Source organism: Sorex fumeus, unplaced genomic scaffold (genome assembly GCF_029834395.1).
Source record: "Sorex fumeus unplaced genomic scaffold, SorFum_2.1 ptg000001l, whole genome shotgun sequence".
NCBI classification, from domain to species: Eukaryota; Metazoa; Chordata; class Mammalia; order Eulipotyphla; family Soricidae; genus Sorex; species Sorex fumeus.
Genome location: NW_026606058.1, coordinates 2,107,656 through 2,224,447, shown reverse-complemented (window position 1 = coordinate 2,224,447; position 116,792 = coordinate 2,107,656). Strand labels below are relative to the sequence as shown.

The 116,792-nt window shown below is 53.2% G+C and overlaps 5 protein-coding genes and 1 pseudogene across 8 annotated transcripts; 2 read left to right on the top strand and 4 right to left on the bottom strand.

Moving 5' to 3' along the window:
• Positions 1–2,016: 2,016 nt before the first annotated feature.
• PRUNE1 (prune exopolyphosphatase 1) lies at positions 2,017–25,707 on the bottom strand. The gene is made up of 8 exons (XM_056109692.1): positions 25,631–25,707; positions 18,287–18,379; positions 17,222–17,424; positions 12,393–12,577; positions 10,027–10,185; positions 8,555–8,649; positions 7,954–8,112; positions 2,017–3,901 (listed from the first exon to the last, which is right to left on the bottom strand). The coding sequence occupies exons 1-8, from the start codon at positions 25,667–25,669 to the stop codon at positions 3,491–3,493; spliced, it is 1,344 nt and encodes a 447-aa protein (XP_055965667.1). The 5' UTR covers positions 25,670–25,707; the 3' UTR covers positions 2,017–3,490.
• A 1,192-nt stretch (positions 25,708–26,899) lies between these two features.
• On the top strand, positions 26,900–40,340 carry MINDY1 (MINDY lysine 48 deubiquitinase 1). 3 transcript variants are annotated; one of them, XM_056107766.1, is made up of 10 exons: positions 26,900–27,284; positions 30,927–31,653; positions 33,071–33,128; positions 33,626–33,690; positions 35,402–35,560; positions 35,793–35,895; positions 36,510–36,652; positions 37,264–37,455; positions 38,533–38,673; positions 40,038–40,340. In XM_056107766.1, exons 2-10 carry the CDS (start codon positions 31,183–31,185, stop codon positions 40,119–40,121), a joined length of 1,416 nt encoding a protein of 471 aa, XP_055963741.1. In that variant the 5' UTR covers positions 26,900–27,284; positions 30,927–31,182; the 3' UTR covers positions 40,122–40,340. The 3 variants fall into 3 exon arrangements, with proteins under 3 accessions (XP_055963741.1, XP_055965008.1, XP_055964403.1); XM_056109033.1 differs by having other exon boundaries at positions 26,901–27,284; positions 38,575–38,673; XM_056108428.1 differs by lacking the exon at positions 26,900–27,284 and adding an exon at positions 29,511–29,546.
• An 860-nt stretch (positions 40,341–41,200) lies between these two features.
• ANXA9 (annexin A9) lies at positions 41,201–57,977 on the bottom strand. Its single transcript, XM_056110688.1, has 13 exons — positions 57,965–57,977; positions 46,771–46,852; positions 46,575–46,671; positions 45,697–45,791; positions 45,451–45,564; positions 44,781–44,871; positions 44,088–44,167; positions 43,860–43,919; positions 43,309–43,393; positions 43,040–43,135; positions 42,904–42,962; positions 42,087–42,209; positions 41,201–41,308 (listed from the first exon to the last, which is right to left on the bottom strand). Exons 2-13 carry the CDS (start codon positions 46,843–46,845, stop codon positions 41,246–41,248), a joined length of 1,038 nt encoding a protein of 345 aa, XP_055966663.1. The 5' UTR covers positions 46,846–46,852; positions 57,965–57,977; the 3' UTR covers positions 41,201–41,245.
• A 985-nt stretch (positions 57,978–58,962) lies between these two features.
• Positions 58,963–67,433, top strand: CERS2 (ceramide synthase 2). The gene is made up of 11 exons (XM_056110085.1): positions 58,963–59,115; positions 63,553–63,726; positions 64,066–64,183; positions 64,311–64,429; positions 64,540–64,597; positions 65,174–65,224; positions 65,334–65,426; positions 65,524–65,652; positions 66,000–66,106; positions 66,180–66,333; positions 66,491–67,433. Exons 2-11 carry the CDS (start codon positions 63,554–63,556, stop codon positions 66,626–66,628), a joined length of 1,140 nt encoding a protein of 379 aa, XP_055966060.1. The 5' UTR covers positions 58,963–59,115; position 63,553; the 3' UTR covers positions 66,629–67,433.
• Positions 67,434–67,800: 367 nt separating this feature from the next.
• SETDB1 (SET domain bifurcated histone lysine methyltransferase 1) lies at positions 67,801–105,554 on the bottom strand. 2 transcript variants are annotated; one of them, XM_056120253.1, is made up of 21 exons: positions 105,289–105,554; positions 102,922–103,073; positions 96,310–96,344; positions 93,596–93,695; positions 92,789–92,914; positions 92,365–92,566; positions 91,610–91,683; positions 90,273–90,463; positions 87,030–87,159; positions 85,779–85,962; positions 85,531–85,689; positions 82,936–83,628; positions 82,460–82,576; positions 75,709–75,878; positions 71,825–72,438; positions 70,450–70,478; positions 70,221–70,353; positions 69,610–69,775; positions 68,752–68,963; positions 68,404–68,492; positions 67,801–68,313 (listed from the first exon to the last, which is right to left on the bottom strand). In XM_056120253.1, exons 1-21 carry the CDS (start codon positions 105,549–105,551, stop codon positions 68,196–68,198), a joined length of 3,957 nt encoding a protein of 1,318 aa, XP_055976228.1. In that variant the 5' UTR covers positions 105,552–105,554; the 3' UTR covers positions 67,801–68,195. The 2 variants fall into 2 exon arrangements, with proteins under 2 accessions (XP_055976228.1, XP_055976943.1); XM_056120968.1 differs by having other exon boundaries at positions 85,531–85,686.
• LOC130035516 (uncharacterized) lies at positions 96,123–96,254 on the bottom strand (annotated as a pseudogene).
• Positions 105,555–116,792: the final 11,238 nt, after the last annotated feature.

The following is a 116,792-nucleotide window of genomic DNA, read 5'->3' as shown; positions in this document are numbered from 1 at the left end:
CATGGTGGTGGCTGATCCTGGAGGTCTTCGGCTGCTGGAGCCCTGGTCGGGGCGGGGAGGAAAGCTCAACCCGCTCCCCTCCAAGGGACCTCGGCGAGGAACAGCCAGGCGCACCAGAAGCCACCAGGTGTAGTCCCAAAATAAGCCTCAACAGCAAAAAATTATCAATTGTGGAAGGGACAGAACTAACTTGATGTCTGGTTTAATGACTGCTCTTTTGTTTGTCGGGGGCTTAATAGCTCAGGGGCAATTCCTGCACAGGTGCGCGCCCCGGTGCTGTCCGTCTGAGGCGCCAGGATCCGAATCAGCCCTGTTTTTGCTGCAAGCAGACAGCTGTAAGGCAAGCCCACCCGGACTCTCAGGCCTAGGATGCCTTAAGTCTTAAAACCAAAATGTGGGGCTTGCGAGCAGGTAGGCCTTGCACGCGGCTGACCCGGGTTCAATTCCCAGCATCCCCTATGGTTCCCTGAGCACCGCCAGGAGTCATTCCTGAGTGCAGAGCCAGGAGTAACCCCTATGCATCGCTGGGTGAGACCCAAAAAAAGCAAAAAAAAAAAAAAACCCAAAAAAACGAAATGTTGTGACCCCTTCCTCTCTCTTTTCTCATCGTAGCCACACCCCGCGATGCTTGGGGTTCTTCCATGCTTCAGGGACCATGCAGTGCCAGGGAAGAAGGCTCAGCCTCCCACATGCCAGCACAGACCCCCACCCGCCAGCACTCCAGCTCTCCCCACTCCGTCTCTGCTGCTGTGATAACTAACCCAGTATCGCACACATGGCTGGCAGTTTCAGTGTAAAATGCCTGCCGGGTGGGCATGGGGTGGACAGCGCATGCAGGCTTCAATGCTGACACAGGGGCAGGTGCTCATGGTAATTTATACTCCTTTATTATTGAAATTCTTCGGGGGAAGTCACACCTGGCAATGCTCAGGGTTACTCCTGACTGCACTCAGGAATTACTCTTGGCAGGGCTTGGGGGAACCACGTGGGATGCCGGGAGTCGAACTTGAGTCTTTCACATACCTGGCAAATGCCCTTCCCCCTGGACTATTGCTCCAGCCCCTATTTGAACTTGTTTTGGTTGGTGGCCACCCCTGCCAGTGCTTGAAGGTGCTCAAGGGACTGCTTTGAACAGGGATTGCACCCGGGTGCTTGGCTTTCCAGTTTCGGGGCCATACCCCGTAGTATCAGGGCTACTCGTGATTCTGTACTTGACGGTCACTCCCAGCAGTGTTCAGGGGACCTTGTGGTGCTGGGAACTGAACCAGAGCCACACGCATGCAAAGTATCCCATTCCAGTGCTATTTTTTTTTTTTTTTGCCTTTTGGGGTCATACCCAGCAATCCTCAGAGGTTACCCCTGACTCTGCACTCAGGAATTACTCCTGGCGGTGCTCGGGGGTCCATATGGGATGCCAAGGATTGAACCTGGGTTGGTCGCGTGCAAGGCAATGCCCTCCCCGCTGTGCTATCACTCCGGCCCCATCCGGTGCATTAAATCACCTCTCCAGCCTGGGAACAGAGAGCAAGGAGGGTTCTGGAACGAGGAGCAAGTTAAAGCAAAGGATAAAGATGAGAAGGGTTGGCTGCATTTTACTCCCAGAGTTCACAAAAAGGGCTGGAGAGACACAGATTCCACTTTGATCCTGATATCACACGGTCTCTGGTGCACGGCCAGGTGTGGTCCTGGGGGCCCCACGCACTGCTGGGCTGACCACTGCACTCCGGGGCCCTCACATTGAACCGCTGGTCCACAGGCCTCCTGAGCCCTGTGGGGGTCCATCCAGTGAGTTAACAAAAGACAGTGAAATGCAGCAGCTGGGAGGGAAGGAATCTGCTGGCGGCCTGCTGGGCTGGGACAGCAGGACAGTGGGGAGGGCATTTGCCATGGACGCAGTTAACCCCGGTTCCATTCCTGGTGTCCCATAGGATCCCCGGAGTAAGCCCTGAACACTGCTGGCGTGACCCCAAATAAAACAAACAGAAAGATTATAGTTATACAAAGAGACAATAAGACTCTGGACAGGAAGAAAAAGTATTTAATACCTTAACAAAATGCAAAACAAAGTACCCAAGTTACAAAACATAAATTCCTTTGGTTCAGTAATCACGCTATTTTTATCCTCTAATGTCTATCACGTCATTCCCTCAAAGCGAAGTCAAACTAGCCCCTTCACACTGGACATGCCCAAACCATCACAGACCTACTGCTCGGGGCCACTGCTGGCACTCACAGGGCATGGGGCAGGGGGGACACACACGGAGAGGCGGGTGGTGGGGAGGGAGTGGACACATGCAGAACATGTCAAGGGGAGAACCAGGCGGGTCCCTCGAGCATGGATCATTATACCCTGTACATGCGACATCAGCGGGGTCCCTCGGTACAATCACACAGAAACATGGACGATCCAGTGACCCTGCACATTCCGGGGAAAACAGAATCAACAACAACAAAAACCAGTAGCAGAGAAGTGGGAGCAAGGGGCAGACCACAGAATCCCAGAGACAACCCAGGTTCTTGACTTCCCAGGCGGGAAACGAGCAACGGGAAGCGTCTTGCCAGACGACAGTCAGGGCTGCCTGAGGAGAACTGGTTTTTGTTTTTTTTCGGACCACACCTTTCGGTGCTCAGGATCTGCTCCTGGTTCCTATGCCCAGGGGTGCTGGGGATGGACCCTGGAACCTGGGTCGGCCGCGTGCAAGGCCATCAGCTTCCCCCTGTCCCATCACTCAGGTCCCTGGGTGAGAACTCTACCTGCCTTTCAGAGGAGGAGCAGGAAGAGAAGGGGATGGAAGGGGAAGGCCCGGGCCTGCGAGGCAGTCTGGGCTCTCCCAGAGATCTGCAGCTTCCGGGACTCATTCCCACCAGGTGGTGGGGCTTATGGAGGTTCCCAAACTCACAAACCAGTGCTCCTGGCTCCTGCAGGAGCCTCCCGGGGTCAGAAGCATGGCAATGGAGAGGCAGGCAGGCCAGCAGGGGAGGACCAAGGAACACGGTCTCAAACCTGCTCCCAACGTGAGCGGGGCATGCCCCCACCCAGAGTAGAAACGGAGCCGGCAGAGTAAGGTCTTGGGGAGTGCAGGAGGCGTCCTGGCACTGGGGCAGTTGCAAATCCGTGTTCCCAAAGCCCATTCTCTGCCCTCTCCGGCTCCCAGTCCTTCTGACTGACCAGAGAATGACTCCGAGACGGCGAATCACGGCTCCAAGACGGACAGTGATTGTGTTAAGGGTCTGAGGACCCTATGGGTACACATTCATCTTTTGTGCAGCTCTGCTGGGACTGTGCAGGCCTGACCTTGCGCCCCAAGCAAAGGAAAGAGAGGAAAGTCAGTGTTGATTAAAGGAAATAAATTAAACACCGAGTGTGGCTGGGGGGGAGGGAGGAGGGGGCCTCCTCCAGCCAGTGTGACGAGATCAGAACACCGGCTCCCAGCACGCTCGACGCATGCATTCCGGGCGCATGCCTGGCCCTCTGCTCGGCCCGTGGTGGTCACTTCTTGGCCTGGGAGAGGGAGATCTGGCAGCATTTCTCAAAGATGGCATCGGCCGAGAGCTTCAGCAGCCCCTGATCCAGTGGGCACTCGTCCACCAAGCTGTTCATGGGCGTGGGGGGCAGGGAGGGCTCCTCATCATCCTGACTCAGCCCCGGGGCCAGGGGGTGCCCTGCCCTGTCCAGTTCCTTGTCCATGTGCTCCCTGGACACGCCTCCCACCTCCGGCTGCCAGCAAGGGATATTCACAGAGTCAGAATGTGCTGACAAGGCTTCCTGGAGCAGAGGCAGGACCTTCTTGCGAGAGGCTTGGGCATTTCCCTGAAGATAAGCCTGGAGGTGTGGGTGGGTGCTGGGGAGAGGGGTGAGCCTCAGGGATGGCGCCTGTGAGCACTCCAGCACCCTGCAGATCTAGAGGGCGAAAGGACAAAGGAACAGAGTGAGCAGACGGCGGCAAGACTTCAGGCTTTGGTGGCCGGAGTGATAGCACAGCGGGCAGGGCGTCTGCCTGGCACACGGCCGACCCAAGTTCAATCCTTGGCATCCCACATGGTCCCCCAGGCACCGCCGAGAGTGATTCCTGAGTGCAGAGCCAGGAGTCACCCCTGGGCATCGCTGGGTGTGACCCCCCCCCCATCGAAAGAAAAAGCAAAAAAAAAAAAAAAAAAACCAAAAAACTTCAGGCTTCTAAGGCAGACATTTCTCTACTGTAAACGGGGACAAAGATCATTTTTCGGTTTTGGTTTTGGGACCACACCCGGCAGTGCTCTGACCTTACTCCTAGCTCTGTGCTTAGGGATAACTTCTGGTAGACTTGGGAGATCCCGTGGGGTGCAGAGGATCGAACCCAGGTCGGCCATGTGCTAGGCGAGTGCCCTACCTGCTGTACTTTCTCTCTGGCCTCAGAAAAAAACACTTTCAAATGAGGTCAGTCAGACTTCAGTCATACTGCTTATCACAAAAGGCACTTCAGATAATAGTAGTATTTTATATTTCGGTCTGAGGTCATACCCGGTGGTGCTCTGGGTTTACTTCTAACAGAGCTAGAGGACCACAGGGGATGCTGGGGATCAAACCAGGGTCGGCTGTGTACAGGGTAAGTGCCCTACCAGCTGTACTATCACTCTGGCCCAACACACAATATTCCAGAAACAGAAGCAGCGTTTGAGAACATGCACTGCACCCTTTGAGTAAATGCACCAAAGAGTAGAGACGGTTGATGTCTTAACTGAAGACGCGCACGGGTATCGAAGCCATGGCTGGGTCCGGCCACCGGCTCCGAGCTGAGGGGGTGGCAAGGGACTTTCTGGTTTCTGCACCTTCAACTCCATCCTCAGCCACACTGAGTTCAGGAGAAGGATACAGGCAAAAAGGGATGACAGAAAAGAGGTGACGTGACCCTGGGTGACGTGGGATGGTGGCATCTGTCAAATCTGCCTAATCTTGCCTTTTATGCAAGGTTACTCAATTGCCTTGCTTAGAGGACAGGATGGGGTTGACAGAGGTTAGGTAACTTCTTTAAAGTTGAGCAGGGAGAGTACAGGCGTGACGAACTGCCTACATGTGGCAAAACCTCGTTTGACCTCTGACACCGTATAGGGGCCCCCTGAGCCCTACAGGAGTGACCCCTGAATACAGAAGTTAGCTCTGAGCGCCCTGGTGAGTCCCTCCCCCTCTGCGTGGCAAAAATAAATAAATGACATCAAGGGCTGTTGGCTCTTTTTTTTGGAGTGGAGCAACTATTCCTGGTTGAGCGTTCAAGGGTCACTCCCAGAGGTGTTGGGGGGACCATGGGTGCCAGGGGTTGAACCCAGAGCTTCTGCAAGCAAAGATGTACTCATCTCCTGAGCTTCTCCGATGATACAAGATCTAATTACAACACTTTATATACATGTATGTTTGGGGGAGTTCTCTTGTTTTGGGGCCACCCCCAGTGATCTCAGGGGTTACTCCTGGGCCTGCAGTCAGGAATTGGTCCTGGCAGTGCTCAGGTGATGATATAGGATGCCGGGGTTGGACCCAGGTCAGCCGTGTGCAGGACAAGCGCCCTTCCTGCTGTGCTATCTCTCCAGCCCATTAATATGCATTTATTTATGTGGATATGAACCCTAGAGTTTCTCTTCTGTTTGGGGGTGGTGGGTCACACCAGGCAGTGTCCGTGGGCTACTCCTGCCAGCGGGTGGGAGGGTCCCTGGCTCGGAGCTGGGGTCCCATGCACAGACACCACGTGTGTCTACCCCCAGTACTGCCTCTCCAGCCCATACTGGTTTGGCCGGTTTGGGACCACACCTGGAGGTGCTCAGGGCTTACTCCTGGCTCTGTGTTCTGGGGTCTCTCCTGGATGGCTTGGGGGAGTCAAAGGCGGTGCTGGGAACTGAACCCGGCCAGAAACATGCAACCTTAACCCCTGGAATCTCTCTCTGGCCCCAGAAGTGTTTCTCAGGGCCCAAGCCCCCTGTCCTTCATTTGATCCCAGCCCCACAGGAGTGATCCCTGGGCAGCCTGACAGTCTCTCCCCAGCAATCACCCAGCTATGCTCAGGAATCACTTCTGGCTGTGCCTGGAGGATACTGTTTCTCCACCCCCACAACCACTGTTTCTTCTTACGGTGCCAAACTATCTGAATGAAATTGCTTTTACCTCCTGGAAAAGACTCAGGCAAGGGAGAGAGGAGGCGAACAGGGCTTCCCAGGTACAAAGGCTGATCTGACCACATCTGACCAGTCCTAGCTGTCTGCACCGGTCTACGCTGGGTCTTCGCTGCCCAGAGTCCACGGCCTGACCATCTGGAGTCCACTCCGAAACCCTGCCCTGAGCTAATCAGTAACCCACAGAAGAAAACATGAAAGAGGTACAAGTGGCCACAGGAAAGATCAGGAGGAAAACAAGCCTGGGGCCAATCTGGGGCATGGGGGTGGGGGATGGGGGGTGGGGGGTCTCTCGAGGGTTCTAGCCCAGCATCCCACAGGTCCCGAGCCCCACCCGGAGTGACCCTGAGCAGAGCCAGGAGCAAGTCCTGAGTCTGCACTTGGCCCAAGGAGCTGCTTCTGCCACAGGCCAGCGGGAAGGTTTCTGAGCTGACCCTTCATTTGTCTCCTGAAACCCTGAGTCAATCTGGGTGGCCACAGCCAGCGCGAGGCCCCTCTTCGCAGCGGTGAGATTTCGGTCTCACCTCCAGATTGACAGTAGCTCCTTTTAACTGGACTCCAAGTTCTTTCTGAGGAGGAGTTGGGTCTCTGAAATCTCTGCTTTGCCTTCTTTTTTTTTTTTTTTTGCTGTACTATTTTTTCTTTCTTTTTTTTTTTTAAATTAGTGAAACACCATGAGGTACAGTTGTAGACTTACATATTTTTGTGTTTGTGTTTCAGTTATACAATGATCAAATACCCAGCCCTCTACCAGTGCCCATTCTGATCCCAGTAGCCTGCCGAAATCTCTGCTTTTCAACAACAGTATGGTTAAGAATATTCACATAGAGAATAAAAAGTGGGGACGGAGGGGGCTGGAGCGACGGCACAGCGGGTAGGGCGTTTGCCTTGCACGTGGCCAACCCAGGTTCGAGTCCCAGCATCCCATATGGTCCCCTGAGCCCTGCCAGGAGTAATTCCTGAGTGCACGAGCCAGGAGTAAACACTGTGTATCGCCGGGTGTGACCCAAAAAGAAAAAAAGAAAAAAGTGGGGAGGGAATGTTTTAGAACTAGGTCCAAGGACCTATTATGCAGGCTGAGAGGGGTGGGGGAAGAGGCTAGGACGAAGCACTTGCCTCCTTGTGTGTGAGGCTGTGGCGTATTGTTTTTTTTTTGGTGAGGAGAGGATGGGTCATACACTGGGCACTCTGGGGCTATTTCTGGCTCTGTGCTCAGGGGTCACTCTTATCAGGGCTTGGGAGATCAAATCAGTGCCCACCGCGTGCCAAACAAACCCTTTAACCTGTACTACGTCTTTGGTTCTTTGGCCCTCGAGGCCCTGGGTTGGAGCACAGGCATCAGAGCACTCCGAGCCGCGGCTGTGTGCACCTGCCCTCACCTCCCTCTCCATACCTGCCCGGTGCAAGAGGGCCCTTCAATTTTTAATTTATTTTTTGTTTTGTTTTGTTTTGGGGTCACACTGGTGATGCTCAGGGCTTACTCCTGGTTCGACATTTAGGAATTACTCCTGGTGGTGCTCAGGGACCATACGGGATGTCGAGGATCAAACCTGGTTGGTCACGTGTAAAGCAAACGCCCTCTCCGCTATACTATTGTTCTGGTCTCTTTTTTTTAGTTTAGTTTCACATCTAGCTGTGCTCAGAGACCGTGTGGGATGCCAGGGGTTGAACCCAGGCCAGCCGCGTGCAAGGCTCCACCTCACTCACTATTCTATTGCTCTGACCCTAAGGTGGGTCCTTGAAAGGGTCTTTCCAGTCGAGGTGGCACAGACAGGGGCACTGTGGTCCCGAGGATGGAGAAGGACAGAGACTCACTGTTGCTTGCAGAGCCGCAGGAGGACAGAAAACGGCCAGCTGGCGCTCTGGCTCGCTGTGCGGTGTGTAACAGATGGTCATGGCGATCAGGGCGTCATAGCCATGGGCCTGGCAGAAAGCGTGGAGCTCGGCCATGAGGCCAGACCTCTGCAGGAAGGCCTGTAAGAGAAACGACAGACAGGGCTGAGAGCAGGACACGCTCTGGAAGGATTTCTCTGCACCTCTGCCTGGGCCTGGGCACCAGAGAAACGGTTACCCTGGGCCCCAGCACACACACTCAAGGGCACACCATCCCTTGGGCACCAGTCACAACACTGCGTGCAACCACCAGGACTGTCACCCGATCCCTTGCACCCAGTGTGTGACTCCCAACAAGCTACAACCAAACTTGGGAACCCCAGACACGGCGGCAATAACGGGGAGAAGGGACATGACGTCTGGGCGAGACACAGGCCCTGCGGAGCCCGCCTTGCCCTAAGCACACGCTGGGCATGCAGTACCCGATCCAGGCCCAGCACTGCCCGGAGCATGCAGAGAGGTGGAGGGAAGGAGGTGAGCACCGGCAGGAGAGCAACGGGGCTGTGCAGAGCCAAGAGCTCACCTTCAGATCCATGTAGATGACACTGATGGCCACCTTGATGCCCTGCCTGAAGATGGTCTTCTGGTCCTTCCTCAGCATCTGCTCAGTGGTCAGTCCTAGAAAGAGGCATGAGACCAGGGTCAGAAGCCCAGTGGGGTAAGGAGACCAAGGTGTGTTGAGAACAAGGAAGAACAGATAATGAGGGGTGGAGAGAGACCACGAGGGAGGACCCTTGCCTTGCAGAGGCAGCGCGCCCGAGACCCTGATTGACTCCCCGGCTCCACACAACGTTGCCCAAGCACTGCCAGGATCACGCCAGAAGGAGCCCGACCACCTGAGGGCATGGCTCCAGAGCCTCCCTTCCCCGAATCAAAGAAAGATCAGAATGTAGATCAGAACATAATAAAGGTCACAGCCGGGCGAGAGCACGCCTTCCGTCCCGGCGGCGGGAGCACTTGCCCTGCACGTGACCAACTCTGTCACTGCAACCCGCAAGATTCTAAGCACCGCCAGGAGTGATCTCTGAGCACAGAGCCAGGAGTCACGCCTGCGCACTGCCAGGTGTGGCCCCCACACAAAAACAAAACAAACAAAAACTTAAACAACTGGGTCGGAGAGCCAGAGACCAGCACAAAGCTGGAGAGCGCATGCTCTGAATGGGGGAGGTCAGGCTTCATGCCCGGCCCTACTTGGTCCCCTGAGCACCACTGGGAGTGACCCCAGAGCCAGGAGTAGCTTCTGAGCAAAGTTGGGTGTAGCTAAAAAACGAAATAAATAACTGGGTCACGGTAGTTATCTTTAGAGCTTGGGCCTCTGGAAAGAACAAAAGGAAGAAAAGAAACTTTGACTTTGGTATTTTTCCCCCTTTATATATTAACTTTTGTGTTGGAAGTACACGTGGTACTTTTCTCCTTATTTTTTGACTGCCACCGGGAGGGCTGGATAGTCAGTACCAGGGTTAAGGTACATGGCAGGGTTCAACCCTGGCTTGATCTCTGACACTGCACTGCCCAGCATGGCCCCAAAACCCAAAGGTCCATGAAAAAAAATCAATGTCCGAAGGGAGCAGCCGCAGAGCCATAGCGGACTCTCGGTTCCTTTATCCTGGTGTCAACCTAAGAACTTCTGTCCCTAGCCAATCCTCGAAACCTCACCTGGTAATCTAGTGTTCTCTGAGGATACTTCTTTGATTAGACTGGTCAACCCGGCGACTCAAAGGTCACGCCTCGGGGCATTAAGGGGACCAAATTCATCGGGGTGGGGAACAGAGCTCCTAATTCAGAGGACCATGTTCCAGCTTGAGTTCTGTGTCGCCACTGAATTCTCTCTCCTGCCCGCTGATACTCCTTTGCTTTTGCTTCTTGGGTCACATCTGGTGGTGCCCAGGGGACCCTCATGGGTGCCAGGAATCGCACCCGAGTCAGCTGCATACAAGCAAACGGCTGCTGGCTGTCCTACTTCTAGTCCTAAGATGTCAGTCCAAAGCTTCCTACCTGACACATCAAATTTTGCCTTTTGTAGAAAATCAAAGATGTCTTTCCTCTTGGGCAGATCTGGGAAGAGGCGCTCCAGCTTCTCCACGTATGTGCTGTCTTTCGGGGTTGCCTTTCCCATTTTGGGGTCCATGTTGACACAGTCCAGGATGATTGTTCCTGTGGGGAAGGGAGGTGGAAGTGAGGTCACGTTCCGATCAGGTCACACACACTGCTCACACCTGTTCTCTCCTGGAAAGGCCGTTGTGGGCACACACTGACCGCATCCCCACGGGCAAATGCTCTGACATGTCCCTTTCTACTGCTCTGAGTCAGCTAAAGAAAAAACAACACGGGCTGGAGCCATAGCACAGCGGGTAGGGCGTTTGCCTTGCACGCGGCCGACCCTGGTTCAATTCCCAGCATCCCAAATGGTCCCCTGAGCACTGCCAGGGGTAATTCCTGAGTGCAGAGCCAGGAGTGACCCCTGTGCATCGCCAGGTGTGATCCAAAGAGCAAAAAAAAAAAAAAAACAGAAAAGAAAAGAAAAAAACAACATGAATTGGGCATTTGCCTTGCAACCAGCTGACCTGGTTCGTTCAAATCCCTGACATCCCATCCCACATGGTCTCCTGAGCACCCCAGGAGTAACCACTGGGCATAGCCGGGTGCGACACAAAAAGCCAAAAAAAAAAAAAAAAAGAAAACACAACAGGGGCGAGAGATGGCAGATGGCACAGTGGTGAGGGCGCTTGCCTTGCAGGCAGTGACCCAAGTTTGCTCCCTGGCACCCCATATAGTCCCCTAAGCACCGCCAAGAACGAGTCCCGAATGCAGAGACAAGAGTAAGCACTGAGTATCACCAGGTGTGCCTCCTGCCCCCCCCCAAAAAACAACCAAAGGAAACACCACAAGGCCCAAGGAGATGGCAGGAAGGACTGGAGCACGCGATGCGCATGTGTGAATCCCAGCACCAGACGTCCCCTGAGTACCACACAGCTGGCCCCCTTGGTCCCCAAGCACCTCAGAGCCTGACCGGCAACTGCCAGACCTGAGCACTGAACTGTTCATCCCAGGAGGGGCACTGGGCCCCTGAACATTGCTAGGGAGCCCCACCCATCAGGGTAGTTATTAAAAACAAAATGGAACAGAAAAGCACCTGCAGATAACCTCAGACCAGTGGGTACAACCTGGAGTGAGTCTACGTGGCAAGTTCCCACGAAAACAAAAGAGAAAATGGGCACCTGGTCCCAAGTAAGACTCCCAGACCCAAAAACACATGAGGAGAAAGTCCTGCGGCCTTGACCTTCCACCCACAGAGACGAGGACCAAGCCCAGGAGAGACAATCTCTTTCCCGAAGGCCAGATTCTAGCAAAGTGTCTTAGAAACCACAAGAGGGGGCTACATTTGATCACCGATGATCAAGCTCCTTTTCATCAATGAAGACGACTGCAACAAGAATGGTTAAGAGGTTTGCTCCAGAGGGGCTGGAGCAATAGGACGTGAGAGGGCACTTACCTTGCACTCAGCCAACCAGGGTTCAAACCCCGGCATCCCATATGGTCCCCAGATAATGCCTGGAGTGGTTCCTGAGTGCAGAGCCAGCAAAAACCCTGGGCACCATGGGTAGGGCAATCCCCGCCCTCCCTCCCTCCCTCCCTCCCTCCCTTGACTCCTCCCCCTCAAGAAAGAAATCTGCTTCAGGCCATCCAGAACAAATATGATGATCTGGTTTTGTTTCCCAGTTCTAGGCATAGAACGGGCAAAGCAAGGGCTCTAGCCACTGGTCTACCTCCTCGGCTCTCGAATACTTTCTGGATCATTGGCTCAGTCTGCTGGGAGCTGTCTCAGAGATACAGCACCGGTCTTTTTCTTTCGGTTTTTGGACCACACCCAATGGTGTTCAGGGCTTACTTCCAGCGGTGCACTCAGGGATCACTCCTGGAGGGGCTCGGGGACCATATGGGGTGCAGGGGATAGAACCTGGGTAGGCCCTGTGCCAGGCAAATGCCCTTCCTGCTGTCTTATGGCTCAGGCCCCACGGCACATGTCTCGCACGCCTGGGCCTTCAGTTCAGGTCCCTCCGCTGCCAGATTAAAGGGGAAAAAACAAACCCCGGCTCCTGCCTTCCGAGGCCACAGTGCTCCCAGCAGGAGCGTGGCAGCCCCGCGTCTCCTTCCTGCTTCCCCTGAAAAGCTCCCCCCAGCCTCTCTGGTGCCAGGCTGGAACTGGGCCTTACATATGCACTCCAGTCTTCCGGGCACTGCCATCCTCCCTGCAGCTTATTAATGCCGTGTACGGGTCAGACGGCTCCGCAGGGTGCAGAGGGCTGAAAGTCCCACCCCTGTGTCCCAGGCCAGGGTGCGCGGTCTCCAGCCAGGCCCACCGTGCAGAAGAGCTGCAGTCGGCCAGTCCAGGATCTCTGGCGCCCCCTGCAGGATCCGCTCGGTCACCAGGGTCGCACAGGAGCCCACCAGCTCTACACACACTCGGTAGGGCGCGCGCTGCTTCTGCTCCACAGGCCGGTGGTCCAGCACCTCTGCCACCGCCTCCTCCAGGGCTGCGTCAGCTCTGTGGGGATGCAAGTGGGGAAAAAAGGACAGGCTGGGGGCCCTCTGCCGCACCCCGCACCCAACCTCACCCGGACCAAAGGCCCGAACTCCGGGTACTTGGTCACGCCTCCTTCCCAGCCCTAATTTGTGAATGTTACTATTAAATCATCTTCTCATGATTTATTAAACGTACGAGGGGAGAAATATGGTTTAAAAACCGGGCTGGGGGTATCCTAGAGGAAAGGGCAGTTCAGATAGAGAAGGGAGCACCAAATAAAGGATGTTTGGAGGATCCTCCCAGGAGGGGAGATGCATGTCGAAAGTAGACTATGGACTGAACATGTTTGCCACTCAATGCCTCTTGTGCAGACCACAACACCCAAAAGGAGAGAGAGAACACAGGGGATCGCCCTGCCACAGAGGCAGGGTGGGATGGGAGGGATGGGGGTGGGAGGGATATTATCCATGGTGGTGGAAAATGGGCACTGGTGGAGGGATGGGTATCTGATCATTGTATAATTGAAACCCAAGCACAAAAAATTGTAAATCTACAACTGTAAAAAAAAAATTCCTTCATTGGGGCTGGAGCAATAGCACAGCGGGTCGGGCGTTTGCCTTGCACGCGGCCGACCCGGGTTCGATCCCCAGCATCCCATATGGTCTCCCAAGCACCGCCAGGAGTAATTCCTGAGTGCAGAGCCAGGAGTGACCCCTGAGCATTGCTGGGTGTGACCCAAAAAGGCAAAAAAAAAAAAATTCCTTCATAAAATAACATATTTGTAAAAAATAAATAAATAAATAAATAAATAAAAGAAAAAAAGAAAAAAAAACGGGCTGGATTAATCAATGGCTGAATAAAGAGCTGTACTCTTCCGGTAACAGATATGAAAAGAAGGGACTGGAGTGATAGTATAGTGGTAGGACACTTGATATGCCAAGGGCTGACCCACGTGTGATCCTTGGCACCCCATATGGTCCCTCTTGAGCGCCATCAGGAGTGACCCTTGAGCAGGGCAGGAAAAGCCCCTGAGCACCACTGGGTGTGCCCTGACCCCTGCCCCACAAATAAGCAAGTCAAATCAGTAATGAGTAATGGTGCATGGTAGCAAGTGCGTACCTTGAAAGCCAGTCACAAATGCTCGCAGGGCACAGTCCTGGCACCCCCGGCTGAGCTTGAGGCCTGCAGCAGGCCCCTCAGCCTGATCTGAGCCCAGGTGCCTGAAGTCCCAAGTACCCAGGGCCCCAGGGAATCAACGGCACAGCAGGGCCCGCGCAGACCCACGGCTGGCTGAGAACTCTTAGGATGGGCTCCTGGGTCTACCGAACACCTCGAAACGTTCCCCCACTCACAGAAACAATGTTTTGGCAGAGAGGGGGGACCGCACCTGGCAGAGCTCAGGGCTTACTCCTGGCTCTGTGCTCAGGATCACTCCAGGCAGGGGGTGGGGTCCCTCTGGGGAGCCAGGAATTGAAGCCTGGGTTAGCTGTCTGCAGGGCAGCACCTAATGTAATCAGCTTAATCTCTGCACTATCCGTCCGGCGCCCCCGTATTTGGTTTTCAGGCCACACTCGGCAGTGCACAGGGGCTACTCCTGACAGTGCTCGGGGGCCGATCCGGGGCCTCCTGCATGCCCTGCATGTACTCCAGCCTGGCTATTTACTTTGGCTTTTTGGGTCACACCCGGCGATGCACAGGGGTCACTCCTGTTTCATGCACTCAGGAATTACCCCTGGCGGTGCTCAGGGGACCATATGGGATGCTGGGAATCGAACCCGGGTCAAGGCAAACACACAACCCGCTGTGCTATCGCTCCAGCCCCTGTACTATCTTTCTGGCCCTGAGTTGTTATTTTAATTCTGTCCCCACTCCCACGTCCCTATTGATGACGCTTTGATTCTCGCTACTGATGACGCTTTGATTTTGCTAGTGTGTAAGGTCTAACGAATGTTCTCCCACATTCTTCAAAATCTTGGAGAAATGGGGGAATGGACCATACTCTGCAATGCTCAATACTCCGGGTTCTGTGCTCAGAACTGACCCTTAATCACTGTCACTGTCGTCCCGTTGTTCATCCATTTTTCTCAAGTTGGCCCAGTAACGTCTCCATTGTGAGACTTGTTGTTACTGTGTCTGGCATATCGAATACGCCACGGGGAGCTTGCCAGGCTCTGCCGTGCGGGCGAGATACTCTCGGTAGCTTGCCGGGCTCTCCGAGAGGGGCGGAGGAATCGAACTCGGGTCGGCCACGTTGGCTGCGTGCAAGGCAAATGCCTTACCTGCTGTGCTATCGCTAGCGGTGCAGAAAACTGAACCCAGATCAGATGCAGGTAAATTAAGTGTCCTAACTGCTGCGCTATCTCTGAGGCCCCTCACATTCTTTTTCATTTTGGGGCTACACCCAGCAGTGCTCAGTGCTTACTCCTGGCTCTGCCTGGGGGCCCCACAGGGATGCTGGGGATTGAACCCGGTTCGGCTGCGTGCAAGGCAGACGCCTTCTCCACTCAACTGTCGCTCCAGCTCTCCTCACATTATTTTCCCTGTGGTGCTCACCAGAGTTGCACGTTGGGTTTCCACTGGGCCTTCAACAGTTTCTTTTATGGTGGTAGGAGTGGAGGGTCGTGAAACCAGCTCTGATCAGGGTTTACTCCTGGCTCTGCACTCGGATCACTCCTAGAAGTGTTTGGGGGAACTGCATGGGGCGCCAGGGATCACACTGAGGTCAGATACATGCAAGGCCAGTGCCTTGACTCCTGTATTATCTCTCCGAGCCCTTTGTCTCTATTTTGTTGGCTTATTTTTTGTTTTATTTTTGGTTCTGGGTCCCACGAACACTGCTAGGAGTAATTCCTGAGTGCAGAGACAGGAGTAACCTCTGAGTATCTCCAGGTGTGTCCCCCACCCACACACACACACACACACACACACACACACACACACACACACAAAGTACAAATTTGATTCTAATTAGGATGTGGAAATAGAACACAAGTCCTATACTACCCTCAGAGACCAGCCTTCTTGGAAAGACCGATTATCTCCAATCTGGCCCCGCAGACCTCTCTTCAGCTTATCTTTTTCATGGCCAACTTCTCTTCATATTCCACGCTCCAGCCATGCAAAACAAACACAGCAATCCCCAGCTGCCGGGCCCCTGCCTCCTGCCTCTGCTGGTACCAATCTCGCTCTCTGCCTGGCTACGACCCGCGACTGCCTGCCTCCCCACTCACTGAGCAAACAGTCCTCGCTCAGGCCGAGATCAAGGGTCGGGTGTTAAGGGTATCTCTTGACACTCCTATCCCTGCTCATTCTCCATGGCCCCCTGCCGGCCCACGACCCTCCTTCCCAGAGCCGAGGAGAAGAGGGACCCAGTCTCAACTTCATCTTTTTTGTTTTGTTTTGTTGCTTACCCCAGAGGTGCTCAGGGCTTATTCCTGGCTCTGCACTCAGGGATCCCTGCTGGCGGGCTCGGGGTCCAGACGGAGTGCCATCGGGGCTGGCCACATGCAAGGAAAGCACCCTCCCCGCTGGACACTCTCCGGCCCCTCACCTTCATCTTCTGAGGAGTTGATGTTGCCCAAATTAGTGTCTTGGTTGGCTTTAACGTCTCAGTTTCTCTAAAGCAGTGGTTCTAAATCTGAGCTCTGAGTCCCTATTTTAAGAATAATGAAAATCCAAAAGAACAAAAAAGGAAAAAAAATCCATTCTCTTGAGAATGAATAGATTAATGTTTTCCCAGGTGTGCTCCCAGAAAAATACACACGTTTCCATGTTAGCAGAAGCCAGATGGAGGAAGGTTTCAGATGCCTGTTATTTTGTTGGCAGCTGTTTCCAGCCCTAAATTAGGGATGAAGTTTTTGTTTGTTGTAAGGCAGGAGTGATATGATAGTTCAGCACCTTGCACGCGGCTGACCCAGGATCTATCCCCGGCATCCCACATGGTGCCCCAAGCCCACCAAAAGTGAATCCTGATTGCAGAGCCACAAGTAAGCCCTGAGCAGGGTCGGGTATGGCCCAAAACACTAAAAGGGAAGAAAGAGACAAAGGAAGAAATTAAAAAGAAAGAGAAGGAGGGGGGCTGGAGCGATAGCACAGCGGGTAGGCATTTGCCTTGCACGCAGCCAACATGGCCGACCCGGGTTCGATTCCCAGCTTCCCGTATGGTCCCCTGAGCACCGCCAGGAGTAATTCCTGAGTGCATGAGCCAGGAGTAACCCCTGAGCATCGCCGGGCGTGACCCAAAAAGAAAAAAAAAAAGGAGAGAGAGAGAGAGGGGAGGAGAGGGAAGATTTCTGATTATCCTTTAGTGTGAACTCTTCTGCTGGGGGCACACCCTACAGTACTCAGGAGCCTCCCCAGCAACGTGCACTGCTCAGGTGTCACTCTGAGGACTGCGGGGTGCTGGGAATCAAAGTCGGACCTCTGAAGGCAGAGCGTGTGTCCCCGGCCTCCATCTCCCCAGCCTGTCTACATTTTCAACTTGTTTCCATTTCTTGAACATTCGTGTCACTGGATTCCTAATGAGATTTTTTCTACTGCTTTTCTGCAACCCAGAAGTCCCGTCAGCGTCGCCTGCGGTGACCCAGTGAGATCCCCGAAAGCAAAATAATCTTTCTTCCCATCTTCTTCGTCACGTGATCAAGTGTCAGTTTCACTTCTACTTACTTGGGTAAAACGTGATGGTCGACAAGGGTGAGGGTGAGCTGGCCGGCCTGGTGCAAAGCATGCAAGTCAGCCTCGTCCCGGAAAATCAAGAGGGATTCTGGAATGTTCACCTTCTGAAGGAAGAACACGATGTCGGCCCGCAGCGGCAGCTCGGAACGTTGTATATTTAAAACAGGCACAAAGATTTCCTCAGTCTCCGTTGTCTGGATAGAAAAGTGAAGAGAGAACAAGGCCGTGTTGGAGAACAGACAGAAAAAGAAAGAAAATGACTCGTCGGAGGGAAATGAGATTTTTTTCTTTTTCTTTTTGGGTCACACCCGGTGATGCACAGGGGTTACTCCTGGCTTTCTTTGCACTCAGAAATCACTCCTGGCGGTGCTCAGGAGACCATGTGGGATGCTGGGATTCGAACCCAGGTCGGCCGTGTACAAGGCAAATTCCCTACCCTACACTCTAGGGAAATGAGATTTTTGTTTGCTCATTTGGCCATATCCAGCAGTGCTCAGGGCTTACTCCTGGCTCTGCACTCAGGGATCACTCCTGGCGGGGCTCCGGAGACCAGATTGGGTCCTGGGGATTGAATCCAGCTCGGAGCATGCAAGGCAAGTGCACCCCCCTCCTCTGTCCCCCCCTTCCAACTGCACTGTCCCTCTGGCTCCAAGACGTGACCTTAGGGAAACTACTCCCCTCCTCAAAGTCACACTTACCCAGTGACAGACTAAAAGGACAATTCTTGCCCCCTCTCCTTAGCGGTCACGCAAGGGTCTTCCTGACCCTCGCTGTAGGTACTATCGAGCAGGGATTCTAAGGCCTTGGGGGCTGTCCTGGGAAAGATCTAGATGGTGCCCAGACAAAACTCAGTGACACACCGAGCACTGCTTTAAGGATCACAAATTCTGCAAACTGCATTTACTCACCTGGGTCGCACCACAAACGGGAAAATTTCATCGTTTCAGATTTCAGGGATGGCTGTGTGAGACCCAGCTGAGGCAAAACGCTGAGCACAGCTGGGTCTGGAAGAGGAGCGCCTCTTCTTCCCGAGGGGTTTTGTTCTCAAGTACTCACCTTTGCCAGGTAAAAAGCCAGGGCCAGGGCTGACACTGTCGAGTCCAGGTCGCAGGCTTCGTTTCCCATCACGACGTGCAGCGGCCGGGACTCCTGGGGAGGAAGGAAGGGAAGGAAGGGACTCCACTGAGCACACACTACCCGCACCCCCTCCCGGCAGCCCTCCGAGATGAGCTGATGGGGCTTATGCCACGAGTGAAGTTTCATTTTTGTCTTTTTTTGGCTTCTGCACCGCAACTGGTGGTGTTTCGTGGTTACACCTGGCTCTGCGCTCAGGAATCACTTCTGGCAGGTCAGCCAGTACAGCAGGTCTGCCTTGCACACGGCGGACCAGGTTCGATCCCAGCTCAACAAGGCTGTTGTGAAGCCCCCAGAGCCCCTCCACCAGTGATCCCTGAGTGCACAGCCAGGAGTAACCTCTGAGCAGCACAGGGCATAGTCCAAACACACACAATTAAAAAAAGAGAGAAAGGAAAGAAAAGAAATGACTTCTGGGGCTGGAGCGATAGCACAGCGAGTAAGGTGTTTGCCTTGCACACAGCCAACATGGCCAACACAGGTTCGATTCCCAGCATCCCATATGGTCCCCCGAGCACCGCCAGGAGCGATTCCTGAGTGCATGAGCCAGGAGTAACCCCTGAGCATCGCCGGGTGTGACCCAAAAGGCAAAAAAAAAAAAAAAATTAGAGGTTCCCCTTCACACACACCTTTCCTAGAAAAAATTTAAAAAATCAAAAAAAAAAAAGAAATGACTGCTGGCGGTACTTACTTTGGGGGCCATATGGGACGCCAGAGTGGAACCCGGATCGGCCATGTGCAAGGCAAACGCCCTACGGTGGTGCTATCACTCCGGCCTTTCATAGACGAAGAACTGATGTGATTTACTTACTTGGTTTTTGGTCCACAGCTCGCGGTGCCCTGGGACTATACCAGGTGCTGTGTTCAGGGGACCAGGTGGTACCAAGGACTGAACTGGGGCCGACCACGTGGAAAGTAAGTGTCCTAACCTCTGTACGATCTCTCCAGCCCCTGAGCACCGCCAGCTCTGGCCCCCAAAACGGGGAAACTAAAGTAACTAGAAGACAGCATCTGCGGTGTGGGGGGTTGGAGGGCGCTCAAGGCTGGGGCACACGCCCTGCCTGTGGGCCGTGGGCTCCAGGGCTCCAAGCCTTTCTCCAGCATTGCGGGGTGCAGCGCGGGAACACCCGGGGCCGGCATGCTTGCCAGGTACGACACGTCCAGCCCTGCTGGCTGGGTCCTGGCTCACACGTGTTGGAGACACAGTAATCCACTAAGCCCTCTTCATCAGGGGTTCACTTTTCAGTGTGTGTGTGTGTGTGTGTGTGTGTGTGTGTGTATGAGTGGGGGGGGTCTCACCCAGATTGTTCAGGACTCCTCCCTGTCTGTGCTTGGGGACAGCAGGGCCCTCTGCAGGGGTCAGGGCTGAAACTTCTTGTCCATCGACCCAGCCCTCACCACTGCTTAGCTTGGGGGTGGGCACGCAGGGCTGTGCAGCACAAGGTCAGACTTGGGTTCTCTTTCCAGCACCCTGTCCACTCTGGAACCTTCTTTCATTCTGCTTCTCAGAGAGGAAGGAGGGGCAGAGAAAGTGAGATGGGCTGCTTCCTCTCAGCCCTGCTGGCCATGTGGGGTGGTGGTGGGTCCATAGCTACTGGTGGGCACTTGCCGGCCACACCCACGGCGTACTTGATGTCAGTAATACCCCCAGTGCTGGCAATCCAAAGCACCATCTCCAGATCCCCCCAAGGCCCAAACTGGCTCAGAGGCACCCGGTGAGGGGAAGGTGACAATTCGGACCCAAGGCCACCAGGTACAATCTACTGGGTGGAAGGAAGGGGCAGGGCCCGGAGCTGGGGCTTATCAAGGGGAAAGCGAGGGTCTGGGAGACCCAGAACGTTTCCCCCAGAACGCACTCTGAAAGCAGTGCCAGAAAAGGCAATCCTCCTTTTTTTTTTTCTTTTTGGGTCACACCCGGTGATGCACAGGGGTTACTCCTGGCTTTGCACTCAGGAATTACTCCTGGTGGCGCTCAGGGGATCATATGGGATGCTGGGAATCGAACCCAGGTTGGCCACGTGCAAGGCAAACAAACACTCTACCCAATGTGCTATCGCTCTAGCCCCCAGGAAAGACAATCTTAGAAGGTTCCTGGTGTAGAAACTGTCCTCACCAATTACTAGGCAGGTTTTTGTTTTTATTTTATTTTCATTTTTGTGTGCTTGTTTTTAAGCCACACCTGGCATTGCTGAGGACTTACTCCTGCCTCTGTGCTCGGGGATCATTCCTGGTGGTCTTGGGGACGATACGGGTGATAGGGATTGAACCCATGTTGGCTATGTGCAAGACAAGTGCCCTATCCACTGTGCCATCTCTCCGGCCCCTTGGTTCCTTCTTTTCTTTTCTGGGCCACAACCAGCTATGCTCAAAATCACTCCTGGCTCTGTACTCAGGAATCACTCCTGGCGGGGCTTCCAGGGACCATATGGGGTACCGGGATCTAACTTGGGGGTCAGCTGTGTGCAAAGCAAAAGCCCCGCCTGCTGTACTATCCATGTAGTTCCAGGCTTTTGGAAAGCACTTTCTTCCCCTTCTCTGACTAACCTCAGAGAGAAGTATAAAAAGCAGAGTCCACACTCAAAATTCGGGACAATGGTCGGGGCCAGAGCGATAGCACAGCGGGTAGGGCGTTTGCCTTGCACGTGGCCGACCCGGGTCCCCTGAGCACCGCCGGGGTGATTCCTGAGTGCAGAACCAGGAGTCACCCCTGAGCATTGCCAGGTGTGACCCAAAAAGCAAAAAAAAAAAAAAAAAAAAAAGGAGTGATCCTGAGCGCAAAGGCAGGAGTTACCCCGAGCACCACCGAGTGTGGCCCCCAAACAAAACCAAGTTCTTTCAGGGATGAACGAACCAACCCTGCTGAAGTGCGTGGCTTCATGGTGGGCTGCAGCACCCGCAGGGGGAGGGGGAGGAGGACCCAAACCCGAAGCGCCTCCCAGCCTGGGCTCAGGGCACAAGGCCCCGTCCGGCAGCCTCAGGCAAAAGGGCCGCTCCTGGACTTCCAGCAAACCTTGGGCCAGAAGTGGCTGAGGGCAGCTGTGCATTCCTGTCCCCTGGCAGCACCCGGCATGGCCCACGACACGTGATGCGGACATTCCCAGGCTGAACTCTGCACTCTGCTCCGGTCAGGGAGCACAGCTGGGGCGGAGCTGACCACGGCTCTGCTTGCACCCAGCCTCATTTTCCTCCCAGGAACGTGCAGGGGCCGGGCAGTGGGGCGAGCACGGAGGGCGGGACTGCTGGATCTGCGTGCAGGACCCTGAGATCCGGCTCTAGTCCTGCATCCCCCAAACGCTGCCCAAGCGCCCCCGAGAACGAGAAGAGGCTGCCCGGTGGCAGAGCGCCTGAGTTCTGAGGTTCAAAGCCCATGCTGAAGGCAGAGAGGCAGACAAGCAGAACGACTACTGCTCTGAGCTCAAGAAAGGCCTGAAAGGGAGAGTTCAGCCAGTAGGGCATCTGCCTTGCACGCAGCTAAGCCAGGTCCTCTTCCTGGTACCCCGAGTCCTACCCTGAGTGATCCCTGATCAAGAGCCCTGAGCGCCACTGGCTATGGCACCTGAAGCAGAGTCTACCAGGATAGAATCAGACGGTACACAAGCCTCTCTCAGCAGCCGGACCTTGGGGTGCCTATGGGGTGCGTGTGGGGGGCACCTCCTGCTGTCTCCTTCCGGCCCCACACTCCTCAAAGTCCCCTCGTGTCCCTGAATCCTGCCGAGCACCCAGGCGGGAACTCTGAAGCCTAGTCCCAGCACTCAAGAGTTCTCACATGCAGTGTAAGTCCTGCCCGCAGGAGCGCGTTCCCCTCCTGGGTGCTTTCAAGCATTCCCAGCCCTTAAAATAGCTCATGACTATGTACTTGGTCTTTTTTTAAACCCAGACACTTCTGAGAAGGAAAAGGGGTGCCATTAACAGTCATGCAGAACCAAGGGAAGAACGAAACGTCCTGTCCGGTCGGCAGGTCCACTCTCAGGACCCCAAGCTCAGGGCCCACCCCAGCCCATTTTCTAATGTGTCCAGAGAGCGGGGCTAACACACTGAGGAGAATGAGGACGCCCCAGCTGACCACAGGACAGATACAATCTGCGAGCCACAAGTGAAGAGTGACTTCTCCCCCGACCCCCTTTGAAAGAAAATTCCAGCACCTAGAGCAGGAATACAGCGGGGAGGACGCTTGTTTTGCATGCAGTCGACCCGGGTTTAATCTCTGACACCCCATGTGATCCCCCAAGACCTGCAAGGAGTAATCCCAGAGCGCAGAGCCAGGAGCAAGTCCTGAGCACTGCCGAGTGTGGCCAAAATGAAAACCCCACAGTGAAATGACTGTATCCTGCCGCTTTCTGATCTTGTGGGTCTGAGGCAGGGCAGGTGTGGGGGCAACCCAGAGCCAGCCAAGTAACCCACTTTCCTTCTGAAGCTGAAGATGGTCTGATGTCAACTTTTAAAAACAACAGTTTTTCAAATGATAAAAGAAAAACGAGACGAGGGCCTAGAGCTGGAGAAGGCCCCGGATAAGGGGCTGCGGGATTCTGAAAGCAGGACTGTGCGAGTCAGAGGCCAGCAAGGAACACTGGGTCCGGCCTCACGCCATGAACTTGGGGTGAGTAGCCAGCTTGAATGCAGCCCCATCCTGAGCAAAGATTTTTTTCTTCCCTGGAAGCGAAGGATGAGTCATCACCATGAACAGGACTAATTAAACAAGAACATCCTATTATCTTTGTGACAGAGGCTGTTTTACTGATATCAAATACTAAAAAGGTTATCAACAGGAAATGTGGCTGGGTTATCAGCTGTTCCTATCCTGTGTCAAAGTCAAGCGTTCTATAATTCCCTGAAAGTTATACCAGAGTTTAGCCATGACACTCAAATCTGACAGTGTCTCTGTAACCATGTCTTTTTTCCTTAAAGTACAGCGGGGAAGGCACTGGCTTACATGCGGCTCACACAAGTTCAACCCCCGGCACCAGAGATGGTCTCCGGAACTCACCAGAAGTGATTCCTGGGTGCAGAGCAGGAGTAAGGACTGCTAGTATGGCCCCAAACCAAAAATAACACGCATTTGTGGGCTGGGGCAATAACTCAAAAGCTTGACTAGTGCTTGCATGCAAGATGCCCGGGTTCGATCCTTGACACAGCCTGGTGCCCTGAGCACCTTTGGAAGTGACCCAGAAGAACAAAACCAGGAGCGGTCTGGGCACTGTTGGGTATGGCCCCCAAAACACACAGCAACAACACTAACAAAATCAAGGTTTGTTTGCGTGTTGCTATTTTCCAAATGAATTGTAATTCATTTTCAATTTTAACTCCTGTCTTCCCAAGAAAGGACAGTTGAGAATTGGATGGAGAGACAGAAAAAGATCTTCTTCTTTTCTGTTTCAGGCCTTTCTGTATTTTTAAAGGCCCTAAGTACATTTACTACCTCAATAACACAAAGCAATATTAGGGTCATGGCAAGCAGGAGAAATATGCATCTCACATGTGTGAGGCCCTATTTTTGACCTCCGCCATAAAAAAAAAAAAAGGCAATATAAACGGCTGTCCAGCATAGGTCCGAAGGCCAATTTCAGTCCCCGATATTCCTAGGGTCCTAGGGTTTAATGTTCTCATTTTCCCTGGCCTGACTACGATGCTGAAAGCCCTAAGATAGAACCTTCGTTGGGGAAAAAAAGGAGAACAGATCTTGATACAGGCAGAGACAGGCAGGGACACTAGCAAAACTAGAAAAGTTCAGGGTTTTTCTGGTTCCTACAACTATGGCAGATATGCTGGGGAGGGAGGGGGGTACGCTCTAGGCTCTGTGTGCACCCCGAGACCCAGGGCTCTTTACCAAACAGGCCAAAAGAGACCATTTGGGTTATGGGAGAAAAAAGAAAAAAAAAAATCCCAAAGCTTCTACATTAGACCACCAACGACTTTCTTGCAGTGGAAAACAAAACAATCCTTCCAACTTGCTTTCTGAACTGCATTAAAACTTGCCCCAAGTCGGTCCTTCACAAGGGGAAACACTGGGGTCATCGGCGTTAAGAAGAAATCCAACCTTTTTTCATGCCAGCCTGCTGAATCTGCAGGAGGAAGGCTGCGCTGTGAGCGGATTCTAGAGGCATCCAAGAAACCCCAGGATATTTGGGGCGGCAGGAAAATTCACAAAGGAGGGCGCCGCCGCCGCCAACCCGGGGCCAGCTCCGGAGAGAGCTGGGACAGTCGCTCGCCCGCGGGGACCCCCCAAAGAAGCCCCCCGCGCATCCCGGAGCCCCCGTCGGAGTTGGGCTTGGGGGGACCAGTGCTCATCCCTTCCGGCGGGGGTGGGGGTTTATGTAATTCCAGGCCCAGAAAGCGGACGGGGCTGTGCAAAGGAATGCGGGCCGAGCCGGGCGGGGGTCTGCCGTGCAAGGGGGTCTGCCTGCAAGGGGGTCTGCCGTGCAAGGGGGTCTGCCTGCAAGGGGGTCCGCCTGCAAGGGGGTCTGCAGTGCAAGGGGGTCTGCCGTGCAAGGGGGTCTGCCTGCAAGGGGGTCTGCAGTGCAAGGGGGTCTGCCTGCAAGGGGGTCTGCCGTGCAAGGGGGTCCGCCGTGCAAGGGGGTCTGCCTGCAAGGGGATCTGCCTGCAAGGGGGTCTGCCTGCAAGGGGGTCCGCCGTGCAAGGGGGTCTGCCTGCAAGGGGGTCCGCCGTGCAAGGGGGTCCGCCGTGCAAGGGGGTCTGCCTGCAAGGGGGTCTGCCTGCAAGGGGGTCTGCCGTGCAAGGGGGTCTGCCGTGCAAGGGGGTCTGCCGTGCAAGGGGGTCTGCCTGCAAGGGGGTCTGCCGTGCAAGGGGGTCTGCCGTGCAAGGGGGTCCGCCGTGCAACGGGGTCTGCCTGCAAGGGGGTCTGCCTGCAAGGGGGTCTGCCGTGCAAGGGGGTCTGCCGCTGTGCGCGCGCGTTCCCGGGCGCGGCTGCAAGTCGTGCAGCTCCGACCTCCGCCCGGGCGCCCGCAGGCCTGGGGGGCGCGGCGGGCAGGGGCCCCGCGCTGGACCCCTTGGCGAGCCCCGAACCGGGTGGCGGCCCCAATGCAAGACCCGGACCCGCGGCTCCTCTCCCGGCTCCTGGAAAGACCCCGAAGGTGGAGGGTGGAGGGTCGGGGGGGGTCCCAGGAGCAGGCACGCTGGACCACGGCTGCTCCAGACCTCGGGCCCGGCGGCAGCCCCGTCCCCTGCGGCCGTGGGGGGCGCCCCGAGCCGGCCCCCCTCCTGCATGCAACCCGCGCTGCCCCCCGCCGACGCCCAGCCCCGACCCGCTACCTGCAGCGCCGCCCGGCATCCCCGCAGGTAGTGCTCCATGCTGAGGTCTGAGCTGCGCCGCCGCCCCTCGGGGTGTAGTGGCGACCCGCGGCTACGCCCCGCCCCGCCCCGCCCCGCCCCGCCCCGGGCTCGGGGTGGGTGGGGGGTGGGTGGCGGCGCGAGGGAGGAGGCGAGGCTCGAACCCGCGGCCCGGCGACTCGGGGTCACTCACTCTCCCGAGCGGCGCGTTCGCGGCGCGCCCAGGTCGCGGCGGGAGGCGGGGCTCCGCGCGCGCGGAGGCTCACGGGACGGCGGCGGGGCGGGGCCGGGGGCGGGGCCGGGGGCGGGGCTCCGCGCGCGCGGAGGCTCACGGGACGGGGGCGGGGCTCCGCGCGGAGAATTCTGGGAAACGTAGTCCAACCGCCCCGCGATGCTGCCGCCCGCCGCCGCCGCGGGGAGCCGCGTTTTCCGAGATCGCCGTCCCAGTCTTGGCTGCTGCATGCATGCGTGTGTGTGTGTCACGGTGGCTTTTCTTTGTGATATCAGACTCTTCCCTCTCCGGGCGAGCCAGGAATTGCATCCTTCACGGTGCACCGAGGATCTGGCTGACCGCCCAAATGACACGTGGGCGCTCCCCGTCCCCTTCTCCAATTCTCGCCGTTCCCAGATCCGCTCAGTGCCACCCGTTTTGTTTGGTTATTTTTTTTTTTTTTGGCTGTTCCTGGTACAAAAAGGCCCCAAAACATTAGAACGATCGCTGATCCGTCTTTGCCGTCTTTGCCGTCCCCCCTAGCCGTGGCCCGTTTCAGTGCAGCGGACGTCCCGTTCTCCGCCGGGCCGCGGTCACCGGGGGCCTCGCCGCTGGCCTCCGGCCGCTTCCACGGCTCCTGCGGCCCTCGGAGCTGCCCGGCCAGCCCGGGAGGGTCCGGAGCCCCGTCCGATCGCGGGTGGGCTTCAGCCTCCCCTAACCGCCCCCGTGCGCCGGCGACCCCGCGCCCCGCACACGAACGGCTCCGCCGCCCGCCCCGCGCGTGGGGCCCAGCCCCGGCTCCTGCCGCCGGCCTCGCCCGGCCTGTCCAGCTCCGAGCCGAGCCCGCGAGGGGACGCCGGTGGCCAGGGCGGGCCAGCCCGGGCCGCCGCGGCTCCTGCGGGCGCAGCTGCGCGTCTCCCCCAGGCTCCTGCGCCACCGGGCGGCCACCCGGCCTGGCCTCCCGGAAAAGGGGACACGGGGCCGCGAGAGGAGCGGTCATCGCTCTCCTAAGTCCAATGAGTCGCTACGCCCGCAGGCGAGTCCGGCCCGCGCCCGCGGACCCGCAGCAGCGGCCGGACCCCAGGCGGCCAGCGCGCCCCGCCGGCCCCACCCCGCGTCCGCCCGACGGCAGGGACGGCCGCCCCGCCTGCCCCGCTGGACACTCCGGAGAGCCGCTGGCGGGCCTCCCCCGGGAGCTCCGACCGGGCCCACCCGCTCGGTCCGGCCGCGGGGCCCGAGGGCGCGGGGGGCGAGCGGAGACGCTGCGGCTGCCTTGAAGACCCGCTCGCGGGCGCGGGCCGGAGCGCGCGCCGGGTCCGAGCGAGCCGCAGGGACGTCCAGGGCTCGGCCACGCCGGCGACCGGGGCGGCCCGCCGGACCCCGCCGCAGCCCGGGCCGCGCCGGTGCCAGGAGCAGCCCCCGAAGGTAAAAACGGGCCTCGCCGCGCGCCCCCCGCTTCTCTTGCCAGGCGCCAAGGGTCCCTCCCCGGTCCCCGCGCCTCGCCCCTGGCCAGCGGCCGGGCTCCCCGGGCACGCTGGGCGGCTCCCGGGGCGGTTCTCGGCCCCGACGGCGAGGAGGCGGCAGGGAGGGCGCGAGGGCCGGAGGGGGCTGCCCTCCCGGAGGGTGCCCGAGCGTTACGCGCGTCCACCGGGAGGGAGGACCCTCTCCCCGGCTGGGAAGTGCCCCATGTCCAGGGACTCCCGTGCGCTCCCCGTTAGGCGTGCCCAGAGTCCGGAGCGATGGCACAACAGGTAGGGACTTTGCCTTCCATGTGGCCCACCTGGGTTCGATCCCCGCATCCCCTATGGTCCGCTGAGCGCCGCCGGAGGAACCCCTGGGCATCTGCCGAGTGTGACCCCGCAAAGCCACCCCCCAAAATACCCAGGGCACCCTCTACTAAATGTATGTCCTCCCTTCCCTTTGGGAAGAAAAAGGGAGGCCTGCTGCAAAATTTTGCTACTCTGATTCTAATTAACAATATATAGGGGCTGGAGAGATAGCACAGCGGGTAGGGCGTTTGCCTTGCACGTGGCCGACCCGGGTTCGATTCCCAGCATCCCATATGGTCCCCTGAGCACCGCCGGGAGTGATTCCTGAGTGCAGAGCCAGGAGTAACCCCTGTGCATCGCCGGGTGTGACCCAAAAAGCAAAAAAATAAAATAAAATAAAATTTAATGACAGAGGACTGGAACTATAGTACAGGGGTAGGGCGTTTGCCTTGCAAGCGGCCGACCGGGGTTCGATCCCCAGCATCCCATATAGTCCCCTGAGCACCGCCAGGAGTAACTCCTGAGTGCAGAGCCAGGAGTAATCCCTGTGCACCGCCAGGTGTGACCCAAAAAGAAAAAAAAAATTAAATAGGAATAAAACAGTGTAAGCATAAATCATATGTGAATCTGGGGCCGGAGCCACAGTACAGTGGGGAGGGCACTTGCCTTGCACCCAGCTCAGCTGGTTCTGTTCTGGGCTTGCGGCATGGCCACAAGGTGTGCACAAGGAGTGATCCCTGAGAGCCAAGTCAGAAGTCAGCCCTGAGCACCCCTGTGCGTGACCCCCACAAAAATAAATCAATAACATTAAAACTATGCGAATCAGGATGATGATGATCCATTTGGGAGACTAGACCTATTTTTGTCACTTTCATGTTCTTCAGCTTCATCTCCCAGACCTTTCCCCAGCTCTTTTTTTTTTTTTAAGTTTTCAATTTGTTTTTTTGTTGTTGTTGTTTTGTTTTGTTTTTGCTTTTTGAGTCACACCTGGCCATGCACAGGGGTTACTCCTGGCTCATGCCCTCAGGAGTTACTCCTGGCGGTGCTCAGGGGATCATATGGGATGCTGGGAATCGAACCCGGGTGGGTCGCGTGCAAGGCAAACGCCCTACCCGCTGTGCTATCGCTCCAGCCCCTGTTTTCAATTTGTTTTAATGATGAAAGTAGTTTTTGTTTTTTTAAACAAATCCGAAGCTTTATTTATTTATTTATTTTTGCTTTTTTTTGGGGGGGGGGCACACCCGGCAATGCACAGGGGTTACTCCTGGCTCTGCACTCAGGAGTTACTCCTGGTGGTGCTCAGGGGACCCTATGGGATGCTGGGAATCGAACCCAGGTCGGCCGCCGTTCAAGGCAAACGCCCGACCCGCTGTGCTATTGCTCCAGCCCAAAAGTAGTTTTTTTTTTTTTTTAATTTTATTGATTCACTGTGATATATAGTTACAGACTTTCATGTCTGGGTTACAGTCACACAATGATCAAACACCCATCCCTCCACCAGTGCACGTCCCCCACCACCAGTATCCCCGGTGTACCCTCCCCCTTTCCCACCCTCCCCTGCCTCCATGGCAGACAGGATTCCCCAAACTCTCTCACCTTTCCCCAGCTCTTAATGCCAAACAGTTCTCAAGAAAGGAACACGGTCTGGGCTTAGGGGGCACTTGGAGAAAAGACTTGTGTTCAGACACGTTTAGTTTGGCCCCGGAGTAAAGGGGAGATCAGAGGGGCCCACCACTCTTGGAGAGTGCAAGAGGTCAGAGAGAAGCTGCCAGAGGGCTGGGTTTGGGCTTTTCCTCACTGACTAACCCAGTGTTGATGAAATCTCTCTCTGGGGCTCCATGCTAGCTCTCAGAGAAAACAGGTTAAACAGGTCCAAGTGTTCTCATCTAAAAGGACCCAAAAGCAAAGAGAGCAAAAGGTGAGTGTACGAGGGAGTTTTGTTTTGTTTTGTTTCATGGGAATCGATAATCAGCATTTTCTCTCGTTGTGTTTAAATAGTGGGCAAGAGAACGTTGCTGGTTTAGTCAAATTTGGGAGCAGATGAAGTGAGAAGCTAGAATCTCAATTTCAGCTCTCGAGGGATTTGGGGGTTGGGAAGAGTGGTTTTATGACTCTAATTTGAGTTACCTATGGAACCAGCCTTTTTTTTTTTTTAATTGAATCACTGTGAATTACAAAGTTGTTTATGACTAAGTTTCAGGAGTGTTCTAGCGCCCATCTCATCACCGGTGTCTCCTGCCCCCGCCTGCCTCTATGGCAGTCATATTTGTTCTTTATTCCTCCCCTTTAAGGCACTGTGTTTTCCCCTGCTGTTACAGATAGAATATCACACATGTCACCTTCCCTTCTTTCAGCACCCAGACCTGGTCCAGAGTGACCACTTCCTCTATTATTGTCATAGTGACCCCTTCCCTGACCTGTCCATCCCCCACCCACTGTCAGGCTTCTCACCAAGGACCAGTTCTCCTGCCTTTGGACATTACTTATACGCTTACTTTTTTTCCCCTATTTTGTTTCTTTATATCCTGAAAATGAGCACGATCATTTAAAGAACCAGCCTTTTTGTTTTTGTTTGTTTTTGAGTCACACCTGGCGATGCACAGGGGTTCCTCCAGGCACTGCGCTCAGGAATTACCCCTGGCGGTGCTCAGGGGACCCTATGGGATGCTGGGAATTGAACCCGGGTCGGCCGCATGCAAGGCAAACGCCCTACCCGCTGTGCTATTGCTCCAGCCCCCGAGTGAGTCTTTGAGGAGAAAGACTTCCCTTCCCACAGGGTTTGGTCTTCAGGGGCTGACACGGGCTGCCTTCCCACGCTTACCCCAAGCATTGAGTGATGTTCATTTTCTCACTCTCGGGGTGGCAGGAGGTAGCGACGGGCACCAGCCACCCGCGAGTGCCCAGAATCACAGAGCAGCCCCAGAGCGGGCAGAAGGCTTACCCGTTCCCATCTATGATGGGGGCTCCGGAGGCCTGTTACTAGCCTGTGAGCCAAAGGTCCTGCATTTAAGGCCATTAGCATCAGGTTTTTGGGTTGTTTTTGAGAGACACCCACTGGTGCTCAGGGCTTTCTTCTGGCTCTGCATTCAGGAATCACACCTAGTGGGTTCGGTGGACACACGGGATTCCTGGGATCGAACCTGGTTGGGCCACATGCAAGACAAATGCCCCCCCCCCATCACTCTGGGCCTCCGTTAGCACCATTTTAACACTTCTTTCTTCATTTCCTTCCCCCTCTGCCTTTCTCCTCTCCTCCCCCTTTCTGTCTTCTCTCCACTTCCTATTTTTTCTGTTTCAGAAACGCTGACTACAGTACTGTACCTGCGGGTTCCATCTGTCCTCAGCAAGTCAGATGAAAGGAGGCCCATCCAGGGAGACACATGGACTGAATCCCCGTGGCTCGGTCTCCACATACGGCCTGTCCCAAGTCCCTTTTTTGTGTGTTTTCCAGTCCACTGATTTCCCTCTTATTCGATTGCTTCCTCTTTGGCTGTGCCAGGCAGTAGAGTGGCTAAGTCCTGGGGCCAGAAAAGTCCTTTGGAGCCCCTCAGGCCATGGAGCGCCACCAGGACGAGTGTCCAGCCACTGGAAAGGCCAGGCCTTCAGAGGGATCAAAAGCTGCCAGCCACGAAGGTCTATCATTACCTGCCGAGCTTCCTCAGAACAAGGATAGTGCCAAGGCTGATGGGGCGCCGGCCAGGGCAGACCGACAGGAGCCAGCAGACCTGGCTTCGCTGCCAGCCCCCAGCCCAGAGAACCTCGAGTCCCCTCTGTCCGATGCTAGCGTCAGCCCAGAGAGGCTGGCCCAGGGGCTGGCCCAGGAGCTGAAGCTGGACGTAGAGATGGAGGGGGCGCGCACCAGGCCCCAGGAGCTGCCTCCGCGGCCCAGGGTACGACCCAAGCTGGATTTCTACTGTGTGAAGTGGATCCCCTGGAAGGGAGAGTGGACGCCCATCATCACCCAGAATGCTAACGGTCCTTGCCCCCTCCTGGCCATCATGAACATTCTCTTCCTCCAGTGGAAGGTGAGAGGGTCCAGGTGGGGGCTGAGAACACTGGGGAGCACCAGTCCCTGTGGCTGTCCCGATTCTCACAGACCAGCAGACTCTCCAAGTCATTCTCCCTGTCTCCTCAGCTTTCGTGGGGGAGGAGAGACGTCCCTAAAGACAGAACAGTGGGGCAGTAGAGCTCCAGTCTGGTGAGGTCCAGAATTCACTCCCTGGCACCATGAAAAAAACAAAACAACGGGGCATCCCACATGGCCCCCTGGGTTCTGCCAGGAGTGATTCCTGAGCGCAGAGCCAGAGTGACCCTGAGCATGGTCCCCCCCCAAAAAAAAAATTGCAAAATGGGCTGGAGCCATAGCACAGCGGGTAGGGCGTTTGCCTTGCACACGGCCAACCCGGGTTCGATTCCCAGCATCCCATATGGTCCCCCGAGCACCGCCAGGAGTAACTCCTGAGTACAGAGCCAGGAGGAACCCCTGTGCCTCGCCGGGTGTGACCCAAAAAAGTTAAAAAATAATGCAAAACAAAGCTGGATTCATGCACTGAGTGTGGACCTCCAGGTTCCATCCTCAGCGCCTCATGGTTCCTGACATTGATGGGGGCAGCTCCTGAGCACTGATAGAATTTGGTTGTGTCTCAAAATCCACAACCAAACCCCCCCAAAAGCAATGGCCTATCCTCCCCTGCCCCCAGCCCCTGGCCAGTGAGAGCCTTTTTGCTTTGGGGCAATACCTGACAGTGCTCTGGGATTATTCTGGGCTTTTTTTTTTTTCCTTTTTGGGTCACACCCGGCGATGCACAGGGGTTACTCCTGGCTCTGCGCTCAGGAATTACCCCCGGCGGTGCTCAGGGGACCATATGGGATGCTGGGAATCGAACCCGGGTCGGCCGCGTGCAAGGCAAATGCCCTACCTGCTGTGCAATCACTCCAGCCCAACATTCGACTCTCTTTTTTTTTAATTTTTTTTTTATTTTTGGGTCACACCCGGTGATGCACAGGGGTTACTCCTGGCTCTGCACTCAGGAGTTACTCCTGGCGGTGCTCAGGGGACCATGTGGGATGCTGGGAGTCGAACCCGGGTCGGCCGCGTGCAAGGCAAACGCCCTACCCGCTGTGCTATCACTCCAGCCCCACTCTGGGCTCTTCGCTCAGGGATCACTCCTGGTGGAGCGTGGAGGACCAGGGACCAGGGTGTCAGGGATCCAGCCTAGGCCTCCCTTTTGTACGGCAGGTGCCCTCCCCTCTGTTCTCTCACTCGGGCCCGTCGTGAGAGAACCTCACAGCATTTCACATTAGCAGCTCTGCTCTGCTTCTGCCCTCCTTTTTTGCACAACACTCTGCCCGTTGTCCTGGGGCTCCCCGTGCTCCAGGAGGGAGGACTGCGCCCCCGTGCCCCCACATGGCTAACCCCTTGCTCGCTGTCCCTGCCTGCAGGTGAAGCTGCCCCCGCAGAAGGAAGTGATCACGTCTGAGGAGCTCCTGGCTCACCTGGGTGAGGGCCGGGGCCTGGAGGGGCAACGGGAAGGCACAGGAGTCGCTCCTTAGCCGGAAAGCCAGGAGGGACGGGAGGCCACCTTGGGCTCTCAGTGGTCGGAGGGTCAAGTGTCGGGGAATGAGGACTGAGCGAGGGCTTTGAGCGCCTGGAGTGGGAGCTTACCTCACATGCAGCCTTCCTGAGCTCAGTTCCCAGAACCCCAGCGGTCTCCCAAGCCCTCTCAGGAGTGATCCCTGAGCAGAAGGCCAGGGGTAAGCCCTGAGCATCACTTGGTATGACCCAAAACACACATGCAGAGCCAAGGCATGAGGGGTCCTGATTATAACCCGGCTCTGCCTGAGGCCTTCCCAAGCCACTGAGAAATGAAGGTTTGGCTCAGTTCCCAGAGCCCCTTCTAGCTCTGAAAGCTAGGCCACGACTCCCCGTTACCCAGGGGAAGCAGCGGAGGCCTGGGGAGAAGAGAGGGGTAAGCATATGCAAACTGTGTTTCCCAGGAGACTGCCTCCTGTCAGTCAAGTCCCAGGAGAAGTTGGAGGGACTTCAGCTTAATTTTCAGCAGGTAAGGCAAAGGTCTGCAGACACGGGCGCGCACAGGGTTGGAAGTGGGAGACCCAGACTCTTGTTACGTCTTTCTGCTGCCTCTTAAAAAGGACTTGGGGACATGGGGAGGTGTTGGGCCATCTCCTGTGATGCTTGGGGTCAGTGCTCAAGGAACCAGGTGGGCTGAGGATCGTACCAGACTCAGCTCTGTATGAAAAGCAAAACCTTAACCCCCATCCTCTCTCCAGTCCTAACGGGTGTCTAAAGTCTAAACTGCAAGTTCTCTCTTCCGTTTTCTTTCTTTCTTTCTTTCTTTCTTTCTTTTTCTTTTCTTTTCTTTTCTTTCTTTCTTCCTTGCTCTCTTTCTGGTGGGGGCCTACACCTGACAGTGCTGGGGGGTTACTGTGTATTCAGGGGTCTCTCCCAGTGGTGCTGGAGATTGAACACAGGTTAGACACATGCAAGGCAGCTTACACGACGTTTTTGGTGATTTCTTCCCTCACAAGGATGGCAAGGCCTAAATGGAACTGCTCTGTGTGTGTGTGTGTGTGTGTGTGTGTGTGTGTGTGTGTGTGTGTCAGGAGGTGAGGCAACCATCAAACATGCAAACCAACACATTCTCCTGCCTAGTGCCTGGAACAGACTCAGGATTTTCTTTTTGAAGGGGAATAGCAGTGACGGGGAAAAGAACCAGCAGTACTGGTGAGCGGTGCTGGGAATCAGAACTGGGGCCCCTTTATACAAAGCGTGAACTTTATTTTTCTTTGAGCTGCTTCCAGCCCCACCCACCCACTATTTCATCTCTCCCCGTGGCTTTTAAGAGAACCAGCAATAAGATTTTTGAAATATGTTTTATTTTTGGCTTTGGGTCACACCTGGTGGTTCTCAGGGATCAGTCCCGGTGGGCTGAGGGAAGCTTATGGGGTGCCGGGGATTAAACCTGGGTCAGCCACATGCAAGATAAGTCCTCACTGCTGTGCTGCTGCTCCAGTTTCCATATTTCTGGAACTCCAGTGGAGCAGGGGAGAGAAGGCCACGGTAGCCAATTCTCTCCTCCCCCGACTCCTGACTTGACTGTGGTACAATTGATAGGCAGCACCGTGAGCTTCATCGACCAGAAAGAATCCACCTGGATAAGCACGGGCTGTGTACATCAGAAGCCCATTCACTCTCTGGTATCCGGGGACCCACCCCCAAGCACAGCCAAATAGAGTGTGTATTGATTTGATACTGGCACCCTTTTCTTTCTGGGGTTTCCCCCCTCCCCCCAACTTTTGGGCCACACCCAGTGGCGCTCAAGCTTTCTCCTGGATCAGGGACCGCTCCTAGAAGCAGTGAGGGCGCTTGCCGTCCACGCGGCCGACCCGGGTTCGAACCCCAGCACTCCCTTGAGCGTTACCACGAGTGACCCCTGAGTGCAGAGCCAGGAGTAAGTCCTAGGTAGCTTTTCTGTGTGACCGGAAAACAAATGAAGGGAATTGCTCCTGGTGAGCTCACGGTACCTGTGGGGTACCGGGGATTGAGCCTAGGGAACAAAGGCAGGGTGGGCCACACGCAAGGCAAGTGCCTTCCACACTGGAGTATCACTCTGGCCCCCACCTCCTTTTCCTTTTGTTTTCAAGAAACTGCTTTCCGTGTGCCAGGGTTTACCCCCAAGGTCTCCCGCAGGCGAGCCTGCAAGCTGCCCTAGCCGCATCCTAACCCACAGCCGTCTTCTTCCTTCCACCCAGAACATGGATGACGCTGTGTCGGTGTTGCCTAAACTCGCCACGGGGCTGGATGTCAACGTGCGGTTCACGGGCGTGTCTGATTTTGAGTACACGCCCGAGTGCAGCATCTTCGACCTGCTGGGCGTGCCCCTGTACCATGGCTGGCTGGTGGACCCGCAGGTGAGGGACCAGCCCCGAGTCAGCAGCGGGCAGGGTGCACAGAGGGAGGGAAGGAGGATACAGCACGTGTCGGGGAGATTAAGGTCCAGGCGAGCAGAGTTCTTCCGGTCACCTTGGGGGTGGGGTGGGGAGAGTCTTTCACAAACAGACCCCAGGACTTCCGGAAGGATCTGATGAGTGCTGGGAGTTTGATTCATTCCCTTCCTAAAAGGCCCCACCCCTGCCCATGCAGAGTCCTGAGGCCACGAGCATGGTGGGGAAACTGAGTTACAATCAGCTGGTGGAGAAGATCATCACCTACAAGCACTCTAGTGACAGCAATGAGGTGATGGAAGGTGATGACTCCCTGCCCTACTCTCCTGAGGCCTCTGTGAAGGGACAGTGGCAGCTGGCCACTGGCTCTGCTCCCCTTGCCCACTGGAAAGGACATTTGTGAGACCTTTGGGTCTCTGGACGCTCCCGTCCCCCCAGGCTTAGCTCCCAGCTGGCATGAAGGTCCGTGAGTGACCATGAAGGCTTCAGAGCGGGATTGACCCTCTAGGGCTTTTGTATGTCCTTCTGTTTGGTGTTTGGGCCACACCTGCTGATGCCCAGGGATTCCTCCTGGTGGGGCGCAGGGGACCTTTTGGGGTGCCAGATGACAAGCCGGGGTGGGCCTGTCGAGGCAGAATCCCTCTTCTCTTGGACTATCGGTCCAACCCATTTTCGTTTCATTTGGGGGCCTTCCACATGGTCAGGGCCACTCGGGGTGGTTCTCGGCCCGTTGGGCGGCAGTTTAGTGTGTGGGTTCAGGATGTGGCAGGGAGCCGCAGGCAGCACCTGGGGCCGTCTGCTAGGAGGGTCCGAACCCAGGCAGGTGCATGGACCCTCCCCACGGCTCTGGACAGGGTCTGACTTCCCTGCTGCAGACTTTGAGAAACCAAGACCTCTCACTGTGTTTCCCCATGAGGCCTGATCGCGGAGCAGTTCCTGGAGGCCACGGCAGCCCAGCTGACCTACCATGGCCTGTGTGAGCTGACCGCAGCCGCCAAGGAGGGCGAGCTCAGCGTCTTCTTCCGGAACAACCACTTCAGCACCATGACCAAGCACAAGGTGAACGGGGCTAGCACCTCTGGGACTTTGCTTCTGGGTCAGCATTCGGTCCCAGGATGAAGCAGTGGAACTGAGCCCCAGCGGGCACCAACCCGCTGACCCAGCAGCCCCGCCCCATGTGGACCGGGCCCGAAGGACAGGGGGCTCCTTGGCCAGAGGTGCTGGGGGGAATGAGCCACTGAGGTGTTACCCAAGAACAGAAAGTCCTCACACAGGAAAGGGCGGTATCGCTATTGAACAGCACTGTGACCTTCTGAGTCAGAAACTGCCGGGTGGGGCTGGAGCGATAGGACAGCAGGACACACGGCCCACTCGGGTTTGATCCCTCGCACCTCATGTGGGTTCCTGAGCACTGCTAGGAGTGGAGCACTGAGCACTGAGCACTGCTGTGCGTGGTCCAAAAATCCAAAGAAAGAAAGAAGGCCATGGCGAAGGCTCGAGCATTCTAGCCGCTGAGCCCACGTCCTGAGACCCTGCCACGCAGACCCCACAGCAGCCGCGCACAGCCAGCTGAGCGCCTGCCCGCTTCCCCCTCTGCCCGCGCCTCCCCGCCTCCCCGACCGCTCTCCTGCCCGGCTGCAGACCTGACCCTGGCTCTGTTCTCCGCCCAGAGTCACCTGTACCTGCTGGTCACTGATCAGGGCTTCCTGCAGGAGGAGCAAGTAGTGTGGGAGAGTCTGCACAACGTGGACGGGGACAGCTGCTTCTGTGACGCCGAGTTCCACCTCAGCCCCTCCCTCTGCCAGGAGCCTGGGGTCCACAGAGGGCGCGGCTCCCCTGCAAAGCAGCGGCAGGTGGACCAGGTAAATGAGGCAGATGTGGGCTGGAGCGACAGCACAGCGGGTAGGGCATCTGCCTTGCACGCGGCCGACCCGGGTCCGACCCCCAGCATCCCATATGGTCCCCCGAGCACCGCCAGGGGTGATTCCTGAGTGCATGAGCCAGGAGTAACCCCTGAGCGTTGCTGGGTGTGACCCAAAAAGCAAAAAAAAAAAAAGGCAGATAAGAAGTGGGGACAGGGGCTGGAGCGACAGCACAGTGGGTAGGGTGTTTGCCTTGCACGCGTCCGACCCAGGTTCGATTCCCAGCATCCCATGTGGTCCCCTGAGCACCGCCAGGAGTAACTCCTGAGTGCAGAGCCAGGAGTAATCCCTGTGCATCGCCAGGTGTGACCCAAAAAGCAAAAAAAAAAACCCAAAAACAAACAAAAAAAAAGAAGTGGGGACAGGTGCGTGGGGCAGGTGTACTTATATTGTGGGGGAGGGTGTGGAGCAGGTGTGAGGGGCCGGTATGAGTGGGCAGGTGTAGGGGACAGGTACGTGGCGGCAGGTGTGAGTAGGCGGTGCGTGGAGACGTGTGTGGGGCAGGTGCACAGGGAGGGAGGTATAAGTGGGCAGGTGTGAGTGGGCAGGTGCGTGGGGCTTCAGTGGGTGCAGAGAGCACTTTGGGTTTTGGGTTTGGGCCACTCCCAACAGTGCTCAGGGGTCACTCTTGGCCCTGTGCTCCTGGAGGGGTTAGGGACCCTGTGTGTGGCGGGGGATCAAAACCCACTGTACAATCACTCTGGCCAAAAGAGCACTGTGTCCGAGGCACGTGAGTATTTTGTGATGCGGGGACCCCGTCGTGCTGCCCCCACGCCCCTTCCTCTGTCCCGAGGCTTGTTTCCAAGGCTGCAGAGATGGTGCTCAGTGACGGTTCCGTGACCTGGGCACGGAGGATGGGCTCAGCCCTGAGCACCATCCCTCTGGCCACCCCTGCCCCGTGTGTGACCTCGATTAATCAGGCTGGCGGATTTGTAGGAGAAACCGGCTTGGAAGGTTCGGGCACCCGGCCTGGCCCCTCCCAGCACCGACTCTCTCCGGATCTGGGGTCGGTTTCAGGGTCGGCGCCCCCCAACACCTCGTGGCCCCTCCCGCCCCCAGGACTACCTGATGGCCCTGTCCCTGCAGCCGGGCGTGCGGGGACTTAGCGACCTGGAGCTGGCGCAGCAGCTGCAGCAACGGGAGTACGAGCGGCCGCAGGTGGGTGATGCGCCCTGTGTCGGGCCAGGGCGCACCGCTGGCACCTGCAGCGCCACCTTAAGGGTTGCCGGGGCGTGTCCTGCCCTGGAGCCTGCCTGCTCTCCCTTCTTCCTTCCTTCTCTCTTCCCTCCTTCCCTCCCTCCTTCCCTTCCTCTTTTTTTCCCTCTGCCTGCTCTCCTTCCTTCCTTCCTTCCTTCCTTCCTTCCTCCCTCTTCCTTCCTTCCTTCCTTCCTTCCTTCCTTCCTCCCTTATTCCTTCCTTCCTTCCTTCCTTCCTTTTTTCCGCCCTCCCTGCCTCCCTCCTTCCTTCCCTCCCTCCCTGCCTCCCTCCTTCCTTCCTTCCTTCCTTCCTTCCTTCCTCCCTTATTCCTTCCTTCCTTCCTTCCTTCCTTTTTTCCACCCTCCCTGCCTCCCTCCTTCCTTCCTTCCTTCCTTCCTCCCTTATTCCTTCCTTCCTTCCTTCCTTCTTTCCTCCCTCTCTCCCTCCTTCCTTCCTTCCTTCTTTCCTCCCTCTCTCCCTCCTTCCTTCCTTCCTTCTTTCCTCCCTCTCTCCCTCCTTCCTTCCTTCCTTCCTTACTTTTTTCCACCCTCCCTCCCTCCCTCCTTCCTCCTTCCTTCTTCCTTCCTTCCTTCCTTCCTTCCTTCCTTCCTTCCTTCCTTCCTTCTTTCCTCCCTCTCTCCCTCCTTCCTTCTTTCCTTCCTTCCTTCCTTCCTTCCTTCCTTCCTCCCTTATTCCTTCCTTCCTTCCTTCCTTCCTTCCTTCTTTCCTCCCTCTCTCCCTCCTTCCTTCCTTCCTTCCTTCCTTCCTTCCTTCCTTCCTTATTCCTTCCTTCCTTCCTTTTTTCCGCCCTCCCTCCCTCCCTCCTTCCTTCTTCCTTCCTTCCTTCCTTCCTTCCTTCCTTCCTTCCTTCCTTCCTCCATCCCTCCCTCTCTCTCCCTCCCTCTTTCTTTCTTTCTTTTTTTGTTTTGGGGCCACAGCTGGAGATACTCAGGGTATCCTGGTTCTGCACTCAGGAGTCACTTCCTGGCGGTGCTGGGATTCAGTCCCAGTCAGCCACATGCAAAGTGAGCGCCCTACCCACTTACTGTCTCTCTGACCCCTTCCTTCCTTCCTTTCTTCCACCCTCCCTCCCTCCTTTTTTTTTTCCGCTTTGGGCGACACCCAGTGGTGCTCAGAGATCACTCCCAGCAGGGCTTAGGTCCATATGGGTGCTGGGGATCAAACGTGGGTCACCCACTGCGCTGTCTCTCTGTCCCAGCCCTTTCTTTCCGTCTCTCCCCATATGCCCGGAAGCGGTTGGGCCTGGGTCTCCAATCCTGTCCCTGCTCTTCCCTGTGGGTGACCAATGATTCTGTGGCCTGCAGGGCCGTGGAGCCGCGTCGGGACGCCCAGCCACTGGGGAGCGTCGGCAGAGGCCGAAGCAGGAGCTGGACTGTGTTCTCTTATAACCCCCCTGGGCCAGGCCACTGCCAGAGACTCCCCGACTCTGGCCCGGTCACTTATTTACGGCCCGTTGGGGTCGGAGCCGTAAGAGCCAAGGTCAGGCTCGTGGGTGTCTTTGCCCTCTCATGCTGCTGCCTTTCCTCCCGGCCACCCAGGGAGACCCTGGGGGTGGGGTGAGGCCCCTTGCCCTGAATCCTCACACTGATCTCAGGCTTGGGCGAGGTCTCGCCGTTTCCCCGCCAGCTGTTGATTTCCAGGTCGGCGTTGGGTTTCTAGCTCCCTTGTTTGTAAAGTCTGCCCTGGGTTTGGAAATAAAATCTTTTTTCCTGAGCTCTGCGATCTGCCTGCCCTGCGGCCACAAGGTGAAGTATTTGACCTTGAGGAAACTCGGAGGGGGGCCTGTCATTTCTGATGGAGCCGGCAGGGGGACAGGACCACGTCTGCATCTCCCCGTTGTTTGCGCTGATCTGCTTTTTCTAGGCTTTTCCCAGAAAACACAGACTAACCAGACAAATGGTTTTCCAAACCCTTTCTCTGGGGCTAGGGAGTTAGTACGGTGGGACAGGCGTTTGCCGTTCATGGCTGACCTGGGTTTGTTCCCAGCACCCAGATGATCCCTTGAGCCGGCCAGGAGTAAGCCCTGGGCACTGCCAGGTGTGGCTCAAAACCAAACAGAAAACAAACCTCTTAGGAATGATGCATCTGGAGGGTTCTGCACAGTTGGTCGTCTGCCCACTCCCCGTGCCACCCCCACTGGTAGTGCTTTGCGACCTGTTTCTCACTACTTCCTGGGGAAGAGAAAATAACGAGGGACACAGAGAGAGAGAGGGGCTGTAGGGGAAAGCGCTGCTCGCTGGAGCTGGGCCAGGGCTTCCTGTGGGCAGGCTGGCCAGGCACACATCAAAGGTCTCTGCAGTTTCCTGCCCCACCCCAAGGTCAGCAGAGACACCGGCCAGAATCATTCAGGAATCAGTGAGATATTGCGGTCAGAGAGCAGGAGGAAGGACAGGGCAGAAGCCACAAGAGGCCCAAGAGAGCCAGTGGGGGACAGAGGTACAATGTGGTCCTCAGGGGCTGTCCAGTGGGACCCCAGCCTGGCTCCTGCAGCTCGGAGAAGCAGGCAGGTGCCTCACATGTCTTCTGCCCTGCACAGGCCGAGCAGCGCTGACCGGCAGTCCCCTGTCACAGCGTCCTGCCAACAGAGTCAAGAGTGAGTCAGGGACTGGCCCCTCGAGCCTGTGTCCGCCCCGGAGTGTGTCTTGATTGTGGTCTGTTTCTTTGCTCAGTTATTTCTACTCTGTAGAAGCCCATGTCCTTTTTTTTTTTTTTTTTTTTTTTTGCTTTTTGGGTCACACCTGGCGATGCACAGGGGTTACTCCTGGCTCTGCACTCAGGAATCACTCCTGGCGGTGCTCAGGGGATCATATGGGATGCTGGGAATCGAACCCGGGTCAGCCGCGTGCAAGGCAAATGCCCTCCCCACTGTGCTATTGCTCCAGCCCCCCCCCCCCATGTTCTTTCTTGAATATTTCCCTGCTTTCTCTCTCCTCCACATCTTTCTAAGCACGGCTTCATTCAGTACAAAATACCTCAGGGCTGGAGTGATAGTACAACGGGGAGGGTGCTTCCCTTGCCTTGATCAAACTTTGATGCAGTTTGATCCCTGGCATCCCATATGGTCCTCCGTACCTGAGCCTGACAGGAGTAAGCCCTGAGCATTGCTACGTGTGACTCAAAAAAACAAAATTAAAATAAACAGTACCTTGTTTATGAAAGAAAAAACCAAAAAGAGTGAATTGGGAAGCCCCTGAATACCACAGCTCAGATGCTCCTGCCTGCCTCGTGCTTACCCAGAACTTTCTATGGCCGAAGCCCCCTCACTCCAGGAACTTTGGGCTTCCCCAGGGCCAGGCCTTTCTCCAGCCCAGGCAGTGCGGGGGGCGGGAGACCCACTCGGAGTGAGTCCTCACCTGGATGGAAGAGTACAGAGACTTGCCGAATCTCCTTCTGAACTCAGCCCTGATGCTGAGAAGGTCAGTCTCGCTCCTGGACACCAGAATGCGGGTGAGTGCCTGGAAACTGGGCTCGGGTTCCTGGGAGAGGCGGGGAGTGGGGGTGGGGGGGGGAAGATTCTCAGAGTGAAATGAATTATTTGGTAAGGTTAGAGTCGAGGAAATTGAGGACTCTAGGGGCTGGAGTGATAGTACAGCACCGGAGGGTGCTTGCCTTGCGTGCGGCCAACCCAACTTGGATTCCCGACATCTCATATGGTCCCCTGAGCAGTGCCAGGAGTAATCCCGGACTCAAAATCAGGAGTCAACTCTAAGCACCACTGGGCCAAAACCAAAATAAAGGAGAACCCCACATTAGGGGGGGGGTCAGGAAGCTAAAGCAGCACCAGTGTAGGGGGGCGTTGCAGCTGGAGGCTGGACTTCTCACTCCACGAGCCTTCCCTGGCCCAGTGCTGGGCAGAGGGAGGCCACTCCTAAGGTCAGGACTCAGAAAGGGGTGGGAAAGGCCTGTGAAGGGAACTGTTGGTCCACACCCAGCAGTGCTCAGGGCTTACTCCTGACTCAGTGCTCAGGGATCATTCCTGGTGGACTCAGAGGCCCAGGGCTGGGACCCGGCTCAGCCAGTGCCCTCCCTGCTGTGCTGCCTCTCAGTTCTTGAGAAGATGTTCGGAAACGGACAGCGAGTTGCGGCACTGGGCTGCAGCGGGCCCTTCCTCTCTGGCCAGGGGCACCTGCGGCCTGTGTGCTCAGAGGGGGGGAGGCGTGTCGCCCTCACCTGCAGAGCCTGATGAAGCTTGTCAGCAAAGTAGAGCGGCGTGTTCCTGATGGCCAAGACTGGAAGCAAGAGTGAGGGTGAAGGTGCGGCCACTCTCCCCGTGAGGAGCCCTGGCCCCCCACCCGCCAGCCCCTACCGAGGCTCAGCAGGGCCGCCTGTGCAGCACCCTGGAAACGGTCCTGGATGGTTCTCTCCACCGCGTGCCCAGCGTGCTGCTGGTATTGGTCAAACACTGTGGGGGGGGGGGATGCAGGGGTTGGAGAAAGGGCTGTTCTCATAGGCGAGGGCGGAGCACTGTGCACGTGGGGGCCCCAGCTGTGATCCCCAGCATCACCCTGGCATCGAGCTGGGAGGGGCCCCACGCAGTCACCAGTGGAGCTGGGCCCGGAGAAGGCCCGAGCGTACCTCGGACAAGGTGCTCCGCGCTTCGCTGCGTGAAGATGGGGACCCACGTTGCCCCCATGTCGCCTGCCTCTGCCTGCCTGAGTGCCTGGAAGGGAGGGGTGAGGCAGAGTCACTGATTCACCAGGGCACACGCTCCCAGGGCCTACCCTGATGATGGAAGCGCAATTCAGGGTCAGAACAAGAGGGCGGAGCTGCAGGGCAGCAGGGAGGGCGCTGGCCTTGCACTGAGCTGACCTGGGTTTGATCCCTGGCATCTGAGTTTGCCAGTTGGGATCCCTGAGCACCGAGCCGGGTGTGACCCTTGAGCACCAGTAGGTGTGTCCTCCAAGCTAAAAAACCAAACCAAACCAACCAACCCTCCTGGTTCTGGCCCCCAATGTCCCTGAGAGAACATCAGGGTCATTTCCTGCGAGGTCACAAGCCAGGCGGGGGAGAGATGCCTCCGCCTGACCTGCATGTCCCCGTCATCATGTCACCTCCAGGACAGGCCTGAGGACAAGCGGGTGCAGAGGAGGAGTGCACCCCAGTACCACGCCCTGCAGGCCCCGCACCTGGGTGTCCTGTGCCATCAGGTTATAGTCGATGATGCCCGAGCAGCTGTCCCGGCCACCCTAGGGGATGAAGTCTGTGAGGAGGCTGTGAGGGGAGCTGCCAGGACCTCGCCAGGCAGCCTTGGCACTCCCCCGCCACGCACCCACACGGCCGTCCCTTCCCCCCGCGCCCACACGGCCGACCTCCACGCACCCACAGCGCCGCTTCCCTTGTGTGACCTTCCTCACCTTGGCCAGCATGAGTAGCAAGTCCCGCAGGACGCCACTGGTTTCAGATCTGATGTCCTCCTCAGCCTCAGCCTGGAAATCTGGAGGGTGAGCGGGAGTCCCTGAATCCCAGTCATCCCGGTGCAGGAATGCCAGGGTCCTTGCTCTGCTGTCCCCCACCGTGCTTGGAGCCATGGAACCCCCCGGGACAGGGTCAGAGAGACAGCTCTGCCCGGAGGTGCCCGCCTAGGTATGTCTCCGGAATCCCATTGGTACCCCAAACCCCACCTGAGTGAGCTGCAAGCAGGAAGTCGCCTCTGAGCAATGTGGGGTGTGAACCCCCCAGAGTGAGAAAGAGAAACAGCTCATCACCAATTAGTGGGTGCGCAGGGGCCTGAGACGGGACACCCCACCTGTGACTCAGGTTGGCCCCCGTGGTACTCCCTGCCCTGCCCCGGGGCTGAGGACACCATAAAGGTGGCACAGATCCCTGGGGACACAGTGCCCAGCCGTGTCATTACTGGCATCTTCCCCGGAGCCCGCTGAGACGGTTAATCACAGCTCGACTCCCCGATGCTCACCTCAGCCTCTCCCCCGGGAGACTGAACACAGCTGGGGACGGGATAGACAGGTCCCCAGATGAGCCTCCAGTGGACCCAGGACTGGAGGGGACAGACGCTCTCCAGCTTGCGGGCTCCTCGTTCAGGCTCTCACCTTGTCTGTAGACAGCCAGGCACTCCTGCAGCTGCGCTGGGCTTCGGGTGGCAAGAATTTCTACAGCCACATCCTTGACCGAGCCTGAGTCCTTTAAGAAATGCAGATGGGGAGGCTGGAGCGATCGCACAGCGGGTAGGGCGTTTGCCTTGCACACGGCCGACCCGGGTTTGATTCCCAGCATCCCATATGGTCCCCTGAGCACCGCCAGGAGTAACTCCTGAGTGCAGAGCCAGAAGTAACCCCTGTGCATCGCCGGGTGGGACCCAAAAAGAAAAAACAAATGCAGATGGGGTTCAGAGAGCTCAGCGGACTGCACGGGCCTGGCACACAAAAAGCCCTGGGTTTGATTTTGGCACCTTGGGGGTCCCTTGAGCACTGCCGGGAGCAACGCCTGCCCCCAGCACAGAGGCAGAGGCAGCCTGGCTTGGCCACTGGACACATCTGCTTCTCGGAGTCAGCGGTTCCGGTTTAGTTTGGGCCACACCTGGCGGTACTCGGGGGCCACTCCTGACTGCACTCAGGGATCATTCCTGCTGGGCTCGGGGTACCATATGAGGGGCGGAGGATGGACTCCAGGTGGGCTGTGAGCAAGACAGACGCCCTCCCTGCTGTGCTGTCTCTCTCCGGCCCGTCTCTGAAGGCCTTTCCCCGGGCCCCAGCTGGGTACCTTCAGGGCTGTCCTCAGTTCCTGGGCATCCAGCTGGACCTCCGGCTGCAGCAGTGCCACCACCAGCTTCTCCAGGGGCCCCGACAGCGCCGCCTGCAGGGCCGTCAGCAGCTCCTACAACCGAGGGTCCCAGGAGGGTACTGCAGGTGCGGGTCATCACGGGCCGGCAGCCTCTGTCCCGCGTCCAGCCCCACTTCACGCGGCCGTGGCTGCCCGCAGGGGCACAGGGAGAGTGTTGGGCCCCACCTGCTGGGTGCGCTCCTGGAAGGCTCGGGAAATGAGCAGCCTCTGCTCTCTGCTCCTGTTGGTCAGCACGTCCACGATGGCGTGGCAGTCCACACCTGCGCATGGGATCGGGCCGTGTGCGGGGCTGCCCGGGTGGCCCCCAGTGCCTGGGGCTCAGGACCTCCTGAGTAAGGGCGGGAGCCTCATGGATAAGCGCCACTAGATGTGTGAGCACTGTGGGCAGAGCAACTCTGACGTGTGACCCCCAGCCCTGCAGGAGGGGCGCGACTATGGCCCATCACAACCACGTGTGGTCGCAAAGAAGAGAAGGGGCAGTCACCGGCCACAGACGGGAAGTCACAGTTCACACAGAGATGGGAGGTCACAGGTCATAGAGAGGGGTCACAGGTCACAGCTCAGGAGGCCTGGAGTGCCATCTACCCCCACTTGTCTGCGTTATCAGTGGAAGATGCAGTGGTCTGGCGCTCACAGGTGGGGCTGGGGAGGGCCATGTCCAGCGGTGCTCGGGGCTTCCTCCTAGTTCTACATTCAGGGATCACTCACTCCTGGCATGCTCGGGGGACTCTGGGGTGCCGAGAATGGGGCCCGGTGGGACACAGTGACGTCAGCGCCTTCACACAGTGCTCTTGCTCCAAGCCGGGCCTCACAGATTTAGAGTCAAATCCCAGTTTCCCCACAGCGAGCTGTGTGACCTGGACAGATGTCTTCACCTCTCTGAATCTAGTTCTCATCTTCCAAGTGGAAACACTAAGACTCACTCAGGGAGAGAGAGGAGGACACGGAGCCCACAGGCACGGGGCGCAGGGGAACAGGGAGCTGAGCCTGCCGACACCCACCCTGTCCCCAGTGCCTCGGCCCAGCACTCGCCTCACGCTCACCTTGGCCCGTGATGGCTTTCAGTAGTCTCTGCACATCCTTGTCCACGCTGAAGCTCAGGAAGGTCCTGAGGGTCCCCAGAGTCCCCCATGCAGCAGTCTGGGGAGCACAGGGTCATGGGGGTCTCCCCCAAAGGCCCCTCCACAGCCCCTCCCCTGAGCTGGTCTGGGTCAGTGCCCGCAGCCAGGCAGTGCCTACCTTGGTGGCCAGGCCCAGGTGACGGAGGATCTCCTGGGTCAGAGGTGTCGCTGCATCGGCGCCGCTTACAGACATGGTGACCCTGCGGGAGGGAGAGGCCTGGGGTCCCTGGGCCCCCAAGACCCACGCAGCTGGGCTCCCAGGCCTGGTCTTTCCCTGTGGCAGAGAGAACATCGACCTGCTCGGCCGGTTTGGAGACTGGCGCTGTGGAGGAGGTAGGGGCCGAGCAGGATTGGCCGAGCAGGCGGGATGCTTCGGGCTGCCCGGGACAGACCCTCCCTGGCCCCGCAGTGAGAGACCCTCCTGGGCCCAGCCTCCCAAGGGCCTGGCCAGGGACAGGGGTGCGAGAGAAGCCCCCAGAAAGCACCTGTCAGCGCCCCACCAGACCCCAAAGGGCTGCACAGCTGCCCCTGCCCCTCTGTGCCCGGGCAGGGGGACCCTCCAGGCGCCCGCTGAGGGAGGAGCAAAGCTTCCTCCCCCGAGCCGGAGGGCAGGGCCAGCTTACCCAGAGCGGCAGGGAGCGAGGTGGTGTCCAGGCTACTGTTGCCAAGTGGCCGCTGCTCTGGCCTGGGAGGCGCCGGGCTGAGTGCTGCCCAGATGCCTTTGAGGGGCCGGCCCAGCTGCTGTCCTGGCTCTGGCCCCTCCCCGCGTGGGAGAGGACCAGGCAGTATTGGTCACCCCAAACATCTCAGAGCACCTCCTGGGAGCTGGACTTCCCTGCTCCGCCTGGGCCAGCAGCTCTCCTGCCCGCCCCCCGCAGGCCAGGCCAGCTCCGACACCCCAGAGGCGGCCCTGGCCAGGCCTCTGCTTCCCCTCCCCGGGGCAGGTCCGAGGCTCCAGACTGATGTCAGGGCTGATAGGTGAGAACCTGCTGGGGCACATACCAGCTGGGTACCCCAGCCTGCACCCAGAGGGGTCCCAGCCCAGACACTGCTGGAGGGCCCTGCCTGAGTCCGGGTGAGGGCTGCGGAAGGAGGCGCTGGCATTCAGGGCCAGAGCCAATTAGCAGAGTCAAGAGAGAAAAATGCCAAGGGTGTTCCCCGTAGACGCGGGCAAGACCCAGGAGACCAGGGCACCCGGCCCCACTGAGGCCACTCCTGCTGCTGCCTTTTGGCTGTCGGGGCTGGCAGAGGTGCAGGGAGACCCTCAGCCGCCGGCTCCAGGGCTGGGGTGCTCTGAGACTGGGGTGCAGGGTGGTGGGCCTGAAGGGGGCAGCACCCCAGGGGCCCCCCCGAGCAGGCAGCTCTCCCACTTCTCAGCTGTCTTCAGAATGTGGCTGAAGCCTCTTTCCTGACTCCCCGGGGACCAAGAGGCTGGACTGCCTCCTTCCTCTGCTGCTCCTTCACGCAAGGTCCCCTGGGTCTCCAAAGACAGGCCCCAGGGCCCGGGAAGCAGCTCTGGACTAGAGCTGTATTACACACATGAGGTCCTGGGGATGAAAACGAAACAAAAAGGAGTCAGAATGATAGAACGGCAGGAGGGCGCTGTCCTGGCACGTGACCACCTGGGTTTGATCCCTGGAAACACATATGGTCTCGTGATCCCAGAGCACAGAGTCTGGTGTCAGCTCTGAGCACAGCCAGGTATGGCCCCCAAACAAAACAAAAACTAACAACTCTCAGAGACATGACGCCACGAGCTGCTTCTCTCTACCACTGAGGTTCAGGTTCTTGCCTCTTTTTTTTTTTTTTTTTTGCTTTTTGGGGTCACACCCAGCGATGCTCAGGGGTTACTCCTGGCTCTGCACTCAGGAATTACTCCTGGCGGTGCTCAGGGACCATATGGGATGCTGGGAATCGAACCTGGGTCGGCCACGTCCGAGGCAAACGCCCTACGCGCTGTGTTATCACTCCAGTCCCAGGTTCTTGCCTCTTACAGTGAAGCTCTCCCTGCTCTCTGCTCCCCACTCCAAACAACAACAACAACAAAAATAAACCCTGAGCCTGAGTGATGATACAGTGGGGAAGGCACTTGCTTTGCACAAGGCTGACCTAGGTTCGATCCCTGGCACCTCCTAAGGTTCCTGAGCCCCACCCAAAAACAAAAAGCCAAAACAAAGACAGGCACCAGGATGTGCTAAGGTGGCAGCTTCAATTATTATAATTGTTTTGTTTCTGGGACACACCCAGCAATGTTCAGGAGCTACTCCTGACTCTGTGCTCTGCCAAGAGTCACCCTCGGTGGTACTCAGAGACCTTAGATGCCAGGCACTGAACCCAACCTTCCTACACGCCAAGCAGGTGCTCAGTCATTGATCTCTCAGGCCCCAGTGATGATGATTATTTGAGAGGGGCAGTTGGGGCCACTAACAGCAGTGCTCAGAGTATTTCTGGCTCTGAGCGACCGCTGGTGGTGCTTTGGGGACATATGCCATGCCAGGCATCAAACCAGGGTCAGACTGCAAAGCATGAACCTGAACCCCGTCCCATCTCTCCACCATCCCCACCCCCATGTTCTCTCGTGTCTCTCTAAATCAAACCATTTCACTCCCCTATTTCTCCTCCCAAAAAGTCTTTTCTTTTCCTTTTTTTATGTAGGAGTACTGCTATTTATTTTTTATTTTTTTATTTTTATTTTTTTGCTTTTTGGGTCACGCCCCGCGATGCTCAGGCAGGGGTTACTCCTGGCTCATGCACTCAGGAATTGCTCCTGGCGGTGCTCAGGGGACCATATGGGATACTGGGAATTGAACCTGGGTCGGCCGCGTGCAAGGCAAATGCCCTACCCACTGTGCTATCACTCCAGCCCCTTGATCTTATTTCTTTTTTTTTTTTCTTTTTGGGTCACACCCGGCGATGTTCAGGGGTTACTCCTGGCTCATGCACTCAGAAATCACTCCTGGCGGTGCTCAGGGGACCATATGGGGTGCTGGGAATCGAACCTGTGTCAGCCATGTTGGCTGCGTGCAAGGCAAACGCCTTACTCGCTGTGCTATCACTTCAGCCCCGAGTACTGCTATTTATTTATCCACTGATTAGCTGATTGAATTGGGCATGAACTCCACCTTACTTTTTTTTTCATTTTTTATAATTTTATTTATTGAATCACCGTGAGAGCAGTTACAAAGCTTTCGGGTTTAAGTCTCGGTCATACAATGAAACACCTGTACCTTCACCAGTGCCCATTCTCCACCCCCCAAAACCCCAGTATACCCCCACCCCCCTACCTGTGGGGCAGACCATTTCCACATTACTCTCTCTACTTTGATTACATACAATATTTTGACACAGACCCACCATTATTATTTGAGATTTTACCCCAACACTCAGATCTGCTGAAAAGGCAACGGTAGAGAATTTGTTTTCTATTCCTGGTTATGAATAACATGTAATGTCGCATGGTCGCAGTAGTGGCTGCGTGATTTTGAAATTCCGAAATTTTAATGATTAAATCTTGAGGGATTTCTGCCAAAACCTGCGGGGTTCTGAGATTTGTTCTTGAGTGTCTTGGATCATGGCCATTAAGCAGCTTGATCAGGAGCCAGAGTGACCATTAGTGGGCAGAGACTTGGGGTCTCATTGGGACGGGGAGAAAAGGGCCACCTCTGCCCCCATCCCGTGAGACCCCACGTTTCTCTTCACTGAGGGCCCAAACCTGACTGTCCAATGGCCTCTGGAGGATGGCAGCCACAGAGCCGCCAAGGGGGAGCAGGTGGAGGGACAACACCCTTTTCCCCCTGGGGTGGCCCGGTGACAGTAACCTACTGTGGGGTCTGGACACATTTCTGCCGCTGGATTTTGAGATTTGTTTCTGAGTCTCTGGGATCATGGCTGTTAAGCAGTTCGATCAGGAACCAGAGAGGCCATGCCTCCAATTATATAGCTGAGCTGGAGGTGGTTTGTGGGTATGTCTCCCACATACCTAACTTTTGGCCGTTTACTTTCTTGGTAAACTTTGCCCCAAATATTTGGGGTCTGACCAAAGGCACAGCAGCAATTTTGGGGTATCTGAAAGTCTGAAGGCGCCATCAGGCTGCTGATGCACTCGCCTCACAGGTACAGATTGACCTGTTGGCGGCACCATACCCCCATCAAAAAGTCTTTTCTGATGACCTATGTAATGTTTGGTACGATCAGATTTTGCTTTAGATTTCACTAGGTGTTTGCTTACTGTGTCTGTGGCCCTGCTCTGTCCTGCTCACCCAACCCAATGAGTCCAGTGGCTTCTGCTCTGTTCCCGGCATGACTCTGATGTGTGGCCTCACCTAGCCCCCAGGACGGGTCACTCAGAGGTCGTGTCTCAAGCTTCCCGCTTCTGCTCTGGACTCTCCCACTCTACAAGGAGACTTTCTTTTGGAGAACCACCCAAATCCTCTATATTCCAAAAGAACGACTGATAACAGTCAGATAACTTTGACTGGGACTGAGTGATAGTACAGTGGGGAGGGGGCATGCCTTGACAGGTCCATATGCTCCCCGAGCACCCCGCCATGAGTAATTCCTGATTGCAGAGCGAAAAGTAACCCTGAGCACTGCTGGGTGTGCCTCCACCCCCCAGAAAATCTTTGCCTTGGGTTTCTTCTGATTTGGGAGGGACAAGGACTTCCCACTTGCCCACTTCATCCTAGAGACTAGGAGAGAAGCTCTCTCCCTCCCTGTCTTTCTCTCTCTCTCCCCTCTCCCTTTCTCTTCCTCTCTCCCTCCACTCTGTCAGTCTGTCTCTGCCACACTGGGAAGTTCTCAGGGACTCCTTCACAGCCCTTGGGGACCATGCGGTGCCAGGACCGTGCTCAGGGCTCTGGCACGTCTCTGTCCTTTGACCTACCTTCCCTCTCCCTCTTTTTTCTGAAAATTCTGGAACCCCCCTGCCAAATGTATCTCCCACTTTCAGAGACAAATAACCTTGCTGGAAAGATCACACAAACCCTCCACTAGTCTCAATCAGCTTATTTTTTTAAAAGGGGGGAGGGTCACATCCGGTGATGCTCAATGCGCAGGGATAGCTCTGGCCCTGGCCTCAATCAGCTTTTAAGTCTCTACCTAAGCTCGTCTTTTCTCTTAACAATCTTTCTTGTGCTTGTTTTGTTTTATTATTTCTTGGCCATACCTGGGCAATACTCCGGCTCTGCACTCAGAAATTGCTCCTGCTGGTGTTTGGGGAACCATCCATGGGACGTTGGGGAAGTGAACGGGGGTCAGTCACATGCAAGGCAGGTGCTGTATCTGATGTGCTACCACACTGGACCCAAAAATCTCTCGTGCTGATTTTGCTCTTTTCCGGTATACCAACACAGAAAGCTAGAGGCAGATTTTCCCCCCAACATCAAGGAGGGGCTTGAACACAACAGGAAAGAAATTTACCTTGAACATGGCTGGCCCGGGTTTGATCTCCCGGACCCATATGGTTCAATGAGCCCTCCAGGAGTGATTTCTGAGTGCAGACCCAAGAGGAAGCCCTGAGCACCCAAAACAAAATAACAAAAAGGGGAGGGAGGATTAATTTCAATTTGGTGATTGAAAGCAAAGGTTCTGAAACCAGAGGATTTTTTTCTGGTTTGGGGGTCCATACCTGGCCCTGCATTTAGACATCATACCTGCCAGTATTTGGGAGGCCATTTAGGGTGCTTGGCGATCAAAACCAAGTCAAGGCAAGTTCCCCTCTCCCTTGCTATCTCTGCAGCCCCCTGGACCCCCTCATGATTCAGAACTGGTCTGTGGGTTGCAGAAATAGGAATTCCAACACCTTCCTGTCTGTGGTCTTCGCAAGCCTGTGGCCACAGGCTATTTATTTCTGGAGTCTCTGGAGCAGGGCTAAGAGGCAATGCCTGTCAGTGCTCTCCTGGGGCTCCAGGGTGGTGGGGAAAGGGAACCTTGTGGTGCCAGTGTTTGAACTTGGTCCCTGCACTGGTTTAGCAGCGCCTGATCAAGAGTGATCTTCCTTGTCTCAGTTAACTTTGGGCGGATGGTTCAGGCCACACCTGGCAGTGATCAGGGGTTATTCCTGGCTCTGAGCTCCAGAGTGACCCCTGGTGGTGCTTGGGGAAATATTTGTGTCAAGGCTCAAACTAGGGTCAGCTGCACCGAATTCAGGATCCTTAACCTCTGCTCTGCGCTAGTTAATTTTTTTTTGTTGTTTTTTTGGGTTACACCTGGCGATGCACAGGGGTTACACCTGGCTCTGCACTCAGGAGTTACTCCTGGCAGTGCTCAGGGGACCCTAGGGGACGCTGGGAGTTGAACCCGGGTCGGCCGCGGGCAAGGTAAACGCCCTCCCCGCTGTGCTATCTCTCCAGCCTTCTAGTTACTTTTTGATGTTTTCCCACTTGGGGGATCAATCAAAAACTTCACATGTGTAGGCACTGCCAAGATTTATGCAAGTCCCCCAGATTCTTTTTTTTTTTTTCTCTTTTTTTGGTCACACAGAGCAATGCTCAGGGATTACTCCTGACTCTGCACTCAGGAATTACTCCTGGCAGTGCTCAGCGGAGCATATGGGACACCAGGGATTGAACCCGAGTCGGCCGCATGCAAGGCAGATGCCCTACCCACTCTGCTATCTCTCCCACCCCACCCTAACTGCTCTCTACCCATTGAGCTACCTTGCCCCTCTGGGGAATGCTGAAGAGCTGGGCTCTCTGGGTCCTGTCAGTGCTTGTGGACGACACCAGCTTTGGACTCATGACCTCGGGTGCGCCAGGTAAGTGCCCTGAGCCATGAATTCTCCTGGCTCCATCGTCAAAGGGAGGAGGTGCAGCAGGGGGCAGCAGAGGCTGGTACACACACTCTGCTCATCAAGACCTCGGTGGATCTGGGACGCTACCAGGAGCAGCCCCCCCCCCCACCCTCACACATGGTAGAAACAAACTCTGTCCTCCCGTTGTTCATCGATTTGCTCAAGCGGGCCCAGTAACGTCTCCATTTTGGGACTTGTTACTGTGTTTGGCATATTTGGGACTTGTTGTTACTGTGTTTGGCATATTGAATATATCGAGATACTCTCGGCAGCTTGCCGGGCTCTCCGAGAGGGGCCGAGGAATCGAACCCGGGCTGGCTGGCAAACGCCCTCCGGCTGTGCTATTGCTCCAGCCCGTGGGAGAAACAGAAATAGCAATAATGTTTCTATTATAGGTGTTTTGGAATTCAATAGATCAATGTCACTCTATTACTCAATTATAAAACACTTGGCATAGGACGGAAAATACTTAAGTCAGAATGTTACTCTGTAGCACTGTTCTAATGGTAACTGTTTCTCTTCACCCGCCTCCAAGTTCTTTCTTACAAATCCCCAACTGGCCACTAGAGGGAGCGGGAAGCGGCTGAGCCGTCGGAGCCCTCTAGCGGCCAGTGAAGAGGCGGGCTCTGGCTGGGGGGTCTGGTGAGATAAACCACCCAGAGGCCCACCCCAAGACTAGCCCCGGAGACCCACCCTGAGATCCACCCCAAGATCAACTCCAGAGTCCCACCCTGAGATCCACCCCAGATCCACCGGTAGGTCCACCCCGGGAGTTCTGGGGAAAACAGGGCCAGGACGAGAGCCACAGGTGGGTGTCTGCCCTCTGACCCCACTGACCCTGCTCAGAAGCGGGGGAGGAGCGAGGAGATGGGAGACAGGATGGGGCTCTCAATCCCCAGTGCTACAGGGAGAGGCCTTGACCTTGTTCCACTCCAGGGCCTGGTGCTGCTTAATTAATATAGTAATTGGACAAAAAAAACTATGACCCCTTGGGGGCTGGAGCGATAGCACAGCGGGTAGGGCGTCTGCCTTGCACCCGGCCAACCTGGGTTCGATTCCCAGCATCCCATATGGTTCCCCGAGTACCGCCAGGAGTAATTCCTGAGTGCAGAGCCAGGAGTAACCCCTGAGCATCGCTGGGTGTGACCCAAAAAGCAAAAAAAAGAAAAAAAAACACCTATGACCTCTACTTTCACCTCTCACCTAAGATTTCAGACTTGCTGGAGATTGTGGAGCTGCCCTCTGTCCTCAGGTGACACAGGACAAACTGAGGGTCCCCAGGATCCAGCTCTCCTAGCTCACCATTTTCCTCATCACTCACATGAGAAACGTTTGACTGCTGTGGGCATGGGTCTGTCTTGGTGAAACACGGGGCAGGCAGTGAGAGAGCCTCATTGGCTCATTAATTCCAACTCTAAGGCTACATTGTTTTTCTGCAAACATTTCGCAGAGCATGATTTAACAATACATATGTTTCTCTTGGCAATTGGTCCTCTTGGGTTTTTTTTTTTTTTTTGGCTATACCTGGGGGTTCTCAGGGGTTGCTCCTGGCTCTGCACTCAGAGATTGCTTCTGGCAGTGCTTGGGGGGTCATATGGGATGCCGGGGATCGAACCCATGTCTGTCGTGTGCAAAGCGAATGCACTCCCTGCCCTGGTAGGACCCACTTTCCACAGTGGAGGTCCATATCAGCTCTTCCCAGACATCTACCTAGAAACCCCAGTCCCGGGCAAACGGCCTGGGGAGGTCGGACACGTTGGCAGCCCATGCAGAGGATGTGAGTCAGGTAGGCAGGTTGTGGGCACCACGGGTGGGGCAGGTGCCAGCCCAGAGCGGTGGGGGTTGGCTCTGCTGAGCTGGTGAGCTGGGGTGAGCTGGGGCATGTGTGTTGGAGTGTCCTAAGCATGTAGAAAGACGAGTAGCATTGCTGGAAGGTGGCTGCGGGAGGCTCTTTTCCTTATCTACCTTCTCTTCAGTCATGGGAGGAGTACTTTCTCTTATCTTTATTTTTCAGGCCTGGCCTAGCTGAACTCTACCCCAAATCTTTCCCCCCACAAACTGTTTTTGTTCTACATAGTGGTGCTCTGGGGCTACTCCTGGCTCGGTGCTTGCTCCGGATGGTACTTGGGGGTCCATGCAGGGCCACGGACAGAACATGAGTGGGCCTCCTGCACGCTAAACTTGAGCTCTGCTGCTCTTTCCAGCTTTTCCCTTGGCCCTCCCATTACTCTTCTTTTTTTGTTTGTTTGGGCCACACCCAGCTGTGCTCAGGGATCACTTATGGCAGTGCAGTGGGTGGGGGAGGGGGGAACATATGACCTGCCAGGGATTGAACTTGAGTCAGATGCAAGCAGAGCAAGGGCCCTACCTCCTTGCCTCTGTTGAAAAAAATTTTTTGAGAGACCTGAGCCATAGTACAAGGGGTAGGATATTTCTCTTGCATGGGGCTGACCGGGGTTCAATCACCGGCATCCCATATGGTCCTCCAAGCACTGCCAAGAGTGATCCCTGAACTCAGAGCCAGGAGTAACCTTTGAGTTTGGCTGAGTGTGTGATCCCAAAGCAAAACAAGTCTTTGTTGAAGTATCAAAGTTTGAGGCCACACCCAGTGGTGCTCCAGCCTTACTCCTAGCTCTGTGTTCAAGGACCACACCTGGTGAGGCTGGGGAACCATATGGGCCAGATTTGAACTGGGTCCAGCCACAACTGATGTACAATCACACTTCAATACCTTCTGCTACTATTTTAAGATTTTTTTCCCCCTCCATACCTCTCATGATCAGTGCTTACCCTTGGCTTGGTGCTCAGGGCTCACTATTTTTTTTTTTTCTTTTTGGGTCATACCTGGCGATGCTCAGGGGTTATTCCTGGCTCTGCACTCAGGAGTTACTCCTGGCGGTGCTCAGGGAACCATATGGGATGCTGGGAATCGAACCCGGGTTGGACGCGTGCAAGGCAACTGCCCTACTCGCTGTACTATCTCTCCAGCCTTCAGGGCTCACTTTTTTTTTTCTTTTTTTTCTTTTTTTTTTATTGGTGAAACACCATGAGGTACAGTTGTAGATCCACAAATTTTTGTGCTTGGGTCTCGACTATACAGTGATCAAACACCCATCCCTCCACCAGTGCCCATTTCCACCACCATGGATAATATCGCTCCCACCCCATCCCCCCATCCCACCCTGCCTCTGTGGCAGGGCATTCAGGGCTCACTCTTGAGTGGACCAACTATATAGGGTGCTAGGGATTAATCCCGGATCAGTCATACGCAAGGCAAGCACTCAATCTGCTGTACTATTACTCGGGTCCCTTTGAAAGTTTGACTGGTGATGAGAAACTCGCTCAGATGGCTGAAGAGCAGGGGACAAGCATGTAGAGGCCCCAAGTTGTGTCTCTGGTTACCACATGGTCCCTGAATGTTATCTGATCGTCCTCAGATCTGACCATCACTGCACAGACTCCAGAGGTAAGTTGAACTTCCGGTTGGAAGTGACTCTCACAAGCATTGATTGGGAACCCTCCCTCCCCCCCCCCCCCCCATGTGAACTAGTCCTCAGTCCTTCCAAGGACTGCCAAGAGGGATCCCTGAAAAAGGTGTAGAGGAGGGGTGGAGTGATCGTAAGCCTGGAGGCATTTGCCTTCCGTGCAGCTGATCTGGGTTTGAGGTCCACCAGGATTGATCCCTGAACACAGAGCCAGCAGTAAGTCCTGAGCACAGCGTGGCATGTTCGGAAAGAGGCACAGAAAGGCCCTTCCCTTGCAGGGGGCAACTCTGATGCAATCCCCCTCCCTGCTAGGGTTTCCTAAGTCCTGCCAGGAGTGATCCCCTAGAACAGGAATAAGCCCTGAGCGCTTTGGGGTGGTCCCCAACACCTCCCTTTCAATAACAAAAAGTATAACTGGGAAAAAGGCTGCCTGGCATGTATGAAGTCTTGGGTTTGATTCTTTTTTGGCTATACATGGCAGTGCTCAGAGCTTACTCTTGCCTCTGTCTGCAGGGATCACTCCAGGAGGGCTCAGAGTTGCTGGAGAGCAAACCAGGACCAGCCACACACAAGGCAAGCACTCTCCCCGCTGTACTTTTCTCCCCTGGTTTCCATTCTTGGAACCCAAAATAAGCAAACGACCTGGTGGGGGGCATGGGGTAAGCCTGGCACGGGGAAAGAAAAGGGTTTGGAGGCCAAAGACGGGGCAGCAAGTCAGACAGAGGTGGGAGGTGGGAGAAGGATCCAAAATTGACCTTAGGTAGGTGGGCTCCAAGGATGAGACTCAGGTAAAAGGCTTGAGGGTGTGGGGAAGGCGCTTTGGAAAGTCGAGGACCTTTGGAACAGAAGGCGAGTCTCAAAGGCGGTGATTAAGTCAGAGATACGGTAATGAGGACAGCCAGCCAGCAGAGGGAAGAGGCCCCAGGCTGCTGAACTGCTGACAGGTCTGGGCCAGAAAACAGGCCCTCGGGGAACAGGTGCAGGGACCAGCCCGCCACTGCTCAAGAGGGTTTGGGCCTGGGGCCCCACTTCCTTACCCAGCAGAAGCAGACATGGGGTCAGATTCTGTTCTGTCTTCCAGAAACAGCCCAGCTGCACGAGCAGAGATCATTCTCTTCCCCAGAACAGAGCTCAGCCACCCGGACTAGGTGTCCTGGGAAGAAACTGCTGTCAGTCTCTGTAGGAAAAGGGCCATACTGGGTCCAGATGTGACTCGGTGGGAGAGCACTTAGCTTGCTTAGATGGGGCTCTGGGTTCCAGATTGGCTCCCGGCAGGAAGACCGACCCCGGTCAAAGGTTCAGAGACCTGGGGGTCAGGGAGAGGGCTCAAAGGGTTGGGGACAGTTTCAAGCCACTAGGTCCTTTGAAACCATCCCAGCACTGAGTCTGGAGTAAGCCCCCTGGCATGGAGTAAGCCTCTCCGCACCCCACACCCCCGCCAATAAAAAGCACGTGTTTTGCATCAGGACCCCTGGACTCGGTCCAGGCACTGCGGTGGACTCCTGTAGGGAGTGACCCTAGCATACCACCAAACAACATAATTGAGAGACCGAGTCTGCGTAAACACCCTTGCAACCTATCCTGGGGATTGGGGCCAGTTCTTCAGAACGTCCACGTTGCATCTTCTTCGTGTCAGACCAGGAGAAAAGTCCATTTTCGTGCTGACTTCCCCCCTTTCTCTCGGTCCCCCGGGCCACACCCAGGGGCCCGAGGGGCGACTCCCTGGTTAGATCCCGGGGTCCGCGCGGCGCGGGACCCTCTCCCTCCGGCTCTGAACCCCGAATCCCCTCGCCGATGAGCGGGTGGAGGCCGGAAAGGCGCCCCTGCCAGCCAGCCGGGCCGGGGGTGGCCCTTTCGGAACCGGGGGCGGCCGGCGCGCCCCGGGGAGCGTCCCGGGGCCCTTGGGTGGCGCGGGGCGTCCCGCGGGTGGCGGGCTCGGCCCCGGGGGCCGGCGGCGCGGATCCGCGGCCGAGCGCCCCTCTCGGGCCGGGTTCCGGGGCGGCGCGGCGCGTCCCGCGGGGTCCGGGGCGGCGCTGCGGGCTGGCGGCCGGGCCGGGAGGAGGAGGAAGGAGGCGGCGCGGGCCCGGCGGGCGGAAGGGGGAGGAGAGGCCGGAGCCTGCGGGGGGCCCAGCTCGGCGCCGGACTCGGAGCAGCGGCCCGGCCCGGCCCGCGCCGCCACCAACGCCGCGTGAGTGCGCCCCGGGCCCCGCGGGCGCGCGGGGGCGGGCGCGGGGGGCGCGCGCGGGGGGCGCGGGCCGGGGGACGGCGCGGGCCGGGCCGGGCCGGGCGCCCGATCGGATCGGGCCCCGCGCGATGGCGGCGAACGGGAGGCCGGGCCGGACCTGGGGGCGGGCGCCCGCGGCCCCCGCGGCCCCGGGGCGCGATCGGGCAACAGGTCGGAGCCGGACGGGGCGCGGCGCGGCCCTTGGTCGGGCGCGGGGGCTCGGGGAGTCGCGCGCGGGACGCCCCGCGCCTGGCACGGCCCGGGCGAGACCCCGGGCCGGGCGGCGCCCTCGGCCCCGGCCCCTTTGGGCGGGGGTCCCGCGGCCCGGGGTCGCCCGGCCCGCCCCGAGGGCGCGGCGCGTCCCTGTGCCGCCCGGGAAGCAGGAAGGAGCGGGCCGCGGCCCCCAGACCCACGCCGGGACCGTTATGGGGTGTGTGTGTGTGTGTGTGTGCGCGGGTGTGGGGGAGGCCGCTGGCGGAACTGGTTTTCTGGGTCCCAACTTGCTAATTAGTGACCCGAGGCCTTCTGGCAGGAAGGTTAATTGCAGGTGTGCGGCCGCCTCTCACCCGGGTGGGGGCTTCTCCCAGCGCCGGGCGCTCGGCTCGTGTCCGCTCACCTGTCGGCTGCATGCTCGGAGGCCCCCGGCCCAGGTCTGGACGTGCAAGACCCCCAGGACGTCGGCTCTGGGGTGGGGGGTGTTTGGCCCCGGCGGAATCCAGGGGGGCCGGGGTCTGGGAGGGCGAGGGGCTGAGAGCCGCGTCTCCAGGGTCTGCAGCGCCCATCCCAGGATCCGCGTCGCTTGGACAATAACCTGCAGAAGCTTCCCGGAGGAGGCTCCTGCCTAACCCTGCCCCCCACCCGCCCCCGCCTTTCCCCCACCCCTCACCAGGGCCTCTGGCCAGGTTCCCCCCTTTTTCCGCCCCGGCCAGAGCTGCGTCCTCTCTGTGATGCCCACCTGCCCCTAGGGACTGTCCAGCTTTGTGGTCTCTCTGCATTTCAAGCGCCTCGTCCCTCTGTGTGGCAGGCACCCTTGCTCTCAGGCAACCAGCATTGCCTGACAGAGTTCTCAATCAGGTCTTTTTCTACTTGTTTTCTTTTTTGTTTTTCTTTTGTGCCACACCCAGCGATGCTCCGAAAAACCTCGCGTGCAGGGATCAAATCTGGGTAGGCCGTGAGCAACGGATCAAATCTGGGTAGGCCGTGAGCAACGCGAGTGCCTACCCACTAGGCCACCTCTCTGGCCCCCTGCTGCTTTTCTGTAGTCTCTGCAGCAGAAATCTCGTGCCTGTGGGACCCTCCAGTGTTTACCCTCTCCACCCGTTTCTCAGTGCAGCCTCCAGGCTGAGGGTCACGGGAATGCCAGGGTGTAAGAATCCCTCCAGCCCAGTTTCCCCTTAGGCCTGTCCAGCTCTCTGCATGCCCCCCGACCCTCTGTCCCTTTCCCTCCACAGAAGGGTCTGGGCCCCTGTGGGCGCGGGGGTATTGGGGGTGTGTGTAACCCGATGCCTGTGAAATAAATCCCTGCCCCTGGCCCCTCTCCAGCCTCCCTGAGTGTCTGAGGCAGGTGCCTCTGCTCATGCACCACACAAGCCCCATTGTTTGCGTGTGTGGTGCTGTGGTGTGGGAGTGGCTTCTGCGAGTGGAAAAAATATCAGTCGTTGTGATTTTTCACCACCAGAAAATCAAGTCATTGTTCTTGAGGGCACCAGGGTGCAGAGGAGCAGGGCAGTCTCCCCGGGCCCGGTGCGGCCCCATTTCACGCCCCAGCATTTGTTCTGAGGAGCCCTGGCTGGGCCTGGCCAGTTGGTGTCCACGAGCCGTTGGGCTGCCACCCCTGGGCTCTGTGTGGGGCGAGGCCCAGAAAAGCCCCTTCTAGGAGAGGGCTGAGGCTTGAAGCGGTCTCCTCTCCTGCGCCTTGGAAGGACAGGCAGCCTCGGGACCCCGGAACCCTGCGAGTCTTCCTCTCCCCGAGCTCTTCCCTCAGTGGGTGGCCCCCATGGCCTGTGGGCCGAGCTGCCTTAGCACCTCACCTTTCGGGGAGAAAACAGGCACATTCAGGACCCCTGCCAGCCTTCGACTCCCTCGGCCCCCAGATTCCTCCACGAGAAACTCCCGTGAGCAGGGTGGGGAGGGGTGGCCGCATGGGCAGTCTCTTAGCCCGCCGTGGCTGCGGGGCTGGGTCCTGGGCCCGGTCAGGATGAGTAGAAAGGACAGGACTGACGCGCTAGCGTTTAGGTCTTCTGCCGCTTCGACTTCCACTTAGTTTTTGGGCCATATCCAGCGGTGCTCAGGAATCACTCCTGGTGGCACTCAGGGGGGCCCAGTGGGGTGCTGGGTGCAAGGCTTTCCCCACTGTGCTTTCGCTCTGGCCCGACCCCATTCCTGCAACTTTCCTTTAACTGTCTGGGTGGTGGTTCTGGGGGGGGCTGCTTGACGTGTCCTGCTCGTCCAGTTCCCTGCTCCTCTGGCGGATTCAGTCTTTCTTCTGGTTCTTCTGGCTGAGCTGAGGGGGCTGGGGCCGCGCCCTTGAGGAGCGAGACCTGGAATGTGTGTGTGGGAGCCCGGAGCGCTGAGCCCCTTTGTCAGGACTGACCTCTGATTTCATCAGCACTGAGACAAGGATGAGGACAAGAGGGTAAAGTCCTCGAGCTGGAATAAGGACCCGTGACAGGCTGAGGGTTTCGCAAGGCTCAAGGCTCCGGCTGGGGGTGGGGCTGCCGGGGAGCAGCTGGAGGGGACTTCCGGGCACGTCTCACCCCTGCTCCGGCCCGACCTGGCCTGAAGCCAGCCCCGCGTTCCCCCTGCAGGGTGATTGTGGGTGCTCATGGCCACTGCTCAGGCAGAGTGCAGGTGAGGTGTGGCCCCCACCCCCGTGGGACCATCTTGCTGCTCCTCTCAGCTCCCAGCAGAACTCCCCCTTGGGCAGGCCAGCTCCTTGTCACCACACGGCTCTTCTCTCGGTGGCTCTTCAGGACATGCTACCAGACCAACCACCCCCCTAGAATTTAGTTCACTGGATGAACGTTAGTAAGAAATCACTCCAGGGGCTGGAGAGATAGTACAGTGGGTGGACGTTTGCCTTGTACAAAGCTGACCCTGGTTCGACCCCCAGCATCCTATATGGTCCCCTGAGCTGGCCAGGAATGATTCCTGAGTGCAGAGCCATAAGTAACCCCTGAGCACTGCCAGTGCGTCCCAAAAGCCTGAAAAATCACTCTAGTGCCCGGAGCAATAATATAGCAGGCAGGGTGCTTGTACCAGACCTGGGTTTGATCTCTGGCATCTCATAGGGTACCCTGAGCCCACCATGCGTGATTCCTGAGTGCAGATCCAGGAGTAAGCTGTTTCTTGTGGCCCCCAAACAAAAAATCACTCCTAATTACACCAGAAGTCTGATGGCTGTCTTACCTCCCCCATTTTTTCCTTTTTGAGTCACATCCGGTGATGCACAGGGATTACTCCTGGTGGTGCTCAGGGGAGTAACTCAACTCCCATGTAGGATGCTGGGAATCAAACCCGGGTCAGGCGCATGCAAGGCAAACGCCCTACCCGCTGTACTATCGCTCCAGCCCCAAACTGTTTTTAGTTCTGGCCACACCTGTGCTCAGGGCTAAGGGGGCCATATGTGTCTGTAAGAGGCCCCTCCTCCCCACCCTGGCCCTGTTGTACCATCCTCGGGTGCTTGACTTTCTGAAGAGGTTGAAGAGAGTGTTCTTCTGTCCTGAACGGGACTCTTGGATGGGACTATTTTGTGTAGGATGTTAATCTTTTTTTCTTGGTTTGATTCTGGGTTTCGGGCCACACCCAGTGGTGTTCAGGGCTTATTCCTGGCTCTGCATTCAGGATCATTCCTGATGGACAGGGTGCGGGGATCAAACGTGGGTTGGCAGGGGCTGGAGCACAGCGGGGAGGGCGTTTGCCTTGCACGCGGCCGACCCAGGTTCAATTCCCAACATCCCATATGGTCCCCTGAGCACCGCCAGGGATGATTCCTGAGTGCAGAGCCAGGAGTGACCCCTGTGCATCGCCGGGGGTGTGACCCAAAAAGAAAAAAAAAAGTGGGTTGGCAGCGTGCAGGGCAAGTGCTGCCATTCCACTTTCTCTGGCCCCGAGCCTTGTGTGTTGGTCTGTCATTGATCGTGTAGCTCTTCTGGGACTGTAATGCTGCTTTACTATGAACTCTTCATTTTCGCTGGCGACCTGCTGCCCACATGGGGTGTTGGGCCCCGCCTGCAGTTCTTGGGGCTCTGTGAGAATGGTGGGAGCTGGTCTGTCCGAGGTATGTGGCTGGATCCAGAACCAAGGCTTGGGTAGGGCCCTGCGCCTGTTCAGTGGGGACCGTGTTCTCCTGTCTTGTATGGCATAGCGCTGATGCCTGTGACTGGCCCCTCCCCTTCCCAGGATGCTCCAGACCCTGTATGACTACTTCTGGTGGGAACGGCTGTGGCTGCCCGTGAACTTAACCTGGGCCGATCTAGAAGACCGAGAGGGCCGCGTCTACGCCAAAGCCTCCGACCTCTACATCACACTACCCCTAGCCTTGCTCTTCCTCATCGTCCGCTACTTCTTTGAGCTGTGAGTGTTAACCACCTCCCCTGTGCCTTCATCAGCCTTCAAATCTTTGGCTGTTTAGAGTCCGGGCCCCTGGTGTGCCTCCTGTCCCCCACTGAAGGTGGCACTGTCCTCTCTGCTGGGGGCATCCCCAGGCCTTTCCCTGCAATTGTGAGAACCTCTACCCCTCCTTCCTGGTCACTGAACACAGGCAGCTTTGTCACACACTGGGCGATCTGAGGGCACTGCTGGGAAACTGAGGCCCAGAACAAGATTGTCTGGCCTTTCCCCTACCAGTGAAGGGGTGACAGGAGACAGAGGTGCCTCCGGGGAGCTGACGCCTCTCTCCTTTCCCTTCCTCAGTTACGTGGCTACGCCACTGGCTGCCCTCCTAAATGTCAAGGAGAAAACTCGGTTGCGGGCGTCTCCCAACCCGACTTTGGAGCACTTCTACCTGACCAGTGGCAAGCAGCCCACACAGGTAGGCGCTGGGTGCTCCCTGGTCCCGGTTCAGAGAGGCAGCCGAAGGGCTGGTGGCAGGGATGGAGGGGTGCTGTTAGGGCTGTACTGTGTGTGGGGCGCGCAGGCAGAGCTCTGTCTCACCCCAGGTGGAGGTGGACCTCCTGTCCCGGCAGAGTGGGCTCTCATGCCGTCAGGTAGAGCGCTGGTTCCGTCGCCGCCGCAATCAGGACCGGCCCAGTCTTCTGAAGAAATTCCGAGAAGCCAGGTACGGGTGCGGGGTGGCTGCCCTGCTGGGCGGGCCTACACTGAGCAGGACTAGGTGGGGCCCAGGGCTGTGGGCGGCCACGCCACTCTCCTGCCCCTTCTCCTTCGCAGCTGGAGATTCACATTTTACCTGATTGCTTTCGTCGCCGGCATGTTTGTCATCATGGACGTGAGTTGGGCTTCAGGCAGGGGAGCTGTGTGCTGGTGAAGTTAAGGCCATATAGAATTAGGATCCGTTAGGATGCTTGCCTTGCGTGTGGTCAACCAAGGTTTGAACCCTGCAACCCATGATTCCCCAAGGCCCACCAGGAATGATTCCTGAGCCTCAAAACAAACCAAAAAAAAAAAAAAAAAGTAAGGTGCTGGAGCAATAGCACAGCAGGTAGGGCGTTTGCCTTGCATACGGCCGACCCAGGTTCGATTCCCAGCATCCCATATGGTCCCCTGAGCACCGCCAGGAGTGATTCCTGAGTGCAGAGCCAGGAGTAACCCAAGCATTGACTGGATGTGACCCAAAAAGAAAAAAAATATTACGATCCCCCCCTTTTTTTTTTGCGGGTCACACCTGGTGGTGCACAGTACTTCTCTGCTCTGTGCTCAGGGATCATTCCTCACAGAGACTGGTGGCGGCGGGGGGCTACTGGGTGTTGGGATCGAACCTGGGTCAGCTGTGTGCAAGGTGAGTGTTCTCCCCGCTGTCCTATGGCTCCAGATCCCTCCTCTCACTCTCAACATCTCTCTGCAGAAACCCTGGTTCTATGACTTGAAGAAAGTCTGGGAGGGCTACCCTATCCAGGTATGACATGCGGCCAACTCCGCAGGTGGGGAGTCACCGGGGAGCAGGATCCTCCTCTTTCCCCAGAGGTGAGTCCTGGAGTGCTCCATCTGCCCGCTCCTCCCCGCAGACTACCATCCCTTCGCAGTACTGGTACTACATGATCGAGCTCTCTTTCTACTGGTCCCTCCTCTTCAGCATTGCTTCCGATGTGAAGAGAAAGGTAGGCAGGGTGTGCCCTGGCCCAGATGGTCCCCGGGTGAAGAGCTTCGCCACCTTGGGAGGGGTGAAGAATGGGAGTTTCCCATTCTCTTTTGCAGGACTTTAAGGAGCAGGTCATCCACCACGTGGCCACCATCATCCTCATCAGCTTCTCCTGGTTTGCCAATTACATCCGCGCGGGCACCCTCATCATGGCTCTGCATGACTCCTCCGACTACCTGCTCGAGGTCAGGCTTCCCGCTCACTCCATCACACCTGCAGACCCTTGAGGTTTTCTGGTTGCCTTTTTCTGCGGGGGGCACAGCTGGGGCTGCCTTACGGTGCTGGGGGTAGTCTGGGCTCCCAGCATGCAGTCATCCTCTTGTCTACCCTAGATTTTTTTGTGGGTCATGCCCAGCGGTACTGGGACTCTGGGGCCTGCACTTGGAAAGCTCGCGTTCCATCTCCCCAGCCCTTTTTTCCCAGTGGTGGTGGCTGGCATACCCGGGCCCAAGCAGGTGGGGACAGAGACCCCCTCTGGTGATGGGTGTGGGAGGGTCAGTGTTGCTGATGATGGTGGGGCCCATCCCTGCAGTCAGCCAAGATGTTTAACTACGCGGGATGGAAGAATACTTGCAACAACATCTTCATCGTCTTCGCTGTTGTCTTCATCATCACGCGCCTGGTCATCCTGCCCTTCTGGTGAGTACGGGGGAGGCCCCACGACCTCCCCTGTGACCCCTCTGTGTTGACCCTGCTCCCCTCCCCTCCCCAGGATCATGCACTGCACGCTGGTGTACCCGCTGGACCTCTACCCTGCCTTCTTTGGCTATTACTTCTTCAACGCCATGTTAGGAGTGTTACAGCTGCTGCATATCTTCTGGGCCTACCTCATTTTGCGCATGGCCCACAAGTTCCTAACTGGAAAGGTAAAGGCGCCGTGCCGAGTTCGTGGGGTTCCGCCACGCTCACACGCAGCACCCTCGAGTGACTGCTGCCACAAGCCCCTGTGCATTGGGCAAGGCAGAGCAGAGGTGGGGCTCGGGTTTTGGGACAGGTGCTAACGCTGCTCTGCCCTCTGGACAGCTGGTAGAAGATGAACGCAGTGACCGGGAAGAGACAGAAAGCTCGGAAGGGGAGGAGCCTGCTGCCGGGGGAGGGGCGAAGAGCCAGCCTCTAGCCAATGGCCACCCTGTCCTGAACCACCATCGCAAGAAGGACTGAAGGATTCTGTGTCCCTCATTCCGGCAGAAGGCCACGGTCTCCCCACCGTCCCCCGAGGGCCCCCAACTTCTGGGGAGGAAGGAGAAAGCAGAAACCCAGGGGAGAGTTGCCTGCCCCAGCCCTGCCTCCGTCACCCAGTTGCCTTTAAACCCAAATGTAGCCAGCTACCCCGCACCCCCTCCCCACCCCAGGAGGGGCAGCCGGCTCGATCCTGCGGGAGAGTGTGTCTCGCTTTCCTTGTCAAGGTGTTCTTTGTTGCTTTAGAGCCCTTTTCCCACCTCCGGGGTGGGGGCTTCCAACTCACATTCCTTATTCAAAATTTGGCCCTAGCTGTCTGCCTTCGACTTGGGGACTCCAGAGCTATGGCCAGGCCTTACTGTCCCATCCGGGGGCCCCATTCTGCCAAAGCTGGACCAAGGCTCATGTTTCTAAGCAGCCCCAAACTGAGCTGACTTTAACATTTCCCTCCTTAGCTGCAAATGAACCAAGGGAGGAAGGTGTGCGCGACCCTTCCCAACCTCTGCCAAATAGCGGGGAGCTCAACCCGCTCCTCTGCCAACCTCGCGGGACCGCGAGCCCGTAACTTACTGCCCGCTTTCCCTGGCCACTTTCCCAGGGCTTGCTGGTTTGGAGTAGAGAGGCAACTAGTTCTGATTTTATTTATTTAAACAGTTGGGGTTTGTGTTTTCAAGCCAGAATTACAGCTAGCACCTGGCATTTGGCAGAGGGACCACTTCAGACCAAAATGTACTGTCAATGTCTTTTTTTAAAAAAAAAATTAAAATATATTAAAGATTAAAACATGGCAATAAGTGTCTGCGACTATTAGGAATTGAAAAGGGAGATGAACTAATAAACTAAGTCTTCCTCATACCTTTCTCACAGCCCTGTGGTATCTTTCTTTTTGGGGTGTGTGTGTGTGTGTGTTTCTAGGCCATATTCCATATGGCCCAGGAGCCATCCGCTGGGGTGCTGGGGGTCAATCTGGGGCCCTGTACATCCCAAGGCTGTGCCCCAGTCCTCGGAGCCATCTCCCCTAGCCCCGTTGCAGGGAAAGGAGTAAAGGCAGAAGATCTGGGGTAAGGAAGTTCCCCCCCTGGGGTGAAATAAGCAGGGTGTGGGGAGCTGGGGATGGGCAGATCTCCCCGAAGCAGAGGAGGGCAACCCAGGGAGAGAAGCCAAAGTCACATCAGTCTTTGTTTTAACGTCTTGTGTAAGGTTTCAAGAAACAATACAAACCAGGGGTGGTGAATACACAGCCCTCATTCTCAAGAAGTGCGAGTACGCGAGACTGGGGTGGATGGGGGCGCCGAGATGAGCAGCAGGAGGGCTGAGGGGCCGGCAGGGTCGGCAGCTAGCCATTGCCCACCTGCCGTGTCTGCAGGTGGAGGCAGGACCCTGCCTGCTAGCACCACATTGGAAGGGGTCTCCCACTCCACAACTCCCATTTCTAGCTGCTGGAGGTGGGCACGGAGCTTGACCGGAGACCCGGAGGGGGTGGGGGTCTAGGTCAACGGCCTGGGAGCCCCAGTTCCTGAGGAAAGAGCGCGGGGGGCCGGGGCAGGTCCTACAGCAGCCGCCCTCTGCACTCGATGGCCCCGCAGCAGCACAGCAGCTCCTTTCCCTCCACACTGCCCACCTCGTAGTTATAGTCCCAAGTGAGTTCCGTCCCGGCCCGGATTCTCCTAGGGAGGAAGAAGAGGGTGGGTGTGAAGGCAGGGCGCCGGGACCCCGAGCAGCAACCATGCCCCTCCCGCCGTCCCATGCCCTCTTACTTGCTGGCGAAGAAGGCCACCCAGGGGAAGCGCAGGTCGTGAGTATCCACGAAGACATTCTGGACAAACAGGTTGGGGCTGCAGCTATGCTGTGGAGTTAAGAGCAGGTCTGAGTAAGAACCAGGGAAACAGAATCTGGCCGTGGGGACTGAGAAGTGGAAGAAAAACAATGTCATCTGATCTTCCCATCTCAGCAGAGGTTTGGAAAGAAAGCTCCCTCTTTGAGATCCTTTGAGATCAAACGCTTCAAGAAAGAAAATGTGGGTTTATACAGTTGTGCCCACAAGAACGAAAAATCTGAGGCCCATGGGAGAACTCGGCACTGGGCGGCGAGGAAAGGGGTCTCACGTTGAGATAGCGGCCCAGGTTGCCTTCCAGCTTGGCGTCGATGATGTAGCAAGACTCCTCGCCATCGTAGAACTGGCGCGTGTTCTTGCGGACCGGCGCGCTCTCGCCTTTCTCCGCAGACGCCATGTTAGTCGACTTAATGGCAATTCCATGGGTGGATTTCAGAGCGAAGCCCCGGGTTGATTTCACCGCCACCTGGCGCTTTGCTGGACCTGGCCGGTGCAGAGATAAGGAACAGTGGAGTCAGGATAAAGAGGAGCGGGCATTCTCCCATTCCCACCCCACTCACTGCAGTGCAGGGCCAGTGAGGGATTCTGAGGCCAGAGAGGAAGAACAGTGGGGTACTTCCTTGCACACGGCTGACCCAAGTTTGATCCCCAGCACCCTGCATGCGCCCCTGAGCACTGTCAGGTGTGACCCCTGAAACAAAAGGTTTGGAAAGATTTTTCCAACAGTATTAGATGTGTTTTGTACATGAACTGAGGGGAGCTAAAAGATGAGCAGCTGGGGACTTGAAGAGGATGTCTCACTGCGGGTCAGCCAGCAGGCTTCAGCTCCTACTCCTTTCCCTGCCCCGAGCGTTCCACCTCTGAGCTGCACCACGGCCCTCTGCCCTACTTCTTTCATCAGCCTTAAAAACCTCCCATCCAGGATCTGGGGTGGTAAGGGTGACTGCTTTGCCTGAGGCCAACCTGGGTTCCACCCGCAGGTCAATTCCCCAAGTCCGCAGGGAGTACTTCCAGGAGTAACTCCCGAGCATCGCTAGGGGACGGCCCCGCCCGCACCTCCCCGCCGAAATACCCTATCCTACTTCTCCTACTGTTCCCACCTATTTCCCACAAACTAGTGCCAGGCTACCAGACATGTTCTTCTTGTCCTCAAAGTCGTCCCCTTCTGAGCCAGAGGAGATGGTCTGGATCTCATCGCTGTCCACTGCAGTGGCTGAGGTCTGGCCAGCATTGGGCTTTCGGCTGGTCCCACTTTCCCCCTCACTCTCTGTGCTGCTGGAAAGTGTCAGGACATCCTGAGGAAGGGGGAAGTAGAAAGGATGAGAGAAGGCAGCAGATGATCACGGCCCTGCTCTCACCTATGGTCAGGTGGGAGGGGGCTGGGCCGGAGGAAGCAAAATACTAGATGCTGGATGAAGGAAGCGAGGCCAGAGAAGCAAAGAGAAGCCCAAAGGTGACTACTATGCTGAGTCTTGAGACTTTGGAGATGAAAGGAACATTTTACTCAGGACTCTGACTGAAGCAGTTCACCCAGGGCCAGAGAGAGTGAAGGTGCTAAAGTGTTTGACTTTCACACAGCTGACCCGGGTCCTGTGAGCCCAAGTACAGAGCCAGGAGAAAGCCCCGAGCACTACCAGCTATGCCAACCTGCCCCCTCCAAATAAGTAAAACTACCAAAAAAAAAAAAAAAAAAAAAAAAAAAGCGATCTGCTGAAACCGTTTGAAAAGGCGGCCACTCACATCAGGGTTGGACTGTGTGGAGGCCAGGAGCCTACGGCTCTGATGCGCGCTTGTTTTGCTGGGCGGGCGGCGCAGCTCTTCAGTCTTCATGGGAGAAGCGTTATAGCCATAGTTCCGCGAGCTTTCAGGGCCTCTGCAGGGAGAAGGAATGGAAGGGGTCCAGATTACTGTCTTAGTTTTTTTTTTTTTCTTTTTTGGTAGGCCCAAGGGGTAAGAAACAGACACTTACAAAGACATCTTGTTCCGGTCATCCGGGTCCTAGGAAAGAGAGTAAGTGAAGGGTTCAATGTTTCAAACAGACTTCAAGGTCATTAGGTAGCGAATGCAGCTCTCAGATTCACTTCAAATGACCTCCTAAGACATAACTGGCGAGAAGTGCGCTATCGAATGTGAAGTACACGCAGGCATCACCCTGTGACTTAGCAGCAGCCAAATACAATCCCCTGTCGTTCCCAGGAAGAGATCTTTAACCTTACCCAGTGACAGGGCATGATATGCTCAAGGAATCTTACAAGGACCAAGGGTTCAACATTATTAAAATACACTGAATACTGATTCAACAGTAGCAATGATAAAACTGAAATGACTAAGGAAAACAAACCAAACCCACCAAACCTCTAATCCTTTGCTCAAGAATCAATCAGATGCTGCCCCACCCCCACTACCATCCCCACCAGGCTGGTTTTAAGAGTTTGGTCCTTGCGCCAGAGTAGTTCAGCCCAGTGCCCCCACTCCCTGCACAAACTTTTGAGGAGTGTGTTGGGGCCACACCTTGCTATGCTTCTTTCCAGGGCTTGCTCTATAGCCCCAACCCCCATTTTCTTTTTTTTAACTAAAGACATAGCACAGTGGGCGGCATGTTTGCTTTGTATGCGGCTGACCGGAGTTCAATCCCTAGCATCCCACTTGGGTCCCTCAAGCCCACCAGGAGTGATTCTTGAGTGCAGAGCCAGGAGTAACGCTCCTGAGCGTTGTCAGCACTGCCAGCTGTGCCACCCCCCAACCCAATTATACAGCCAACTCGGGTTCAATCTCAGGTGTCCCATATGGTCTCTTGAGTATTTCAAGGAGTACTTCCTGAGAGGAGAGCCAGGAGTAAGCCCTGAGCACTGCTAGGTGTGGCCCCGAAACAAAAACGAGTTTTTAAAAATCAGTATTTTTTAGACCACACTCAGGTATGCTCAGGAATCACTCCTAGTGGTGCTTAAATCATATGGGGTGCTGGGGATCGAACCAGGGTCAGCTGTAAGACCAGCATCCTCCCTGCGGTACTATCATTCCAGTCCCACCAAATTTGGTCCTTTTTATTTTCCCTTTTCTTTGTTGGGTCACACTCAGCCGATGCTCAGGGGTTACTCCTGGCTCTGCACTCAGAAATCACTCCTGTCGGTGCTTGGGGGACCATATGGGGTGCTGGGAATTGAACCCGGTAGGCCGCGTGCAAGGCAAACGCCCTACCGGCTGTGCTATTGCTCCAGCCCCAAATTTGGTTCTTTTACCAAATACTAGGTGCATTCGAGTGAATTAAGTATGTGAAGATAGTAAGCACGTGAAGAGTCACGATGATGTGGCATGAAGCGTGGCGTGGCGTGGCAGCTGCTCACCTCTTTCTTGGGTTGCTTGGTGTCGCCCTCCTCCTTGAGGGCCAGTTCCGAGGTGGAAGACTTTTCAGGCTCCGCCCTGCCTGCCCCCACCTCACCTGTCTTGAAGGATGAGCGGCTATCAGACTCGGTGAAGCCGCTCTCACTGACACTGTTGCAGCTCAGCCATGAGGCCACCTTGTTCTTGGGAGTCTCTTCAGAAGAAGGTGGATTGCAGCCCCCTGAAGGCATTGAGGAAGGAACAGGAATATGTGGGGGTCCAAGGTCTGGGGGACGAGAGTCCTTGGGTGCCGACTCAGATGACCCATTCTCCTTCTGGCCACGGGTCTGGCGCCGGGTGGCATAGCTGCGCCACACTGAGCTGGTGCTGAAGTCCTCATCCTTACAGAAGTTGTCATCTGAGCTATCGTCATTGGACTCATCGGGCTCCTCAGTGCCACTATTGCCATCCTCCTGGTCCTTTAAGTCAACCCCACTGCTGTCCGAGGAGCAGGGAGCGTCACTCTCATAGCCTTCCTTGAAGTTTTCGACGCTTTCGATATGGTCCAGATTAGCAAAATACTCGTCGCCCATTTCCAGGCCCTCCTTGTCTGCAAAGTCGTCTGTCAGGATTTTGCCTAGAATGAAAAGCAACGGTCTTCTAGGGTTATGAATATCTTTTCAGAAATAAGGATCTCACAACAGCACCCTCTGGTTTGCTCTGTTGAGTCTTAACTCTGACAACACAGAGAGGTTTCTAGGCCACACCAGCAATGCTTAGGACTCACTCCTGGCAAAATTTGGGGACCATTTGGGGTGCCCAATCCAGATAAGCAGTGTGCAGAGGCAAGCACCCTGCCTTCTGTACTATCTTCACAGTTCCAGCTATCATTAAAAAAATTTTTTTCCTTAGGGGTATGGTCCCGCCAGCAGGTCAATCTGTGCCTGTGAGGCGAGTGCATCAGCAGCCTGATGGCGCCTTCAGACTTCCAGATACCCCAAAATTGCTGCTGTGCCTTTGGCCAGACTCCAAAAACTTAGGGCAAAGTTTACCAAGAAAGTAAACAGCCAAAAGTTAGGTATGTGGGAGACACACCCACAAACCACTTCCGGCTCAGCTATATAATTGTAGGCATGGCCTCTCTGGTTCCTGATGGAACTGCTTAATGGCCATGATCCCAGAGACTCAGAAACAAATCTTGGAACCCAAAGGGTTTTGGCAGAAATGCGTCTGGTCCCCGCAGTAGGTTACTGGTGCCGGGCCAACCCAGGTGGGAATAGGTTTCGTGCCTTGGCTTGCTCCCCCTTGGTGGCTCGGTGACCACCATCCTCCAGAGGCCACTGGCAAGTCAGGTTTGGGCCCGCAGTGACAAGACACGTGGGGCCTCAGAGGATGGGGGTGGAGCCAGCCCTTTCCTCCCTGCCCCAACAAGACCCTGAGTCAACAGCCACTAACTGCCTCTCTGGCTCCTGATCAAGCTGCTTAACGGCCATGATCTCAGAGATTCAAGAATAAATCTCAGAACCCAGCAGGTTTTGCCAGAAATCCCTCCAGATTTAATTGCTAAAATTTCAGAATTCCAAAATCATGTTATTTATAGCCAGCACCAGAAAACAAATTGCCTACTGCTGCCTTTTCGGCAGATCTGACTGTTGGGGTAAAATCCCAAATAATAATGGTGGGTCTGGTGTCAAAATATTGAATGTAATTAAAGTAGAGAGAGTAATGTGGAAATGGTCTGCTCCACAGGTAGGGGGAGGGTGTGAGATGGGGATATACTGGGGGTTTTGGTGGTGGAAAATGGGTACGGTGAAGGGACGGGTGTTTCATTGTATGACCGAGACTTAAACCCAAAAGCTTTGTAACTGCTCTCATGGTGATTCAATAAATAATAAAAACAAACAAACAAACAAACAAAAATTTTTTCCTTTAGTTTTGTTTTGGGGCCATACCTGGCAATGCCCTGGCAGTGACTGGGGAACCATATAGGGTGCAGAGAATTGAGCCCGGATTGATCCAAAGTAAATGATCTATCGGCTCTATTACCTCTCTGGCCCTGCCATTTTTTGGGAGGGTGGAGGTGGGGAGGCTGCTGGCGGGACCACACCTGGCAATGCTCAGGTGCTCATATGCTCACAATGGAACTGGGCTGGCCGTGTGCAAGGCAAACAGCCTACCTGCAGAACTACTGGGCTGGCCCCATCATTCTTTCGTTTTTTTTTTTTTTGATTTTGAGCATCCTCAGCTGCAGTGCTTTAGGGAACACTTCTGGTGGGGATTGGGATTGTACCCAGATCTGTCACATGCAAGGGGAGTTGCCCTGCCCAGTGTACTACAGTTCTGCTCCTGGCTTTGCCTTTCTTAAATTTAACAATGTTTGAAAATTTTCCGAGGTAACATTAGTTTAATTAGTGCATTTTAGGGGAATATTTTCAATATTTTCTTGTCCTTTCTGCCTTCTTTTTCTCTGTTCACCTAAGAGAATTCTTGGTGAAGCTTCAGATTCCTGGAGTGGCAGGGTAGTGATGAGAGGGTGGTGCACAGTGGGCTCTGCTATCATGTCATCACATCTTTGCTTGGAAGTGTCATCCTTCATTTACATGTTGTCATTTCTTTTCATTATTACTTTGGTGATGGACTGGAGCGACAGCACAGCGGCAGGGCGTTTGCCTTGCACGCGGCCAACATGGATGACCCGAGTTCAATTCCTCCGCCCCTCTCGGAGAGCCCGGCAAGCTACCGAGAGTATCGTGCCCGCACGGCAGTCTGGCAAGCTACCCGTGATGTATTCGATATGCCAAACACAGTAACAACAAAGTCTCCAATGGAGGACAGTGACAGTGACAGTGATTACTTTGGTGATAAGCTCTAAGCTGGGGTGGGGAGAGCATGGAATGCCCAGGCAGAGCTGGAATCAGTTGTACAGTCTGCTAACCCTGTCCTGTCTCTCCAGTTCTCTACCTGGGTCAGTCGCGTGCAAGGCCCTACCCACTGTACAATCGCTCCAGCCCCCTTTTCATTTTTTTGCTTTTTGGGTCACACCAGGCGATGCACAGGGGTTACTCTTGGCTTGGCACTCAGGATTTACTACTGGTGATGCTTGGGGTATCAGATGGGATGCTGGGGATTGAACCTGGGTTGACCTCATGCAAGGCAAATGCCCTACCCGTTGTACCATCGCTCCAGCCCCCCTTTTTATTCTTGGCCTCATAAGCAAATCTGTCCCTTCCTCTTCCATCTGACAGGCATCTCTTGTTCTTTATAAAGAAATTTTTTAGTCTTTTTGTACTCCAAACTGGGCTGGAGTGATAGCACAGCGGTAGGGCGTTTGCCTTGCAAGCCGCTGGCCCAACCAAGCCGGGTTCGATTCCTCCACCCCTCTCAGAGAGCCTGGCAAGCTACTGAGAGTATTTCGCCTGCATGGAAAAGCCTGACCCATGATGTATTCGATATGCCAAACACAGTAACAAGTCTCACAATGGAGACGTTACTGGGGCTGCTTGAACAAATCAATGAACAATGGGAGGACAGTGCTACAGTACTCCAAATTGACAGTTCATTCACTTTTATTTTTATTTACTTCTTTTCCTTTTTGGGTCATACCTGGTGATACTCCTGGCTTTGTACTTAGGACCATATGGGATGCTGGGAATCAAACCCGAATCGGCTGCATGCAAGGCAAATGCCCTACCCACTGCTCTTGCTCCAGCCCTCCACTTTCAATTTTGTTTTGGGGTCCCCCGGTTCTGTGCTCAGGGGACCACATGTGATGCTGAGGATCGAACCTGGGTCAGCCAGAGCGCAAGCAAAGTGCCTGACTGGATGAACTCTCTTCAGCCTCTCAAGCATTTCCTGCTCAACTTGCGTCAGACGGAGAAAGCAACCCTTCCCCCATTTCAGTACCCACCTGCATAAATGCAGACAAAAGAGCCTTTGGCGATATCGTCCAAGCAGCGGATGCCCCAGCCCTTGTTCTGCGTCTTGAATAGCTGGAGGCGAACCTGTAGCCCATGCTGCACCAACCGGTTCGTGCACATGTTTGGGTCACAACTGCAGCGTTTGTTGCACTCATAAACTCTGTGAGGTTAAGATGACATTAACGGTGTTTATTTGTTAGATCCACATAACTGTCAAGATTTTTCCTACAGTAACAGTTAAACAACGATCTAAGCAAGAAGACGGATAGAAAGGAAATAATTCAGGAGGAAGGGTGATTTATTCGGATGCATATAGTACTATGTTTACTTTACTTGATCTGGGTCACACCCGATTATGCTCAGGGCTTACTCCTGGCTCTGTGCTCAGGGGATCATTGTGGTGCCAAGGATGGAACCCAGGCCAGCTGAGCTCAAGGCAGTACTATGCCCTCTTCACTGTACTATGCACTATTGCTCTAGCCCCAGTACTATGGTTACTGACAGTGGATACCAGGATGTCGAAGAGAAATGCCCAGCAAACTTGGTGTGGACACTTTGAAAAGCTCCAGCATGCGATCTGCCCTGAGCTCAGTCCCCAGCACCACACGGCTACCTCTCACAGAACCCCCTGCGCTGTGGGGGTTGGGCCCTATCCAAAAGTAAAAAGGAATAGAGACAGGAGATAAAGTGGTACTCTAGTTCATGGACTTCCTTCTTGACAAAGTTGGTTTTTACTCTCTCTTTGTTTGGTTTTCGGCCCACACCCAGGTGGTATTCAGGGCTACTCCTGGCTCAAATGCTCGAGGGACCATGCAATGCTGGAAATTGAACCCAGGCACCTTGCATGTAAAGCTCATAAACAATCCACTGAGCTATCTCTCTGGGCCCTAACAATTATTTTTCTTTATTTTAAAAATAAACTGATCAGAATAATCTAGGAAACATCAATATTAAAGGCATTCATTTTATAGTTATACATGATAATCAAATTATTCCTATTCCAAATATAAACATCAACACAGTGCTATTAAATGTATTAACACTAGTGAAAAATGAAACTACTGCAAAAACAGTTCAATTCTTTTGTTCTTTTTGTTCTTGTGCCACACCTGGCTGTGCTCAGGGGACCATATGGGATGCTGGGGATTGAATCCATGTTGGCCATGTGCCAAGCAAAAGCCCTAATGACTGTGCCATCTCTCTGGCTTTTCTTTTCTTTTTTGGTGTTGGGCCACAAATGGCTGTGCTGAGGAATTACTCCTGGTGACCCGGGGATTCAACCTGGTCTGGCCACATGCAAGGGAAGTGCCTACCAGCAAAGTCTCAGTATCTCTTCAGCATCCAGGGTGCTTTTTTTTTTGAGGGGTAGGAGTGAGGGTGGGTGGGTGGGGGGGTGGCATCACACCCAGCAATGCTCAAGGGTTACTCCTGGCTCCGCACTCAGAAATCACTCCTGGTGATGCTTGGGGGACTATATGAGATGGAATTGAACCTGCCTCGGCAACATGCAAGGCAAACACCCTACCCGCTGTGCTATCACTCCAGCCCGTCAATGAATTTCTGCCTGAACAAAGAAATAGCAAAATGGGTCCCTAGAAGTCCTCTGGGCTGAAGAGTGCTAGTCATCACATCCCTCTGCTGACAGCTGGTAAAAGAGCAGTTTGAGCCCAGGGTATGCTTAGCAGCTAAAGTGCCTGCCTGTCAAGTATGAGGCCGTGAGATGGATCCGCGTTGCTGCATCCTAAGTACCTAGCTCAGTCCCTGCAGAACTGCTGTCTGGAATCTCTGGTGCTACAGCCATGTTTGATCTCTGGCACAAAGCCAGGTGTGTAAGCGCAGCACAAATGAAGATGGTGAGAGCATCACGGGCAGGAGTGCGACACCTGGTGAGCGTGTGCAAATCCTGGACACAGCAACGATGACAGAACAAAGGAAGGGACAAAGAAAACACGTAACAAAAAACAAAAAAACTAGAATAAGCTTGGAAGGGCAGAGGCCACAGTCTTATTACTATTATACAAAACTTACAGAGTAACAGCTATACTTATTCATTCATTCAACAAAGTATGTAGGTTTCAGCAGTTACTACATTTCAGTCACAGGGTAAGGCTCCTGTCGCACAATCAATAGCCACAAGACAGATGAGATCCCCTTCCCCACAGAGTCCAACAGAAAAGACAGAACAAAATGAGTCACCAAATGAATGGAAGTGTTACAAGTGCGCTAAAGGAGACAAAAGCGTGGCTAGAGAAAATCTAGGGACTGGAAATGACTTTGTTTTCAAGTTATTGGGAGGTGGGCCAGAGTGATAGTACAGTGAGTGGGGCGTTAACCTTGCCCGTGTCCGTCATGGGTCCAATACCCGGCATTCCATATGGTCCCCCAAGCACCATCACAAGTAACTTCTGAGTGCAGAGCCAGAGCAATCCCTGAGCATTGTGTGGTGTGACCCAAAAAGCAAAAATAAATAGATAAAGTTGTCAGGGGAGGTCTCTCTCTGTGAAGTGAGATTAAAACCAAGCTCTCAAGGTTAAATAGCGATACAAAAGCAGTGGAATGCCAGGGTAAAGGAACAGTATGGAGAGAGGTTTCCAAGGAAAGTAGGTAGCAAAAGCATGGTGAAACAGATCTAGGAAATGCGTGGGTTGTGTCGGAACAGTTTTGAAGGAAGAGATAAGAAAGTGGAATAGTGTCTTGGAATAGTGTCTTTTATGACTCAACACAATTAAGAGTCTGCAATCCAAAATGCAGTAAGAAAGCTTAATATGTTTTTTGGTCACACCTGGCAGTGCTCAGAGCTTACTCCTGACTCTGCAAGATCACTCTCATCTGGGGTCCTGGGGATTGAACGCAGGCTGGCTTGTGTGCAAGGCAAGTGCCCTACCTGCTGTGCTACTGCCACTGTCACTGTCCTCCTGTTGTTCATCGATTTGCTCGAGCGGGCCCAGTAAGGTCTCCATTGTGAGACTTGTTACTGTGTTTGGCATATCGAATACACCACGGGGAGCTTGCTAGGCTTTTCCGTGTGGGCGAGACACTCTCAGTAGCTTGCCGGGCTCTCCGAGAGGGGTGGAGGAATTGAACTCGGGTTGGCCATGTTGGCTGCGTGCAAGGCAAACGCCCTACCTGCTGTGCTATCGCTCCAGCCCGCTGTGCTACTGCTCTGGCCTAATTGGAAAAGACTTTCATGTAACAGTTTTTGTGGTACTGGGGATTGAACCAGGGCAAAGTACGATTCAAACCAGAGTAAGACATGAGCTTTACCACTAAGTCACATCCCAGGACCTCTTTGTAGCTGCTCTATAAGCAGTGATGGAGCCTGGCTCATGGCTATGAGCTGTCTCCCCAGCAGTGACTCCCAACTCCTTGCTTTTGTGGTTGTTTTTGGGCCCCACTCACGTGCTCAAGTACCTCTCGCCTGTGTGGGGGAAGGCATGCTCATGCACTGCTGGATGTCAAACTTGGGGCCTCACATGTGCAAGGCAAGTGCTCTACTCTAGAGCTCCATTCCTGACCTCACTTCTTTTTCTGTTTCTCTACCACCTCTGTCTGTGTTGGGGAGAGGGGTGCTTGCTGGGTTCTGGGGATCAAAGGGAGACCTCTGGTTTGCAAAGCATGTGCTCGATCTGTTGTCTCTTTAGGGCCTTTCCTCAGTTTTCTATGTGCATCAGTACCAAACTCCGAGTCCCCCAAAAGTTTCAATCTCTTCTGAAAAGATGGAGACACCTCTGGAGCTTTGCTGGGGGCCAGAGGACCTGCCGTCACACTGCCTGCTCTCACTGCTCAGCCAGAGGCCCCCAGCACAGCACTGCGTTATCATTGCTAGGGTTCCTGTCTGCACACTATCCGGCCTTTATTTTGGTAAACATTTCCAGTAATGTACAGAGAAGGGAAAATAATAGGAAACCAAGGCATTTCGTGTCAAAAATATTAATTTTATCACTTAACGCTTAAGTGACAGCTTGAACTAAAACTCTAGTTAGAAGTAAGTTCTTACTGGTCAGAGAGGTGGCTCAGAGGGCTAGGTACTTGCTCACATGCTTTGAGTCTTATCTCTGAGCATCACAGAAGTGACCTCTGGGAACATAACCTGGAGAAGCTCCTGAGCACTGTTCAGTATCACCCCAAAACAAACGAAAAGAAATAATCTTCCCTGGAATTCTGAATAGACCTCTCAATTGCCACCTAAGATCATTTTCAGAAGGCCGAAGTAATTTTCTTTTGGGACTACACCTGGTGGTGCTTAGGGTTTACTCCTGGCTCTGGAATTCACTCGGGAATCACCACTGGAGGAGCGGCTCTAGGGACCATACAGGGTGCTGAGGACTGAACTTGGACATGCTGCGTGCAAGGCTGGAGTCCTCCCCACTGTACTTTCTCTCCAGTCCCTGAAGTTACTTTCTTCTTTTCTTCTGTTAAGAATCTTGGGGGAGGGGCCGGAGAGATAGCACAGCGGGTAGGGCGTTTGCCTTGCACGAGGCCGATCGGGTTCGATTCCCAGCATCCCATATGGTCCCCTGAGCTCCGCCAGTACTCCTGAGTGCAGAGCCAGGAGTAACTCCTGTGCATTGCCAGTTGTGACCCAAAAAGCAAAAGGAAAAAAAAAAAAAGAGTCTTGGGGGAGCGAGGGGTGTAGAGAGAGAGGACAAGAGTCAAGATGTCTCTCTTGCATGTAGTTGACCTGGGTTCCATCTCTGGCACTTTCTATGGTCCCGAGAGCACTGTCAGAAGTGACCCAAGTGCAGATAAAAATGAGCCCTGAGTACTACTGGGTGTGGTCCAAAATCAAAACAAAGCAGCTTTTAGGTGTTTTCCCTTGCATGAACACGTGATCACTTTGCCAAGTGTCTCAGCAGGGGCCTGTTTTCATCATAAAGCTGGGACCTTAGTAGCCCTTTCAATTTGGAAACCCAGTTACTTTGGTGATGGGAAATTTCTGAATGTCATTGGTGCTTTTTTCCTCTCTTCCTCCATTTACTGTCAATTATGTATTTTATCTTTTGGGTTTGGGGCCACAATGGGCAGTGTGCGGGTCACTCCTGACAGAGTCAGAATTTACTCCTGGCAGTGTTCAGGGATCGATATGATGCTGGAATCCAACCCGGGTTGGCTGTGTGCAAGGCTAGCCCCTCCCCACTGTCCTATTTCTCTGGACCCACAATTCTGTATCTTGGGCACTGGGCTCAAGTTCAAGAGATTCACATCTAACAAAGACATGCTATGACCGTCCTTTCACTGTTCTCTTTAGTCCCTGCCACTTCCCTGGCTTCTTTCTCTTGACAAATCCTCAGTCTTCCCAGCTGGCTCCACCACCATCTCTAACTTTGGGGGCCCTGAATTTATAGGGTCCCTTCTCTATCTACTATCAACATTTCTCTAGGTGAACTCCCTCAGGCTCTAGTGACCACTTCTGCACTGCTGGTGATTGATTCTGTGTCCTCCTGACATTCCCATTCAGGCTGTCTAATAGGCATCTGGAACTTAACATGCCCCCATAAGAAGCTGCACTTTCCTTAGATTGTAAACACTCTAACTCAGTAAAAAGACTAATATCGACTTAGTCAAAAACAGGGCATTCAACAAGCGTACCTGACTCTTCTTCCATTTCACAATCTATCCGGTTCTGTAGCTGTACCTCCAAATACACCTCAAATCAATCTTTCTTTTTTTTCTTTTTGGGTCACACCCAGAGATGCACAGGGGTTACTCTTGGCTCATGCATTCAGGAATCACTCCTGGCAGTGTTTGGGGATGCTGAGAATCATCCCACCACATGGGGTGTTGAGAATCAAACCCGGGTTGGCCGTGTGCAAGGCAAACTCGTACCTGCTGTGCTATCTCTCCAGTCCCTCAAATCAATCTTCCCTGTCTAATGCCTCCTCCACTCTAATACAAGTCCCAGCAACCACCAACTCTCACCTGTATTTCAGTACTTAAGTCTTCCAAATTCTACTTTTGCTGCCTTAAGCACTGACGGAAGCAACCTTCAAAAGTCAGATCACATTATTCACTTAAAAATCTCTAACAACTTAACACACCATGTATTTGATTATAGTTCCTATTTTCACTTACAAAGCTCTGCCCACTTCTCTGTACAGATCTCATTTGCCAGAGTAAACTACTGACCTTTTATGACAGACATTCATACAGCTATGAGATCAAGGTAACTTTGGTTGGGGACTACATCTGGTGACTGTCCTCAGGGCTATTCCTGGGTCTGTGTTCAGGGGCCGCCCACAGTGGTACCTGGAGAATTGTATGTGGTGCCAAAATTTGAACCAGGTTTGTGCTTAAACAACTTGCCGGCCAAATCCTTATACCATCTCTGGCTCACATGTATCTCACTATTATAGAAATCTGCTAGACCTATCATTCTATGTCTTTTTTTTTCTCCTCTTTTTGGGTAACACCTGGTGATACTCAGGGGTTACTACTGGCTTTGCACTCAGGAACCACTCCTGGCAGTGCTCAGGGAACCATATGGGATGCTGGGAATCGAACCGGGGTTGGTCGTGTGGAAGGCAAACACCCTACCTGCTGTGTTATTGCTCTAGCCCCTCTATGTCTTTATTTCAGGAAAGTTGGCAAGAAATATGTGCTGGAAATTTAGCAAATAGGATTTAAACTACTACTGTGATTGTATTTGTTCACTCTCTTTTTGGTTCAGTTTCTCCCACAAGTACAGGAACACAAGAGAGTACTCTTCAGTCTTTGAGATGTTCAACTTTTCCCAGGACTTACCCTGTCGGCAGACACTCTTCCAGTCTCTTATACTGGTAACCAGAGTTGGGGTTGACTTGGCCCCCTGGTGTGCACGCGGTAGCCTGAATAGTTAACTGGTGGCAGGCACACTTGGACCTGTGAGACGAGGAAGAAAGAGTTAAAGATGGGAAATTGCCTTCTGTTTTAAAACTGAAATTTTCATATGTCACAAACTGAAAAGACAAAGTTAAGAATATGATAGTGAGAAAGAGATGAGACAAAATTAAACCAAGTGGCAACCGGAAGCATGCTAGATGGCAGCCAAGGGAAATGAGAATGAGAGGAAACAATGGAGGTGAACCAGATCCCAGCATCTCCACCTCAAAGCCTAAGAGCGAGGTGTAGCTGAGGAAGGAGTTGGAAGGGACAGGGGGAAAGGAGTACAGCTATGAGGTGAATGACAGGAAGGGCAAACCCTAGTAGCTGGAGGCAGAGGAAGCAATTCCCCAACTCACTTGTCCCGGCACCCATCTTTGCAGTCACAGCCAACCAGAAACTCGGGGCCGGTATTAATGAAAACGCCCTTGCCAGGGATTCGCTCCTTGCTGTAGGCCACTTGGGGCGGGGGGGTTGTGTCAATCTCATTGACACAGGATAGAGGAACATCTTCTTTCCCATAAGTAATGTCCAGAATATAGTAAAAAGGTTTATAGGGCTGAAACTTCCGGTCCACGAGAACATAGGGATCCAGACAAAACATCTCCAAGAAGAGAAAGTCACAGCCTGTCTCAAAAAGGTAGCGCTCGATCTCCTGCATTGTCCGGAGGCAGAGACCACACGGGGTCTTGTAGATGACATGAAAGCCCATTTTGCGGTTCACTCGGCGGCGGGCTGTCATCCGCCGGAAGTCATACAGCAGCGGGACTAGGAGGGGGTTCTTCCCTCGGTACTGCTCACTTCTCATAGGTCTGATTCGAGACAGACAAGTGTAACTGCAAACATGAGGTAAGTAGAAAAGCTTCTCCATGGGGGCACGGTAGGAGGGCTCTGATGGTGCCCGTTCCAGCATACCATGGAAGGCTGGGGGTGCAGGGAGCCCTGGGGGGCCTCCAGGTGCTGGAGGTGCTGGAGATGTGGTAGGTGCCGGAGGTGCTAGAGATACTAGAGGCACTGGAGGTACTGGGGTAGCAGTCGTGCCTATAGGTGACCTGCAAGTAAGAGGCAAGAGTTCAGATATGAAAACAACAGGGTTTCTGTTCTAAACATCCGTGAAGTCACTTCTCTGACTGCTCAAATAGCTGTGATCTTGAAGCTAAACGCAACAAATCTTCCCTTGCCTTACCAAACCTTGACAGAAATGCCGCGGCTATTATCACGGACAGATAAAATTTCAAGTTTCTTCAAATTTTTTTATTGGGGCTAGAGCGACAGTATAGGTCTAGGTAGGGGGGAAGGGCATCTGCCTTGCATGCAGCTGACCCAGCACCCTATATGGTCTTCTGAGCACCACTAGGAGTGACACTAGGAGCACAGAGCCACCCCTCAGTATTGCCAGGTGTGGCCCAAAATCAAGAAAGAAAAAAAAGTTCTGCCTATGAATTAAAGGAGTCCAGTCTTCTACCAGTACTTTTTATTCTTTGATGTGTTTTATAAATGCATTTACTAAATTCCCTGATAAGAAGCTACAGTGTCTCCTTTCTAATGTACCGATGATGATACCACATTTAAGGCCAAGTTGTTTTTTTTTCAGCGTTCACACAGGGCAACGTTCAGGGAACCAAGTGGTACAAGGGAACAAACATGTCTCCTCCACAACACCCAAAAGGAGAGAGAGAACAAAAGGGAATGCCCTGCCACAGAGGCAGCGTGGGATGGGGGGATGGGGTGGGAGGGATACTGAGATCCATGGTGGTGGGAAATGGGCACTGGTAGAGGGATGGGTATTTGATCATTGTATAATTGAAACCCAAGCACAAAAATTTGTAAGTCTACAACTGTACCTCATGGTGTTTCACTAATAAAAATAAAATAAAAATAAAAAACCCAAAACAACAACAACAACAAGAAAGAATCAGTGCAGTCAATGTTATGTCAACTTAAGGACCCTTCATTCCTTCTTAATTTGCAGTCTTAATTAGCTTTTGTTTCTCTTAGAAACAAGTTCAATTCCTAAGATATTTAATAATAAAACGAAAGTAAAAAAAAAAAACAAACAAAAAACATGAGTCTCCTGTATGCGCAGCAGGTTCTCCAGTCCACTGAACTATCTCCTCTTCAATCTAAGATTTTCTTTTTTTTTGGTTTTGCATTTGTGGTGCGAGGAATTGAACACTAAGACTCACACATGCAAGGCAAATGCTCTACCACTGAGTTATATCCCTAGTGCACAAATGCTATTTTTTTTCTTTTTTCTTTTTTCTTTTTTGGGTCACATCTGGTGATGCTCAGGAGATACTCCTGGCTCTGCTCTCAGGAATTACCTGGCAGTGCATGGGAGACCATATGGGATGCTGGGGATTGAACTCAGGTCAGCTGTGTGCAAGAAAAATGTCCTACCTGATGTACAATATATACCTCTGGCCCCTGAATGTTAAGTTTTGACAAATGATGTTCTGATGGCTACATATTTCTAGACATCAAACTTCAAATTAAAATATTTTGGGGGCCCGAGAGATAGTTCAGTGGGTAGGGCACTTGCCTTCCACATGCCTGGCATCCCATAGGATCCTACAAGCACAGCCAGGAGCACTGCTAGGCACGGTCGGAAAAAAATTATTTTTATGCTATGTTTCTTAGAAGCTCACAGATCAAGCTCTTTTTTGGGGGGTTGGGTGGGGTGGGAGGTGGTCAATCCTGGTGACGCTCAGGGGTCACTCCTGGCAGTGCTTGGGGGATCATATGGGATGTTGGGGATTGAACCCAGGTTAGCTGTATACAAGGCTAGCACCTTAGTCTCTGTACTATCGCTCTGGCTGCTAGAGCTTTCTTTTTCAGTCTAACTGCCTCACTATCATAACCTTGAATCTCCTGGAGCCTAAGAACCTCCTTAATGCAATGACCACTAGGTCTGCAGCATCAAGTTCTCCCAGGGAACTGGCTTATTTTCTCACCTATATGTCTGATTGATCCCAGGCTTCCCACCAGGGATATTTTCACTGAGTGCAGGGGATGGAGGGGAGGAATGACCGGAGCCCACAGATCCTGGCCGGAATGATGTGCTCTTTTTCGCTACCTGCTTCCGTGACTGGGCAAGTTGGCTTTCCAAGCTTCTAGAAGATTAGATACAGTGAGGGGTTAAAAAAAAAAAAAGCAGATACCATAAAAAAAAAATAAGTAAGAAAGAAGTACGAACACTCACTCATTTTCACCTGCCTGGGGGGACTGTGATGGAGGAGATGGGGCAGGTGGTGTGGGGAGGGCTGGGGTTGCTGCTGGGGCAGGATGAGCTGGAGGCTGTGGGGTTTCCACTGGCTTGAACTGAGCCCCAGTACTGGCCAGATCCTGGGTGTACTGTACTACAGGGCCTTTGCTCCTCACAGCACCTAGAGAAAAAACAAAATTCACCACTGAGATGACAGCTAGTCTTCACACACATGCCTGATGCTCTACTTAAACTCACACAAAATCCGCAATGGAAACACCGAGTGCCAAAACTATCAGTTCCATGACTTATACCACTGAGTGGGAATCCTGATATGCGTTGACTCTGACTTCAATACTGAAGCTAAGATGGCTTCGTAAATGTTTCACTTTGTTGAGAACTTTCAAAGATTCATTCTTTGGTGACCCACTATCATCTGAAAGCATGTCAGAAACATGTAGAAACAGAAGGGGTTGAAGGGGACGTCATAGCCCTCGTCTCATCTGATTACGAGGCTGTGGGGATGGTTCAAATCCCACTACCGTAATGATGCAGCCCTGAGAACCACCAGGTATGGCCTGGGGATACCTGGGTTTGGGCTGTGCCCCCCACCCCAATGCTTTAGTCTTTTCCTTTTAATGGGGGTAGGGGGATTACACCTAGCACTACTCAGGGGTACGTTCTGGTGGACTATGAAGTGCTGCTGGTGTCATACCTAGATCTCCCACAAACCTCCAGGCCAATTCAACGACCTCTCTAATCCATATATTTTTCTTTTAATTTTAGGCACTGATTTACAAAGTTGTCAACAACAAAAAATGGTTTAGATTAAAAAAAAAAAAACCAGGTTACACAGAAAGCTCACAAGCCTCATTTAGAGAAAAGGTAAGGCATATGACCAATGCACTCAGTGCAGGAGAGTTTCAGATTTTGTTTTTGTAGTGCTCAGTGGTAAACAAGTGGTGCTGAAGGGACCTTACAGTGCCTGGAACAAAGCTGGGGCTCCTGCAAACACTCCAGTCCTTTTGAGCTATCTCCAGATCCTAGCTCCAGATTTTTATTGGCTATTTAAAAGTAATCAGAGTCACAGCATGGGAGGTGGCACCACAAAACCATTAATACCACTGGCAATAACCCCAGGTACATGGAGCTGTTGCCATGAACCTGCAGCGTCACCCTGGCAAACAAAGGCCATCACTGTCCATACACCCTGCTGGATTGCCCACTGCTTTCCTCTCCAGGACATACCCATATTTGGACGTGTCCTCAGTTGTCCCCCTTGTTTCTTCTCCAGTGCAGAGGCCGAGGATGTCTTCATGCTGAACATGGGTTCCAGACGCGTGGAACCTCGATAGATCCATTCACACCTTTTGTCATCCTGAGGCATCAGGAGAAAGGACAGGTTGGGAGAAACTGGGTTGGATACCAGGACCTCTCCCTCTGCACAAGGGACTACACAATCCAACACCTCGAGGGAAATCTCCAAGATGATTCCCAAATTCCCTTCCTACATAATAAATTTACATTTGAATATCAAGAAGAGAAATAGGTACTTATTTTAGAAACGAGGGTGGGATAGGACAGGAGATTAAGGCCAACGAACCCTCGTTCAATCCCTGGCACTGCGTATGGTCCTGTGCGTTGCTATGGGTTACACCTTACCACTGCCAAGTGTGGCCCAATCTTCCCCCCATCTCTCCCAGAAAGGAAATTATAGAAGACAAAAACTTAAAATGAGCCATAGTTGAAAATGAAAAAAAAAAAAATTAATGAGCCAGAGTGAGCATGGGTGGGTGCTTGCCTTGCATGTATTGGATTCCTGGCACCCCAGATGGCCCCCCAACCCCCCAATTCCCACCAGGGGTTAACTCTAAGTATTGCTAGGTGTAGCCCAAGATCAAATAAAAAGGCCCACCCACCAGTTCCCCCGCAAAACACCTACTAAGTCTAAGAACTTTGACGAGGATCTCGGATATAGGAAAACGTCAGAGAAGAAATGCAATTCTAAGGGGGGATATGAAGAAGAGGGCAGAGAGCTAGTGCAGCGGGCAGCCTTCCATGTGGCAAATCTGGGTTCAATCCCCAGAACCCCATGTGGTTCCCCAAGCCTGCCAGGAATGATCCCTTAGCACAGGTCAGGAGTAAGCCCTGAGCACCATCAGGTGTGGTCCCCAAAACCAAAGAAAGGGTGGAAATGCAAAAAGGGGAGGTACAAAGATTTGTAAAAGCTAAGAAGTAGCTTTTAAAAAAAACACTTTTTTTTTTTTTTAAAGAAAAAGCTCATTTTCCTCCTTGAAAAATCAGGATACCCGAGGCTGGAGTGATAGTACAGTGGGTAGGGCATTTGCCTTGCATGCGGCCGACCCGGGTTCGATTCCCAGCACCCCATATGGTCCTCTGAACACCGCAAGGAGTAATTCCTGAGTGCAAAGACAGGAGTAACCCTGTGCATTGCCAGGTGTGACCCAAAAAGAAAAAAAAAAAAAAGAGGAAACCCTGATTCCTGATCCTTCTTCTTGTCTCATCATGCTACCAAAATGCTAGCTCTCCCTGGTGAGATGAGAAACTGGCCATCTTCTCTACACTGACATACAACATGAATAAACTGCAGAAAAACTAACAATATAGATTCATGTCATAATTCATTTTGGGGAATTTATTGTCAACAATCATTTACAGAGAAATTAAGAAAAAAAAAGTAAAATCTGACAAAATCATGAAAACAGAAGGAAGCTATGAGATCCACATATGTAAAAGTAATGACACCACTTTATATATGACTCTTCCCTATATATCACTCCCTAGGGCTGGAGCGATAGCACAGCGGTAGGGCGTTTGCCTTGCACGCAGCCAACATGGCCGACCCGAGTTTGATTCCTCCGCCCCTCTCGGAGAGCCCGGCAAGCTACCGAGAGTATCTCGCCCGCACGGCAGAGCCTGGCAAGCTCCCCGTGACGTATTCGATATGCCAGACACAGTAACAACAAAGTCTCCAATGGAGACGTTACTGGGCCCGCTTGAGCAAATCGACGAACAACGGGAGGGCCTTTACTTTATAAGACACAGTTGGTTCAACAGGGACTCAGGGGCTTGGAGCCACAGAAGAGAGGGTAAAGCATTTGCCTTGCACACGGTCAGACCTGTTTTGATCCTTGGCACCACACATACCCCCTGAGCCCACCAGAAGTAAGTACTGAGAACAGCCAGGTGTGGTCTGAAAACCCAAACCAAACCAAATCCCAAATCAACAGGGAGTCAGTTCCTGCCTCAACTGGGCCAAGCTTGTGTTTCCTCCTTCCTTCCTGAGCAAGTGTAGCGCTGTCTATGGGCTGGAATTTTAAGAGCTTGGAAGCCACGTTCTAATGTTCCTGTGGGCCAACTAGTCAAACTAACCTACCCAAGGAAACCAAAGAGGAGAAATGCAGAGAACATTCTGGGCTTCCAGATTCTCCAATTGTCCACATCCAACTTTTCTAAGGCTGTGTTGTTACCCTGGGGTTCCGTTCTTTTGAATTTTGGGCCAGACTGGGCTACGCTCAAGGGTTACTCCTAGCTCTACACTCAGGAATCACTATAGGCGGTGCTCAGGGGACCTGATAGGGCGCTGGGGATTGAACTTGGGCTGGTGGCATGCAAGTCAGGTGCCCTCCCTCTGTGCTCTGTCCAGCCCACCCTCTGGTTCTTTCTGTAAGATAGTCTTGGTCCTGGCTGTAGGGAAGGTGCTGGCTGCCTGTGCATGTGGCTGACCTGGTCAGTCAATCTGCTCTGCAGATGCTTCCCTGAGCACTGTCAAGGATCACTCCTGAGCACAGCCAGGAAGTCTTTGCGCAACCCCAATATATGGTTTCCAAACCAAATAAACAAGAGCGCTGGAGAATAGTACAGCATCTGACAGGGTGATCAAGCCCACCAGGAGTGATCCTTATGCACAGTCAGTGCCAGGCACAGATGGGTGTGGCCCAGAAACCGGAACAAAAACAAAGAGAGGGCCGGAACAAATAGTACAGCAGGGAGGGCATTTACCTTGCGTGTGGTGAACACGAGTTCCCTCCCTGGTACCACATTTGGTCCCCTGAGCATCACCAGGAGAGATTCCTAATTGCAGAGCCAGGAGTAATCCCTGAGCACTACCAGGTGTGTCCCTAAAACCAAAAAAATCCCTGCCTGAACAAAAACCAACCAAATACTTCTCCACTTTCAGATAAAAAATATTTTTATATTTTGCTGATGTTTTTAGGTTATACCTGGCAATGCTCAGGACTACTCCTGGCTCTATGCTCAGGGTTCACTCCTGGTGGGCTCAGGGAATCATATGGGATGCTGAGGATTGAACCTGGGGTTGGCTGCGTGCAAGGCAAGTGCCTTACTGGCTGTACTATCTCTCTGGCCAAAAGACAGACACCACGAGGTCGCTACAAACTTGTGTCCTTGCTGCTGCTGCTCGCTGTCCCAACCCGCCCTGCTCCAATGTTGCCGGAAGCATGTACATACCAGGAAGAGGATTCTTACGAGGCTGCCGTCCACCTCCTCCACCCGGGACTTCCACCAGGTGCCCTCCCACTCGGTCTTGATGAGCTGGCCACTCTTGAGCAGCACCATGGGCCGATTGGGGTAGGCAGTGATATACTCCTCAATGAAGTCTCGGCACGAGATGTCTTCTATGTCCTCCCAAGTTTTTTTCACTGTCCCAAGGAATACGAGTTTAAACAGGTCAGACAAGTAGGTTAAGGAGTATGTGCTCTCTTACCTCCCTCCAGGGGTGCCAAGAATTGAACCCAAGATGTCTTAATGTCTTATTTTGGGGTCACACTTGGCAGTACTCAGAACTCACTCCTGGTGGTGCTCTGGGACCATATGAAGTACTGGGGATCAAACTGTGGTTGGCTGGGCCAGTGAGAGTACTGCAGGTAAGGTGCTTGGCTTGCATGCAGCCAACCCGGGTTCAATCTCAGCATCCTAGATGGTCCCCGAGCCCCACCAGGAGTGAGCCCTGAGGAGACAATAACCAAATCCAAACTGACCAACTGCACAGAGCAACAGTTGGACCCACTCACTGTATTATCTCTCTAGCACCCAAAGGCATGTTTTGATAAAAACAAATAAAAAAATCCTTCTCTATCAGGTTTTTATAAAGTAAAACAGTCATATTCACAGAAATTTATTCAAGAAAAGTGTGAGGGGAGAAAAATGTATTCAGAGAGCACATGGGCTCTCTGGAGCAGTGAAAGTCCTCTCTTGCTACATATGGCAGTAGTATAATACATTATGTACTTCTGCCATATTCTGTAAAACAAAGCCATGTTTGTTGGCCTTTTCACAATTCAGAACAGTTGCTGCTGTGGTAGGGGATGGAGTTCAGTGGTAGTGGTGGACTGCATACCTCAAACATATCTAGCCCTGGGTTTGATCCCTAGCACCCAAAAAATGCCGGAACTTCAATCACAGAAGTCACTACAAACCTGTCTAATGCGGCTTCTATGAAAAAAGCAATGCTCAGATTAGATTTATATAAATGTTAGATGAGACTAGGAAAGAAGAAACAGCTTCACAGACCTACATCATTTAAGAATGAAACCAAAATACACCTACAATATTAAGAGTACTCAAAGCTGTTTGTTCACCAACTCCCAGTATCTCACTCTGCCTGCAAAGACCCGGCACTAAGCAGGAGCAAAGAAACTTTCTTCCAGAGGACATCAGTCACATTTAAGCTTTCTGTGACTGGCACACACCAAGCCATATGGCTTTCCAAACAGTGGTCTGAAGAAGAAAAACACGAAGTAGAGAAGGCAAGGAATACAGCAAGAGAAGAAAGAAGGTACACTCACGTGGCCGGCAAATGGGATACAGTTCGGACTGTGTGACATAGGAAGCATAGCCATCATCGAAGAAAATGAGAAACCTGCCAGGAAAGAGCGGGGTCGATCAGGGCTCATGGTATTTAACAGGACCTATAGGAACCTCAGCAGCGCCTCAACTCCTCAAGAGTACAAAAGGACAAACTCTAGGGAAGATAGTTCTACCCTACCACGTTCTTACTCCTCACCACCACCCCATGCTAGGACTTAAAAAAAAAATTTCCTTAATCATATCCCCACTTTCTCTTTTTCTGTTTTTGGGCCATACCCTCTGTGCTTAGGGCTTACTCCTGGCCCTGCACCAGACACCTGGTAGGGTTGAGCGATCATATGTGGACAGTGTGCAAGGCAAGTGCCCTACCACTGTCTTATCTCTCCTGCCTCATAGCCCCACTTTTCCCAAAATTTAATCTGTTCTACCAGATTCCTGCTCTGCTGAACCCGTTTACTCTCCACTTCATTCCTCTCTTTCAGGATGTCCCCATTCCCTTAATGAATCAGACCTGACTACTTCCACCTTCTTTTCTCCTTAAATGGAAAAAAGGGGGAGCCAGGGTGGGGGGGTAGGTGGGAGGAGAGACAGGAGTCACGTGACTCTACGGCAAAGAAAAAGCAAGGATTTCTGCCTGTGAGGACTAAGAACACAAACGCTAATTGAGAGATCTGGATGATGGCCCGAACAGCACAGGTGCCTGTGCCCCCGACGTTCACTTTCTTTCCAGTACCTGAGCTTGTTTTTGACGTTTGGTGTCTCAGCTACAATGCCAGCGTAGAGCCAGACCTGATTTCCATCTTTGTATTTGGCTACCACTCGACTGCCCACATAGAGCTTGTCAGCAGGTGGGTGGTAATCATAGGCAATATGGTTCCCCGAGAGTAGACTTTTTCCTTTGTTGTCAAATTTCACCTTGTATTTCCTTCCTGGCCCTGAGTAAAAGGGAAAACAGAACTTTTCTAAAAACCACGAATTTCTGTATGAATTAAAGCTTCTTTGAGAATGGAAAGAAGTTTTTGGGGGGTAGAGGAGGGGGGGAGAGAGAGAGAGCGAGTGAGAGAGAGAACACACATGTGTGGGGTAGGGAATAATACAATCATCACTGGAGGCCTGCAGGTGGCCTCTCATTAGTCCTTCCTCCAGCTTCAACATACCAACCGTCTGGATTGCAATAAGGGTGCCTTTGTGCCAGGTCTTGGTTCTCTTCTTGCCCAGAATGCGCATGCTGACTACCAGGTCACCATCTTTGCTTAGTTCTCCAGACATCTGACTCAAGGTTCCTAGGGAGGAAAGGAGAGGTGCTCTGGAGAGAAATGGCAGACACTAGACAAAGAACAGGAAACAGGAGGGCAGCAGAGGAATCAGAGGAACTGGGGTCATGGGGGTCATCTTAGCCACTTCTGCTGCTCTCTTGGCCAAGAGCAGGACAAGACCCAGCTGACTCAACTGTCTATGTTAATAGGAAAACTTGGATAACTGATGTTCACATATGATTCGAGTATATCTCACTACACCCAAACTTTCTCAATTTCCTTATTAACATATACGTTTATAAAACTTTCCCCCCCGTAGGGCTTCTATTAATAGTCTCATCCTACAAATAAGTGTCTCTGACACTGTAAACTTTCTTCTCCCTACTCTCTATTTGAAGAAGTGAGTGTAAACTAAAGAATCTGGGTAAAATAAGATTCAAAACCTGGCATCAGTATAACTGGGGTAATAGAGTATACTAACACCAATGAATCTGGTATATCTCAATTAGCAGATAAGTGTTAAGCGGTGAACGAGGAAAACAAAATACAAAAAACCTTATCTGACTTGCTCAACTTGTAGTATTAAAATAATCCAACGGAGCTGGAGAAGGATTTGAGATGTTAGATGAAGCTGGTTATCCATGAAATCTCTGTCAAAATTCACACGCTTGCACTGTCCCTTACACCTCAGGAGCTCCTAATCCTAACCTTTATGTAGATCCTGGGAACTACTCTTCTTGTTAACTGCATCCATGAATTTCTGGACATCTTGAGCTGACTTTCTCAAGGCAGCCATAGCTTCACGGAGCTGTAAGGAAGGAAATAAGGGAGACACTTTTGTTTATAGGCCGAAGCTGGCAGTGCTCATGTGGCGCTTCTGGCGGTGCTCAGGGAACCATGCTGTGCGGGGAACTGAACCCACACCTTGCCTCTCCCTGCATGTCCAGCATGCATTATCTTTGAGCTATCTCTCTGGCATCAGAGACAAATTTTAAAGTAGCAGCAAGGGTTAGGAATAACTTGTGAGAAACATGTTGAGTCAGAAAGGCAGTACAGCGGTTAAGGCACCACGGTTTGATCTCTGCTTATGTTCCCCCGAATACTGTTAGGAGCGATCCCTGAACAGAGCATGCAGATGTGACCCCCAAACAAAAAATGTTAGGGCTGGGGAGACAGTGGATGCAGCATGTGCTTTGCATGCATGATCCCTGGCACTGCAACACCCAAGCACTGTTGGGTATGGCCTAAAACCAAAAAGGAAGTAGGTGGGGGTGGGGAGGCAAGGTCTTTCTAGCTAGAAAGCTTCTCTTGATTAATCTCACCTAGAAGGTCATTGCCAAATTAGACATTTACACTGTACTTGGTACAGAAATTTCCCTCCCTTTTGCCTCTTTCCCACCCCCTTTCTTTCTGGGTCACACCTGGCAATGCTCATGGGTTACTCCTGGCTCTGCACTCAAGAATTACTCATGGCAGTGTTCAGGAGATCATACGGTATGTTGGGGATTGAACCCAGGTCCGCTGTGGGCAAGGGAAAATGCCTTCCTTGTTTTACTCTGGCCCAAAGTACAGAAATTTTTAAGTGGACTATTTTATTTTTAATTTTTTTTTTTTTTTTTTTTTTTGCTTTTTGGGTCACACCCGGCGATGCACAGGATTTGAGATGTTAGATGAAGCTGGTTATCCATGAAATCTCTGTCAAAATTCACACGCTTGCACTGTCCCTTACACCTCAGGAGCTCCTAATCCTAACCTGGCTGGGGGTTGCTCCTGGCTCTGCACTCAGGAGTTACTCCTGGTGGTCCTCAGGGGACCATATGTGATGCTGGGAATCGAACCTGGGTCAGCCGCGTGCAAGGCAAATGCCCTACCTGCTGTGCTATTTCTCCAGCCACTTAAGTGGACTATTTTAGTGATGAGATTTTGGTGTTTTTTTTTTGGGTGGCTGTGTTACATTGCTTTGGTGGCTGGAAAAGGCAAGAAAGTCTCCACTGCTGTGAATAAATAATGTTCCCTAAAAATTACTAGCAAAATTCTCTTGTTTTTGGGCCACAACCAGTGATGCTCAGGAGTTATTCCTGGTGCTGCATGCAGGAGTAACTCCTGGTGGTGCTTGGGGGACCATATGGGATTCTGGGATCAAATCTGGGTCAGCTGCATGCAAGGCAAACACCCTAGCAGCTGTACTATGGTTCAGACTCCAGAGTGAGCTATTTTATATTTTTTTGTAACAGATAGAAGATACTGCAATCTACAGACTGATTCTATGTTAATGGCTGAAAAAATGAGGATGGCACAATTTCCCCTTTTTTATATTTTAGAGGCCATACTCAGCAATGTGTGGGGACCTGGCAACACTCAAGAAAGCCAAAAAGCAGAACCAAACAGACAAAAAATGGGGCCCAGAGCACTAGTACAGTGGATAGGGTGCTTGCCTTGCACAAGGCTGACCCAGATTCAGTCCCAAGCACCCTATACAGTTCTCTGAGCCCGCTAGGAGTTGACCTGAGCACAGAGCCAAGAATAAGTCCTGATAACTGCAGAGTATGTCCCCCCTAAAACCACACTCAGCCACGCGGCAATGATGACTGAATTCAGGATGAAGACACGCTAAACAGGGGCTGAAGTCATAGTATGGTGGGTAGGGCACTTGCCCTGTACATGGCTGACTCAGGCTTGATCCAGGCACCCCATATGATCCCCTGAGCCCACCAGGAATGATCCCTACCCACCTGAAGAGAAAAAGAAATGCAAGACATATGCTGTACTACTGTGGTTATCTCCACATCCCATTTTCACATTAAACAATTTTTATTTTAGAGCCCAGACAGTACAGCTCGTAGAAAGTTTGCCTTGCACACAGCTGACCTGGGTTCCATTCCCAGTGCCACATATGGTCCCATGAATTTCTGAGCAAAGCCAGGACTAAACCCTGAGCATCGCCAGGTGTGGCCCCCGCCCTATTTTTTTTTTTCTTTTTGTATTTACAACAACCCGGTGTTGCTCCGGGTGACTCCTGGCTCTGCACTCAGGAATTACTCCTGGCAGTGCTCGAGGGATTATATGGGATGCTGGCGATCAAACCTGGGTCAGCTGCATGCAAGGCAAACGCCATCTCTGCTCTGCCCCTTCCCCTACACGAAAAGGTTTTAATTTTGTACACCATGTAGTTTATAGAACTGATGATAGAATTTCATGCAAAAAAAATTCCAGCACCCATTTCCTTATTTTCTTCCCTTTACTGTTCAGTCATTTCATACAGGTGGACAGAGAAATCCTCCCCTTTCAGAGTATGAAAATCTCACTCTGTCCCACAAGCAGAGCCACTAAAATCAGGAGGAGAAAAATGTGGCAGTCAGATGAGAAACTCAGCCCCATCTTCATAGTTATATGTCACCCTTACCTTACCCAGCCCAACTCACCTTCTGGTCTTTTGGAGTTCTATTCCCAGTATCACCTATGGGTGAGAAAGACACGAGCTTAAGAGATGTACATGTAAGATTTTTTTAACTTAAATTTTATATATCCCCCCCCCCAATTTTATTTTATATTGCACGGGGAGTTATTTACAGTTGGGTTTTGACACATAATGTTCCATCACCAATCCTGCCACCAATGTCAAAGTTGCTCCATCAGTGATCCGAGGTTCCCTCTCCTATATGCCTCAATCCTACTCCAGCCCCAACCTGCCATCCTAACAGGCACTTTTTAAGTTTGGTGATAAGAAGTTCTAAGATATAATAAAAAAACCAAGTAATTTCTAAGAAATATGCATTATCATGAAGTATTACTGACAATAATGAAAAAAACTAAGTATTAAACATACATATGCATATCAAAGAGCCAACAGAATTCAGAAAGATAACAGAGCAGAGGGGCTGGAGCAACAGTACAGCAGACAGGGTGCACCTTCACATGGCTGACCAAAGTTGGATCCCTTATGGTCCTCCAGGCCCCCCAAGTCTCGCCAGGAGGTCCCTAAGTTCAGAGTCAGGAATAAACCCTGAACGCTGCTGAGTGTGAGAAAAAGAAAAAGATATACTGAAAAGAGGTGGTCAAGCTGATATGGAGAAATTAATATACTGGGACAGTTAATAATAATCTATGGGACTTGAGTTTTCATAATATACTTATTTCTTCTCTTTTTTGCAGGTGTATGTGTTTGTGTGGGGGCTGGTGCTTACTCCTGCCTCTGTGTTCAATGATCACTCCCGGTCGAATGGGGGACAACAACATGTAGTGCTAGAGACCAGCACAATATGAACAGCCCAGCAGGACCACAGCAAACTACAAAGTAAAGTAGCCCACTGAGCTCAGTAAAGGTAAAGGTAAAGGCCCTCCCGTTGATCGTCGATTTGCTCGAGCGGGCCCAGTAACGTCTCCATTGGAGACTTTGTTGTTACTGTGTCTGGCATATCGAATACTCTCGGTAGCTTGCCGGGCTCTCCGAGAGGGGCGGAGGAATCGAACCCGGGTCGGCCATGTTGGCCGCTTGTAAGGCGAACACTCTACCCGCTGTGCTATTGCTCCAGCCCAGTGAAAACAATTATGAAGATTCAACTTGCACCAAACAGCTCAGTAAATCCTCAGATAATGACTTTAATAAACACCACTGTGATATAACATTCACAAAATTTTCTTACTAAACCATTTTTTTCATAATTCTACTTATCATTTTGTTGCAACAAGCAATATAAAGTAAATTATTTCATGCCTGCTAAGGGGGCAGGCTTGGGGTGTGGGGGGTGAAACTGGGGACAATGGTGGAGAGGTCACACTGGTGGCGGGATTGTTGCTGAAACAATGAATGCCTGAAACAACTGTATTATGAGCAATTTTGCAAATCACGGTATTTGAATAGTTTTAACTATTTTTTTTTGTAAATTTTTTTTTTAAGTTTTTCAAATTTTTGGGTCAAACCTGGCGATGAAATCACTCCTGGCAGTGCTCGGAGGACCATATGGGATGCTGGGAATTGAACCAGGGTCGGCCTGACCAATGATGGCTGCATGCAAGGCAAACGCCCTAACCGCTGTGCTATCGCTCCAGCCCCAAATAGTTTTAACTATTGAAAAAAAAAAAAGATAACTGATACAACACACACAAAAAAATTGAATTTGGGGGCTGGAGCAATAGCACAGCGGGGAGGGCGTTTGCCTTGCACGCGGCCAACCCGGGTTCAATTCCCAGTATTCCATATGTTCCCCTAAGCACCGCTAGGAGTATTTCCTGAGTGCATGAGCCAGAAGTAGCCCCTGTGCATCGCCGGGTGTGACCCCAAAACAAAAACAAACAAAAAATTGGATCTGACCAAGAAATGGTGAGAGGAGGGGGCTGATCAATAGCACAGCAGTTAGGGCGTTTGCCTTGCACGTGGCCAACCCAGGTTCGATTCCCAGCATACCATATGGTCCCCTGAGCACTGAGTACAGAACCAGGAGTAACCCCTGTGCATCGTCAGGTGTGACCCAAAAAGAAAAAAAAAAGAAAAGAAATATTGAGAGGAGGCTGGGAGATGGCCGAGGAGGCCAGTGGATGTGCCAGACATGCATAAAGCCCCATCAGCACAAGACCACACTACCAGGACAAGCAATGAAACTGTCAGGTCCGTACCTGTACTACAAGGCTGAAGGGCCCCTGAAGGCCCTGCAATACTGGGCCACCACCCAGTCTGCCAACAAACTAAAACAGAAACAAGATAGGCAGGTCACCTGAGAGGACGAAGAGATGGCCAACAGATAAATGAAAAGATGCTAAAGTAGGGGAGATAGATCAGGGGTCAGGAGCATAAGCTTTACATGTACAACAACTCTAGTCTGATCCTCAGCACTACACAGCCCCAAGGACTAATGGGTGTGTCCTGGAGGCTCCCAGCACCCCCAGGGCGGACTGGGTGGTCTCCAGCACCAATGACTAACATTGCATTCTTAGGCCTGAGGATGAAACAGCCAGTCCAGACAGCCAAGGATCACCTTGAGCAGCATGTTGTAGAAAACTTCCTCAAAGCAAGTTCACTGCGATGGACTAGATATTCAATATGTATCTTGGGAAGATCCTTGTTTATGCATTAGATGCAATGCATAAGAATATTTAGAGCACTATTTAGAGTTACCAAAAATCCTTAAGCCAAATGAAATGCCAACTGGAGCAAACTGTGGCAATGCTATAAAGGATTGCTATAAAGGAATGCTGTAAAGAAATGCTTTTATAAAGGAATGCTATATTGATTGCAGTTGCAACTGAACTAAACAGGCTTCACACATCAGCATTTTCTTGAACAATGAAGAATGAAAACAGGATTCATAATTTCAAGTTGAGTTGAAAAAAAAAACAGGCAAAACTACGGCAGTTCTGATAACTGTGGTAAGAGAAAGTTGAACAAAGTTATATACAGAAAACAAGGATTAAACTGGAAGCTGCAGAGATGCCTCCAGATTCCTCACCAGGCTGAATCTCCAATCTGGGGCAGCCCAGAGGGAATGGGGGTAGGTGAACCCATCACCCACCCAAACAGAACCCTGGCAGTTGAAAACCTCCGGAATCTAATCGCTGTCATGCTCACAGCCAGACTCCATGGCCTCAGCCCAAGTCTCATCTAGGAATGAATCTGTTAAAAAATTCAGGTATACACATTTTGTGACTGCAGTCTTTAGGCTCTCACAGGGTTGGGGATGGGCTCCCTTCTCCTATCTTCCTGTTCTTCTGGGAGCCTGGTAGTCATGCCCACGAAATGCTGCTGGTGTTATAAGCCAGCCATGATCCAGAGACTCATAAATAAATCTTGAAAGAGAGCAACAAGCTGCAGAGATGCTTCCAGACCCCAAAGTCACCATCCAGTTAGATAACTTGAGCTGTGTCACCCCATTCAAAACCTACTCCACTGATATTCCAGGAGTAGCACACCACATCGGATGGAATTTAAAGTACAAGGCAATCTCGGTTGAGAAAATATTAACACACAAAGCTTAACCTGTAACAATAGGTAGTGATCTCTTATACAAGGGCTTAATGGCTCCAGGATGAGATACAACAATCTTCACACGCTTTATTCTAATCTTTTTGATCATTTTTATTTATTTATTTTATTTTTTGCTTTTTGGGTCACACCCAGCGAAGCTCAAGGGTCACTCCTGGTTCTGCATTCAGGAATTACTCCTGGCAATGCTTGGGGGGCCATATGGGATGCCAGGGATCAAACCCAGGTTGGCCGCATGCAAGGCAAACGCCCAACCTGCTGTGCTATCGCCCCGGCCCTTTTTTGATTATTTTTAGCAAATTCTTCATAACAAGCAATATAAAATAAATTATTAAGTGCTTGCGATTAGGGAAGGCTTGAGCGGTGATTTGGAAAGCTAGAAATAACAGTGTGACTGGTACTGGAAAATGAATAGTTTATTTTTTATTTTTTGCTTTTTTTGGGGAAAAAAAAAAGGATTAAACTGGAAAGATTTTTCAAACTTTGGGCCAGAAATGTGGCGACTGTGACAGAGCATGTGTGAGGCTCTAGGTTCAAATCCTGACACTTATAAGGGGGGATAAAAAAAAAAAAGGTGAACATGAATTCCTTGCTCCCGATTAAGGTGAGCCCAATAAAGAAATTTAACACAGATATTCATAAAACAGGATTAGGAAAGTTAAGAGAGAAAATAAGTTTCTCCAGAATGGGGAGGGAGGAGTCAGTGCAATAATACATAGGGTAGGGCTTGCAACAGCTGACAGGGGTTGGGGGGATGAGGAGTAATTCCTGAGTGCAGAGCCAGGAGTAACCCCTCAGCACTGCCCAGGGTGCGACCCAAAAAATACCAGAATGGTGAGGGTGCCTCAGGACACATCCCAGCATTAGATACGCATGAAAATCCACATCCGTGCCTTAGTAAGAAAGTCCGCATCTCAAGAGGGGAGATGCGGGTGACACACGTGCTTGGGCACTACATGCGCTTGGTAGCAACACCTGGGCACAGGTTGCACATGATCTCAGGCAGTGGTCCCAACAGTTTCTTTACAGAAAACCTATCCAATTCAAAACAGACGTTTAAAGAAAAAAAGATTAAAAAAAAAAAAAGAACACAGCACTTAGGAGATTTATAGAACAACACCAAGCATTGTACCATATGTATCATGGGAACTAATGGGTCAGACATAACCTTATATGCCGACCTGGGGTTCCATCCCTGGCACCAACTGATCACCTGAGCACTGTTATGAGTAACCTAACACCAAGCCAGGAGTAACCACTGAGTGCTGCCAGGTGAGCCCAAAACAGGAACAAGAAAATAAAAATACCCAGTGGGAATCCACAAAAGCAAGAGGAGAGACAAGGTCAGAAAAACAAATGAAGAGTGAGAAATATATTCAAATCTGATGAAAATATTCACTCTAGAGAATGAAAGAAGCTCGAGGATGAGAACAAAGAATTATACTTAAGGCACGTCCCAGGCAATTGAATGAAAACCTGACACAGTACTCAGGGATTATCCCTGGCTCTGGATCACTCCTGGCAGTGCTCATGGGACCATATGAAGTGCTGGCAAATGAACCTGATTGAGCCGTGAACAAGGAAAGCACCCTACCCACTGTACTATCTCTATGGCTCCAGAATGGCAGTTTCTTAAAAACTTATTAAATTCAGGAAAAGATCTGGCAATTCCATTTCTTGGAGGAATATCTAAGAGTCCTGAAACACAGTGCCTACAAAACCTATGTACAATAGGGCTGGAGAGATAATACAGGGATTAATATGCTCACCTTACAATTTTTTTTTTTTTTTGCTTTTTGGGTCACACCCGGCGATGCACAGGGGTTGCTCCTGGCTCTGCGCTCAGGAATTACCCCTGGCGGTGCTCAGGGGACCATATGGGATGCTGGGAATTGAACCCGGGTCTTCTGCGTGCAAGGCAAACGCCTTACCCGTGGTGCTATTGCTACAGCCCCCACCTTACAATTTAAAAAGCTACAAATAGGCAGTAACAAGTCTCACAATGGAGACGTTACTGGGCCCACTCGAGCAAATTGATGAACAACGGGAGGACAGTGCTGCTGTGCTACAGTACGTATAGACAGGGCTGGAGTGATAGTCCAGCAGGTAGGGTGTCTGCCTTGCCTACCCAGGTTCGATTCCTCCGCCCCTCTCGGAGGGCCCGGCAAGCTACTGAGAGTATCTCGCCTGCATGGCAAAGCCTGGCAAGCTACGCGTGACGTATTCGATACGTCAAAAACAGTAACAACAAGTCTCACAATGGAGATGTTACTGGGCCCGCTCAAGCAAATCGAAGAAAAACGGGAGGACAGCGCTACAGAGAGACAAAGAGAACACACTGAGATAGTTATATACATAGGGACATACCCCAGCATCACACGGCCCAAACAACACTATCTCCCTGTGCCCTAGGACTGAAGTGCCAGCCCAGTTAGCCAGTATCACTGAGAGCCTCCTGGGGCGTGAGCACTGCTTGGGAGGTCTCCTACATTTCCCACTCCACCCCCAGAAAAAAAAGAAAGAAAAGAAAAGGGGCCAAAGAGTCAGTGCACTGGAGACAACCCTGGTTCCAGCCTCAGCACCACACTGGGTTCCCTGAGCACCACCGGGACTGTGATTCCTGAGCATAGCACCAGGAGTAATCCCGGAGTACTAGCAGGAATCTCCCCCCACAACCCCCCAAAATAAAGAACAAAAGGAAAGAAAGGTAATTCAGAACAGGCATTATATGCAAAGTAGAAACACTGGTACTTCCATCAAAGTAGCACACAAAATATAATATATTTTGCTAATCTCATTTTTTCTGAGAGTTTGGGATAGGGATTAAGTAACAATGGTTTCTCCTTCTTTACAGAAAAAAAAAGCTTCATTTAGGCACTGTATTTTACAAATATGTTTGTAACAGAGTTTTAGGAATGTTTCAATTCCAATCTCACCACCAAGGTCAACTTCCCTCCATCCAAATCCCGCCTCCCTCCCAGGCTCCAGTCCTTCCTCCTTTATCCTTCAGCTTCAATTTCAATCCGGAGACCTTCCTACTCATGTTCTCTTCACTTACCCGAATCAATGCTGAGGACATCATCATCTTCGTCGGGAATTTCAATTATTTCCGTAGGTCTGGAAGCTTCATCCTCAGAACTACTGTCCCGATAGTGGAGCCCCAGCTTGGAGTAGACGTCTTTCACCAACGACTCACAGTTAGTCACTGCCCTAATATTGAAACACATGTGGAGAAGGTCAAAGCCAGCAGAGGAAGCAGGGACAGGAGCCATCAGAGCTTAAAGGATGCACTACTTTCAATTTTAACAGGCCATGATTTAAAAGGTGTGCAAAATTTCGTCAAAAAAAAAAAAAAGACAAACTGGCAGGCTACCGAATGTAACCTGCCCACACAGCAGTCTGGCAAACTCCCCGTGGCGTACCCAATATGCCAAATACCAGGAACAATGATGGGTCTCATTCTCCTAACCCTGGAAGAGCCTTGAGTATGGCACTTTTCAAAAAAATCTCAGGGACAGGATGAAGGAGATGTTACTGGGGCCTGCTCGAGGCAATCGACAAACAACAGGATGGTTGTGATCGTCATCGTTCAAAATTTATGATACTTTCTCCACAGAAAAGTCCGGTGATTTTGAGACCATTGTCCAAACTCCCAGGAGGCCGCTGAGACCTCAAAGTGGACAAATGCGGCCGAGCAAGCACACGCACCTTGAACTCAGTCTTCAACCTTGGTGGCACCACCGACAGCACCACTGGCTGAAGCCAAGCTGCGTCTCACCAGCCAACAGGGTCAAGTATCCCTGAGGTGGAGAAAGGATGGGGACCGACACCCCCCACCAAAATGAAACCAAAAACCTTACCCCCTCCAACCAAACAAAAAACCAAGACAACGCATAGAGCCAAAGTATAGTCCGTCCAACTTTACTTCACCATCATTAAGATTTGGGAGGGTGTGGGCCACCCCCAGCAGTGCTCAGGACTGACTCCTGGCTCTGTGCTCAGGATGGGAATCTTGGGCACCGAGCACAACTTGAGCACTGATGGTTGCGTGCGAGGCCTTCACCCCTGCAGCCCCTTACTTCATCTTCTACTCTGTAATTTAAAAACACACCCTAGTGTGGAGCTCATGCCCAGTCCGATCAGCCTGATCAGCGGCTGAATAAATAGCAACACTCCTACATTAAAACACACACACACACATACTAGCAAAACCAGGACACCAGAAACAATTTTTTCTGGGGATTTAGAACCCTCCCCAGTTCCGTTCCTGGCACCCCATGGTCCTCCAAACACTACCAGACACGGCCCAGGAGGCACCAGAGCATCCGCTGTGGCACCCGGCACCTCTGACAGACACAGCAGCACTCCATCCTGCAGTTTGCACACTGCCATCAGCACAAGAGCCCCAAACCAGCTGGTGCCCGGGGCCTTCTGAGCACCTCTTGGTACCTCAGAGCCCCGCAGCTCCCTACAGAGCAACTCTTTTCTTTTGGAGCTCAAGACTTGCTCCCGGCTCTGCGCTCAGGGATCACTCCTGGAGGGGTGCCATTCGTGGGGTGCCATTCATAGGGTGCGATTTGTGGGGTGCCCTTCGTGGGGTACCATTCGTAGGGTGCGATCTGAGGGGTGCCATTCGTGGGGTGCCATTCATAGGGTGCGATTAGTGGGGTGCCATTCATGGGGTGGGATTTGTGGGGTGGGATTTGTGGGATGCCATTCGTGGGGTGCAATTTGTGGGGTGCCATTCATAGGGTGCGATTTGTGGGGTGCGATTTGTGGGGTGCCATTCATGGAGTGCGATTTGTGGGGTGCCATTCATAGGGTGCAATTTGTGGGGTGCCATTCATAGGGTGCGATTTGTGGGGTGCGATTTGTGGGGTGCCATTCGTGGGGTACCATTCATAGGGTGCAATTTGTGGGGTGCCATTCGTGGGGTGCCATTCATAGGGTGCGATTTGTGGGGTGCCATTCATGGAGTGCGATTTGTGGGGTGCCATTCGTGGGGTGCAATTTGTGGGGTGCCATTCATAGGGTGCCATTCGTGGGGTACCATTCATAGGGTGCGATTCGTGGGGTGCCACTCATGGGGTGCCATTCGTGGGGTGCCATTCGCGGCGCTGGGGGTGGAACCCTGGTCACTCAAGCACTCCCCCCACCAAACTCTTCCGCAGCGATTCTGAAGCCGCGTCCCACAGAGTCAAGGGAATAGGGAACGCGATGAACCGCTGTGAACAACTTTGCAAAAGCAAAGGAACGAAACAACACACGACACGGGACGACCAAAAAAAAAAAAAAATCAAGGGGCCTGAGGAAAGACCAGGACCCCCAACCGCTCAGGTACTGGCCTCCGGGGGCTGAAGACGACCGTCCCTGAGGAAGAGGAGGACGACGCCGGACGCCCGAGGGGCGGCGCCGGGGCGCTCACCGGGAGGCGTCGTCGAAGAGCTGGTCCACCTGGGCCATCTCCGTCTCCTTCTGGACCACCCACGTCTCCAGCTCGGCCAGCTGCTTCTTGCGCTGCCGCACGCACTCCATCTTCTCCAGCTCCTCGTCGATGAAGAGCCGCAGCTCCTCCATGGAGATGCCCAGCTCGTCCACCACCGCTCGCTGCAGCTCCTCGATCTCCTCCGAGGCCCGGGCCGCGCCGGGGGCCGCGCCCGGCCCCACGCACCCGGGCCGCGCCGACATGCCGCCGCCGGACGCCGCGCGCCGCGAGGGGGGGGCGGGCGGGGCGGCGCGACGGGCGCCCGCCGGGGAGGGGCCTGGGGGCCGCGGCCGGCGAGGGTCGTCCGTCTCCGGAGCCCCGGGCGCCCGCCCGCCTAGGCCCGCGCGCCCCGCGACATCCCCGCGCTCGCCCGGGCACTCGCGGAGCCCCGCACGGGGCCGCCCGCGGGAGACGCTACCTCAGCGGCCGGGCCCGCTACCTCAGCGCCAACGGCCCCGCAGCCCAGCGCGGCTCGGCCCGCGCCGCCGCCTCGGGTCCCGCCCCCGCGGCCTCCGCCTCCGGCTCCGGGCGCCTCCAGCAGCCGCCGCGCAGCCCGCCCGGCCCCGCAGACTCCGCCCGGGAGGCCGCGCTCCGCCCGAGAGAACCGAACCGGGGAGAGCGGGGAGCCGGGGGCGGCGAGCCGCGTGAGCCAGGGAGGGGCGGGGACGCCGGAGCGGCGCCGGAAGCGGAGCCCAGGTGCGCTTCCGGTCCGCGGGACGGGGCCCCGGCGGGGCCAAACTCCACGCGGCGGGTTTGCCCTCCCCGAGCGCCCGGAGGAGGGCGACTGCGCATGCGTCCCCGCGGGCCCGGCCGTGCTCACGTGAGCCTCCAGTGTGGCTGGCGGGGTGGGCGTGGCGTGGGGCGTGGCCACGGAAGCCCCGCCCCTCCTGCCTTTGGGCGCGGGCAAGGCTGGGTTTATTGGTTTGTTTGTGTGGTTGTTTGTTTAATGAATCTCTGTGAGTGACAGTTACAGACTTACACTTTTGTCTCATTGAATTTGGGTCACACAATGGTTTTTTTTTTTTTTGGCCTTTTTGGGTCACACCCAGCAGTGCTCAGGGGTCACTCCTGGCTCTGCACTCAGGAATTGCTCCTGGCAGTGCTTGGGGGATCAGATGGGATGCCGGGGATCGAACCCAGGTCAGCCGCGTGCAAGGCAAATGCCCGACCCGCTGTGCTATCGCTCCAGCCCTTGGTCACACAATGTTCAAGTACCCATCCCTCTACCCTGCCTGTTCTCCACTACCAATGTTTCCAGTATCCCTCCCTCTGTGGTAGGCACGTTCCCACTTTCTCTCTCTTTCTGGGTGTTACGGTTTGCAATTCAGGTACTAAACGGCCATTATGTTTGGTCCATAGTCTATTTTCAGCACACATCTACTATCCCAAGCAAGCCCTCCAACCATCATTTACTTAGTGGTCCCTTCTCTGTCCCAGCTGCCTTTCCCCCCCAGCACATGAGATCAGCTTCCAAGCCCTGGAGGGATACTCCTGGCCCTTAGGTGTTAGTCTCATATTATGTTACTTTATATTCCACGAGTGAGTGGAGTCGTTCTATGTCTGTCCCTCACTTTCTGACTTATTCCACTTCACATGATACGCTCTTTTTCTATCCATTTGTATGCAAATTCCATGATTTCGTCTTTTCTAACAGCTGCATAGTATTCCATTGCATAGATATACCAAAGTTTCTTCAACCAGTCATCTGTTCTCGGGCATTAGGGCTTCCCCCCCCCCCCCCCCAGATCCTGGCTACTGTAAAAAGGACTGCAATAAGCATACAAGTGCAGATGTGATTTCTACCATACTTTTTTGCATTTCCAGCATGTATTTCCAGAAGTGATATTGCTAGTCAAATGGGAGCTCAATTTCTAGATTTTTTTTGTTTTTTTTGTTTTTTTGCTTTTTGGGTCACACCCGGCGATGCTCAGGGGTTACTCCTGGCTCATGCACTCAGGAATTGCTCCTGGCGGTGCTTGGGGGACCATATGGGATGCTGGGAATCGAACCCGTGTTGGCCATGTTGGCTGCGTGCAAGGTAAATGCCCTACCCACTGTGCTATCCCTCAGCCCCACAATTTCTAGTTTTTTGAGAAACTTCCATTTTGTTTATTGTGTGGAGGCTCTGTGGGTGTAAATGGCCTGTGGCTTCTTGCTGCTTGCTTTGTAAATTGTACATATTTCAACAGGTCAGGGGACGTCGAAATGGGATAGAAATGTGGAGTACCCCTCCCCTCCTCACCTGCTGTTTCTCATTTAGGGTGAAATTGTCAATTTCCTAGTCTTGAATGTAACAGGTCGTGCCTTGGGACTTTGGTGGGGATTAGAGGGTGGCCACACTCTGCAGTGTTCAGGGGCTCCACTGATGTGGGGTGGGGTCAGGGATTTGAACCTGGGTTGAAGTCGTGGTGGTGGCTTGCAGTGGCAAGACTTTACTTCCTAAATGATCTTTGGCCCAGGGACCTTTTTGTTTTGACTCATGTACAAGGATCGAAATCCATAAAAGGATAAAACTGTTCTTTTAACCAGTTGTATAATACTTCACCAAGTCATACGAACAAACTTCAGTTTATTACCACGTGGCAGATTTTGCATTTTGTACAAATTGAAGATTTGTGGTAACCCTGCTTCAACCACAGCTATTGGTACCGTCGTCTCAACACACTTGCATAATGAGTTTCATTTTTTAGCAACTAGTACATAGTTTTTAGATATAATTCTACTATATGCTTAATAGTGCCCAGCATAACATAGCTATAACTTTGGGTTTTGGCCACACACAGTGGTGATCAGGGCTTACTCCTGGCTCTGGCTCTGGCTCTGTGCTCAGGGATCATTGTTGGCGTGCTCAGGGAACCATATGGAATTCTGGGGATCTCACCCTGGTCAGCGGGGTGCAAGATGAATGCCTTACCTGCTGTACTATTGCTCTGGCCTGTCGTATTTGTTTTATTGTAGAGGTCTAGACTCAAACCCACAATATCTTTGAGGTGTTTCTGTTTTTTAGGAATTTAGGTTGTCTTCAATTCCCTCTAGATTGTCAGCAAGGTCTCCTTCACCTCCAACTGCTTGGACCTTCTGGTCAAGGTCACCTAAGACAACTCTGGTCCCATGGAGGACTGAAGACTATAGCCACACCACCACTGCCATCCAGAAGATCCATAGAAAACTGGCTGACAGCCAAGGGATCGCCCAGAACATCACTCCCGTTGCCACTAGCACAAAGGCTGTGGACACAGTCATCCCTGCGCTGACTGGGATGCTGACTCCAAATATGTCTGTCATGGGTCTAATCTGCCACTTGGAGTAAGCTGCCATGTAGACGACATCGAGCAGGAGGTGACAGTGGCCTCATGGGCCCTCATGGGCTTCTGGGCTACACAGAGGACCAAGGTGCCTATCAGTGACACTCACTCCTCCATCCTCCATGCGGGCTGGCCTGGCCCTCAACGTAAACAGCATCTTTCTCATTTAGATGTGGGAAAACAGATGTGGCAAAGGAGGGGCATAATGAACCCCACCTTGTGTACCATCAGTAAATACATTGTCAATCACAAATCATCCTGTTAATCGTCGATTGCCTCGAGCAGGCCCCAGTAACGTCTCCTTCATCCTAGCCCTGAGATTTTTTAAAAGTGCCATATTACAGGCTCTTTCAGGGTTAGGAGAATGAGCCCCATCATTGTTACTGGTATTGGGCATATTGGGTACACCACGGGGAGTTTGCCAGACTCTGCCCTGTGGGCAGGCTACATTCGGTAGCCTGCCTGTTTGTCCAAAGTAGGGATGAGATAATAAGATGTCATAATAAGGTATCACCAAAAAAATATCTAGGTTGTTCCCAGGTTTTTCTTCTTGGAAGGAGGGAGTCACATAATGGTGCTTAGAGGGGACCATGTCGTGCCAGGGATCAAAGCTGGGGCTCTTATAGCAAAGCGTGTATGTTGGCCCATTGAGCCAGTTCTCTGAACTTGTTTTCAATAGAGTTTTTTCTTCTGGTCTTGGGGACACCGCCTTCCAGCAGTACTCAGGGATCACTCCTGGCAGGACTTGGGGGGACCATATAGGATGCTGAGGATTATACCCAGGTCGACTGCACGCAAGGCAAATGCTATACCTGGTTGTGCTATGGTTCCAGGACTAGATTTTCCGTTTTGGACCATCACAAGTAATACAGCAATAAGCAGTAGCATCTTAAACTAATATTTATTCGTTTGGGGGCCACACCCTGTGGTGCTCAGGGGCTCCACCCTGTCTGTTGTGCTTAGGAAATTGTTAGTGCTGGGCTTGAAGCCCGTGTACACATAGGCACTGCATATGCCCCAGGCTTCTGAGCCCTATTTTTAGTCCAGTATCTTTATTTTTGTGGAAGAAGTGCCCTGAAACAGAATCTAAATTTAAAAAGAAATATATCCTTTTAAGATTACTCGTTGTCTTTTGGAGGTCACACCTGATGCTTCTTGTGGGAGCTCCTTCCGATTCTATCATTGGGAAATTACTCTCCTTGGTGTTTGAACAACAGTGGGTGAGGTGCTTGGATCCAATCCAGACCTCTGCATGCACATGTAGAGCATGTGCTCAGTTCCTCCAGCTCTCCCTGACCCTCCTTGTGAAATTTTTAAAAGGTTCTGTTATCAAATTACTTTTCAAAAAAATTTTTTTGCTCCCACCAGCTAGTCTCTAAAGTAACTATTTTCCGACATCTTTATGAGGACTGGATGTTCCATAACAAATTTTGTTACATTGGTGTGTTCTTTCTTTTTCTTTTTCTTTTTTATTTTTGCTTTTTGGGTCACACCCGGCGATGCTCAGGGGTTACTCCTGGCTCATGCACTAGGGAATTACTCCTGGTGGTGCTCAGGGGACCATATGGGATGCTGGGAATCGAACCTGGGTCGGCCGTGTTGGCTGCGAACAAGGAAATAGGTGAACAACAAGTTGACAGTGATACAGTGAGACAGTTCATTCTGTGTCCCTCTCCCTCCGATTCCTATCACTCAGCACCATGCCTGATTTCATCTTTCCTTACAGTTGCACTAAGTTGTGTCTATGTAGCAACTGTGGGTACATATTGTTATCCTAGTTCAGAAATGTTTCTCTTATTTTTCCTTCTTGCCTTTTCTATTGACAAAATATCCCTGCTTGGTCAGCATGATGATAGCAGCTTGAAAAGAAAGTTTTGCTTTAGAAGAATTCTCTGCCTGTAAAGTTCTAACTTTACAGCGTACATTTCAATGACCTTTATTGAAGGCCCCAACATGGCAGTGGGGATGGTTGGTCCTTTCCCATCTCCCTGCTGGGTCCTGGCTGTCAAGGCCATGACCTGCCTTGGGGCCGTATTTAAGCGTGCCACCAGTCTTGATTCAGAGATGAGGCAATGAGTCCCGGAAGACAGAAGCTCGCTGGAGATGTCTCTGAACCCCATGCCTGGCCAATTTCACTGGGTCTCCTCTGATGAAGCAGGTCTCTCCTCTCCGCCCACTCCAGATGAACCCCTGGTGGCCACACATCTTCAGAAGAAAAACCCAGGTACGCGGGAACAGGGTCTGAAGATGCCAGGCTTCATGGCAGAGGAGAGGGTTCATCCCTCTGTCTCCTGGCCCCTTCTGGGTCCTGGTGTCATGCCCATGAACTGGCTCTGGGCCGTATTTAACTGCATCACCTGCCTTGATCCAGAGACTCACAAATAAATCTCAAAATGGATTAGCTCCTTACAGAGGTGTCTCTGGACCCAAATCATTTACATACTTAGAACTTCAGGAGCGCACAGATGCTTTTGTGGCCATGCAACCTCTCATTAGATTCATAATAAGCGATAGAAAATAAATGATCTAAATCTGCCTGTGGCAGGCAGGCTTGAACATGGTGGGAAAATTCGAAATAATAGTGGTGGGAAGGTGTAATGGTGGTGGAATTGGTGTTGATATATTGAATGTAATCAATTAATGTGAACAACCTTATGAAAAAATAAAATAAACAAAATATGTAATTGGGCCCCAATTTCCCTGCCTATGTTTCCCATTCCTCCCAGATTGTTCTAAGTCATGTGCCTCCCCCAGACCCCTTCATTTTATTTTTTTCTTTTTTTTTGGGGGGTGTCACACCCGGCAATGCACAGGGGTTACTCCTGGCTCTGCACTCAGGAATTACCCCTGGTGGTGCTCAGGGGACCATATGGAATGCTGGGAATAGAACCTGGGTTGACCACGTGCAAGGCAAACACCCTACCCACTGTGCTATCACTCCAACCCTGCCCCCCTTCATTTTTATTGTCTGTTTTATGGTGCCAGGAATCGAACCTCTAGCTTCACCCAAATAATAGTGGTGGGAAGGTGTGATGGTGGTGGAATTGGTGTTGATATATTGAATGCAAGACAGGTGCTCTACAACTAAGCTGTAACTAATGTTACCTTAGCTCCTTTCTGCTGGGAACTATACGTGTAGGGTCTGCCTCAGTCAGTTCTCGATCAACTCAAGGATGAGCTTCTTAATCATCTCGGTCAGTCCCAGCATTAGAATTGCTGTCTACAAATGCGGTGCTCTGGAGTTCGTGATGAATGAAGGGAAATCTTTCCCTCTATGTTTGTTTCCTTGAGCACACAAGGCAATGTGGAGTCATCCCTGAGCACAGAGTCAGTAGTAAGCCTTGAGCACTGCTGGGTGTGGCCCCCAAACAAAAAATAGTTTGGTTTTGAGGGGCCAGAGAGAGAGAGAGAGAGACTATAAAGTGTTGGAACATGTGCTTATATGTTCCAGGTTTGATGCCTGGCACTGCCTGGTCCACTGAACAGTGTTGGGATGACCCCTCAGCACTGAGCTTGGGAGTAACCCTTGAATGCCAACTGGGTGTGACCCAAAAGATAGTAAAAATAAATAAATAAATAAATAAATGGAGAAGCACTGTAGAACGTCAGGCTTTTTCTTTTTATTTTTTTTTCCTTTTTTTTTTTGGTTTGTTTTTGGACCACACCTGGTGGTGTGCAGGGCTTACACCTGGCTTTACACTTACGGACTATTCCTGGTGGGCTCAGGGGACCATATGGGGTGCCAGGAATTGAATGTGGGACAGCCACATGAATGGTAAAAGCCCTTCTGGCTGTACTATTGTCCCAGTCCCATGTTTAGTTTAGTTTTTCTTTTTTAATGTAGTTGTTTATTTTGTTTGGGCGCCATGCTCGACAGTGCTCAGGGCTTACTCCTGGCTCTGCATTCAAGAATCACTCCGGGCTGGCTTGGGGGACCATCTGTGGCGCTGAGGACTGAACTTGGGTTGGTGTGTGCAAGGCAGATGCCCTCCCTGCTGTACTAGGGATCCAACTGGGAAGTCAGGCTTAGCCCTTTCAGGGAAGGATCTCCGGATGTACGTGGAGTCCAACTCTGGCTTTCTGTTGGTTTTGGTTTTTGAGTTTTGTTTTTTGGACCCCACCCAGCAGTGCTTAGAGGTTCTCCTGGCTCTGTGCTCTGTTTCACTCCTGGTGGTGCTCAGGGATCATACGTGGTCCTGGAGGTGCAGCCTGGGACTCCAGCAACGGTCAGTGCCCTGCTCCTGAGCTCCCTCTGGCGGTAGCTCTTGGTGTTCATGGCCTGATGGTCAGGTCTCCCACACCCTGCCCCGTCTGTCTGCTGGTGCTGGTGCTATGAGCAGGGCCTGCACCTAGCTTTGGTGGTGCTATTTGTGGGTTCGGTTGTGGTGCTTGCTGGAAGCGCAAATGTTCATTGCTCTGCTTGAGATCTGGCTCAGCAGGGAGAATGTGCTCTTAGCTATGGTGCTCCCATATCTTTTTGTTGCCGGAACACTCTGGGCAGCTCTTGGGTGAACCTTATAGGGTGCTCAGGGATAACTCCTGGCTGTGTTTGGGGGATCACGTTAGGTGCCTGGGATCAAACCCAAGTTGGTAGTGTTCAAGGCAAGCCCTTACCACAGTACTATTGCTACAGTCCCCAAAACACACCTTTTTAATTCAGTGCTTGCTGAGTGCCATGGTCTTAGTTGCAATTTTCACACATGCCTGATTGTGCCGTGATTAGAAATTTTGCTTGTGCCAGCAGGACTCATGGGCAGCAAAGCTGCCCGGATGATGTGGGGCAGCTGTGTTGCGTGAACGTTTGGTCAGTCGGAGGTGCTGAGACAAGGAACGCGAAAGAAATTTATGTCACGGAGGGCCCAGGTTCTCTCAGACCTGTGACAAAGGTGGAGAGCCCCGAAATCGCCTTTTACTGATCATGGTACCTCTAAAGGGCACAATACATTGACGTCATCAAAATGAGTACAAAACCAAGATTAAAACCTTTCTTGGGCCACAAGCACTTGGCTTTGCATCCCAAGGACTAGTCTGGCTAGAGCCTGGAATCTACATCCCAAAGATCAGGCCTGGCTAGCACCTGAGATCTGCATGTCAAAGATCAGCCAGGTTTCTGTGAGAAAAGGAAAACTGCCTCTTACAATATACTGAAATTATTTGCTGAAGGCAATTTGAAGGGGAAAAATGTTCAGCCTTGTAGGATAACACTGTTTTGTCTTTCCTCGGGTAGCTTAGGTTTATCAGGTCACACCCATCTAAGGACACTGAACTTGTAAGCAATGTCCTTTCTGTGTGGACACAGGAAGACAGTTAATATTGTGCTTTGTAACTTGGGAGTTGATTGACTCCGAATAATATTTACTCCTGGCATCTGATTTCTTGACTCAGTTGCCCTTAGTTCCTAGCACCCCAAAAGCAGGGTCCGAATGAAGGACTAAATGGATCCAGGGCAAGCTGTGAGCTACCCTGGCATCAAAATGGGCCAGGCCAAAGCGCCACGATACTCAACTGTAAGTTGAGGGCATGATCATGGACGAATGCTGTCATGATCCAAAGTAAGTAACAATGAGACTAAGACCCTGTTAGGGATAGGAAGACTAACCTGGCCTGAGGACTGCGGAATGTATAATGAGATGTTTATATCTCTTACTGTGCTCACACAGAATGACATTGCTAGAATTATTAGAAGTAGATTTACTACAACTATTTAAGTAGATTACTCGGATCGGAGCTGAGCATCCTCTACCCAGATCCTCTGAATTCCAGTAGGTGGGAGTCACACCCACCACCTGGCCCCCTGGCGCCGTGTAATCCCATCAGCGGCCAAGACTCAGAGACTATACAAACCAGCTCCCGGAACCGCATGGCCGCGATATTTTATTATGACATCTTATTATCTCATTCCTACTTTGGACAACCTGGCAGGCTACCGAATGTAACCTGCCCACACGGCAGAGTCTGGCAAACTCCCCGTGGCGTACCCAATATGCCAAATACCAGTAACAATGATGGGTCTCATTCTCTTAAAGAGCCTTGAATATAATCTCAGGGCTAGGATGAAGGAGACGTTACTGGGGCCTGCTCGAGGCAATCGACGAATAACAGGATGGTAATAACAGGATGGTGTGATTTGTGATTTAAGTAGATTACTAGCTGAGGAAAGAACACACCCTTGTTAGGATCCCACCCTTGATCAGATCTCCTAGTAATCTGGAGTAATCTCTTTAGATGAGATTTTATCCTTGAGTTAATCTCCTGGAGGAGTGGTTTACCTCTCATTGTTGATTTGTCAATATTCAACCCACCTTTATGTCATCACCTTACGTGATTGCTATATGAACTAAGACTGTAAGCTCAGAGAGGAGAGTCAGAGCGAGAGGGGCTCAAGCTTGAGAGAAAGAACAGCCGTCCTGATCCAGGCCACACACAGGGGGTGAGAAAGAGCCATCCAGTGAGCCCGTGAACACACAACCTTCAGCGTGATAAGATTTTACACAGCCTCATCCAAACTAGTCAGGACACATGAGAAATCTCGCCCATTTTCATGGGTCCCTATGTTCCTGCCCGTTGTGTGGTGCAGTCTACCTGGGCTCACCCTGACAGCTCAGTCCAGCCCCAACACAGATGTGCTGGGAATGGACCTGCAGCCTCCGGCTTGCAGAACAGGCCCTGCAGCCACTATCATGGCCAGAGAGTGAGTACAAAGAGGCAGGGCACATGCGTGCCATGCATGACGCCCAGCTCTGAGCACTACTGGGACCAACCTGCATGCACAGAATTGGGGAGAGCCCCTGAGCATCGCAGAGTTTGGCTCTGTACCCTAGAAAAGGCTGATATCTTTCAGAGGTGATCAATCCCTGACATAAAGAACTCAAGTCATTTACATTGTACAGATTGTTGCTTGTCTGTTTTTGAGCCACACCTGGTGATGCTCAGGAATTACTCCTGGCTCCTTAATCAGGGGGCTGGAGCGATAGCACAGCGGTAGGGCGTTTGCCTTGCACGCAGCCAACATGGCCGACCCGAGTTCGATTCCTCCGCCCCTCTCCGAGAGCCCGGCAAGCTACCGAGAGTATTCGATATGCCAGACACAGTAACAACAAAGTCTCCAATGGAGACGTTACTGGGCCCGCTCGAGCAAATCGACGATCAACGGGAGGGCCTTTACCTTTTTACCTTTACCTTAATCAGGAGTCACTCCTGGTGGTGCTTGGGGAACCCCATGGGATGCAGAGAATTAGACCCGGGTTAGGTGAATGCAAGAAAAGTGCCTTATCTGCTGTAGCATTTTACTTTTTTTTGTTGTTGTTTTGGTGCTCAGGGATTACTCCTGGCTCTGTGCTCAGGAATTACTCCTGGCAGTTCCCTGGAAGACCATATGGATGCCCGAGATCGAACCCTGGTTGGCCATATGCAGGGCAAGAAACCAACCCTTTGACTATCATTCTTGCTTCATCATTTTACAGATTTTTGACGTAGAAAGTTTATATATGTATAAACTTATACATCCTACCCACACGGCAGAGTCTGGCAAACTCCCCGTGGCGTACCCAATATGCCAAATACCAGTAACAATGATGGGTCTCATTCTCCTAACTCTGAAAGAGCCTTGAATATGGCACTTCTTAAAAAAAATCTCAGGGCTAGGACGAAGGAGACGTTACTGGGGCCTGCTCGAGGCAATCGACGAATAACAGGATGGTTGTGATTGTTGATTGTGATAAACTTATACATATATAAATTGAAGAGATAGCACACTGGGTAAGGCGTTTGCCTTGCACGCGGCCGACCTGGGTTTGATTCCTCCGCCCTTCTCAGAGAGCCCGGCAAGCTACCAGGGGTATCTCACACGCACGGCAAAGCCTGGCAAGCTCCCGGTGACGTATTTGATATGCCAAACACAGTAACAAGTCTCACAATTTGTTGTGAGACGTTACTGGTGCCCTCTCGAGCAAATTGATGAACAATGGGAGGACAGTGCTACAGTGCTATATATCACTCTGTAACTGTTTAAAGACATTGTATGAACTAAGACAATATGGTCCCTAAACCCAGACAAACTCAAGGTCTGTTGGCCGGTGCCTCCTGCAGGATTGGGAGTACTTCTGTTCATGTGCACTGACTTCTCCCTGAGCACAGTGT

Bases quoted from the DNA above. Each gene is read 5' to 3' on its own strand.
- SETDB1 (XM_056120253.1), bottom strand. From the start codon at position 105,551: ATGTCGGCGCGGCCCGGGTGCGTGGGGCCGGGCGCGGCCCCCGGCGCG. The intron at 70,479-71,824 runs GTGAGCAGCTGC...TCTCTTTCCTAG, and splicing joins CCAAGCAACCCAAGAAAGAG to GACCCGGATGACCGGAACAA. The intron at 70,354-70,449 runs GTAAGTGTCTGT...TTCTCCCTGCAG, and splicing joins GACCGGAACAAGATGTCTTT to AGGCCCTGAAAGCTCGCGGA.
- ANXA9 (XM_056110688.1), bottom strand. From the start codon at position 46,845: ATGTCTGTAAGCGGCGCCGATGCAGCGACACCTCTGACCCAGGAGATC. The intron at 44,872-45,450 runs GTACCCAGCTGG...CATTTCTTAAAG, and splicing joins AACTGAGGACAGCCCTGAAG to GACTCAGGCTCGGTCAAGGA. The intron at 42,210-42,903 runs GTGAGGGCGACA...CGCCTCTCCCAG, and splicing joins AGCTTCATCAGGCTCTGCAG to GAACCCGAGCCCAGTTTCCA.
- CERS2 (XM_056110085.1), top strand. From the start codon at position 63,554: ATGCTCCAGACCCTGTATGACTACTTCTGGTGGGAACGGCTGTGGCTG. The intron at 64,598-65,173 runs GTGAGTTGGGCT...ATCTCTCTGCAG, and splicing joins GCATGTTTGTCATCATGGAC to AAACCCTGGTTCTATGACTT. The intron at 65,225-65,333 runs GTATGACATGCG...TCCTCCCCGCAG, and splicing joins GGGAGGGCTACCCTATCCAG to ACTACCATCCCTTCGCAGTA.
- MINDY1 (XM_056107766.1), top strand. From the start codon at position 31,183: ATGGAGCGCCACCAGGACGAGTGTCCAGCCACTGGAAAGGCCAGGCCT. The intron at 31,654-33,070 runs GTGAGAGGGTCC...CCCTGCCTGCAG, and splicing joins TTCTCTTCCTCCAGTGGAAG to GTGAAGCTGCCCCCGCAGAA. The intron at 33,691-35,401 runs GTAAGGCAAAGG...CCTTCCACCCAG, and splicing joins TTCAGCTTAATTTTCAGCAG to AACATGGATGACGCTGTGTC.
- PRUNE1 (XM_056109692.1), bottom strand. From the start codon at position 25,669: ATGGAGCACTACCTGCGGGGATGCCGGGCGGCGCTGCAG. The intron at 12,578-17,221 runs GTAAGTAGAAGT...GCATCCCCACAG, and splicing joins GACCATCACGTTTTACCCAA to AGCTGACGCAGCCCTGGAGG. The intron at 10,186-12,392 runs GTGGGCCTGGCT...CCTTCCCCACAG, and splicing joins GACTGCAGCTCTTCTGCACG to GAACAATCATCCTGGACTGT.